General features: G+C 40.5%; 3 long non-coding RNA genes across 5 annotated transcripts; 1 reads left to right on the top strand and 2 right to left on the bottom strand.

Annotated features, from left to right (window-relative positions):
- The first annotated feature begins 27704 nt into the window (after window positions 1-27704).
- LOC111090614 lies at window positions 27705-32810 on the top strand. The gene is made up of 3 exons (XR_005353035.1): window positions 27705-28313; window positions 29988-30087; window positions 32607-32810. It is a non-coding gene; the product is annotated as an uncharacterized LOC111090614 (long non-coding RNA).
- Window positions 32811-43887: 11077 nt separating this feature from the next.
- LOC102153304 lies at window positions 43888-117338 on the bottom strand. 3 transcript variants are annotated; one of them, XR_005353034.1, is made up of 3 exons: window positions 117171-117338; window positions 105518-105649; window positions 43888-43966 (listed from the first exon to the last, which is right to left on the bottom strand). It is a non-coding gene; the product is annotated as an uncharacterized LOC102153304 (long non-coding RNA). The 3 variants fall into 3 exon arrangements; XR_005353033.1 differs by lacking the exon at window positions 43888-43966 and adding an exon at window positions 75968-76184; XR_005353032.1 differs by lacking the exons at window positions 43888-43966; window positions 117171-117338 and adding an exon at window positions 97267-97462 and having other exon boundaries at window positions 105518-105793.
- A 5039-nt stretch (window positions 117339-122377) lies between these two features.
- On the bottom strand, window positions 122378-125383 carry LOC111090613. The gene is made up of 3 exons (XR_005353031.1): window positions 125244-125383; window positions 122813-123047; window positions 122378-122490 (listed from the first exon to the last, which is right to left on the bottom strand). It is a non-coding gene; the product is annotated as an uncharacterized LOC111090613 (long non-coding RNA).
- Between the last annotated feature and the right edge of the window lie 18796 nt (window positions 125384-144179).

Raw genomic sequence — 144179 nt, 5'->3', positions numbered from 1 at the left:
GGTGTGCACACTCTGGAATGAGTGACAGCAGGGCCCACGGTACACAGGCTGATGAGACGCGTCCCCATCACGAGCACACAGTGGCAGAGCCACCATTCTCATCTCCTCCCTTAGAGACTGTCAGAGCTGAGACTGCGTCTATGTCTTAAAAAGCAGGTCAAGGAATAGGTGGTGCTTCTATTAAGGAACTCTTAAACATCATTAAACTCAAAATTTCCTTTCTGGCAAATGTATGGCATGTAGGGTTCAATATAGAAAGAGTATTTACACAAAGCCAGTATTAGATTATTCCCTGCTTAACTGATATAATTGAATATTGAGTTGACCCGGAGTGCTGAATAGTACTCTTTGGTGGGACTTAGGCCACCACATACCTAAAAGTCTTTTGTTGTTTCTCTGCTGCGATGGATCAAGTTAAGCTGGAGCTCCCCAGGCCTCATGTGACCTAAAATTATTCTGCTGCTAAAATGCTTTGCCAAGTATCACACTAGTTATCCATGATCTAAGACCTAATCAGACTGTCACTTAAAGTTCAGGGGGCAGCCTGGATGGGACTGAATAGTAACAGTGTAGCAGTTTTGGGAGAAATTCCTAAATTCTAGTTCTAGTTTTTTAGCTGTCACCGATCTACACACACACACATACACACACGCACAGCAGAGTGGGGCATGATCCAGAATGTTAGTATTTTATCTTAGAAATCCTCCCACAAAGGAAATGTAGATATTTTCCCTTCTCCACTAAACCTTGAAATTCACAAGAAACAAAATTATAAAAAGGAAAACTAAGGTCTCTGGTGAGTGGAGTTGGGGTGGTGCCAACATCCAGAGAGGACACCCATTAGACTAAAAGTTCCCACATAATTCAAATGGGGTGGTTTCTGTAGAAAGCCTTAGAAAACTTGAACAATTTCTACAAGTATTATGAAAAGTTGCTGAATTCCACTCCTCCCTCTTAATATTCTGTTTTGCTATTTCTTCTTGTTTGTTTCCCCTCAGCTAAGAGCCTAATATTCAATTCTTTAATTTTCCATTCCTAAACAAAAGCAATCACAATATTTTTAGCTGACTTCAAAGGCTTTTGTTACTGTTTTGAGTTGGTATGTTTTTCTCTGTCCATGTGATTGAAATCACTTTGTGAAAGCTGAGAAAACTTGCTGTGAATTTTTTAAGAGGTTCTGTATGTCCACCCTTGATCCTGTAGAACAGGAATATGTACCTTGCAGCTTCTGTCTTGTAAAAGAAGAAGAAGAAGAAGAAGAAGAAGAAGAAGAAGAAGAAGAAGAAGAAGAAGAAGAAGAAGAAGAAGAAGAAGAAGAAGAAGAAGAAGAATTGATTGCCTGATAAAGTAAAGGCTCTGATTGCCAGGGTATTTTCCTTCTCCCAGGACATGGAGAGGTTTCTACTTCTGAATCTAGCATCTTGCATCCCAAATAAAATGTGTCTATCCTGAGGATTATTTCCTTTGGGGACTGTTCCCACTGTCTCCTCCTCCCACACCAGTGCATTTGTGGTTCTGAAGTTCTCAGTGTTCCTGCATTTCAAAGACCTCACCAAAGAACCATGGATCTGTGATTCCAACTTCCTAAAACTGTGGTAATAGCGCATGAAGATATTTCACACCAACAAATCAATGACTTGAAGAAAAAAAAAAAAATGGGACGCCTGGGTGGCTCAGGGGTTGAGCATCTACTTTGGGCCCAGGGTGTGATCCTGGAGACCTGGAATCGAGTCCCGCATCGGGCTCCCTGCATGGAGCCTGCTTCTCCCTCTGCCTGTGTCTCTGCCTCTCTTTCTCTCTCTATGTCTCTCATGAATAAATAAATAAAATCTTAAAAAAAAAAAAAAAAAGGTTGATCTCTAGCTCACATCATAGTCTGAGGTGGGTTGAGTGAGTGTACAGGGCACCGCTCCTCCAAGTGGTGACTCAGAGATCCAGGCTGTTTTCATCTCCTAGCTAGGTTGTTAGGAACAGGGCGTCTCTAAATTTGCCCCAGCAGAGGAAGAGCGTGTTGGAGGAGGCACACTGGTAATTAACAGCCTCCACCTGGATGATACACACAAAACTACACTCACATTTTAGAGAATGGAGCTAGCACTAGTGGCTTGGCCGGTAACTGCAAGGGAGGCTGAGAAATGAGTAGGAGTGTTTCATTTGGTAAACACTGTCTCTGACACAAGGACAGACTGTGGTACCTTTAATTGGATACTTTGTATGCTTTTGAAAGACATCTCTTGTATTATTGGCTTGTCTTCCTATTTAATTTTGTGTCTGTCATGGCTCCCAGTTCTACTGTAAGTACTTTGAGAATAGAAACAATATGTCACACATCTTTGTGTCTCTCTTCATATCCAGCAAAATGTCTTCCCTATAATTGGTTCATTCAACATTCAGTCAATAAATACTCATTGAGTTTCCGTTATATACACTGTTTTAAGTACTAGAAATACCTTGGTGTGAAAGTACACTAATTTCTCCGTAGTGAATTTATAAAGTCGATTCACTTTTCACACAAATAAATGTAAAATTGCAGCCATGCTGAATATTAGGAAATAAAAATACACTGTGTAAAAAAAAGAAAAATCTCTTCAAACCAAGTTTAAAGACAATGATGATGTTGAGTAAACTGAAAAAAAGCAAAAAATAAAACACACAAAAAAAGACCGTCATGTAGATTGTGGGAAATCTTGCCCTGTGGAGATTCCAAGAGGTAGTGAGCAATGCAAAGGGGTGCTGGGCAATTAGCAGGTGCTTCTGAACTCCCTGGAGGAGTGAAGTTTTCCAACAGCACTCCCTCGCTTCCCATACTGTGCCTGATGTGATAGGCAACATGTCAGGAGTAATAAAGAAAAATGGCAGTGTAACTACAAACACAAGGAACACATCTTTGGTACATTTCCATTCTGTCAGCAGTTTTCTGTCATACGCTAATGGGATCATATGAATAATTTTGTTTTCTCTAATAGGAACCAGTGAAATATATAATCTCATCAGGTTGTTTTTATATCATCCTAGGAAAAAATGAATACTAACATGATGAAAAGAAAAGATAAGCAATAGAAATACAAGTAAAATAGAATATTTGTGGACATGATTATTTTAGATATTCATATGGCGTCTGTGATAAGAATGTTGTTTCCGCCTTCTCCTCTGTACTTGATGAACTATGGGTAGTTATCCGAGAATGGCAGGCATCTTTGTCTTCCTATGTTTTTATACTGGGAAAGGAATGTGTCTCCTTGACTTACATATGTTGTTTTATTTATTTATTTTGCTCAATCGTGTGCTTATGAGCTTTCAGTCTGCTCCCATGGCATAATCCAAACGACTTGGACAATTTGTTATTGTCAGCTTTTGAGATGAGAACATGAAGGCACCCTGCAGCCCCAAAAGCATATCAGTTCAAACTCTGATGGTTGTCATTTAAAATTACTTCAGCAAAGCCTCCTTCTTTTCTTCCAGAATTGTTTTGGGAATTTTATTTGGTGCTTGCCCGTGTTATTAAACAAGTTGCTCATGGGCTGGGTTGAAATCCAAAACTGGATCAACCATAATTCACATACTACGGTGAATGCATATAATAAGCATTTAATAAACACTGGTTAAAATTAAGTCAGTTGAATTGAACTGAACTGAACTGAAAAATTAAAGACTTGTGTGGTTCAGCAAATTAGAACGTTCTGTTAAAAATGGACAATCCAATCACTTGCCCTACAGCGAGATGCTCTGCCTCCACATAGAGTGTAGGTGTATAAGTAACCATGTGCTTAGCCAGTCATGTATTCAAGCACTGAAAGCAGGTTATTTTTGTTGCATAATGTCATTGTGCGTTTCCTGTCTTTGGTAACTCAAAAAATATGGGCCTTCACAAACCAAAGAGGAAGGAATGAATTATTCAACAATGGTGTTGGGAAAATTGGCTCACTATCTGGAAGAAAAAAAATTCTCAAGTTAGATTTTCACCTCAGACCACACAACAAAATAAATTCCAGCTGATGTTCGAAAGTGAAATGTAAAAAGTGAAAGCATCAAAAACTGAAGGAGCATCTGTGGATTGGGATTGGCAAGAAGAAGGGGGTGGGGAACAAAGGCACTTCTACTTTTACTTTATACTTCTCTTTTGTTTTTTGAAAAACAATAAGTAACAATGTCACGCATATTTCAAAATGGAGAGAAAATGTAGATGGATATTTTATTGATCTTGGGGTGATGAAAGACTTTCAAAACTTAGAAGGCATGGAAGAAAGACCAAAGGAAAACCAAGAAATTTGGCACAATTTCTATATGTCAATAAAAGCATCAAAAATATAATCGATGCATGAAGAATTGGGGATAGCTTTGGAACAAATATTACAAAGTGTTCATATCATCAACGTATAAAAAAAAAACCCTACAACTTTATAAGAAAACATGCACCTATATTAGAAAATGGTATAAGATAGATGTTGTTTAGACGATAATTAAAAGGAAAAAAACCCTGATAAAATAATAAGTAAACCTATGCAGGAGAGGAAAAATTTTTATCCTGCCCTTCTAGGTTCTTTTGGCTGGTCTATTAATTAAATGGATACAAGACAGATTAAGAGGAGAAAAAAATTTAATTTAATATGTATGGAAGCCCCACAAAGATATGAGAAGCCAAAAGACAGACAATTGAGGTTTATATGCCATCCTAAACTAAGAAGGGGATGGGAGCCTGAGGCTATAAAGGGTAGGAAGACCATTCACAGGAAGATGGGAAGAGCAAATGTTTGGTAAACAAATGCTTGCCATGCCAGGCAGAGACAATAGGGCACAGAGGAACCTGAGCAAAAAGGCCCTGCTGAGTGCCATTCTCCCCACACTGTTCACCACCCCCCACAAGCCTAGTTTACCACACCTAGCCCACACTTTTTGTACTGGTGATAGGTCTTTCCTGGGCCATGCGCTCTATCAAAATTCTCAGAGGCAATTAAGGGGAAGGTAAAAAGCTTTTTCTTTTTTGGGCCTTGACTGTCATCAGACCAAAATACACATGCCAAGGTGGCACATTTGAGGGAGGTTCATTCTGAAGCCATTCAATGCAGCAGTTATACTAGAACGTCCATTACAGCCTTATTTATAATATTAAAAACTTTAGAACTGACCTCAAGGTGTAATAGAAGAATGTTAAGTGGGCTATTGTTTGGAGAGTATATGTTAATGATGTAGGGATATGTTAATTATGTGAATGCAAAAAAGGGCTTCAAAACTAAATACAAAATATTTAATTTTGTAAAATGCGTGTTCATGTGCACATGTGTGCAAGAAAATGCTTAGAAGGGAATTTTTTTCTGTAATTTGTTTCCAAAAATATTAGCCGTGCCTATTTCTTGATAGTGAGATTATTGTCATTTTAATTCTTCTGTCTTTCTATAAATAGCATGTATTATTGTATCATCAGAAAAAATAAAAGAAGCATTTGTTTTAGGCTCAAATCATCTTTCTTTTCAAAAAATTCCGCATATTAACATTCCTAACCAGATAAAATATTGTGAAAACTCTGAATGAAGACATTGAATATCATTTCTCTGCATCTAACTTTCACAGGTTTCTAGTTTAACATAGAGCATAATGCCAGTGAATTAATTTAATTTTAACTTGACCCATTTAATATTTATGCCCATGCTCCTTTTTTTCTCACCGTCATCTCCTCTCCTACTGGTTGGCTTATTTTTTACCAAAGTGCCAGCTAATATGGGACACCTTGAGAGTGTAAATTGCACTTTTTGAAATAGATCATGTCTTTTTTCCTCATCCTTTGGAAATTTTTAAATGGAATAAGTAGAACAAATAGCTGACAGGTAGGCCCTTGGGGATAAGTTCTGTTAAATTTTTCCTCCTCAGAGATGTAGATGTAGGCCCACATTATAATTTTTTTCTCATAACTTGGAAAAGTCCTTCATCATTAATTGAATTCTTTCTGGTCCAGGTGTAAAGCATCTAGATCATTCCTAAATAAACATAAGTCATCCTCCTGACTTTAGCCACTTAATACCTTTCTTTAATAGTTTTACTTCTAGTCTTCCTTGGTTTCTCTGTCTCATCATTGGCTTCCAGTCGTGTTTTGTTTTTTATGTCAGGGGAGATTGTTTTTAGGTTTCTGCTTTGTTTTGTTTTGTTTTGTTTGTAGAGCAGAACTATAGCTGTGAAGGGTAGATGAAGAAGCAGACTGGAACACACATAATTGATAAATGATACTTTACAGTCCTGTGCTCTATACGGACTTAAAAAACAACGAACCAACCAACCAGCCAGCCAAAGAAAGAAAGAAACAGTAGGTAGCCATCTAATCAGGGTGGAGCCCACTCCTGAATAAATGTATCTCCCTTTCTAATGCCTTAAATTTGATTATTACTGAGTGATCATTTACAATAATTCTTACTTTTTCAGACCTCCTCCTTGAAAATGCAAATATTTTTGAAAATGAACTATAACTTTTTAAACAAACTCTCTTCCTATTCACACAGGGATTGAGTTTTCTTAAGGATTTCATTTACTATCAGCAAAATACTGTAGACCCAAAAGCTAAAGGTTCTACAAAAGAAGATGGGAAAAACCAAGAGCAAACCTTGTAAACTTTATTACATCGTATTTGGAAAGCCCCATACATATCTGGCAATGTGCCCCATGACCTTTTTCCCTCCTCAATGCTGTCAGAGGTGGAAAGAAAAGAACCAACCCAGGGGGACAAGAGTAAGAGGGCCGGTGGGAACTCCACCCCTGTACCATGAATGTCCAGGGAGAGACCAGTAGAAATTGAGCATCTATAGGGCAGCCAGATATTAGCCTCTGGCTCAGCCTTTTTATCAGCACAGGAACAAAATGACAATCAGACCAGTAATGAAAACTCACATTTTGACAGCACTGGCCCTGTCTCAGCTAAAACAATAAAATGTGAATTGCAGAACAAGACTCAATAACAGTACTGAAGGTGTTTGGGTAAACAGTGGCAGTTTTCCCCACTGAGGTCCTGATTGATATCCTCAGCAAAGCTAGAGAAAAGGATAAGGCTTCCCTGTCAAGAAGGCTGACCACAAACAGGTAATTCTCATCGTTCTCTGACATCCCGACCCAAGACGTGCACTTATGGCTGAACCTTCCACCTTGTCCTGGGATAGGTAATGAAACATAATGACAGGCCTTCCCTACTCTGCTTCCAGCCGTTTCACAATGGCTGCTAATAAAGGTGCTTGGCTTCTATGTTGTCCATCTGTGCCCCAAAAGCAAACATGGAATTTTGTTTTCCACTTTGGTCTATCCCCAGACTAAATGAATGTGTCCTAGGAAAGACAAGCCAACTCTGAGCTGACCTCTAGCTGCTTTCTTTAGGCTAGATTTCAATACTTCTGACAGTGCTTCCAGATCTCTTGCTTCCATAAAACATATTTGTTTATTTTTAAAGTACAAAGAACTATAGTAGTCTTATTAGCAATCCAACAAAATCAAGCCTTGTTCACAGAAAGCACTTGGATTCCAGCGTGTGTGTTTTACTCTGGGTTGTTTATTTTCTATTTAATCCAAGAGACTCCAGAGGATGGGTCTGAAAGCAGGGTTTGAAAAGGACTTGGAGAAGTTTCTCTTTGGAACCAATGTAGAAATTAGATTCTTATCTACTCTACAATATTATTGTTTTGAGCACTTATGAGGACTGCTGTTTGAATGTAATCATTCTCCAAGGCTTTCATTGCTCTAACAACTTGGCATCAATGTTTTGGGGGACTTTTAAACTAAATAACAGTACTAACTCTTAATATTGCCAAAGCAAATAGCATAGATACATTGGCCTTCTGTTTCTTCTACTCAAAAGCAATTGAGTGAAATCAGTTGAACTTCTACCCAGAATCTCAGAGGAACTTAGAAAATACGGTTGACTCTCATAATTGCCTACTACCTCCCACCATGGAGCAGCATTTATAGGAATCATCTTTGTGTGAATAATTTTTAAGGTAAAATAATCCACTCACATGTGACACAGGAAGGGGATCCAGATTCAGGGTTTATTTGGCTGTGACAACAAGGCCACCATGCATACAGTAGCAATAAAGAAATAACTAAAGCTGAGGAGAGGGAAGCTCTAGAACCTGCAGTGTGTGAGGAAAAGGGATAGGCAATGGATGCTGGTTGGAGCACACAGTCAGTACAGAGAGAAAAAAACAAGTATCTACATATAAATAGCATGGGCAGATGCACCATATATAGAAACAGAGGGTAACCAATAGGCATAGCTTTTTTAGTTTTTCCCATAGTGGAAAAAATTATTTGGAGCTCTCTGAAGCCACCAGCCATAGAATCTGCTTCAGAGAAACAGGATAAACACATCCTCTGCAGACAAGAATGGTTTGCTGATCTTCTCAATTTTCTTCATAGTTAAAAATTCACAACAATGTCAGAGTTAAGGAGACCATAGATAAAGCCTGGCCTGCTCAATGGAAGTGCAAAACCAAGATCTGATAGTTTCTCAAGACCTTTAAATAAGCCTCATCTGATTTGAACACAAGACCTTATAATTCTCCATTTGATTCATTAGGAACATGTTTCCTTTATTTAGGAAATGTTTTCATAATCTTTAAAGATTTTCCTATTTGGAGCAAGACTTTTTGGCTATTCATAGTCCTTATACACAAGCACAAATGAAATGTAGTGATGTGTATACACACATACACACTCATATAGTTTGTGAGCCTTATCCCATACAGAGAGTTCATAGCAAGAGTTCATAAACTTCATCCATGTGGCACCTGTCCTGCCCATTTCATTCCTGCCTCTTCAAATCCACCTCTCTATTAGAAAGGAAGAGTGAAGTTCCTTTTGTTTTCTATGAGGTTTATGTTGAGTTTTTTTGTTGGTGCTTTTGAATTACAACTGATAAAACAAGAGCATGTCAGTGCCACATGATACAGTTACGTAATCCCCAGTGCCTCAGTTTCCTTGTCATTGGAGAAGAATAATTATAGTACCTAACCTACCTCATAGGTTCATTGAAAGGATCAAACGAGATAGAACATGTAAAAGACGTGGGATAGTACCTGACACATACTAAACACTTGAAATATTGTACTATTATTAGTGTACGAGGCCACAAGTTGCATGAGATGAATTACCATCGAGTCAGGTTAGAATTCAAGTCAAATCAATAAATATGTATCATCTATTATATGAAGTTACTATTATGGAAAATGCATGTTCATTAGTGGGTGCTCAGTTCATACGCCATCAAACGTTTATTGGTTACCTGAGTGGACCATGGGAAGTCAGGGTTAGCCTATTATTCTGCTCTCACTAGCCTGGGACTAAAAAAAATTTAGGCAAGAAGAATACATTCCTTCAAACTGGGACATGTCCAGAACATGAGGTTAAAGAAATCTATTAATAAATTGTGACTTCAGTAATTAAAGGTACACACATAGGCATCGTGCATGCTAAAATGACATTTTGTTAATAGACTGTCCTGGCAGTATGGGGTGTTCTTTTAAGCTTTTTAGCAGCAACAAGCTGCTTCCTAGTCAGGAATCTTAAAATAACTATGTCATTACATAAACATTCTACATCCACCTTATGCCAACACATGTTCTGTTTCTTTTGGAAGAGAATGAAATAAGATGAATAGGCATGACCCAGGAGCCTGTGTTATAGAAGGCTAACATTCTTTGAGATGGTGGATATTCTAAAAATCGTGAAAAAGGGGCCAGTGTTAAAGGTATGGCTGACCTTTGCAAGATTATTTTATTGCAAAAGTTCTTTGGTTTTACAAGCTGACATGCCAGAGTCAACATAAATAAGGAGCTAGGGGAATATTGCCACAGAGGTAAGAGCATAAACTTATGTAGCTATCTTAGTGTGGCCAACCGGGCCCTGGGGAGGGGACCAGTCCACACAGCTAAATAAATAGCAAACATGGCCCAACCAACAATCCAAAGAGCACTAGGTTTATTGTTTTCAGAATTAAACTGCATTAGGAACAAATCAGATATAGAGACCACCTCACAGGCAGACACAAGCTCTACGCAACTTCAGCCTCAGAGAAAAGCTCCTGCATTAGTGGAACTCAGGTGATAGTGAGCCAGGTCAGACTGATATCTGGGTCCAAATCAAATAGATCCCAGAGGGAGAAATCCAACTTTTCAGTAAATAAGAGGAGGTTCAGCAAGGAGGGAGACAGCAGTGAAAAAGATGGGGAAAGAGGAAGATTATCTAAGGATGACTTAGGCAGTTAGTATGGAAGAAACTTGGCAGCACATGATTTATAGTCAGCTGGAAGCCCTGGAGATGAGGGGCAGAGACCAATGACTGTATCTGGTATCTAAGTAGGATTTGGTCACAAAGAACAAGTCAAGAGACCGGGGATTAGAACTGGAACCAAGAGGAGAACTAACCAGATGCTGAGCCACTGGAGTAACTCTCCCAGAAATTAGAGCTTTATTAGTAGAAGGAAACTTGCTAAGTATTTCTAATCACCGATCCTTAAAGATGGCACCCAGTGAACCGTAGCCTTACCACATTGAATTTTGGTCAGGATTGTGAATTGCTTTAAGCAATAGGATTTTGGCAGAAGTGACACAGTGTATTGGAACGGGGCCTTAAGAGATTTATAGCTTTCATTTTTACCTCTTGGAATGCTCCCTCTCATGGAACTCAGATGCAATGTTGTGAAAAGCTCAGATCTCCGGGAGAGTCCCTCTGATCAACAGCCCCAGCTGAGTTGCTGACAAAGCCAGGACCAACTGCCAGTCACATAAGGAAGCCATCTTGGATGTCCAGCCAAATCAAGCCCCCAGGATGCAGCTGCTGCCCACATCACCTGGAGCAGAAGGACCACACAGCTGAGCCCAGTCAACTTGCAGAATCGTAAGAGATAATGAAACGATTATTGTTGTAAGCCACTCCGTATGGAGATGGTTGTTATATAGCAACTGTAAACTGAGTCTGCAATGGTTTGAGGGGACATAAAAGCAATATTAAACTAAACAATAATGACATCATCAGACATTTGAAATGATGAAATTGAATTTTCTTTTAAAAATTTAAATTCCACCCAATGTATTCTCTTTAAGAAGATAGGATTTTACTTAATGCATGAAAGAACATTTTCCATCAATATCTAAAATCAACATTGTTTTATGATGGAAAAGCAAACAATTTATCTAAAGAATTTGTCCCTTGTTGTGTTGCTATGATTCAATTAAAAGTAGGATGGGGTGGGGCACCTGGGTGGCTCAGTCAGTAGAGTATCTACCTTCGGCTCAGGTCATGGTCTTGGGGTCCTGGGATCAAGCCCCGTGTTGGGCTCCTTGATCAGTGGGGAGTCTGCTTCTCCCTCTCCCTCTGCCCCTCCACCCCACTTGTGCTCTGTCTCTTTCTCTCTCTTTCAAATAAATAAATAAATAAAATATTTTTTTCTTAAAGTAGGATGGGGTGAAATAGAGAGTTTGAAAGAAAATGTCAGATTTCCCAGACAATTTCACACACAAAACTACCAACAATTTTACTGTATCAGGTCTTCTCAAGACACTGCTGTTCCTTAATTTGCTACTATAGCTAGACATATGATTTCTTGCATTAAACCTCTCAACCTTAAGAAGGCCTCTGCTCATCACAGTTATGGTTTATGTGCCATTACCTCTGTGTTTGTTCCAGAGGCCACCAACTAACAAAGCAGCACACTGAGCATAAATGACCTAGGATAGAAGAAGGTCAGAAGAATGGGTCAGATTCAGGGTAAAACCAGAAAGGGAACTCATATCCTAAATCAGCACTTTTAGGATTAATGTTATAGCCTTTGCTAAAACCTCAAAGTGAGTTAAAGTGGGCCAAGATGGGCCAACGTGAGTCAAAGTGGACTAAGGTGAGTCAGGGGGTGCTGAGTTGAGCCAAGGTAAGTAGTCAAGATTTGAAAGTCAAGAAGTCAAGACACTGGTCAGTATTTCCCTGCTAACCTAACAGTAGTCATCCAAGGGTTTGGAAGCTATGACATCAAATAAGGAAAGATTTAACTATTAGGTCAGAGTCCAAGATCTGGAATCATGAAGATCAAACCAATCAAACAAGTAGCCAGAACTCAGAAATGATCTCAGGATTCTTTCATACTCTTTCTGAGAACAACAAATGGTAACCAGAAGAGTACAGACCATGGCCCATAAATATTTAGAGAACTGAATGTTTCTCTTTTACAATTACAATAATCAGGCTGATTCTCAAATAGAGGATGACATGATGTAGAGGTGCCATCACTTTTCATTCTCTAGTGCTTTTAAAATATGGAAGACATACTGCTTGAATAATTCCATTACATTTACTCCCATCGTTTGGCATTCATCGACCATGCAGAGCACGTCTTAGCTGGCACATAGCACATAACCTTAGAGGGGGAGTGTTCCTCCCTTTGCACAATGATCACAACTGACATTGACATATATGGCTACCCTCTTTGGCTATCTTCCCTGTAGTGTGACTTCAGGAAGTAGGACAGTCACTTTGAGTAATGATTAAAAGCCTCTTATTCTTTCATGTTTGTGTCTCAAAGGAACTACTAGATGAAAATAAAAGCCACTTGAGGAGTAATATTTAACAAGAATAATGACCAAAAAGACACTTTGATTGGACCAAATACTGACTTGTGTTTGGAATGGAAGATTTCCCACTGCAGATCCAAATCTCAGAAACTGACAACTTCAAAGTCCTCTTAGATGGTTTTGGCTTGAAGTCCTTTATGATGGGCTGGACACCTGAGTAGACACATAGGTGATCCACTTGCATGAGGGGATTATTACTTGGTCAAATGGTGAACCATTAATATTTCTGTGGAACATGATGCACAAATGGTCCTCTCTCCTTTGAAAAATGTAGCCAATGAATCTCAGTTCAATGGCCAAAATAAGAGCTATTGGGTTTTCATGAGACTTCATGGCTGATCATAGGTCTGGAATGGGATATGTTCATATGGAAATGTCTTAAAATCTCTTGAACTTATACTAAAGAGTAACCAATTTGTAAATAATGGTGTATTTTTTTTTAAAGAAATGAAGCTTACAAATTTCAAATACATACAGTAACTCAAGCTAACAAAATACTGACAGACAAAATTCATTGGGGACCTACTTTAATGAATAGAGGGATTAATTTTTAATTAGTATATTAGTAGTTTACTCACAAATGGTAACAACATTTTAACTCATAAATTCCAAATTAGCATAATCCAAATTGAGTTTTATTGTAAAGAATTCTCTAGTAGCTAATTCAACAAACTTTTATTGAGAATCAACTCTGTACTAGGCTCTGTGGTAGATAGTACAGTTGCAAAAATTAATTGGATATATTATCTGCCTCAAGGAGTTCACAGGATAGTGAGTGAGAGAAGGATGAAACTTGGTGTTATAAATGTGATAAATGCTATGTTTTAGTGATGAATAGTATGTTTTCAGAGGACAAGGGAGGTGAGATTAAGTCCATATAGAGTAGTTCATAGAAGAAATAATATTTGATTTGGGCATTAAAGATTAAGTAAAAGTTCCCCAAATGGAGAAGAGTCAGTAATGTACCATTGTGGTGGAAAAGCATGAACAAGGGTATGATGTCACTAATGGGTGAGGCCTCATTGGGAAATAGCATGATGACTAGCAAAGGGAGCCTGGGAGGGAGGCAGGAGATGAGACCGAAGTATGATGGCAGACCACTAAAGCTCTTGAATCTCTTCTGGAATTGGGACTTAATCTTATAGACAATGAGGAGCTAGAAGGACTTGGAAGACAGAGGGCAATTTGAACAAATTCTCGTGTGTGGAAATAATTCAATCAGAGGTTCCCACTGCTTCAGAGAGAACTAAGAATTCTATAGTAAGAAAGCAGCAAGAGTCTATTTCAGCTTTCAAATTAAAAAAAAAAAAGTAAAAGTCACTGCTTTTAATTTTCAAGAACCAATATTTTGAGGGGAATAAAAAGTTTTGCATATCAAAAGGCAAAGCCCTGGTCAAGCTGGCAAAATGCATGAGAACACAGGTAGGAATTCCAAATGGTGGCATAGTCTCTGAATCTGTAAAGCCACCACCACTCACGTGGCTTAAGACCAATTACTTTCTAGTGCCGTATATCATTCTTTTATCAGTGTGGTGTCTCTCTGAGATGATGACAAAAAAAGGAAGAGATAGCTGGGTTACATCTAAGAGTGTTAATATACCCATAGGGCAACCAAAGAGTTTATCCAAAAATAATAAATTGACAAGAGAATAGATGAAGTAGAAGAAAGAACACTGTGTTTACCAGACAGACACCCTACAAAATTTGGGGTGTGGGCGACAAGGGTGTTGGGAGGGTGTTCCCTGTACCTAAGACTACTCAGAAAACTGAGAATCAACTCTGAGAGAGGACCCAGCGTCTGAACAAATACTTCCAGTGGCCAGAGCCAGTGAATCCTGAGGGAACTCATCCTGACTCCTCTGTTATTGTATCTATTTTAGTGAACATCACTGATGTTGCTTGGTCCTAGAGGCTACTTGTCCCTTAAGGACATCTTGTCAACAACTGCTTGCACTTAGACAGCAGTGAGACATGGCTAGGCCTCCAGACTTCTCAATTCAGCCAATCCCCCTATATGGAACAGCCCCCTCTGCAAATGTAAACTTGTAAACCTCAAAAAGGAAGTGAGGCCTTGACACCCACAGGAAGTATGAAAGAGAATGTACCTTTATACCTCAACTTAGAGGAAGGACTTGGAGATTGAACGAGGCCAGCTTGAGACTTCACCTCAGTCACAGCAGTGGAGAAATCCACTCTGTACAATATCACACACATGTATTTCAAGATACATCTACTTAGACCCCTGTCTCAGTACATTTTTGTAATCCCACAAAGAACTTTTATTTGCCTCTGCCACACAACAGAGCTGGGCTTCTGACGTCAACCAGTTCTCCCAGAAGATGCCTGTGGATGCAGCTACTTCACAGTCGCTCAGGGAAAAGGCAACTAGGTTTTAGGGAAAGCATTACGTCACTGAGCAAATCATGTAAGTGTGGGCGATTGACAACAACACACAGGACATGGGAAGGAAGTTTTCTCTGCACTTATCAGTCACGGATATTTGAAAATACCCATTCTTCATGTCCAGTTCTGAAGGCCACCAACTCCCCGGCAAAAGTTCAAGGCACTCACAATATAAAGTCCTAATCTATTTTAATGGATGAATCTGGATACAAACACACACATTAATCTTTTACCAGATTTCTTTGGTTCCACCAAAGTGAAGGAATGCCTTGAAGGCTAATAATAGCAAATTCCAACTATATGAAATGGATGCTCAGTTCTGTTGACAGCAGATAGGCATTGCATACCTAGATTCTCCTGTTTGTTTTCCATGCACAAATGCTTACAAAAAGATAAATAAAAGGAAAATAAAGACCCAGGTGATGACCTCTGCTCTGCCCTCTAGGACTGTAGAATCTGTAGACTTCCCAGGTTAAAAATCTAATGGTGTTGACTTTATGACTCCCTGACATATAAGGTGTAGAGAACTTTAGAAAGAAACTCCAAGCTAACAGAAAAACTTTTTTTGCTTCCTTGAACGGGATATGCAGTATGTTTAAGAGAGCAATTTAGGAGAGAGCTGAGTAACTCCTATCTTTCTGCAGAATGGTTAGGGAGAATAAGGGCTCTAAACTATACAAATGATATCATACAGTAAAGAACTACTAATCACAACGTAATCCCTAAATCTGCATCTCTACATGGCCTAAAACTAATAACTTCTGTTCTATATATATACTATTCTTTGATCAATCTGAAGCCTATTTGAGATGATGCTAGAAACAAACAAAACAGAGGTAGGTGGGGTAAATCTAGAATTTTTCATATGCCCCTGGGGTAACCTAAGTTAATAGCATCTCAGATGTTGTATTCACTGGTAACCGTCATAAACTGGGGGTGAATTTCACTACTGTCCTGTTAAGGAGATCTCAAGGCAGTTTTGTTAAATCTCTCCTTCAAGTAGAGATGATGAAGTTCTTTCCCATTCACACTGCAATTTTTACTATCTCATACTACAGGCTTCACCCTCTGTAGGGTGCATTTTATGCCTGCCTTGTCTCAGCAAGGGTGAGAACACACAGGACAGTTACAGTGGGCTCAATAAAGCCTTAAGCTCAGGTGGGCATCACTCCTGATGTACACAGAGGGCCCCGAGACTCCAGCCTTTTCCCAATTTGAGACAAAACTAGGGATAACTAAGAAGACCTGACTGCTATGGGAGCAGAAATAGCTTTTGGGACTGGGGACATCACTGGTGAGTTCCCAAATCAAGGTGGAGAGATATTCACCTGATACCCAGCTTCACCTACCTGACAATGTGGGACCCTGGGAACATGTTACCCATGCATAGCCTTGCTTATAAGAAGGGCTATACTGGAGGCATAGGTGCAAATCAGACCCCAGTTCTTACTACATTGAGGTCCAGAGGAAGGGGGTAGGATTCTTCTAGGATCCTAAAGGAAAATAAAAGCTCTTTGTGGGGGCAGTAAAAATGTACTTGAGAGAGGAATTCAAATATATTAACAATTGGATAGTGTCATACCATGCATGGGTTTCATCACCTACCCACTGGAGAGAAAATCCGAAACGGTCTCTATGTACACCCTACTTCAGTAGCGGACACACTACTTCTGTCCACAGAAACTGCATCTTCTCCAGATATCCCAGGCCTCAAGTCTTGCTTCATGGGGTTTGCAGATGTTCTGACCATTAACAAGGGGTTTCTCTAAATGGGAATATGGCTGGGCCAGACAGCTGGGCTGTCTCTGATATGTGGCTATAACTGTTACAAGACCAACAAGGGAAGGGCAAACAGGTATTGATGGGATTAGAAAACATTACAGATACTTCAAGAAAGTTCTTCCTACATGTGATTGAGAACAGGGAATCCTGCACAGAGGGAGTAAGAGGGTGAATTGGAGGTAGGAGAGGCTAGATGCAGGGCAATGCAAGAGGGAGGACTTCAGACAGGCAATGGCAGTGGGAATGGAGAACACGTTTTAGATGCAGCAGGTTGAGGGTGGGAGATGCTAAAAAGAAGGTGAGGGAGAGAAAGGAGTAGATTAGAATGACTTTTAAGCTTTAGCTTGGGTGTCAATAGATTGCAATGTCATGTTCTAAAATAAGAAGCAACCTTTTAAGGAAGAAAATAATTTGGAATTCTGGAGATAAAGCCAGATTGCATTGGAAAGAAGGAAGAATGTAATTTAAGGAGGTGGAGGTTTAAACTACAAAAGTGAGGACATGAAGAGGAGGTGAGAGGTGTAACATATTACGTACTAGATGCTACACACTGCACTACACACTACACTCAGAGAAACCTACTCCAGTGGTCTTCAATCTAGTTCTCTGTTCCAGGACCTGATAGCTGGAGAGGCACACGAAAAAATCCAGGAAATCCTTTATTAATCTCCCCAGTTATGGCCCAACCCTGTCTTTTAATTAATGGAAGCAGGTTACCCCTACTCCCTAACACACACGTGCATACACACACACACACACACACACACACACACACACTTCAGACTCAATAGATATTTTCTACTGCAATTTTCCTTGTTCTGCTCCCAGCAGAAAAGAGAAAGAACTGATCACCGTTCTCTGTAGAATTTCCCTCCTTGGAAATCAAAGTTAATTAACATTTACTGAACCTTTCCTGGACACATGGCACAAGGCCAAATTCCTAAAGGAAAATGAGAATAAATGTGTAGGTGTGAGACTAAAATCACTTCAGAGAAGAAGCAAGCCGGTTTAACAGGTTAGAGCCAAGTTTAGCACTCTTCTTCCCCTGCAAGACTCTGCTCCATCAATAAACACACCCATAGTAGAAAGCATTTGTATGCATACATACAAAGTATTTAAATTTCTTAAATCAATTCATAAACTCAAATACTGAGCCATCTTGAATCACCTTCTTGCAAGTAATAAAAGAGTGTGAGTATAATGTTCAAAAATCTTTCTGTACTAATATGTACAAGCCCTATCCAGTCCCTTTTGGTCACAGGACTGGGAGATGCCACACCTGCAGGTTCACCCTAAGCTACTACATGTATAAGTCCTTATCCCACATGTTCATTGGCTTCCCTTTGCTAATGACACCAGTTCTTAACCAATTAGCATGACGGGGTACTTAAAAATGTAGGTGCCTGGAATGCCCACCTACAGACTTTCCATCTATGGAAGTTAGGCCCAATTAATGATATCTTTGGTAATCTCCCAAGAGGATTCTAATGGGCAACCCCATGAGATATCCTATATCTTTAGGCCTATAAATCAAACCTGACTCTTATTGACTTTTCCAAATCTACGTCTATTTCCTATACACACTAGCCAACGAAGCAATGGCCTGGGGGTTCCTACTCCCCTCATTGCTCATATATCTAGCTGAGACACATCCCTTCATCTCCCACATCCCTTTCCACAGAGCACATTTCCTCCTTCAAGGTCCCATTCAAGCAAGCAGAAAGTAAATCTATTTCTAAACATGTAAATCCTAGTGCCAGGCTAGCTCAGCCTCTCAGTTTGCTTATGAAGAAGGATGTCACCAGAGCCACTATTCAAAGAGATCATTATGATCGGGAGAGACCCATAGCTACTCAGTCCATCACTGTCTAGGTTTGGGTGTGGGATTACATTCACTATGCACACTGTATATAATTCAAAAACATCCAGCGTGTAGTTAGTCCTCAAATTTAAGCTTCTCTCTCATAGCTGACTTGTCCAACCTGCCCTCAAAGTCATCCCCACTGAAAGCACATGGAAAGCCCTTCAAATTGAATACCTCCTTACAGGGCAGCAATTAGTATACAACCCAAAAGAAGTGTTAGTCACTGGCTCTTAGATGAGATGCAGTGCCAGTGGATGAGTTAGGAAAGCCTCAGAAAGTGTCTGCTTTCTTGATGGTCTCACCAAATACTTAGACCTGAGAATTTTTTTCTTTAGTTTTTGCTCAAAAAAATGAAAACAAGATTGTACTTTTATCTGCTGTCTTATCTGAGAAGCATACCCAGCACTCACAAACTGGCCAGTTTCCAATGAACCCTCCCTCCTAAAGTATTAGGGTCCAAGAGCCTACTCTGAGGGGAGACTACTTTGGGGAAGAATCTCTCCTATCACCTTTTACCAGCTACCTGCCCTAATACAATGAACAGCATCTAAGCCAGTTTTCTGCCCTAGATTGTGGGACATGGGAAGATCTGGATGAGCTAAGCCTGGATAGCTGAGAAACAAAGTCAGAACCTAAGGTAGTCATGTCCACCTCTCCAGCACTCAGAATCTATTGATTCTGGAAAGACCAGAAAAAGCACCTGTTGGAGCCAAAATTTTTGGCAGGAAGATCCCTAAGCAGGAGACAGGTGTGGGTCTTACAAACATGGCTCCTATAGGAAGTGAGAGGCCCTCTGTCTGCCTCAAAAGCCAGGCTGGTGAAAGTCAAAACCACCTCAGTAACAGCATGGCAAACAGAAACTCTCTTCTATGATTTCTGTTTCCTATGCCTGTTACTCCTGAAATGAATGAACATCGTGTGTCAATTACAAAGTTTTATTAAATAAATAAATTAAGTTAAATAGGTACAAACAAAAGACAATAGCAAAAAAAAAAAAAAAGAAAGAAAAAAGAAAAGAAAAGAAAATAGAACTTCCAGAATGAATTTTATCAAAACAAGGATCAAATTTTCTCTTCTTAAAGAAAATTATATGATCATATGAACACTCTATAGCATTCTTCTGGATCACAGAAGTCAATTGAATGGGTACAAAACAGCTTGTTTATCAATGATTTGAGTTGTATTTTTAGTTCTCATTGATAACAATCTCAAAAAGTTAACAATCTCAAAAAGCATAATCAATTTATTGTCAATTTGTGAAACATTTTAGGCAGTAAATATAAGATTTAGAATATGATGCCATGTATATAAGGTTTAAAACTATATAAAACAATAACAAACAATAGCACATATGTAATGGAGGATGTTTGTAACATAAGATATACTATTAAATCACAAAATTACAGAAAGGAAGAGAGTTTCTGGTGTAAATTCCTTCCTGGAGATTGCGTCTGTCACTGGAATGGCCAAGAATCTGGACACCTGTAGACTGAGTTTGTCTTTATTTCATGATAAGAAAAGTCATTTTCTTAACTTCTCTCTCCATAATACATACATTAGTCCTCACGCCATCATTTTCCTGAGGACTTCGTTATGCAAGGTGACAGCACGTGTTCTCAGAGAACGGACTTTACCTGGCTCTCTCAGTGATTTAAGGAACTTGCTTTGGAAAATGCAAGGAGAGAACAAGGAGAGACATACAGGAATCAAGAGCTATAATCTGAAAGACCAAAAGGCCAATTAAAATGCTCTGCAGGAAATTTGAAAAGAAACCACTGCAAAGGGATAGAACTTTACTAAGTGTCAAACCTTCTGTGCTCCTGTGCACACACTCTCTCATTCTCTCTCTGTCTCTTTCTCTCATATCCATGCAAGTGCTTGCATGTGCATATATGTGCATGTACACAAACACAATGGAATAGATTCTTTTCACTCTCATTTCCCAGGTCATGAAACTAAAGCCAGACAGGTAATGTCAAGGTCATAGCTGATAATTGGCCAAGGGAAGTATCCCACCTAGCCATGTGCACATCTGTGTCATTCGTATGCTCATATTGCCTTGCTAAGCCTGTTGCTTTCCTCTTCATTAAACTGCTCACTGGCCCCTATGCCTAAACCAGGAGGAACTGCTCACTGGCTTTCATGCCTAAGCCAGTGCAGAGATTAAGAGAGAAGGCTCTAGGGCCAGAATGTCGGAATGAAATGCCCAGCAACTCCACTTTCTAGCTGTGTGATCTTGGGCAAGATCGGTTTCCTTATCTGTAAAATGGAAGTGATGATAATGCTGTATGCCTCATAAGTCATTAAAAAGTTATTAATACAGGGATCCCTGGGTTGCTCAGTGGTTTAGCACCTGCCTTTGGCCCAGGGCGTGATCCTGGAGTCCCAAGATCGAGTCCCACATCGGGGTCCCTGCATGGAGCTTGCTTCTCCCTCTGCCTGTGTCTGTTTCTCTCTCTCTCTCATGAATAAATAAATGGAATCTTTTTTTAAAAAAAGTTATTAATACAAATAAAACATTGAGAAATAGTACCTGGCACTGTAAGCAAGACATAAACTTGTACTGGGTTAAGCCACTGTGATTTGGGGGAGTTGTCTGTTTCTGCAGCATTGTCTAGCCTGTCATGACCAATATAGTTGAATAAATGTCCATTAAATTAATTTGGATTGAGCCATTATGCGTAAAAGTTATGTGGCAGCAATTGTTGCTGAAGGGGACTATGGTTTTTTTGCTTCTATTATGTTCTTAAATTCAACCAACTCTTCTGTAAAGCATTATTTTCAGTTACATTCTAAAGATCAGATTTCTTGTAGTGAATAACATTATCAATAAACTTATTATTTTCTCATCAACATATCAGCACACCACAGAGCACATAATCAGCTCAAGCAATAGTTTTTCTCTTATTTCACTCAGCGATTTCAGCACTTGATGCTAATTGATCCCATTTATTTAAAAAAAAAAAAGTAGCCTGTAGGACACACAGATCTTTTCAGCCTTCTAAAGACTATTATGCTCCTAGATGAAAGACAACAGAGATATCTGAAACTAAATAAATAATAAATTCCCAAGAAGTCCATTTTCAATAAATGATGAGAATCTGAAAAGTAAGAAAATCTGTCTTGGGTATTCCCATCTGAACTGACAGCCTCATTATAATTTCTATGAATGTGCCTCACTTACAAATTCCAACATCCTCAACTAGGAGAGAGACTGCCAGCCTTGACTCTGGGTTTCTATTGTTTCCTGGTTGAATTCAGGGAGCTAAAAGCCTAACACTTCCTTTAGCATGCAGTTGACTGTTGTAGATTTATTTCCCTTAGCTCTTTGAAGGAGTGCAAGTCCAAATGAGAAATTCATCGGATGCTAGTCTGGATGAAAAGAAGGATCCATTGCTCTATCTGCAAAAGGAGATGTGACACGGGTCTACCATTGTGTCTCGTTACAAACCATAGTAAGCCTCTGCAAAGATAGGAAACAATTAACTTTTAAAAATGCCTATCAGTTGCCCACTCATCCATATCACATAAATACATAATTAACTTTCTAAACATGGATATTTTTGGCATTTTAAAATGTATATTAATTACTTGATATTCTGCCCATTCCAGGCTGTTTATGTAAATATTGAATTGGAAGACTTCTTAAAAGGCACAGAATTTACTTCATCATCTTCAATAGTAATTGGCTAAATACATAATTAGATTATTTTAAAACCAGGTATCATACACTCAGTAATCTTTAATGAACTTTTGCATCATTCTAACCTAAGGTGTCAAGATTTAATTAGAATTTGAAATTCATGGATCATTGACCAAAGCACCATAATTGGTTTGGGCATATGCACTACTGCAGATCACCAGTGAGCCAACTCCTTAAAACAACCACTCAAAAATGCTGTGTTAAAGGTGTGTTGATTTGCCCACTTGGAATACTTCTCACAGAGAATTAAGCATTTTAACATCTCTAAAGAAGGAATTTTAATTTATCCCCAGTTGATGTGGGAAAGCTAATTTTTGCAAATGAATATCAACTAATTAAAGCAAAAGAAATGATAGAAATTCTAAAAATCACCATTTTGTTATCTGATCCCTACCCACTAAAGCATTGGTTCAGACAAGGAACATCAATGGGAGCCAAAACTATTAGATAAAATAATTTATTTATTTATTTTTTAAAGATTTTATTTATTTATTCATGATAGTCACACAGAGGGAGGCAGAGAGGCAGAGGGAGAAGCAGGCTCCATGCACCGGGAGCCCGACGTGGGATTCGATCACGGGTCTCCAGGATCGTGCCCCGGGCCAAAGGCAGGCGCCAAACCGCTGCGCCACCCAGGGATCCCAATAAAATAATTTAGGGAGGAAAGTTTAGTCCAAAGGTGTCCTGTGTCATCCTATTGATTACTTGTTAATTGCAAAGAATAAAAAAAAGAAACTTTTACAATGGAGGGAACTGGCCATTTTATTTAGCATCACTATTAATGGATCTCTCAAAGATGTTCTGAGATGCAATATGCCATACCCAGCAATATCTATGAGATATTCTTGCTAATAATTTTTTTCTTTAGTTCTTATCAAGCTTGTAGACCGAAGCTGCAGGTTTTGGAAAAATAGAAGAACAACATAAATCACTCCAACAGGAAACAATCAAACTAATCCAGGACAGGGCATAGTCCAAGAAAATGTCTAGTCACTTCAAAAAAATCATTGTACTGAACTTTTAAAAATGAGGGACTATTACAGATTAAAAGGCACTAAACACAAAACAAAACACAATAACCTCAAGAGATGCATAAACTTTGCATCTTCATTTGATAAAATTGTAGAAGACATTTTTGGGACAGCTGGGGAAATTTAAATCTGGATTGGCTATTAGATTACATAATTATTGCTTATTTTCTTAAGTTATAACGATCTTGTACTTATGTAAGCAAAATGTCTTAACTTAGGAAATGTTTGCTGAAGTATCTCTTCACAATGAATACAACTTACTCAAATCCTGCTGCATACAGACACAGAAAGCTATGAAGCAAATGTAGTAAGATGTTAATAATTATACCTAAATGGTGCATATACCTGTGTTCATTAAATAATATTTTCAATTTTCCTGTATGTTTATAAATATATATACGCATCTATATAGTGAGATATATATGTATATATAAATTATGGAGAAAAAGAATTCTTGCCTCCATTTTCACATATTATATTTATTGCTTTGTCAGTAGTTTTTATAAGAGTATGTATATATGTATGTGTGTCATGAGGACATTTCCCTAGAAGTGTGGGTATTTAATAGAGTATGACACATAGCCCTTATTTCTTTACTACTTGTGCTTATTTAGATCTTGTTGAATCAGAATTTATTTATATTACTTGATGCTTCCAGAGATGCATTTCTTTTTGCAACACTCTAAGATTCAATTCATTCATTCTAGCTGTCTATGTTAATGGAGCACCTACTAGGTGCCAGGCATAATACTAGTCCCCAGAAAATCATGGTAAGCAAAAGCAAATGTTGATAAACGTCATAAATATTACAGTCTAGTACAGAAGAGAGACCTTCATCAAATTGTGGTGGGGATAAATAGTATCAAACTATATCATATATGTGTCATAAAAATAAAGCTCAGGAAACTACAAAACAGAAGTGTCTGGTTTAGCATGGGAAACTACTGAAGAAAAGTGAAGAGTGAATAGGCATTTAACCAGAGGGAGAAAGTGAGGAAGAAAATAAAGTCTCTAAGGTGGAACGGAGCATGCCTAGACCCAGGAACGGAAAGGACAATGTGATTGCAACAGAAACAACAGAGGACATTAAGGGGGCTGATTTGTTTGAGGGCTAAAGAAAGGTCTACTCATTCAATGCCATTAGGCCATATGGAAGACGCTGATCTTTATCTAAAGAGAATTGGATAGTTTTAAGTGTGAAAGTGACATGATCTGATTGGTATGTAAAAAGGTGGCTCCATCAGTTAGGCATCTGACTCTTGATTTCAGTTTAGGTCATGCTTTCAGAGTTGTGAGATCAAGACCCATGTCGGCTTCCACTCTGGACATGGAACCTACTTAAAATTCTCCCTCCCTCCTCCCACTGCTTCTCACTCCCTACCTCTCTTTAAAAAAAATCTTTCAGGTTATAATATGGTGAGTGGACTGAAGGGGACCACAAGTAGAAGTGGGAAGGGAAATTTGGAGGTCATTATGAGAGTCCAGGGAAGAGACCACAGCAGCTTGAATCAGGGGAGTGATGGTGGAGATGGAAAGAAACAGATACATTTAAAAAAATCCTTAGGAAGTAAAACTGACAAGCTCTGTGGTTGATCAGATAAGAGTAGATAAAAGAGCCACCAAGGATGCTCTTGGGATTCTGCATTGAGCTGATGCACACCCAGCACTGAAGGAGAAACAGGTTCATTTAGACTGACGCCAAGGTTGAGTCTACATGTATTGCATTGAGGATATCTTCACGCCAACAATCTCAGGCAAAATCCAATGGCTTATTATGTAATTTTAGGCATTTTTAATATAGTAATAGAACAAAGAGAATTAGTTTTTTAATAAAACAAGATTTTACTTTTCCAAATGAGGTTTTTACCTTGAGGGATGTTGCATTATGTCAGCAATCCTGTCATTACTCAAAATACATCTGAGATTCCCTCTTACCAATGGCCTCAGAGAGCCAATGTGTAGCTTCTGTACTGTTAGCTATGGATTCAAGGGGTGCATTCCAGTCCTCCCCAAGCTCTTCCACACATCTCAACAGGGCCCACTCTAAGTCTTGCACTTTCACTTTGCTGTATCTCATGACTTAGCTATCTGAGTTTGTTCACCCCTGAATTAGGGTGGTGTATATAGCAGGCCCTTGATAAATATTTAGTTATTAAATGTAGAAAACTGATCTTGTTATTTTGCCATCAAACTATAATTTTATCAAATGTGGCCCAGTGAGATCATCCAATTTGCTTCCCAAAGCAGTCTCTCACCAATTTGCATCAGTTTTCTGAAATAACAAATCAACTCACAACGGACCAGAAGAAGAGAAGAAGGGGAAAGGGAAAGAAGGAGGGAAGGGAAGGGAAAGAAAGGGAAGAATAAAAAGTAGAAGGATTCATGGATGATAAAAGTGTCCCAGGCTCTAAAAGAACCTTTTCAAGCATGTTCCAAAAAAGCCTCTCAGATAATTACAGAGCCTATGACGATTTTGAAAAGGTCATTTGAACATCCAAACTTTGACACACACAAAAATAATCTACACACACATACACACATTATGACATATTAAAAATGAAAAATAAGAGTCAAATTAAATAATCTAGCCCATATGACACTACAATGAGAATTCACTAGAAAACCTATGATCAGCCATTTTCAAACTTTATGGTACATCAGACACCTGGGGCATTTATTAAAAGTGCTGATTCTTGAATCCTATTGAGACAGAAACTGCATATATTCTTATGCCTGTGTAGCTGAATGAAACACAGAAATTTCTAGATCCCTATACCACCTGTGCTCTGGTCCTAGCTTGTCTTTTAGTATCTGGTGATCTTGGGAATGCCACCTAACTTCTCTGTCCTCAAGATCTTCTGTAAAGGATGGAAGTGGATTTCTAAATACCTTCTTGTTTTAGAATGCTTTGTCTATGTCAAACTTTGCTGCTTTTGCTCTCTGGAGGCTCAGGACACTACACATTATTCTTAGTCCATGTACATAGACTCTGAACCCCATGAATGTTCTCTGATTGGCTGGATAACCTGAGCTCTGACCTCATGTTCATTCTCATAATTAAGATAACTGTACATGACCAGCCTGGCCTGATTTGTAGCCCCTTACTTTGTTTCCCAGACCATCAAACCTGATAATGATTCCACAGAGTGAAGGAACATGTAGAGCTGGGATCATTACCCTGGGGAGGCCTCCAATGGTGGGAAGGGGATAGATTAGTAGAAAAGAGAAAGGGAACTTCAAGCAAGGAGAACTGCATGAGCAAAAGCATGAGAATAAGAATGGGCAAGGAATGTTCAGGGGTCACTCTGTCGTGATCAGAATGTTTGTGTCACAAGTGGTTGAATTCAAGAGCAGTATTCAAGAACTCAAGTGAATGTTCAAGTTTGCTTATATCCCAATATCAAAGCAGAGGTAAAGAGAAGGCTCAGTGAAGAGTTGTCTAAGTGTGAAACAGTACTGTAATCATCCACTAGAACAAAGTTCTCTCATCAGATAGGACAGTGACAATTAAACTCACACTTTGCATATGCCATTTAAAATGCATCTTATACATTGGCAAACATAAACACCTACAAATGAACACAGGTAACTAAATGAGGAAGAGACTGCATGTGCTTCCAGAGACCATACTCCTTCAGAAGTAGGTAAAGAATTAGATTGTGCAGGCAAGAGACATTTGGTTGGGACAGGGCTTTGCTGCCAACTCAGCCTCTGCCGTGTCATGAGTCACAGAACTGGCAGGCTCTGAGTACACATGCAGTCTTCAGACCCTCTATGCTTGCCAGTTCTACTGAGTATATGGTACCCAACCAATGCCCACTTCTTCAAGGAGGATTATTTTGAGTGAAATTTCTCCTTTTGGGGAAAAAAAGACATATCAGACTTCCTTCATTGTAGATGGATAAAATGTTCCCAAAATTCAAAAGGAGAAAAGAGCCTACTTCATCTGTGGCTGGGATTTTCCTTTATCTAAGATAATTTAGACTAAAGGGGAGTACATTGGCTGCCAAGTCTCCCAGGACAGGCTGCTGGCAGCAAGTTCTCTGAGAAAAGCAGCAGATGGCCTCTGGAGAGCACAAGGAGTCAGCCAAGATTTCCCTGGAGAATCATTGAATGGTTACTTTAGGCACAGAACCCTCTAGGCCCTAACCAAGTCCAATCTTCATTTAGAGTTTTAAAGCCTAAGGTATATGGGCATAGGGTATATGAGAGTTATATGCCACAGAACACAATGGCCCTACCCATACAAGAGGAACTAATTCTTCTCCCCAAAGCCAGCCTGGCTCATATGTGACATCACAATGGCTTACTTCTCCTAGACTAAGCCTTGAGCCAAGTGCTAATACCATTTCAGTTGACCTCATGGGTAGTTTTAGAGGACTCAGGATTTGCCCTAGTCATGTCAAGTTGGCTCATTGGTTTATGCTCTATATTTGCTAACTTGAACTAAAGTCCATGAGTGTGATTAAACTGGACACATTTTTCTGGGGGCAGTTTTGTATTTCTAGAGCTCACAAAAAATAAAAAGTTTTCTTTTTACCTAATGTAGCCTGGAACTACACTAACCCTTATTTTAATTCTGAGTCAACTCACAAATATTCATTGGATACTTATTCCTACAGGAAACCTACCTTTCAAGGATGAAGCAAAAGCAAAGAAACACAGAACACTGCAGAAAAAAAGAACAACAAAAGAAAGAAAGAAAGAAGAAAAGAAAAAAGAAAAGAAAAAAGAAAATGAAGCATGGGCATAGTACTATTTTAAGAAGTCCTCAACAAAGGATCATTGAGGAGTACTGATGATGCTCAACACTATGCCGAGATGTTAAGTGAGGAGGAAGGATGTATTTTCAAGGAATATGAAACACACATGGAATATCATACTAGGAAACGACAAAGCATAGTTGGATAGATTGGGTCTAAAGCCTTGGAATGGACGAGGTATGGTTTTGCAAAGTGTCTACTATGGTATTTGTGTTTCATTTTGGGATTTTGAGATTTGGTCCAGTTGGCTACCTCTTTGGAGAAAGCCTCCCACATCCAATCTGCTAAGTAATTCGGATACCTGGATGGTTGGATACCAAGAGGGAATAATTTGTCCATCCTTCAACACAGGAACTGTTATTCATCTTAGCTGAGCATTTTGGGCTTAATACAATACTGAGATGTTCCAATCTGGGCTGTCAGATCATTCATTTTGGAAAGCTTCAGACGTACTGTTCTTTGCTTGATAAATATGAATACACTTTGCATTTAAAATTTTTATTTTCTTTATGCTCTTCTACTTTTAAAAATATCTTTATACTGAAAGCAAAGTGATCACATAACAGGGACAGGAAGTAAAGCAGGACAAGGACTCAATATCTCCTTGCTTGTGCCTGGCTCTGTGTATCGATCATACTGCTTTCTCTGCCTGTGTTGTCTAAGGGCTCATCTCTAGATGCCAAAAATGCTCTTCCTCATTCAAAACTTCTATCAGATGCCACTTCTAGAAGCCCTTCCAAATCTCTGTCTTGAGCAGTTATGATCTCTCTTTAGAACTTTCACTGATTCTCTCATAGCATTTAGCACTTTCTCCCATATATATTTACTTATATTGGCTCCTATAATATGTGTATACCATGAGTATCTTAAACAACTTAATATCCCCTGCTGCATCCAAAATTGATTATAGTTTATTATTAACAGTCTGTATTCATCCAATATTTACTGGGAATATTTACTGGATAAATACATAATTGATCAGTACAAGCAGATACTCCTAAAGAACCTAATGGGTACATCCGATCAGGACATAAAAATGGGAGGAAAAAAAATCATGTGTACAATTTAAGTAGATATATACCCTAGATAAAATGTCCAATATGTCAAATCAATGCTCAGTTCATTTGACTTAATCTGTCTCTTCAAGGTTCTGCTTCTTCTAAGAATTTCTTTTCTTTCCCTTGAAATTGTGAGAGTAATGGGGAAATGGCCCTATTAAAATATAAACATTTCTGAGTATTAGTTGTGGGTAAGCCTCTCTTTCATCTATGACTTGAAACCCAATCCCACTGATGAACTTTAAAATAAGAAAATAGAAAAAGTAAATTATCAATAAAGCAGTGCTGTCCTACCCATATATTAAAGATAAAGCAGTTATTAATAAAACAGGAAGAAAAGATACAAAGGAATATAATCTATCAGTAAATTAAAATGAATATGTGTAAAATGGCATGGGTATTAACCAGAATGACTTTTTCCTGAATGACCAAATTTAGGGTAAATATAAAAGCTACCATTTCCTGAGTACCTACTATATGCCAGGCAAGTGGAAAGTACTTTTTATATGTTGTTTATATTATATTTTATCTATTCATTCATCACAACACTTCAAAGTTAATATTATTGTTCTTCTTCTGGGAACAATATTTTTTTCCTTCCTTAAGGGAGGAAACTAAAGCTCATGAAGTTTCAAAACTTGCCTAGGCTAATATAACAAGGATGTATCATAGCCATTATAACTCACTACCTTTGGCAGTAAAAGCAAATCATAGGATTCTCCATTTCTTCTACATTTACAAGCTTAGACACACACATATCTCAGCTATGTCTCATTTCAACCTTCTTAATTAGGCCCAACTTCAAAGGATTGACTTCTGGGCTATGGCTGAGAAGTAGAGGAAGACACAAGAATTGCTGCAGATAATACTTGAAGTAAATAACTCACATCAAGGTATCCCATTGTTGACTACAGAATTTAGAGTTTATTAATATTCTTGGCTCCAATTATCTCTCCTACTATACTGAAGTTGCTTTTGTACTGCACAACAAGAAAAATGCATACTACATATATGTATATATATCCTCCTGCTACTCAAGAATGCTTTGGAAACTACAACTAAGTTTTTCTCCTTTTCCCTCTTCACTTCCTCCAAACTGCCCCTTTCTGTGCCACATCCCACAGGAAAGAGCCTTCAACATTTGGATCCGGGTAACCCTGGGAACCAAAAGGCTTGGTTTGTCTAGAAGAAATCCAGTTGAGTTCGTAGCCTAAAAAGAGATGAATCTAGAAGAATTTCAGCTAAGCATTCAAAGTTCCCACTCTTTTATCTACTGCAACTGAGTTTTGATCTATCATCCATTGTTTCAGCTACCTTAGATAATCTGTAAATACATTCCAGTTCTGGCTGTTGGGTGAAATCTCTGACTATGCATACATTAGGCTGATAGGAACAGCAGTCCTTCCATACTCAGGATGCTCAGTGCCACCTGCTGGAACAAAGGAAGGAGGATTTATCATGGGCAGAAGTTATCACTTCAGCTTCTATTAGCTCTGGTCTCCACAACCTAGAGGTACCTGAAAAGTACACTGGGGTAGTTGAAATAGATGTGAGCCTGGTTTCCATGGCACTTAAATGCTTGCATTTTGAGCCTTTGCAGAGTAGATAAAATCACCAACAAAACAAAAGGCAACAACATATTGAATGGAAGAAGATACTTGCAAGTGATATTTCCAATAAGGGGTTAATATACAAAATATATAGAGAATTTATACAACTCAACACCACTCCTAAAAGGAACTCCAACACAATCACATTTAAAAATGGGCAGAGGACCTAAGTAGACATTTTTTCCATAGAAGACATACAGATGGCCAACAGACATATGAAAGGATGTTCACCATCACTAATCATCAGGGAAATGCAAATCAAAATCACAATGAGATACCACCTCATACTTGTTAGAATGGCTAAGATTAAAAAAAAAACACAAGAAATAGCAAGTGCTGGCAAGCATGTAGAAGAAAAGAAATGCTTGTGCACTATTAGCAGAAATATAGGGATGCCTGGATGCCTTAGCTGTTCAGCATCTGCCTTTGGCTCAGGGCGTGATCCTGGAGTCCCAGGATCGAGTCCCACATGGGGCTCCCTGCATGCAGACTGCTTCTCCCTCTGCCTGTGTCTCTGCCTCTTTCTTTCTCTGTGTCTCTCATGAATAAATAAATAAAATCTTAAAAAAAAAAAAAAGAAAAGAAATGTAAACTGGTACAGCCACTGTGGAAAACAGTATGGCGGTCCCTCAAAAAATTAAAAATGGAAATACCAGATGATCCAATAATTCCATTATGGAGTATTTACCCAAAGAAAACAAAAACACTAATTTTTTTTCAAAAACAATAATTTGAAAAAAAAAATGTGTACCCTATGTTTATCAGAGCATTATTTACAATAGCCAAGATATGGAAACAACCTAAGTGTCCATTATAGATGAATGGACAAAGATGTTTTATATATATATATATATATATTATATATATATATACACATACATATATGTGAGATATATATACATATATAATGGAATATTACATAGCCATAAAAAGGATGAGCCTTTTTTGCCATTTGCAACAACATGGATGGACCTAGAGGGTATTATACTAAGTGAAGTCAGTCAAACTGAGAAAGACAAAATACCATATAATTTCACTCATATGTAGAACTTACAAAACAGAAACAAAATAAATTAATAAACAAAAAGCAGAATCAGATCTATAAACACAGAGAACAAACTGATGGTTGACAGAGGGGATGGCTAGGGTGGGTGAAATGGATGAAGGGGATTGGGAGATACAGATTTCCAGCTGTGGAATGAATAAATCGGGAATAAAAGGCACATTGTATTGATGATATATATTTCATTCAATGATATAGTAGTGTTGTATAGTGACAGATGGTAGTTACACTTGTGGTGAGCATAGCAGAAGGTATAGAGAAATTTTTTTTTATAGAGAAATTGATGTACACCTAAAACTATTGTAATATTGTATGTCAACTATCCTCAAATTTTAAAAGTTTTAATTAAAAAAAGAATTACATATTGAATATTACTCTGTATCCTTAATATATTCTAATATCTTTTTGGATTTTGAACCACACTGCTTTGCAATAATGTTTTATTCAACCATATATCAAGAGCACTTTTTCTTGTTTTTCCAGGCATATGGTCATGGTAGTTTTTTAATGTGGCCAAAATAAAATCTAAATGTGATATAACAACAGCAAAGTCAGCAAGCAAGGTACATCTCTGGGTGCTCAAGTTTGCATCTCAGTGTAAGAGACAAGAATTATTAGGGCTTGGGAGGCCAAGGATTAATAGAATGAATCACCTTATTTCCCCTAAAGGTTTGACCCAGTGTGTGATTTGTGCCTGCTAAGCTGATATAATGATGAACAATCCTTTTTGTTAATGTAGCTAAAAATGGAACATGTGGTAAGACCTTACATAACCTGAAATGACACATGGCAACTGAAGACCACTTCTCCCATGAGTTCTTGGAGCCGAAGTTAAGTTGGCATCTAATGAAAAGTGTAAACCTGGGAGCATTTACCCTGCTATCTGTACTGCACCTTCATTTAAGTTGGAACTCTCAGCTTTAATAGCATAAGAAAAATACAAACACACTATTGAAGCCAGGTTATATTAAATAAATACTTTTCACATGGATCTTTCTAACTTATTCTTCAGTGCCAAGTGCAGTGTCATCATTACCATTATTAGGAATAATAACAGCAATTAATTTGTAAGCTATCTATCATTCTGAAGACTCATATTTTATATATTAAATAATCTTACGTATAGAAAAACTTTAAACAAATGTTACTTGCAGTATATAATCTTGTTTTAGATTCTCTCAGACCAGAAAGTTACAGAAAGAAAAATGAGGAGAAATTATCTGTGTATCATAAAAAGTTATTGGCTTGTAAATAAGTCTTGGGGAAAATATCCTCAGGGTTAAGTAACTCCCTCAAGGTCACACAGTTTAGGAGAAAATATAAATAAGCCCAGTTTCCCTACCTAGTCCCAGTCTTGAGAACACAGAGAGAATGATAAGGCAAATTATAAAGTGAAAAATAAATGCTAGCTAGTGACATGAATCAAAGAAAATCTGGTTCCAAGCACAAGGAATGGAATAGTCAGTAGACTTGGCACAAGATGAGTAAGATAGAGAGTTGTTTCAGATGATGTCTGTAAGCTCAGCAGGGGATAGACCACGTGGTTCTTATAAGGAATTTTAATTTTATTCTAAGAATCATGAAAAGACCTGAACTGGTTCTAAGCAAGAGGATGATGTGAAATAATTCATAGCTTATAAAGCTCACTCTGCTGCTAGATTGAAAGGGTGAGAAAGGATGGGAAACAGAAGTGGGGAGACCAGTTGATGGTCTACTACTGTGCTGTAAGTAAGACATGACCGTGGCTTGCCCCCTGCTGCAGAGACTGCAGTCTAATTGTTCTGGAGTAAGACCTAAATACATCTTAAAAGCTGGCCAGGAAACACTAGTGACTATCCAGGGTGGAGAATCACAGGTACAGTGTAATAGCAGTGGAAATGGAGAGAAATAGACAGATTTGAGTTATTTTCAGGGTAGATTCAAGAGAACTTGATGGTGGGCTAGATGTAGGGAAGGAGAGAAAGAGAGGTGACAAGAAGTTCTTCTAGGCTTTGAACCTTAGAAACTGAGTCGGTGGTCCCATTTCATAAAATACTGACGTCTAAGAAGATAACAAGCTTGGGCAGGGTCAACAGCAAAGGCTTTGTCTCAAATATATTACATTTGAGATGTCCCTGTGAGGATGTTCAATAGTCAGTTGGATACTCAACTGTGGAGATCAGGAAAGAGGTCAGAAGTAGATATGTATGTGTACATGTGAGCATGTGCATGTATTTTCATACCTGTGTGGGCATGTGTGTGTACGTGGTCCATACAAAGATGGTGTTTAAAGCACTGGGGCCTGGGTGAGATACTTAGAAGAGGTTCTATCGAGAAGAGAAGAGAACCCAAGACTGAATCCTGAGATCCTCCTCCGCAGGGTTTGAAATTTTGGAGTACCAGAGAGGTAGTAGGAAAATCAGCATGTGCGTGGTCTCCAAGAGGAAAAAAAAAAATCTTTCAAGAAGGAAAAAAAGTCACTGTGTCATATGTGGCTGAAATAGGACACCTGAGTGGCTCAATGGTTGAACGTCTGCCTTTAGCTCAGGTCATGATGCTGGGGTCCCAGGATAGAGTCTTGCATCAAGCTTCCCACAGAGAGCTTACTTCTCGTTCTGTCTATGTTTCTGCCTCCCTCTCTGTGTCATTCATTAATAAATAAATAAAATCTTTTTAAAAAATGTGGCTGACATAGCAGGTAAGATGAAGACAAAATGGCAGATTCATAATATTAAATATTAATATTATTGTGGATATTGGCAACAGCAGTTGGTGAGAGAGGTAAGGAAGAGAGCTGATCGGGGGGGGGGGGGGGGGGTAGTTAGCCATGATAATGACCACAGGGAAGATTTCTGGGAAAGAACACAAAGACCCACAGTAGCAGCATGGGAGTAGGAACGCACTTGATCTAGCTCTGGAGGTAGGAAAGAAGGACAAGGAAGGAAGCAAAGACATGGATTCTAGTTGTTTAGTAGGTAACTCACCTGCTGCCTGATTCAGTTTTCTGAGTAAAGTTAAGTGGTGAAGCCACAAGTCAATGGAGAAGCAGAGCAGGAGGGAAGGGAGGAGTTGTTCTGGAGAATAGTATAACAAATACACCAGGGAAGTGTCATAGGAATGCCGACTGCGCATCCACTGGAGGTTTGCCGTAGGGATTTTTTTTTTTAATTTATTTATGAGAAACACAGAGAGAGAGAAAGAGGCAGAGACACAGGCAGAGGGAGAAGCAGGCTCCATGCAGGGAGCCCGACGCGGGACTCGATCCCAGGACCCCCCAGGATCACGTCCTGGGTCGAAGGCTGGCACTAAACTGCTGAGCCACCCAGGGATACTCCCGTAGGGAATTTTTAATAAGAATTGTCATCACAGGAATTTTTTTTTTCTAACAATGTTCAGCTATCTGGGTTGAGGGGCAAAGTGTGTTGGTAATTGAGTTTAATGAAGGGTTTGAGTTTGCCAAATAACTAACAAAGTGAGAGAAGGGGCAAGGAAAAGTGTTTGCAAGGATCAAAAATGGACCAAAGTAAGGAGAAAAGTGAGCACACCATTGGGGTGTGGAGGTGTAATGGACAGGGTCATGATTGGTAACATGGAAGGCGGAGTCAAAGGTTTTTCAAAAATATATTAAAGTGATAGAAAGTTGTAAGTAGAAAGGCTAAAAGAACTTCCCTGCACAAGAAAAAAAGAACAAGAACAAAAAAGGAATCAACATTTGATTTCTCATTGCTATCCCTGGATCCAAGAAGACAATGGTGTAACATTTTCAAAATAGCTTTCATCGATGTATTAATAAATTAATAATAAAATTTTTAATAAATTATTTATTATTTTTATGCAATCCTAGTGCATTTTCAAAATGAATTTCATCAACGTATTAATAAAATGCAATCCTAGTGCAACAGAAAAAGCTTATCAAAGGTTCCATTGAACATGGTGCCAGGACTCCATGCAGAACTCCCTACCCATGTAGAAGATAAAGTATTTATGGATGAAGTTCCAGATAATGATGTCTACAATTAACTCTTAAATGGTTAAGGAAAAAAAAGAGAGAGGGAGAAAGTAAATCTGGCAACGTATTAATAATTGGTGGTACTAGGTGAATCTCAGATGTTAATTTTATTACCAGATGTTTAATTAAATTAAAATTAATTAAATTTTCAGTAGATTTAAAATTAGAAAAAAAAAAAAGGTTGGGGAAAATAATAATAATGGGCATAGCCATCCTCAAAAACAAGATGAGAGGGGCTTGGGTAGCTCAGTCAGTTAAGCTTCTGACTCATGATTTTGGCTCAGGTCATGATCTCAGGGGTGTGAGATCCAGCCCCAGGTTAGGCTCCGAGCTCAGCAGGGAATCTGCTTGGGATTCTCGCTCTCCCAGTGCCCTGCTTCCCCCACCCCTTCTGCTTGTTCTCTCTCAAATAAATAAATCTTAAAAAAAAAAAAAAAAAAAAAAAAAAAAAGCAAACAAGATGAATACTTCATGTATCAAAAATGGAACCACAAAAAGAAAAGAAAAAGTAATAAGCAGGGAGGAAGGAGAAAACCCACCACACTCTGGGACTAGAAATAGGTGAGGTTGTCCAGGAGATGAACTCCTCTGGGGGATAAATCTTACAGAAAAGAAAGAGCTGAGCCAGGTGAGTGGCATGAAACCACAGGCTAGGGAAGAGCTCCCCCTGCGATGAATACATTTTTTTTTTAGAGTAGCAACCTGGCCCAGGACTCTGGAGCATGCTGTGTGAGCTGCCTCGAGGCACACTGCCACTACCTTGGAAATTCGATTTGTGAGCCCTCTGCAGGATGAGCGTCTCCCGACGAGACATGCCTTTAGACGGGGATGCTGGTGGCTGGGGAGATGTGGCTACGGAAAGGCCTTGACACAGCAGAGACCGGTCAGAACAGTGAAGAAAGAAGAAAGAAGGAGAAGGAGGAAGAGAAAAAAGACAAAAAGAGGTGGAGGCAGGGAGAAGGGAGGAAGAGGAGGAGGACTTGGGCCTGGGATCTTGAGGAATCCCACAAAGGCGCGGCCACAGAATGTTCCATGTCAGAAACTCTAGTTTAGCATCTGAGCCATCCTGAGGACAGACAGGACTTTCAGATTCAACTGCCATTTACTGAGCAATTACTAACATGTAAAGTGACCCAAAGGAAGCTCTCCCAGGTCACTCCGCCACCCTCACAGCAACTCCTAGTTAGTTGGCCGCCCCATTCTTATAGGCAGGGAGCCGGAGGCCTAGAGATGTAAAGTGACTTGCTGTAGGTCGTGTAGATAATAAATGGGAAAGTGGACAATTTTCTAAACCAATAAAAATGATTATTTATTTTATGATTATTTATTTTATTATTATTATTTCATTATTATTATTATAAATGCGATTCATGATCCTTCAAACCACCAAACGGGGTAAAGTGGGTACAAGGGTCAACAGAAATGGCCAGGAGAGGAATTGGGACTTGGTGGGACATCCAGGCTGGGTGGCATTTACGTGGGCAGAGAAGAGGGGGTGCGTTCCCAATGAGAGGCAAACCAGGGACAGGAAGGCACACGTGTGTTTAGGAGCCCGTGCTCTAGGATGAGCAGGAGCAAACAAATGACGCCCAGAGCCTAGACGCTGCGAATGAATTCTTGGGTGTGTGGCTGCAGCCCAACCCCGAGCAAACGAATGGGAGTCCGCTCCCTGCTGTCAGGGGCTTTCTCCTGGATGATTAACTGACGGTTCTCCAGCCAGGCCCCAGTTCCTCCTGGAGGTCATGACCCTCGGCGTGCACCTGCCACCGCAGACCGAGCAAGAAAACGCATTGTCTTCCTCTTTTTCTTCGGAGTTCTGCAGCTGCTGCCCTGCTTTAAGGAAATCTTTACCTAGAGTGTAAACCTGAACTTCTCTGGTTTGCAGGGTCAAAGCTTCACATTTTTGGCACATTCAGGGAAGTGGCACTTCAGAGGCTGATTCGAAAAAGCCTGCTACGCGGCACTGAGGTCTGTTCCCTCCTTCTGGCCTTTTCTCACTTGGTGGCTTTCTGACCACACTTCTCAGGGCCACAGCCCCGTCCCTGTGGCAGCGGGAGCAGTTGCCTGGAATCTTGAGGAGACGGGCAGGGTCTCTCAGGTTCTCACCGAGGTCCATCACCCTCGAGGGAAAGTAAATGGAGCTGTGGGTGCATGAATTTGTCCCTCCATTCCAACAGTCCCACAAAGACAAAACCAGTTACCAGTATGGTAACTGCCTTATTTAAAAGATTTGTGTGGCTTTCAAAGAATGAAAATTGTATTTACCAGTCACAGAAATGCTACAAGGGAAGTTTCTTAGGGCTTGTTAGCAACATTTGTCCTCCAGTTGGGGCTGAGGCATGTACCGTGAAGAAGTCTAGAAGCCAGAGACTTTTGGGACTTGAAACTAAGAATGACCATCCCATGAGCACTTGCTAGCACATCCCATGAGCACTGTAGCACAGAAATCATCTCAGTTAAATTTATTTTACCCTAACTATGACTTTTTTTCATTCATTCATCAAACATCTGTTTGTTGTGAGCCTGTTGTGTCCCAGACACTATTCTAGGGGAAGGAGGACACGAAATAAACAGGATGAATAAATAAATCACATAGTGAGGTAGGAGGTGATAAGAGCTGTGGGAATAATTGATGAGGAGAGAGGGGTTCAGAAATCCCGGAGTGAAGCAGGTAGTGAGCATGAAGATCCCATCAGGAAGGTACATGGTGACAAACAGGAGAACAAGGGGGCGAGCCATGGCGTACCTTGGAAGAAGAAGAATATAGGCAGAGGGGCCCACCACCGACTTGGATTAACATAAACAGGGAAAATAAAGAAAATTTATTGGAAGAGTCTCCAGAATTTAAGAAAAAATGAGAATTGCATATTATTTTTGGGGCCACGTAGAACCATGACCCCCCAGGGTGTCTGTGCCCCAGTCCCAGGGAGCAGGCAATGTGATAGTTAATGAGGCAGGGACGATTAAAATTAGAGTAGGATTAAAGTTCCTAATCAGCTGACTTCCAAATGGGCAGATTACCCTGGTTTGGGGGGTTGGGCCCAGTGTCATCATCAGGGGTCTTTAAAATGCCAAGAGGGAGGCAGATGAGAACCAGAGAGACCCAACTGGGAAGGACCTGTCTGGACAGCGTTGGACTTGAAGGTGGAGGGAGGGGCCGTGTGCCAGCGAGCCCGGCAGCCTCCAGAAACTGCTTCTAGGCCCAGAAACAAGTTCTCCACTAGAACCTCCGGGAAGGAATGCAGCCCTGCGCACACCTTGACTGTGGCCCAGGGATACTTGGCGAAGTTTGGGGTGGCACCTGTATAGCCACATAGGAAACCACCCAAAGCTGAGCTACAGAAACTTCCCGAGGCTGGTCAGGCAGGCCTGGGGGTGCAGCGGGGTAGGAGGTAGGCTGATGCTTTTGGATGACCCAGCATGAACCAGCCCCGGCCACGCTGCTCACCTGGGTGATGGCTTCTTCTAGGGATCGTACCTGGGGAGCACCTGCGGCAGCCCGGCCGCAGCCAAGCCACAAAGGGCGGGAAGCAGGTGGGATCAGGGGGGGCAGCTGGCTGTCTCACCTGCAATTGAGACGATCCCGTGTGCTATTAGGTAGGAAGCCCCAATTTACAGAGGCGGGGGTGGGGGGGTACTGAGCTCCTAAATAACTTTCCCAAGTTGCAATAAGTGAGATTTGACTTCAAGCTTCTTTGCCTTCAAGACCCAGATTTTTATCAGCTCAGCCAAACTGCTCCAGTGAAGCCTGGCCCCTAGTGATGCTGTTCCGGTGTCAATGCGTCACCAAATCCCTGCAGTGGTGTGTGTTCAGGTGGCCTCATTTGTTGACCATGTTGTGTTAGTCAAGAGCATTGCACCTTCCATGAAAACACGAGAGCACTGGCCCGTGTTGCAGGTTTGCAGGTCAAGCCAGTCGGGCCATGGCATGGGCCTTGGGTCATTACCGTTCTCTCTCTCTCTGGGCCTGGTCTTTTCAACTCTCCCCCTGCCTTTTTCCATCTCTGAGGGACCAAAGGGATTTTCCTGACTCTCCAGCTGTAGGGTTCTGTTTAATTAAATAAGGAATATTTACACGACCTAGTCGGGCTCGCTCATGATCTTACTACTTTTTAACCCAAGTTTCTATGCTTTTTCTCATCCTTTGAGATTCAAGTTGAGCTACTCTCTGTGCACACATAGGTAGCAGGCCATCTGTTATTTCTGCCTGCCAGCGTTCCCCCCTCTTCTCTTGCTAAGAGTGGCCTCATTTTTCTGTGAGAACCACCCCACCCCCCTGCATCAGTCTTGGTAGCTCTGTCAATCAAAGTGTCACAGCCTCTCCTGGCCCAGAGGTAGCACAAGACTCCAGCTTAGCCAGTCGGACTTCCTGGGAACTTGAATCTAGAGAGCAGTGACCCAAAAATGAAAAGTGATTAAAGCTGGTTCCCCAGCATGTTTCATGGTCAATGTCTTTTCTGAGACCAAGAATTGTTGGGGAGTTTTCTGTAAATACGATGCTGCCCAATTTTCACTTCTTCTTAGAGTCAGTAAGCTCTCCATGATCTTCCAACAAATTATTTTTAATTTTCCTTGCTAATGTCGGCGCAAGTCAGTGTCGGTTACTTGCAATTAAAACAAACAAATAAACTTAACTGATAAAATCTTGCCTCTTGACTAACTAGCTTAATTTACTTAAGGCTTTAATATTTTGTGCTTCAAAGGCTCTTTGCTATGTTACTAAATATGACTACCCTCCATTAATTAAGATGTAGATTTTGCTACTTAATATGGAATTTATTTTTCTCTACCCGTGTGGAGTTTTTTAAATTATAAACCCCAGGGTTGGAATAAAGCAATGTACCCTGCAATTTATCTGATAACCAATCTTTCCTTTATTTAGCACTTTCCCCCACACACACACCCTTTTTAGGAATAAGTGACTAGAGATATGGTCCAAAATTTCAAGCCAGGGTCCCTTTCTTATTTGCTTTATACTTTACAGAAAACTCCCCCCAAATTCAGCTACCTATTTGTATGGTGTCTACATAAAAGTAAAATTCTGGAGTGAAGGCAGCCTCTTGAAAACACAAAATGGTACTTGGAGAGAGTAATTTATTGTATGTTAATATCTGTTAGTATTAACACTTTCATTTGGATTCCTTTGTCATAATAGTGGCGTAACATAGTCACAAATGTTAAGTTCTGGCCAATGTTATATAAGCAGATTTGCTGCATACCAGTTCCATTTTCTCCTCCTTCTTGCAGAATGGATTATCGATATGATGGCTGGAGTTCAAGCAGCCATCTTGTGCCATAAATTGGAAATCACAGACTGAGTATAGTGGAGCATCAAGAGAGAAGGTGCCTGAGTCCCTGAGGCTGCTCTGCTAGCCCTGGGCATCCAAACCTTTTTATGTAGATAAAAGAAAAATATATTCTTATCTTGGTTAAACCCATGTTACTTGGATTTTCTGTCAGTTGTAAATACCATAGAAATTTAAACCCTAAGTGATATAGCTAGCTATATTCCAAATAGAGTATTTACCTCCCACCCCTCCTCCTTGTCCAATATGCACACTTCCCTTAGCCTCCTTGGATGATTTTAAATATGGTATAGGATAAATTGCATTTAATTGACAGTAAAACTCTATGCAACACATATGTTAAATATTAAACATGCTCATTATACCTGTAATGAATACATAGTCAATATTCCTAGATAGGCTTGGACTTGAGCTTCACCTCACCCACACCCACTGAAGCTATTTTCCATCCCTGATCTACAGATCAAGGTCTCAGGCTGAATGGGCCTCCCTACTCCTGCCATGCAACTTTATGGATTTCCTGAAACCCTTTGGAAGATTCCAACTTTGGTCTTCTTCAAGATCATACAGTTTTAATTCTGACTTTACCACGTATGCATCCTTTGGCTTTGGGAGGTATATTGAATCTCTCAGTGTCTCGATTTTCTAACCTACAAAAATGAGAATTGAGTTGTCATAAGGATTGAACAAAATAATGTATATAAAACTTTTATTTTTATTTATTTATTTATTTATTTATTTATTTATTTATTTATTTATTTTTAAATTTATGATAGTCACACAGAGAGAGAGAGAGAGAGGCAGAGACACAGGCAGAGGGAGAAGCAGGCTCCATGCACCGGGAGCCCGACGTGGGATTCGATCTTGGGTCTCCAGGATCGCACCCTGGGCTAAAGGCAGGCGCCAAACCGCTGCACCACCCAGGGATCCCTATATAAAACTTTTAAAGTGTGATGTGTAGTGACTCCTCTAACAGTAAATTCAAAATAAATTTGAATTCATTCAAATTATGACTGTAATTTCATTCCAAAAGGGAAAATATGGAATTCATGAAGAGCTTGACAAGGGAAAACTCTGCTATTTGAGGAGATAGTTGGACAGAAGCCTAGATTGAGTACTGACTTCCTAACCATCACCCCAAAACCAAGGTCCTATTTCATGATAAGGAGATAGCTTTGGGTGCAAAGATATTTATCATCCTCCTTTCTCATCCTTTTAATTTAAAATAGCTTTGTATCAAGTAGGTCTTGTTGTCTTCTTAGAATCCCAGAGGGCAGCAGAGATGTCTTCTTGAAAGTAGAGTTCCTTGGAGTTGAAGATGGTTTACTCATTTCAGTTGTCTCTGCTCCATCTTGGCTTATTCTGCTTTCCTGACTCACCAGTCTCTCCCAGGGGGTCCTGATAAGTCAAAAATACCATAAAGAGGCCAAAATGCCTTCCCCCAACTGACCAGAAGAACTACTCTCTCCTCGGCCTTCAAGGACACCCCTAGACTTTCTGAAATGAGGAATTTGCATACAGTGTTTTGCAAATGGATATCTTTTAAAACTTTATTTTCCTTAAATTCTTTTGTCTACCTTATAAAGTCATTAGATTTTTTTAAAGTGTCCTTTTTAATAAACAGCCATCCTTGAAACTACATAAAACATGGCAAACAATTCTCAGTGGAACTATTTGCTTTCCAATTAATACAAAACTATATGGTAGAGAATTGAGGATTTAAGGGATTTGAGCTTTTTGACTTTTTTTTTTTTTTTAAGGAAAAAACAATGTAGCCCTCATTTAACAATGTCTCTTGGTGGCGTCGAACCAGTTCCTTCTTAGTGTTATCTGATTCTGGCAAATTTACCGGGAAGATAAGATTACAGTGCCCACACTCTTCTTTTCAATCTTTCCAGAACCTTATTTGTATCTCTATGTCAACAGAGGGAAGAAAAGATAGTGTTTCATTTGGAGCGGCCTACAGCTACTGGCATGCTCCTTAATTAGTGTCTGTGACCAGTTAGCATTGTTTAGATTTCATTCAACACACTTACCCAGAAATGCGCTCCTTCTCGGCTGCTGTGGTATGCACCAGCTGTCTTTAATCTCTCAGGACCCAATTCACAGACCAAAAATTCTGTTATGAGCACAAATGTCTGAGAGTGGGCTTTTGTTTATTTTTTGCTTAGGAGACAACTTTCATATATATATTTCTGCCATTAAAAATAAATGAGTAAATAAGTACCCAAACAAACACAACAGGCAAAAAGCAGAGTGTCTCACTTCCAACTACACTACACTTTGGCTTATATGGAAGTCGCACCTCTTTTTTGGTCCAGTAATTACTTCTCTTCTCTTAGAAATGCTACACGTGTTCCTAAATGCCATTCTGAAGACTAAACAAATCCATGACAAAGAAGAAGGACAAAGAAGCTTATGGTTTCAGGCAAAAAGAACATTATTTCCATTGGCCAAGCCACGCACATTCCAGTTCTTAGAAAAGCCTGCCGCTGAACGCTACCTTAGTTCACATTCTCCCTTTCTGAATGTGTGAGCAGGGCTGTCAGCAGGCAGTGCTTGCCCACGCACCTGGGTGCTTTCCCCTCGTTCCAATACGTGGGGCAATGGGGAAACACAGTTCTTCCACAAGGTTATGTGGAACTGGGTGCTGGTGGTAAGGCGATCCCAGCGCCCACTGGAGCCTGGATTCTGCATTCCCCCAGTAACTTACTCACATTGCATATGACTTCTGTCCCTGTGACTTCATCACGTTACAATGCCAGCACTCGGTACAGTTTTGGCCATGCGGTGAGCAGTCAATATCTGTTTAATGAATAATAATGAAAAGCAACACTTTATACATGTGTATTATCTGCCAGGCACTGTACCAAGGCTCTTGCAAATATTAACTTGTTTAATCCTCACGACAGTGCTAAACCGTAGCAGTTATTATTGTTCCAACCTACAGTTGAGGAAACTGGGACACAGAGAGAGAAAGCAACTGGTTCTTAAGTGGCAGAGTTGGGATTTAAATCCAGGAAACCAGATTCCAGAAGGTACGGCTTTGACCCACCACACCACCCTTCTTCTCTCTCCCCACCTTCAACCCCCAGGCCTTTCTTTTTTTTTTTTTTTTTTTTAAATTTTATTTTATGATAGGCACACAGTGAGAGAGAGAGAGTGGTGCAGAGACACAGGCAGAGGGAGAAGCAGGCTCCATGCACCGGGAGCCCGATGTGGGATTCGATCCCGGGTCTCCAGGATCGCGCCCTGGGCCAAAGGCAGGCGCCAAACCGCTGCGCCACCCAGGGATCCCCCCCCCCAGGCCTTTCTGCCTCACCTCACCCGGGTGGTGGTCCCTGAGGTCTCTTCTGTTCTATAAAGTGTGGTTCTAGCCTATGATTCTTGGAGAGCTGGTGGGGCACAGAGAATCTTCCATTACCCACCCATTCCCCCTCCCTTAACATTCCTTGACCTTAAATTCTTGGTAAGATTACATAAGGGAGCATCGAACCATGATTTGCCCTTCTTCCAGAAATAAAAATCTTCCATAAAAAATACAAGCATCAGAACAAACAAGAAAATTGCACATGGTCCCCATTCCTCCAGTATCATTTTAATATAAAATTAGTTCACAGGTATAAGGATTCCTAGAATTCTATTCAATGGCTGAACATTACCAAAAAGGAACCAGCACAGATAGCCAGGGATCTATGACAACACAAAGGGCCCTTAATAATATGCGAGAGACCAGAAAGCACAGGCTGAGTCCTGAGCCAGCCACTGAAGAAGGTGTTAGGGAACCACAGAGGGAAGGGAGAAAGTAGAGGCTATAAACATGTGTATTTGTTTTTCCCAAGAAGCTAGGCTATGAGGGAAAGGAGGGAGGGCCAGTGGCAACAACTGGAACATAGAGATGAAGGGAGATCTGTTTAAGGATTAATAAATAGGTCCTTGGATTGCTGAGAAGTAACCTGTTGATAGTAAGAGATGGGAAATATCAGGTGATGGGGAAGGATAATGTATAAAACGTTAGTCTGGTCCTCCTTAGATAGGAGGGGATGGGATGGAGAAGAATCTTGACGAGAAGGAAGGGCACCTTTTCCTTTTACAAAGAAGTGAGAACATGAGTTTCACATGGTCTCAGCTGGTTCACTTCTCAGACTGCAATCTTGAGGTAACAGGCATAGAAAACTGAAAACCGTCTTTGGGAGGCTTTACTGACCCCACCAACAGCTTCTCCAGAAGCAAAGGAAAAACTTGTTGCAAACTGTTAGTGGCTACTGTTGAGTATATTAAAATGAGGTGCCCCATTTTATAGCTATAAACAGGTATTCAAACAGAAACATGGAGGTCTAGGGAATGGGACCCCAAACAGCTGATGTTGCTCTCAATCAGCCATCTGGGTCCTTAAAGGAAATATGTGTGCAAAAAAGAAAGCAAGGCTAAGTGACACATTCCATGAACGTATATTATACACTCCCTGTGTGTAGGGCACAGGTGCTAGGGATACAGCAATGGACAAAATAAAGTCCTGTTCTCTTGGGATTTACATTCCATCTCCAAATTTATCAAGAAAAGCGTGACCTCCGATTGTCAGCCAAGCTGTCTATCCAGCCTCCTGCCATCTCAGAGACCACCCTGAGATGTGAGAATGGCTGCACCTGCCATTCTTAATGGCAAACAAGAGAAAGTGAAAGAGGCAGAACGTTTGCCCTCACAAAGAAAGCAGAACTGGTGAAGGCCACCTGTCCCAACAAGGAGGAGGGAAGGAAGCTGCCACTTCCTGGCAATAACCTGGAGATGCAGAGACGGGGCTGCTGATGGGCTTTAACAAGCCCCCCCCCCCCCCCCCGCCCCAAGCAGGAGCCCGAGGTCTTCTCTGGCCTCAGGAACCCAAGAGAGATCAGTAAGAGTCCATACTCATGCATACTAGGACCCTAACCCCACACAACAAGGGCACTGAAACCTCTAGGCAGTGACCATTTAAATGTTCTAAAACTGTTACCCAGTCTCCAAGGTCAGCACTCAAATAACACAGTCAGTAACATAAAATACTTCAGGTTGAGATAGAAAGTAGAAGATTTCCCATTATTTTCCTTTAGATTCCCAACTCGTCATAAAGAAGAAGTTAAGTTGGTCTTCAACACCACTTATGATCTTGACTCAATCTATCTTTTTGATCATGAGCTGCAGTTTATCCAAAGTACATTTTATATTTGCTGTTTTCTTGTTGGCTCCAGACCCTAGCTTGATCTGTGTATTCCTTTGTCTTTGCTTCAAAAGCATAATCTCCCATCCAACATGTACTCTCTCTTCCCCACATTTTGTTTCTAAAGATTTTATTTATTTATTCATGAGAGACACAGGCAGAGGGAGAAGCAGGCTCCCTGCAGGGAGCCCGATGTGGGACTGGATCCCCGGACTCCAGGATCATGCCCTGGGCCGAAGGCAGGCACTAAACCACTGAGCCACCCAGGGATCCCTTCCCCATATTCTTTTTAAGAGATTTGCTAAGTTAATTAATTAATTAAGTTATTTATTAATTAATTTATTACATTTGTTTCTTCCCCACATTATTACACAGCTCCTTCTCCCACCCCAACTCTTCCATGTGGCTTTCTCCAGCCAACCTCAGCCCATGGCACTCTCCTTTCTCCGAACTCACAGAATGTCCATTATTTGTAGCTAAAAGCATTCTGGATCCAATGCTAATGTGTGGGTGCATAGGTTTTCCCCCACACATCCAACAGGCCAGTCTTCATCACAGCTGGGTACCCTACAATTTAACTTACTTCTGACACTACCTGTCTGGAGATTTCAGATCCCACAGGCGAAGGTCTTGTGCCCACAAGACTGCCCCACTCCCCACTTTAGATGTCACTTGTGAATTCAGGTTGTCACCCATACTTCTGACCAACTGGTTACAGACAAAAACTTCCCATGGCTTCCTCCTCAGGTCAGTTCATTTGCTAGAATGGCTCATCGTTCTCAGAGAAATATTTTTGTTGCTAGATCACCAGTTTGTTATAAAAGGACATAACTCAGGAACGGCCAGATTGAAGAGATGCTCAGGGCAAAGTATGGGGAAAGGGCGCAGAGCTTCTAAGCCCTCTCCAGGGGCCATTTTTCTGGAATCTCTCTGTGTTCCCCATCCGAACCCTATCCCTGTGGGTTTTATGGAGGCTTCATTGTACGGCCATGATTGATTAAGTCATGGGCCATTGGAGATTGATTCAACCTTCAGCCTTTCTCCTCTCCTCTAAGATTGGAGCAGGGCAGGGTGGGTGGTGGACTCAAAGTTTCAACCCTCTAAGGACACTGTTGGGCCCCCTGGCAACCAGCCCCAATCCTTAGGAAACCTAAGTGCTTTTGAGATGTTACCTCATTAACATAACAAAAGACACTTTGGTAACTCTCAGCACTTAGGAAATTTCAGGGGTTTTAGGAGCTCTGTGCCAGAAATGGGGAGGAAGACCAAATACATATTTCTTACTATAAATCACACTATCACAGTAGCTTTCCCTGAGATTTAGCACTTAGGGTCATGTGTCTATGCCTTGCTTCCCCTGATAAATTATAACTCCATAAAGAAGTCCTCAGTAAGCTGAAAACACCTAACCAGCCCCTTGCACATATTTAGTATGCAATAACCATTTTTATTTTAAAAACTACATATACCTTGTTTATCTTATAGAGGATTTAAACAGGTGGCTTCTGTATATTGATTGATTGGATGATTCATTAAAGGATTGCTCATATATATGTATATATATATAAACTCGGGGTTCATACAGCATAAAAGGCCCTCAGTAAATGAGGCAGATCACCAGTGCCAACCTGCTCAATCATGGGCTGCAAGTTTGAAGGTAAATTACAGTATAACTTGTACCCTTTTGCTGCACAGGTGTAGAATCTGAGGTTAAATTTCCTCTTGTACCTGTAACACACATAATGAAACAAATATAGAAACAAATAATAGAGAAGTAAGTTATAGATGGTCCTTTAGAAGTCAATTTCATCTGCGCATCTAACCATAAAAGCAGCATCTGCTCTGCTAAATACAGGTGTTTTATATCCTTGTCATTAATTGGAGGGGACATTATGTCATCATACATCAACAGTTAAGGTTGGTTAAAGTGCCACTTATCTCAGGTGCTGTCATTAATCAGGTTCTTTTCAGCTTGGTGACTCCAGAGGCTTGGCTCAAAGCTGCTCTATGTGAATGGGCTTTCCCTATGGGTTTAAGGTGTCTTTTTATTATCATTTTTTTTTATATTATCATTTTGAATGAAAACCTTGGAACCCCGACAGAAGTGGCCATTAAGGTAACTGTTCTGATGTTTCAGAGAAGAGAAATGTTTCCCCCATCATCTTCATCTCCCCCACTCTCCTGCGCCTCCACCAAATAGCCACCCTGGATAGAAGGCACAGCAACACAAGCTGTTGTCTCACCACGGTTTAACCCATTAATGGATTTCACTGAACCAACTATAGTCCATCTGGCACTTACACAGAGCTGGAGGGCAGCACCTTCTCTTTCTGCCTCACACTATTTCACCCCAATACTTTCCTAGCTACCCCAAATCCACGGTATGATGTCCATGCCAGATGGACTTCCAGGGTGCATTTTTCCTTCGTCTCTACTTTCATTGAGAAGACCCGTCCTTTATTGTGTTCCTTCAAGGCCACTGGAAGTAGCATACATCATTCTAGGTTAAGTTGTCAGGGACAATGATGGTGGCCTTTATACTCTCATCACCTAAACTCTAAAAATTAACATAAAATGTTCAGGCATCAGGTTGATAACTCAAGCGGGGAGCCATTTGGTCCATATCAAATTCTCACTCCAGGAGCCAGCACAATGCTCTGAAAAGAAAATTCCCTACATACCGCAAGTTGGAGTCTCTGATCATCTCAATCTGTGCCAAAGATTGGAAGAATAAGGGGGAGGGTATTTTTATCATTTATTTATTCACTCAGTGGATATTGTATGGCCTGTGAGGTGCTGTGTTAGTATCATACAATGACTACCAGAAACTGACACAGCCCTTGCTCTCAAGACTTTATAGGGTGAATGGGGGAGAAATGAACCAAATGGCAATTTAAAAACAAAAAGGCAAAATCGTAACTGTGAGTAGTTAGTTCTTCAGAAGAAAATGTTATGTATCCATATAAATGACCAAACATACTCTGATCGGAAGTATGAATAAAGATCTGTCTCAGAAAATGGGGTGCAAGGAAGAGTTTTCATAGAGAAGGAACAGCAGGCACAGAGTGTGGTGGGAAGAGAAAGTGGGGCCCAAACCAGAAACTGGGCCCCTGTAGGCAAAATCCTAAGATGCTCCCAAGGTTGTCATTCCCGGGGTACACACAGCCTGCATAATTTTTGAGGCTGTGGCTGATGGATTTTGTTCACATGATTAGGTTAGATTATATGATACAGTTAACTTTTAGAAAGACTAAGCAGATCTGATCTAATCACATGAGCCTTTTAAATCTACATCGAGAAGTCAGAGACAGAGGCAGCCAGACATTGAAATTATGAGCAGGATTCAATACACCATTTCTGTCTTGAGGATGGAACAGGCCCCCTAACGAGGAATGTGGATGACCTCCTGCAGCAGACAGCAGTCCTGGTTGTCAGCCAGCCAGGAAATGGGAACTTGGTCCTACACACGTAAGGAATTGAACTCTGCCAACAGCAACAATGAGCTTGCATGTTAATTTTCTAGGGCTGCCATTACATAGACATTTAACTTTCATGTTTCAGAAGCCTGGAAGTCCAGGACTGAGCACGGCAGGGTTGGTTCCTTCTGCGGGCTGTGAAGGACAGCTCTGCTCCAATTCTCTCTTCTTGGCTTATAGATGGCCTTGTCTCCTCCTTGGTCTTTACATCTTCCTCCCTCTAACATGCCTGTCTCTGTGATATCATTTCTTTCTTTTACAAGGACACCGGTCATATAGGAGTAGGATCCACCTTGTGACCTCATTTCAACTGGATCACATCTGTAAAGACCCTATGTCCAAATAAGGTCACATTCTGAGGTACTGGGTTTGGGGTTGGGTCTAATTTGTGCTATTGGGTCACATTCTATGATCCTGAATTTGGGGTAGGGGAGAAGAAAGACACAATTCAACCCATAGAGCTTAGAAAGTGGATTTTCTCTCAGAGATTCCAGACGAGCTCTCAGTCTAGCCAACCAGATGACTCTGCCTTGTGATATCCCGAGCAGAGAAGCCAGGCACACCATGCCTGAACTCAGACCTACCAAACTAGGAGATACTAAATGAGTGTTGATTTAAAGCTGCAGTGTTAGTGGCGATTCGTTGTGCAGCCATTGAAATTAATAGTGCCAGAGCCTGGTGACAGAAAAGGCTGGCATTGTGGGAGGCAGCACACACACAAGGCCCTGGGGTCAGTGGCAAAAAAAATGCTCTTTACCCTGAGAACAAACAATGAGAAGCCACAAAAGGCATGAGGAAGATAATGACACAATCAGATTTTGTTTCTCTTTGGGGCTTTTATTTTTGTTCTTTGCTCTTTTCCTCTTTCTGAATGAACATTCCAAAGAACTGGGTGGGCTGCCAGAAAGGTGGGTGGTTCCTTGTCCCACATGGATCATTACAGCCTATTGAAAAAGAAAGGGAAAGATGTGAAGGAGAACAGGAGGAGGATACACATCATTTTTCTAGGGCTCACTCTGTGTCTGGGTACGATTTGGAAGCATTTTCTGATTTTAATTCTCACAATAAGCTCATGAGCCTTATTTTACCCATGATGAACAGAGGTATCCAGAGATCTTGGAACATCCTCAAGGTTGTCAGCTAAGGAGGAGTGTCACTGAGATTTGAATCCAGGCCTGACTGGCACCAAAGGTCATGCTTCAAACCCAATGCACCGAAGCTAGGTGCCCATCCAGCCTTGGCCACGGACGTTTCATGTGCATGGTAGATATATCTGGCCAAGCCTTGGGGGAGTCCCACGGATCAGGCTGGACAGGTGCGGGTGCAGAGGAGGAGGCTGCCTGGGCATTAAGGGCCAGGCAGATGGGCTCAACTGAAGAACTGCAACAGATCTTGTATAAGAGCCCAGTCACCTACCTGGTGGGTCCCCTTCATTCTCCTCCTTTTTCTTGCCTGAATAAATTGTCAGTGCCAGAGGACAAGGGGGGGGGGGGGCAGGCAGTAGAGGTGATATCAAATCCTCCTGGGAGATTTAAGGTGAGGTAAAGCGTTCTCTAAGCCCTTCTCAAGAACATCCAAGCTCCGAATTGTCCTCAGCACCACCTGGGGGTGTTGCACATTCCCGCTTGCTCGTCAGTACTGAGGAATGCAGGATGCAGAGCCAAGAATGACTCCTGCTGCTCAGTCCCAGGGCCCTTGGGAAGATATGCAGAAAACATTCAAGTCACCCCTCAACTTACCCACAATCACTAGCTGTGAGAAGTTAAACTGATCAAATGCCCTTAAAACAATGGTAAATATTCTACATATTTCCTGCAGTGAGTTACAAGAAGTCACGTATACTTACGTTCCCCTAGGGAATTATTAGATTTTATATTTTTCACCTTCTTATAAAAAGAAGGGTGCACTACTTTTCTAGCATTCCTTTACATGCCTTTGATAAATTACTGTAACCTGATTAGGGAGATAAAATAACCAGTCTATTAATTACAGTGATTATTATTTAATGGAAAATGGGATTCTAGGCAAAATGTGTAGGAAGAAGAAAGCTTAGCAATGCATTATATAGATGTGGTATTTTATCTTAAAGAGTAAGATAAGTGTCCAGTCTGTTCCACAATCTACAGAATATGTTCATTAACGCTGCAAGATTTATATGTATAATTGACCATAATATTTTAACACTATTTGCTTCATTTGGTGGTACATGGGGAACAAGAAAAAACTGTAACTTCCATTAAATTGAGTAAATCCTTCAAAGAATATGTAAAAGGCCAGGTCTGTCCCACAATGTGGGAAGGAGACAGGTGAGCAATGCTTTAAATTTTTTTTTTAATTGAAATGAGATACTGCTTAAGTTTTAATTTGTTGGCAATTTATTTTATAAATAATAGGGTTTGGAAGGAGAGCTTCCCCACATCACCTATCCTCGTAACTAACCTCAAATATAGCCCAAAGTGTAATTTGGGGAAAAATGTTGATACTTCTTAAAAGAGAAGCTTAGCCTCACGGTCAAATCCTGACTCAACCACTAGCAGACATCACATCTTGTCTCACTTTCCTCAGCTGTAAAAATGAGAATAATAGTTATGTTTGCCTCCTTGGAGTTATATAGAAGTAGGAGTCTGGGGTGCCTAGGTGGCTCAGTCTGTTAAGCATCTGCCTTTGGCTCAGGTCATGATCCCAGGGTCCTGGGATTGAGCCCCAATCAGGCTCCTTGCTCAGCGGGGAGCCTGCTTCTTCTTCTCCCTTTGCCCTTTCCCCCTGCTCATGTTTTTTTTCTCTCTCTCTCTCTCAAATAAATAAATAAAATCTTAAAATAAAAGAAAAAGAAAGCAGGAGTCTGCAAACTATGACCAAATCCAGCCAACTGCCTGTTTCTCTGTATAGCCCCAAACCTGGATTATTAAATAGAGAGAAAAAAATCAAAACAACCATACTATTTTGTGACATGTGAAAATTTTATGGCATCAAATTTCAGTGTCCATAAATAAAGTTTTATTGGAACACAGCTACACTTATTCACTTACATATTGTCCATGGCTGTGTTAACTGCCACAACAGCAAGATTGAATATTTGTGACAGAAACCACATGGCCAGAGAAAACTAAAATACTTACTATCTGGGGTTTTACAGAAAGAGTTTGACAACCCTGGATAAAAGGAGTATTAGGTAAGTTCTCAAAGTTAGCTGTACATTAGAATCACCTGAGGAACTTTTAAAAACCCTTTGTCTGTGTCATACTCCAGACCAATTTAATAAGAATCCCTGGGGATGGGCATCAGGTGTCAATAATTTTAAATTTTTTCAGGGGAGCCCAGTGTGCAGCCAGATTTGAGAACCAGTGGACTAATGGGCTATGTAAGGTATATAGACTTAGCTCAGAGTAAGACCTTGATCATTGTTAGCTAAATGGACAAAAAAAAAAAAAAAAAATCCTTCTTTTTTAATCCTCAGTGTGAATCAGTATAAAATTATTAAATAAGCACTGGATGCAAAATATTTTACTTCCCTTCCCTTCATCTTTCTTTCTAACCTCTGTTCTCACCACCAGGCAAAAAATTAACACAGGAAGAAAAATAAAGTTTCCTTCTATATTTTGAGTTTCTAAACACCCCGCATTCAATATTTTATGTTTTCCTTTATTCATTCCACAAATTTTCAGTGTATAATTTCAAGTTCTACTAGACAATCCTTGCAGCAAGTAAAAGCTCCAATGATGTGTTCTCGAAGTACTAGAGAGTGCACCAGAGTTCTTGTAAAGAGTCTCCTATGTTTGAACAGAAGCCTCTTGAATCTTCTGTGGTTCTTGTAAACAGTCTTGTAGGCATAACCTGACCTGCTTAGTGGCAGCCTTCAAACCAGCAAAGGCATGGCACCTTCAACAGCCACTAACAAAAACAGAACACCTGAATACATGTGTAGTCAAGCAGCTTAACTATTGATTAGGTGGGTGCGTGTATCCCATATTAAAATATGTAGGAAACAATAAAGGAAAAATAAAATATATTGGAGTATGAGAAAGGGAGAAAAACAAGAGACAATGCTTTCAAGAGGCCTGTGATCTAGTTAGTAAAACACAGTCAACACACACTAAATAAGCTGGAGATTCCAGCCCCAAGCTGAAGAGTTCACTCTTGGGGGTGCCTGCATGGCTCAGTGGTTGAGCACCTGCCTTCGGCCCAGGGCATGATCCTGGGATCCTGGGATCGAGGTCTGCATCGGGCTCCTCGCAGGGAGCCTGCTTCTCCCTCTGCCTGTGTCTCTGCCTCCCTCTCTCTCTCTCTCTCTGTCTCTCAGGAATAAAGAAATCTTTAAAAAAAAAAAAAAAAAAAAGAGTTCACTCTTGTCAGGAGCGATGAACACCCACTAAATCTTTGGGAGATGGGCATGGGCAGAGATTAGAGGGAACACCAGGACAGAGGGATCAAGGACATGGGTTTGGTTTCACACCACCGGGGTTCTGATCCCAGCCCCATCAGTCACTCACTAGCTACATGACCTTGGGCAAATGATGTCTTTCTCAGTGCGTGGATTTCCTCAGCTATAAAATGAAGATAATAATTCCTATCTCTGGGAGATGGAGTCATTGTTTTAAAACTACACATAAAACCTGGATTTCCGCTCCCCCCCCCCCCAGGTCTTATGCTGTGGGCAAGAAGATGGTCTTTGCAACCAAACACACAGTGAGGACCCCTCCATGCCAAAGACTGGGTTCATCTTGGAGAGGTCCTCCATTGAGCACATCCTTCACCACCAAATATGAACTCCTTGAAGGAAAGGTTTATAATTGTCCAGATACTCCTCAAATTACATCAATGGCCTTTTCAAGAAAGCCTGGCAATGTGGGAATCAGTATACGCTGAAAATACATGTGCCTAATGCCTTTAAGTTACCAGGGGACCGCTGGAGTGATAAACAGACAACAGTTTCTATTTGCAATTTCCCACTACATTAGCCCCAAGCCTTCGGTCCTAGAGTTGATTTTAACTCTGGAAAATGTCTACTCTTGGTGACGCGTTTTCTCCAAAGTCAGTCTGATTTCATTCATGAAAAGACTTCCCGAGTTGTGTAATATCCTTCTGTATTTTTCTGAATATCCCTGCATATACTTTTGTTGCTTTCCTGTCTATTCTCACCATGGCACCACTCCTCCCCCATTTTTTGTCATTTAAGTTCCTACATGACCCACCCTTGAACAGCCCCATTCTGCAAGAGATCACTGTGCTTCCTCTTTCCTTCCTCCAACTTTAAGGCTTTACTTAAATGGTCATTAGGTTAAGTGATATGCATTTTAAACTCTGATTCATCATTCTTATTGCAAGTAAATCCTCCATTTCCTTGGGTAACTCTTCCTTCTGAATCTGGCTTTGTTAGCACCATGGGTTTTAAAGGTGAAACTCATTTTTGATGCTTTTTATGCATCATCGTTCAAACTACTTTTCTCTAACAAATAGGCCAAATAAGATACATGGACAATGAAGACTAAGTGCCTTCATATTTTCATTTTTGATTATATACTCATTTTTCTACACTTTTTTTTTATACATGAGAGACACAGAGAGGCAGAGACATAGGCACAGGGAGAAACAGGGTCCCTGCAGGGAGCCTAATATGGGACACAATTCCTGGTTCCCAGGATCACACCCTGAGCCAAAGGCAGATGCTCAACCACTGAGCCACTCAGGAGTCCCTCTTTTTACGCTTTCAAAGTGGTCCTCTATTTTTGCCATAACTTTGTCAATTTTTAGTACCAAATAAAATAAAGCAAAGGGGGAAATGAATCAAATAAACTGAAATAATGCAAGATAATGCAATAAGAATCCACATGGTAACAGAAAACCCATGGGACTGAACAGAAGGGTCTTCTATCTTGTAAGTGCTGGCTGCCTCCTCTTCTCCATCCCTAATATTCATTTCTGCCGTGAAATACTTTACATTTCCATGGATCACATGAATATTTTTGCATCTCTAAAATTATATTCTATCACTTTGGAACAACTTATAAAATGATGGCATTATGCAAATTAAGAAGTGTGTGTGTGTGTGTGTGTGTGTGTATCACCAAGAGGCTCTAACCTCCACTTTGCCCATTTTGTTTACTTAACCACTCTTAGTTGCTCTATTTCTCTGTAACAACAGAGCTCAGGTGCCTTAGTGCCTATCTATACAAATCAAATAGAAGGGGCTAACAAATGTTCCAGAAATCTAACCACCTATTACATTAGTTATCTATTGCTTAATAACAAATTACTCCAAAACCTAGCAGCTTAAAACAGAAAACACTTACTATCTCCCAATCTCTGTGGGTCAGGGATTCAGGCATAGTTGAGCAGGGTGAAATCAGTGTCTCACAAGGCTGAAATCAAGGTATTAGCTGGGTATGGGCCATGTGGTCCCATCTGAAGGCTTGTCTGGGGAGAATCTGCTTCCAAGATCACTCAAGAAGTTGCTGACAAGTTAGAGTTCCTCAAATGCTGTGCCATGAGGCCCTTTCCCTGGCAGCTCATGACATGGTGCTAGCTTTCCTCAAAGCAAGCCAGCAGGAGAACAAGAGAGGGTATGCAAGACAGAAGCACAGTTTCTTTATAATCAAATCTCAGAAGTGACATCCCATTATTTTTGCCATATTCTGTTGATTAAAAGCCATCACTTGATCCAGCCTACACTATGGGAAACGAGATTATACAGGGTGTGAACCAGGAGGTGGAGTCATTGGTATTGGTATATCAAAGACTGCCTACCACGTCTGCCTGACACCTGTCTGCACAAACCTCTTCATCTAAGATTCACAAGCACGATTCATGTAACTTGCCACTTTATTTATGCAACCATTTGGGAAAACCTCAGCAACCATCACATCTATCAATCTAATAATGAAAATTAATATAAAATATTTTTCAGAAGAGTCTTTCATAAGAGCTAAATCTCTTAAAATAGAGAATAAAGTGCATTAAAAATAAAACAAAATGCCATTCAAAGGAAGACAACTCACAAAAGTTAAAAAATTAGATAAAGATAGATCAGTAATACAAGGAAAATGTAATTCAGAGGTTGTAATATCAATGTCACAGGAGGGGAATTCAAAGTAAGATATTAAATGGGACAAAGAAGATCATTTTATTTTCATATGGTTTGCAGTGTAAAATAAAGATATCATAGTACTATATTACATGTACTAAATGAAAAAGTATCAAAATACATAAAGCAAAACTAATTGAATTAAAAATAGGAGCTGATAGACATAATACAATTCTTCCTTCACTTCCTGAAAGATGAAGGTAAATAGTACTTACAGATGAAGAGGATTTGAGAAGTAAATCTAGAAGTGGATTGATTTAATGGATAAACACTCAACTTAGAACCCCATGGTTCAAATGGACAGAGAATATAGCTTCTATGTCAGTGTTCATGAATTATTTACCAAAAAGGTGATCATATATTAGTCGATGATGAAAATAAATTTCCTGAAGCAAAAATAAAATAGAACATATTCTCCGACTGCAATTTAATAAAAGTATTAAAAAATACACTTAAAAACCAACACTTTTCTCTTTTCAATTATGGCCACTTGGAAGTAGAATAAATAAATAAGATGAAAACACCTCCTACCCAACTGGAGTACATCAGTATATGCACAGTGTTCCCGTCACTTCAATCTTCTCAGTCCCCAGGGCAACTGGGCTGCGTGTGCGACCAGCGGAGTCCTCTGAGTTCAAAGTTGTTGGCCTTGAGCAGCCTCACCCTGTTTTCCTATATTTTCTATATGTATCATGAGGTGCAAGACTCAAACTGAACTTACGGTCTCTGTATAGATCACTGATAACAAGACTAACATCTCCAATTTTAAGCACAGTAGGGGGAAAAAAGTAATAAGGATAAAAACAGGAGTTGAGAAATTGGTTTTCTTAAATAAAACTGATAAATGAAAGGCTAAAAAGGACGTTCTTTTGAGTCCGACAGACTGGGTTCAACATCCGCCTGACTGGTATTAACTAGTAACTGAGATCAGGAACTACTTAAACTCTCAGAGCCTCCGTGTTCTTATCTGCACTGTGAAGAAAGCCAGAAGGTTGTTGGGGGATTAAGTGAGATAATATACATAAAGTTCTCTGTGTGTGTGTGTGTTGTTTAAGATTTTATTTATTTATTTATTTAACAGAGAGAATGAGCACAAGCAGGAGGAGCAGCAGACAGAGGGAGAGGGAGAAGCATTCTCCACTGAGCAGGGAGCCTGATGAGAGTTTTGATCCCAGAACCGTCAGGTCATGACTTGAGCCCAAGGCAGAGGCTTAATACACTGACCCCCGCCAGGCGCCCCATATATGTAAAATTCTTATGAAATCTCTAACACCTGGTGAATACTCAAAACATATTTACTACTAACCAATGTGGGCTCTTTGAAAAGATCAATAAAATAAATCAACTTCTGATTAGTTCGAGGATAAAGGAGGGGAAAAAAATGAACAACATTAATGACAAGAAAACATGTAAAAACAGATATGATTATATTTAAAATTATAAAAGAACTACATGTTACTCTATTCTACGATATTGAAAATCTCAATGAAATGGATTATTTTCTAAGAAAGTATAAATTCCAAAATCTTACTCAAGAATAGTTAGAAAACCTTAATCAACCAAAACTACTAAAAAAAAAAAATGAAAAACAACTTTAAAGCATAATCTCCACAAAAAGCCCATAATGTTATTTAGGGACTTTTTAAAATACTTTTCCAAGCATAAAAAAAAAATAGAAATGTATCAATTCATGTACAAAATGAAGACAATCTTTTACCAAACCTGTCAAAGGACAAGGGGAAAGAAAAAAAAAAAAAAAAAACTGTAACCAATCACACTAATGCCTATTAGATATAAAAGAACTAAAAAAAATTTTAAAAAAAGCACATAAAAATAAAATTCAGATGTATAACACAAGGTCATGCATCATGACCAACGAGGCTCAATTTCAGGATTGCTGTGATGGTTCATCTTGGAAATGGACTCATAGAAGTTATATTAATAGGACAAAGGAGATAATCCGTATAAGCATCTTGATAAAGGGTGGAGGTACAGTATGTAATAAAATTGACTCTCAATTCCTAATTAAAAAAAAACTATTAATAAAATGGAATAGATTTCTCCTTAATATTATTTACAGAGGTATCTATCCCTGACCAACTCTTCTAATAAAATCAGAAATAAGACAAGGATTTCCATCATCACCACTTCTATGTAAGATTTTCCTGCAATTCTGTTCAATGCAATTAAACATAAGAACAAAATATTGTAAAGGTGGAAGAAAAACAGGCAGGAATTATAGATGCTATGGTTGCTTAACTATGAAACATATTGGAAAAAGAAGATGTATCTGAAAAAGTATTAGAACTGACAATCCACGTTTGTATTCAGCTGCTATGCCATGCAAAGTATGTGCAAACCATTCATACCCAGTATCCATGTTGATTGGTTGGTTCTCACGCTGAACCACTGATCTAGTATTTTGAGTTGTAGCTGGTAATAAAATATATCATTTAGAAGTAAGTCAGGGTTCCTACTAACCAATTATAATCAGTTAAAAAAATGGCACAGTAGTAACCAAAGATGTAAAATATATAGAAACAAACTGGACTCAAGGAATATATGAGACCTTTTTAATGAAAACAAATTTTGCTGAGGGTCACATAGAAATTTACTTCCTTATGAATATGGAAAGACTCAGGACCTCAAGAATATGGAAAGACTCCCAAAGTTTGTGAACAAGACAAGAATGTCCATATTTACCATTCACTCAACATTGTGAGGGAGGTGTTAATTAGAAAAATTACACAAGAAAAACAAAATCCATTTGGAAAAGAAGAAGATTGGAAAAGAAGAAGAAAAAAAACCTTGAATTATTGAATACAGAGAAGCTGTATTCTTATTATAGGAATACTGTATAGATTCTCTGGAAATTAATCTATAAATGTAACTTGATCCTTTGGAAAATCCAATGAAGTTTCTTTTTGGAGTTTGATAAAATTCTGGTAGAATAAATATGCAAAAATGTTTTGAAAAAGAGTGATGAATTGAGATTTTCCTTAAAAGATAGCCAAATGTGTTATAAAACCACAATAGTTAGAATAACTTGACATTGGTGCCAACATAGACATATGAGGTGAAATCAAGTAGAAAATCCCAAAGCAGCCCTATGTATATTTAAGAATTTAGTGTATGATAAAGATGGCATTTTAAATCTGTGGGGAAAAGATAAATTATTCAATTAATAGCTGCAGAAAATATGTTGACTGGTTTTTGTAATCTTGAAGCTACAAAGAGCTTTCTAAACCTGACACTGCAAGATGAAACCATGTTAAGAAAATAAAGATATTGTGACCTCCAAAAAAATTCTACTGGCAAAAATTAAAGAAACAAAGAATAAACTACAAAAGGGTTTTTTTTTTTAAGCTATTACTTTCTTATTCATCAATCTATCCCTAGATCCTGCAACAGTGCCTGGCACACAGTAAGCACTTGAATAAATGTTTACATAAAGATGTCTTACAAGTCACTAAGGGAAAAAAAAGAGCATCTCAGTTTTAAAAATTAACAAAAGACATGAGTCATAAAAAAGAAATATAAAAAGTCAGTTAAAATGTTTGAAAACTATAAATCTCACTAGTAATAAGATCAATGCAAATTAAAATAACATTTTAATGCAACATTAAAATAACCTGGGTGACTCAGTCAGTTAAGCATCTGATTCCTAATTTTGGCTCAGGTCATGATCTCTGGGCTGTGGAATCAAGTCCTGTGTTGCGCTCCATACTTAGTAGTCTGCCTGAGAGTCTCTTCTCTCCCTCTGCCCCTTCTCTCTGCACACTGAAATAAAATTTTTCTAAAATAAAATAAATCTTTAAAAACATAATAGCAGTTTGTCACTTTTCACCTCTTCCTTCATTTTCTACTGCTCTGAATTGGCCAATATATAGGGAAAAGAGCACTCATCAATTGCTGGTAGAGATTAATAAATTCTCTCTCATAAAAATGTATGCAATATAATTCAAAGTCTATAAAATTGCAGATTTTCTGACCTAGCAATTCCACTCTTTGGATATTTTCTCTACAGAAACTATTAAATAAACATGCAATGATATAGATACAAAATTATTCATCAAGCATTGCTTATAAGAATGAAAACTAGAACCAAATGTTCAAAAACAGGGAACTGGTTTCATAAATTTTGGTACACTTTTTCGAGGAATATCACCCAACAAGGGTACATAAAAATTATGGATAATGTAATTATGCAATTATCAAAAGATGTTCATGATATGCTGCTAGTTCAGAAAAGTCGGTTTCAAAGCAGCATACGTAAAAGTCATATCTTCATATGTGTAGAAAAAATTTGAAGAAAAAATATCAAAATTTTAGGAGTGGTTTTTATCACAGTAATTTTATGTGTTGGTCTTCTATATGTTCTAATTATTTTCAATAAATGTGCTACTTCTATAATAAATGTGGTAATTTTTTAAAACAATAGAAAAGTAGTCATTAGTATTTTCTTTAATGTTTCCATCTCCTGAGTTTACTGTTTTATTTTTAATGGCTTCTTTTCACGAGGTCTTTATAAGGACATTTACCAGAAGTTAACATTCGGTTATTATTAAATGGAAAGCCCTAAAGTACTCTCTACCCTCTATTACTATGTTCATCTATTACTTTCCACCCACTTCATTCCAACATTCTGTATTATTTTTAAACTTTCTTTGTAACCTTCTATATGAAATCGTTTCATTGACATATTTGCCTACTTACTTGTTATTTTGGTTTCTCTGCCAGAATGTCATCTGCACAAGGACAGGTTCTTGAATTGTTTATGTTCAAAGCCATTTCCAGTACCCAGGGCAGTAACTGCCATATGGTAGATGTTCAAAAAATACACAGTGAGTGAATGAACGAATGAATGAATGAGTCTGTTTTAGAAGAGATGGTTTTCTTCATATGATTAAGCAAATGATTCATTGCCTCTTGAGAAAGTTTTGGAATTAGATCAGCTAATTTTCTCTGTTAAACAGTGAGGCTGCTCCACCAGGCAGTGGTGTATATAGTTGTCATTCAAGTCTAGAAGTCAGTAGAGCTGGCCTACAGTCCTGGTCTTACCACAAATAAGCTTCCTACACAAGTCAGTTTTGCTGTCCTTGCTACACAAGACTGGCCCTACCCTAATTGAAAGTTGGCAAAAGGCAAGAGACTACAGCTGCTACTCTTGGTCTCTATTTTTGTGCTCTCTCTCCTCTTTGGAGGGTTCACGTGCTCTCCTCATCTTGTGCTTTCATCCTCTCCTGCTCCACTCTCCTGGTTGAGGGATGGTAGGCTGCTGAAGCCTCCATAGGGTACACTCTGCCCAAACCCTTGCACTCATGACCTTACTCACTTGCCTCTCATGGAAACCCACTTTCAGGGTAGTATCCAAAAAGCTCATACAAATTGCCCTAGTCTACATGTTTACACATAAAATCAGAACAATCTTGTTGTCTGCAAAACAGGAATCCTTGGGCAGAATCATTGTCGCTTTCTGACTTCTAAAACTCAGATGACAAAAATATGCTAAATAATTACAAAGCACTTTTACCAGTCACCTATGTGTGATCCACAAATAAAGTTATTTTAAAATCACAATACTTTCTAATACAGAATAATTTAATTACTAATAGATGTTATCACTACATAGACATGCAAGTCTTCAAATGCCATCAGCCCCGTGGAAAGTATAATAAGCTGGATCCACTCCTAGCTCGGTGGGCTCAAGATCTAAATTGTAAATGTGAGATATTATTATCTGAACCTCCCAGGACTGCCTTGGCACTGGGAGGAATTGCATTGCAATCTTCTATTTAATCCTCCCCTATTTTTTCCTAGATATTTATAACACAGCTGTGGAAAGGTGCTCCTGGCAGGAAGTTGGCATGCAATTTCTCAGGCTGGGAACAAATATCTGAATCAAATAGAAAAAAAAATCCAAGTGGATGAATTTGTTCAAGTTTTAAAGCTGGGAAAAAACCACAAAGGAGTTGAAGTTCAGGTCTGAAAAGCATTGAGTGATGTCAGGAAATAGGTAATGATCTGACTAACCCAAGTTCCAAACCCCCTTTTCTTCAATTTTCCAAGTAACACAGGACAAGGCTGATTTCCTCTTATGTATGGAGTTGATGATCATTCCTCTGAAGACCCTGCATACAAGACTCTATTATCAAAAGTGAAAGGGATTAATGGGGAAAGGAGAGAAAAAGAGTGGGAAATATTAGACAGGGAGACAGAACATGAGAGGCTCCTAACTCTGGGAAATGAACAAGAGGTAGTGGAAGGGGAGGTGGGCAGGGGGATGGGGTGACTGGGTGACGGACACTGATGGGGGCACTTGATGGGATGAGCATTGGATGTTATACTATATGTTGGCAAATCGAACTCCAATAAAAAAAATATACAAAAAAAAAAAAAAAGAATTAAATCCTCAGAGGAGGAAGAACTTTTCAAGCTTAGAGCAATAGAATAAAGCATGAATATTAACAGACCAAAAAAAAAAAAAAACTCTATTATCAAGCACAGATAGACTTGTCTTCCCAGAATCAGACTTTAGAAGCCTTTGATACATAAGTAAAACATCTTCATTTGTAATAACTTGCCCTTTTCTTAATTTTTTTTGGGGGGTGGTGGTATTGGGATGGGGATGGAATTATGTACTGTATAGTTTTCATAACTTAAAAACGTATTGTAAGGATATAATTAAAAGACTTTAGAAAAGATATTGGAGGTACTTGTGGGTCACATGAGACTACTTGACCTGGAGGAAACACGAATGACTTAGGCTGGAAGATGTAACCATTTGTTGGGCTCGGAGGACATCAATCATCTTTGTTCTACAAGTGAAACCAGATACAAGGCTCTACTAGGCAGGAAACAGCAATTAATGAAACAGCCTTAAAGGGAAAGTAGTCTTTGAAAAGTGCAAAGATCACAAATCAGCTTCTGGCTGGCTGGCGAGCTCCTGGCAATGACATCATCCTTCACTCAGGCCGCATAGCTAGACAGCGCCCACATCCCCTCCGCAGGTCTGTGTGGCACCCCAGTTACCAAGGCATTTCATAGACACCATCTCATCTGATCTTAACATTCTTTCTTTCGAGAGGGAGAGGCAGAAGCTAGCTTCTCTGGGACACAGAATCAGACTAGCACCCGGCCTACAGATATCTTCAAATAAACCAAATCATTCAGAAACACTGGCCTAGGTAAAGGTCAAGACTGGAAGACCTCAGAATTTTAAGACCCTTCTGGTTGTGTGAATACTGTATGTATGCACTTCTACAGCCTCCACTTACCTATAGTAGAATTTTATAGAATAGGTAATTAATTGCTATTCTGCTATGAATCACTGGTAATATTGAACATTTACAATTTTCTAAGTATATAACCTATATTACCTTATTTTGCTCTTGTGATAACTCTAAAAGACATTCAAATATCCATCAAATGAATGGCTTGACTTAAGTCACTTAAACAGCCCTTGGTGACACTACTTCTTCTTAGCACAACACTATTATCATGACCTTCTTTGGTTCTTACCAGAAATATCTGGATGCTGGAAAAAGAAGGGAATAGTGGAGTCTGGGTAAGAGGTAGCAGTTCACCAGATCAGAAGCTCATGTTTCTTGTCCCCAGCTCCAGGAAACTGAATTCCACTCAAGCAGTAAAAACTATGTTCTAGAGCCAAGAGAGGACCTAATTATTAGCCTAATCTAGAAATTCTTGCCCACTCAGGATGCAATTTCGCTGGTGGAATTTTTCATTGGAAAACTTTAGTGAATGTTTATTAAGTGTTTGATTTAAGGTTTGATATAATCTGACCCCATAGAAGAAATAAAACATTAATATTATCCTCAGGATCATCATCATAATAACAGATACTATTCAGTGAATACCAATCCCATCTAGACTCTTACATAGGCTATCTTTACCATAACCAGGAGGCTGGAATTATTGGTCCTGTTTGACAACTGGAACTAAGAGAGATGGAACAACCCACTAACTTCAACTTCCCGAAGCTAGTGAGTGTTAGTGCCTCTCTGAACCAAGTTCAGCTTGACACAAAAGCCTCTGTTCTTTTCACTCTGCTATACTTCATGTGCCCAAGCCCCTGCTCTTGAGAAAATTATGCTTTAGCAGAGAAGAAAAGACTCACAAAAAGATAGCCAAAGACCCAGGACCAGTCCAAGTTCCAAGTAGGTGGTGCCATTCAAAATGCTGTCATTTAGGGGTACCTGGGTGGCTCAGCGGTTGAGCATCTGATTTTGACTCAGGCCTTAATCCCCACTCTGGGGATTGAGTCCTGCATTGGGCTTCCTGCGGAGCCTGCTTCTTCCTTTGCCTGTATCTCTGCTTCTCTCTGTGTGTCTCTCATGAATAAATGAATAAAATATTTTAAAAAATAATGCTGTCATTTGTAGAAGACAGTAAGAACAGTGGTCAGCATAGCCCACCCCAGATCCCCTCTGGGGTAGGCTATGATTTTAGTGGGTCAGAGGTGCATTGACTAAAGACTCTCAATGTTCTATCAGAAAGTTCTCCTATTCTTCCTTTGAATAGGTTTAGTTGGGTCTTGGTTGCCCAGCTAGAGATTAAATTTCTCAGACTCCCTTACCACTAGGGCCACATGAGCCTGTTATAATTATGCTGTGAGAACAACACTGTAAAGGCAACAGAACACAAGATAGAAGGACCTGGGTTCTTGGACCTCACAGAGCAGATACTCTTCCCACCATGGTATGATAGAAAGAAACTTCAAACTGTCTTGAGGCACTGTATTTTGTGATCTCTTTCTAACAGTAGCTTAGCTTGTTCTCTAACCATGCAATGAGCCAAGCCTAAAGGTATGCTGTGAAATGGTGGTTAAATAAGCTGAAATGGAGAGTTCCTAAACTCTCCATTTGGGGAAGGCAGAGTGAAAAAACACCTAGCTTGAAAAGCCAGTCATGGTCTCACTGTGGAGTACTTAGTTCACATTTATTTATCCAATCACATTAATGGAGTATCTGCACATGGGGGATGCACAAGACAAAAGACCTTGCTGCTATGCATAAGAATCTCAGCATCTAGAGAGAACTATAAGGAGAACAACCACTTAGCACTAAAATAAATACCATGACAGGCTTCCCAGGGGCTGTGGGAGCATGAGGCAGAGGAGGCCATCCAATAAACCCACACATGTCTGAGAGGACCTTGGCAGAGACACATGAATCCAATCTTAAAGGACAAATAGATGTTGACCAGGTAAAGGCAAATAGGCCAGGGAAGCTAGGGTCCAAGAAAATGTTTGGGGGAGAGGTTAGCAAAAATGATGGAGAAATGGGGGGGGGGCAAAGCATGCATTTATCCATTTATTTATTTACACAAAAAATATTTTTAGAACATCTTTTTATTGAATTGGTATTATTAAATTGCTTACAATAGAACCTGGTATATGGTAAGAGCTATATGTGTGAGCTATTATTACCTAACGAAGAAATAATCATGTGCCACACTATGAATACAGTTATAAGCAAGAAAGACACTTCCCTTGTCCTCTCAAAATTTAACCTAGTGAATGAGATACATTTTTTTTAAAAGCAGGAACACTAAGATTCCATCAGAACTGATAAGGAAGTTGATAAAGGTATTGGTATAACTTATGTTACCTGATGTAACCAACAATCCCCAGATTTCAATGGCTTACCACAGCAAGTGTCTCTTTCTTACTCACATTATAGCTGCAGATTGGATAGCTCTCTTTCCCAAGGGTGACTTGGGATTCAGATTCCTTCCTTCTTCTGGCTCCTTCTACCCTCCAGGAATTTCCCAAAATATTTTTCTAAATTCTCTCCATCCAATTAGTCAATAAGATAGTAACAGCCTGGAAGATAATAGATAGGTCTGATACTTAGCCACTCCTGGATGTGATAAACATCACTTGGGCTCTTGTTTCATTGGTAGAAATGAGCCATGTCATTCTACGTAGGGCAAAGGGCAAGAAATGAAGTTCCTGAGTGGAGAGCCATTTATCAATAGAAATTCTACTTAAGAGAAGGGAATACCACTTATAAGTCAGATGTCTGGCTCTGCCATGGGGAGGTATGAGAATGTATAGGTAGGGGGAACCTAGCTAACTCTACAAATCAGGCGAGTCTTCTCTGAGGAAGCAATATTTCAGCTAACACTGGTAAGCTATGCTGGGCAATTTTAAGCATATCCTGAAACAATGGAGGAAAAATTTAATCAGGGGAGCAACATAATCTGTTCCAATTTTCAAAAAGATCACTCTGACTGTAGCATAGAAATTGGACTCCTGGAGAACAGAACTCTTGGAAGAGGATGCCATGACCCAGATAAGAAATAACGGAGGTGGAAACAAACAATGTGATAATGACATTGAAGAGGATAGAGACTACTCAAGCCAACTGGACCTGGTAATAGGTTGGATAGAAAGATAGGGAAAGGAAGGGAGTAATGATGGTGGTTAGGGATCTGATTTGAATAACTTGAGAGAATGTAAAAGAATTAAAAGAAATTAAGGAAGATGGTGATTGTAGGGATAATATTGATTTCTATTTTGGATGGGTTAAATTTGAAGGAATTACTGGGCATTTAGATGCGAATGTCCTGTTGAATAAAAAGTATTCAAGTCTGAAATCTCAGGGTTCAGATCTGAAATGGAAATCATCAGTTTCCACCAGTCTGACATGTTAAGTCATCAGCTGAAAGGAAAGTTACATGGAAGCCATGGAAATGACTGTGACCCCCCAGGCTACACAGTTTGGACTTTATCTTACAGTTAGGGAATGCTTCCCATCTGCTTTCTTGGTTTCTCCCTCCTGGAGGACTTCACTGCTCTTTGCAATTTCACAGTGGCATCCTGTCTTCCTTCCCCAGCTCTCTCCTTCCTCAGCCACCATCTGATGATTGCCACCATGCCTTAAACAAATTCTATTCTCAGAATTTTATTCCTCTTTTTCTTCTTTGAATTGCATGACACATAAGCTCCATTGCCTTTACAGATTGTTGATGGATGCTCTGCAGTGTTCCACTATAGAAGTACTCCCTTACCCCAACAAGCTCACACTCTTATGCTGAAGTTGACAGAGACAGTTTTGAACAGCTGTTTCTGCCACTCTGCCCCAGGTTCAGAAAGAATAGCACCTCCTCGACCAAGCAGAAATGAAGAGTGCCATTTCCCTGGCCCTGTGTGCTCTGTCTCCCACACCCCATTTGCATTAGTTCTCAGCTTGTTTCCACTCGGCCAGTTTTGTTTGCATGTCTGGCACTAGAGGTGGCTCCCAGGACATTTTGCAGCCCTCTTCTTTCACCCAGAAGGAAGGTGGACCACTTTGGCCCCAGTGTACTGCTGAATGCCAACTGGCAGGTGGCCAGGCCAAGGGAGGGCGATGACACTGCTGGGCACTCCCAGCAGGCAGGGAATGGGGGCACCAGATTGGCACCCACAGTTGCAGCCTAAAACTGTCAACAACAGCCAGAATCTTGGATGCTGAACCCTCCTGTCATTCTCCACACTCTTGGAATCTTCTCAGAGTGGCTTGAATACTAATGTAAAGGGAGCTTCTCAGAAGCCACCTTCAGTCTAGGAATCAGAGAGCTGAAGTAGCATCTTATCCTTTTTTAAATTTGTGGAGCATACAGATTCAGAAGGCCTCCTCTCCAGCTCTAGCTCCCATTCTCAGAAACTCACCTTTCTTTTCTTGAGACAGGAAGATTTCTCTCCTCCTATGCTGACTACTGCATGATATCCACATAACCCCTCCAAATTTTCTCTCTCTCAATCTCAAGCCATTTAACCAAATCTCCCAGGTCCTATGGACAACTTTGTGACCAAATGGCAACAGCTCATTTGCTATAAGGTATGGTCCAGATATTTCCTGTTAGCCTTGGATCTCTATCCTTTTCTACCTCTCTCTATGGTTTGAGAGGCTTTTTCTCAAGGACTGCACCAGTGAGCTTCTTTGCCTGCTGGCAATGGGAGTTTGGCCATTAGGAGTTTCTAGGAGGCAGTAGAGGGTTGGAAGAGAATGAAGTCCCAGTTCCCTTCCTGTCAAGCACTGCAATTTGAATGCCTCCTTCTACTGTTGGTTACAATTCTTGTTAGAAGACCCTCTCCTTATAACTATTCTCTCTGGATCCGCATAGTTGCTTGCCCATTTGGATTTAGAGGTGGTAATGGCTCCCTACTATTACTAACCCCAGAGTAGTGCAGTATCACTCCTTGGATTCCCCCAAATTTTCCTATGACTTTGTAAATGTTCCCTTGGTTAATGTCTCTTCAAATACCCAGTTTGAATGTGCCATCGGTTTCCTGTCAGGACCTTGCCTGATATAAGAGACTCTTACAACACTACAATGGAAGATTTCTGCTAATTTAACTCAATTTAATATAACAAATATCAGCTAAGTGTATACTTGTGTCAGGTCCTGTACTCTATACTGGAGTTTTAGCAGTGAACAAAACCGAAAAATTCCTATCTTCATAGAGGTTACACTCTAACTGGGGGGAGATAAACAATTTTCAAAATAAATAAGCAAACTAGGGCAGCCTGGGTGGCTCAGCAGTTTAGTGCCGACTTCAGCCTAGGGCGTGATCCTGGAGACCCAGGATCGAGTCCCACGTCGGGCCTCCTGTGTGGAGCCTGCTTCTCCCTCTGCCTGTGTCTCTGCCTCCCTATGTATGTGTGTGTCTCTCATGAATAAATAAATAAAATCTTTAAAATAAATAAATAGATAAATAAGCAAACTATATACTAGCAAGTGATAAATGCTATGAAGAAAATATAAAGCAAGCAAAGGAACTAGGGAGTAGCAGGGTTTGAGAGGCACGTAGTGCAATTCTATACATGGTGGCCAAAAATGGCCTCAGTGAGAAGAAACTTGGATAAGAATCCAGTGAGGACACAAACAAATACAGAACGTGGAGTGTTGCCATGAAAGAGTCCACATTCAGGTTAAAAACACAAGATGGACACAAAGGAAATTACATATGCCACAAGACAACAAGGGGAAAGATGTCAAAATAGCAGTAGATGATTAAATCCCAGTCAAAAATATGATAGTAATATGATAGTTTCTTTGTGAAACAGACTATAATGAGTCTGTGAGTTTTATGTGTAGGGAGAAGTACCCTTGAAAAGGAAGGAATCAGGGGATCCCTGGGTGGCTCAGCGGTTTAGCGCCTGCCTTTGGCCCAGGGCGCGATCCTGAGTCCTGGGATCGAGTCCCGCATCGGGCTCCCGGCATGGAGTCTGCTTCTCCCTCCTCCTGTGTCTCTGCCTCTCTCTCTCTCTCTCTATGTCTATCATGAATAAATAAATAAATCTTAAAACAATAATAAATCCATTAAAAAAAAGAAAGAAAAGGAAGGAATCAGGGTTGGGTATAAGGAGTCAAACCACTCTGTAGGCCTGGCAGCCTCAGCCAAGCATTCAGATCACTCTGAAGCTAAAATGGCCCATCGGACTAAAGTGGCAGAGCCTTTGCACTCTCACCTTGGTCAGTCACTGGATATGGGCCCCCTGGAAGGCCCTAGCCAAGGGCTAGTCATTGCTCTGAAACTAAGGAACTGAGAGCTAACTGTTGACAATATCATGAGTATTGACAATATCTTTCAAAGAGGAATCAGGACAACGTATCTCCATGTCCACTATACTCATATACTAAAAATACTTGAAATGAGATTTTTTAACCTTTATCTGAGTATCATTGAGAATCGTAATTATTAGGGAGGAGCAAATATTGGTCTTAATTTTGATTCTATGTAATAGAGATCTATGATCTGAAAGCTGATCCTGGGGAAGATTCTAGAATTGATTGTTAAAGCAATGGCTTGCGGTCTCTTAGAAAATGTGATAAAATTTAAGAACAACTTCCCCAAGAACAAATGCTGCCAGATTACTCTCACTCATTTGATAATATTATCAAATTAGTCCTTTGGAAAACTTGATAGATTTTTAGAAAATTTATGAAGATGCTCTCATCAGAGTGGCATGCTAGACTATGTGCTTGCCATCCCAATCTCCCTTTGGAGATGAGTTTCATCACCCTAATCAGCCCTATAAGACACAGATCTTTGACAAAATGATTTAATTCCCCTCCTTCTCTCCCATAGTTGATTTAACAAGCAAGACCAAGAAAAATCAATCTGCCATCAGCCAATGGCCAATCAGATTATCTCCTTCTAGGATTCGAACCAATAAAAAAGAAAAAAGAAAGAAAGGAAAATCAGGCAGATGGTACTGGGTCCCAGGATAAGAATGCCCATGTAGAAATGGTGCCCAGGTTGGTGCCATGGAAAGTCAAAGTTAAAGGGAGGTGAAGCTAGGAATCTCCCAGAATCAGTCAACCTATAGTGTGAAGAGTGCAGGAGCTCTGGCGTGTGGATGGGTGCTTGGGAGAAAAACAGAGAAGATGACTAATGATTTTCCAATTCCATAGGGCCCAGCAATATTTCCTACAATTCAGTTTATGAGATTCCTTGTATCCTTATGAGTCTATTTTCACTTAAGCCACTTTGAATAAGTTTTCTATTACTTGTAATCTAATAAGGCCTAAAATGAGTCTCTAATCATCTACTTATGTTTTGGCTAATGTACTAATAATGAGCCAAATGACAATACATCAGATGGGCTATTAATTGGTTGAAAAAACATATCGAGGAAATAAGGCTTATTGATAGATACCTAGAATGGATTCCAAATGTGCCTTCATTGCTGAGGCGTTCAAAAGTCTTGTCAATGATTAGAATGTTCCATGAAAGTTGGTATCATGACCACCTTATAAAATGCCACATTTATCACATAGTTTAGCAGAGAGTAGGTGTGAGGTAAAAAAATTGTTAAGTGATTGAAAACATAGATTTTGCAGATAAAAAGAATCCAAGAAAGATTTTGAAGAATGAGAGAATTAGGAGTTAGCATGGTAAAATGATTTTGTTTTATAATAACAAGTGCAAAGTTCTGGAAATGAGTCCAAAACACCAACAATACATCTTAGGAGCACGTTGAACGAAGAAATCTAGGGGGTAGCCCCGGTGGCGCAGCGGTTTAGCGCCGCCTGCAATCCAAGGCATGATCCTGGAGGCCCTGGATTGAGTCCCACGTCAGGCTCTCTGTACGATGCCTGCTTCTCCCTCTGCCTGTGTCTCTGCCTCTCTCTCTCTCTATGAATAAATAAATAAAATCTTAAAAAAAAAAAAGAAATCTAGGAGTGTTCCTCAGTTGTGGGCTCAAGCATCAACAGCAACAGCAAACCACAGATGGAATATCACACTCTCCTCTGTGTGCCACTTTTCAATAGCAACACACAGACTAGAGTACATATCAGTAGGGACCAGAATGGCAAAGTGCCTCAAAAGGTATGGGATGAAGAACCTGCAAAATTACAAACTTAGAGCAGACCGCATGATGAAAGAAGGCAGCCTTCAAACTTCTGAACAGTTATCATCAGAAAGAAGGTGACTATTAAATCTCTCCCAGGAGAGGAAAGACTAAGACCCATGGATATAATCTATAGGCTTTCTATTAACAAATTATTGAGCTAGAACCTACCTTCAACCACTCATTACCTTGGTACTGGTTATACTGTGCTGAACAAAGTACACAGTCTCAGCCCTTATGGAGCTTACGATTTATCTTTTTTTAAGATTTTATTTATTTACTTAAATGTATTTTATAGAGACAGAGATAAAGAGAGCATGTGCACATGTGAGTGGGGTGAGGAGCAGAAGGGGAAAGAATCTCCAACAGACTCGCACTGAGCATGGAACCCAGCCAGGGGTATGGTGGAGGGCTTGATCTCACGACCCTGAGACCATGACCTGAGCTGAAACCAAGTGTGTCAAGTATCAGTCACTTAACCAACTAAGCTACCCAAGCACCAGAACTTAATATTTAATATGGATATTGGCATCAAACAAGAAATTATGATTTAAGGTATAAAAAGGGCTTTGAAGGACAAGCAGAAGGTGTGGTCAGATTTCCCTGAGGTTTTAGGAAATTATTTGTTTTGATTTCATTTTTGTTTTATATTATTCTTGTTTTGTTTAAGAGTTGAAGGAATTGGAAAGGAATGTTGCTGAGGCCTTATGAGTAAATGCGGGAATAGTAAATAATTGGGAGACCAATTAAGATGCTAGAGCAGAGGACCAGGGAAGAGATATTGAGTACTGGGTCAAACTAGGGGTGATGGCAATGCAGATCAAGAGAAGTTATTGTATTTAAGATATACTTTGGAGGGAAAATCCAAATGACTTGAGGATATATTGGACAGATGCAAGACTCTTTAATTCACATTCTTTGATATTTTCTTATCATCCAGACAAAAACTGGTCTAAAACATTTTATAGTATCTGTAAAGACAGTGTTTACTGAGTCAATGAGACAAATTTGGAGGAAAGGGATTTGAAGGAGATGTTTAACCTCCTTCAGAGAATAAATATTTTTAAGGGCTTAGGTAAATGCCATCATTAAAGTAGACTCACAGGATCTCTATAATTTGAAATAAATTTCTGAAGCTCAGGCTTCTCACAGATCCAAATGAGTCTTTATCCCCGATCGCTTATTCATTCAAAAACTTTTATTTAACATTTCAAATATGCAAGAAGCTGTGTGGGTTGCAAAGATGAATCAGGAAAGGGCTTGTACAAAAGTAACAGGAACACAGAATATGTCCTAACTCAGGGTCCCTACAACAAGTACAAACTAAATGATCTAGGGAAACAGTGGAGGTTTTATTTGTTCTGTGCCTTGAAAGATAAGGCAAGGGTGAGGGCGTTCAGAAGTAATGAGAGGCAAGCAGTGAGAAGGTTAAGAAGATGGGCTGGATCAGTAAGAATGTTAAAATGCAAGTGGTAATAACTAGAAAAATATTAGTGAAGAGTTTAGTGAAAGAAAATATGAAAAATAGAATTTTCTCTCCCAAATGTACCTTAAGTGTCACATATTCATTCAAAATACAGCACGATGGGATCTCAGAAGGCAAAACTCTCCAATCCCATTGGTTTTCATTATTGCCTTGCTATGTCTCTTGGCCATATGAGCCAGGACCTAGGACTTCAGTGACCTTTCTGCCATGGCAAAAACACAAAAAAATATTGATCTAACATCCAGATTTTTTATCATTAGACTTTGTTTCCACTTCAATTTTCTTTTAAACTTTGAGTGATATTGTTCCTTTATAATTAAGCTCTGAGGTCATCCATGTACTCTACCAAGGGCCATTTCCAACCAGGCTTCCAAGATGCCAAGCAAGCCCACATGGGACACACATATTGAAGGCTTTCCTGAGTTTCCTCATGTCTTTTTTTTTTCTCCCATTAATCCCAATTAAGGCTGCATACTTCCAAGGAAGACGTGAGGAGAGCCAGCTCTGGGGATTCTGTGTCCAAAAAGGGTCAAGGAAATGTGGGATCGATGGTTACGCACAGAGTAAAGCAGCAGTACACGTCTTTCTCACTACCAAGAGAACTATTCAACAGCCTTTTATCCAGAAAAAAAAAAAAAACATAATTTTTTTCAAGAGACATTCTCCCATAATAAGACATTCTTTCTTTAAAAACGTCTTTATTTATTAGTCAATAGTTGGTAAATATTGACTTTATTAGTCAATTGTTGGTAGATATTTCTTTTGAACTACTTTTTTCCCAGTAGCAATAAGAGAATTGAAATGATCTATCTATCCATTCTTACCTCCCTGCCTAATCCTATCACTTAGAAAAAAATGACTGAGAATTAAGAATAACTAGAACTAAACCTACACAAGGCACTATTGCTCTTTACTCACCTGAGTTTTCCAGCCTTGATAATTAGGAAACGACAGTCAAGAGCCTCAAGTCACAGCCAGCAATCAATCAGCTGTCTCTAGTAGCTTTGTCTTTTTGCCAAAGACGTCACCATTTGTCTGGTCCTAGGATACTCACTACCTTCAGTGCCCTCGAGGGCCACCTCAGGAGCTTCCCACACTGAAGGGTGGTTTATTTAACCTGGCACAGCAAGTACCAGCAAAAGATGGTGAGGCTCACAGAGTACAACCACCTGTCACTTCTTATTAGACATTTCGCATTGGAGATTTGTTTTGATAAAGGGCATCGATGCTACTTACATCGGATAACTGAATTGGAATTAAAATACCATTGTTCCTATTATTGAGAAACATAATTATTAGCATTAAAATAGGCTCATCCCCAAATTAGATTATTTCTAGACATTCTGTGAGTCTGTCACTCAGAGCTGTCCTTGTCAGACCCACCCACTCCCACAGTGTCTCTTCCACTTCTGCTCTGCTGAGAGCCCCATTCTGGGTGGATAGAGGAACGCCACACTCACACGGGCTGGCGGAGGACAGAACTCGGAGCAGAGACCTAAGAGCTACTGTACGCTCTTCCCTGGATGCACCACCAGGCCCAAAAAGAACCCCTGTAAAGATGGACTAATAACCCATGCAACCTCTCTGGAGGATTTTATTGCTGGAAAAAAATTCATAAAAAGCTGAAGGGATAGTAAAAACAACTGTCCTAACGTGTTTCTCCATACTAACCTCAGGTCAAAATGCTCCAGGGGGACACTTGAACGTGAGGAATACAGTCTTTCTCTACTCCACCTGCCGGCTGGTGTCTTCCCAGGACAGCACCACTCACCATAAGACCCCCTTCTCTGAGTTCCTAGCGCAGATGTTTGCACCATTCATTACTACTTTGTCAACCTCTCTAGAACTATTCCGTGGAACTATTGCTCACTTCTCCCACTGGTATTCCACTTTCACATATATCAATGACTTTTTACTCCTGGTAAGAATATAAGACGTGAGGTTAGGACCTTGGTTACTGTGCTTCTGCTTCACCCACAGAACCTATCACAGAATAGGTAGGTATACAATACGTACCTACTGCTTGATTAGCAAGAATGGTGGTAGAAGCATCACTGAACCAAGAGTGACTTTATACCGCACATGGTGCTGCCACACAAATGGAGTTCAGTATAATTGAATATGAAGCCACACAAAAAGCATAAATCAAGGCAAGGTATAATCCATTTTTAATTTTTTAAAAAAGCAAACGATAACACCCCATGGGGCCTGAAGAACTCGGGATTAATGCACTGAAAAGTCAGCAGAGGAGCCCGATGAAGTGCTCACGGTCAACATCATCAAAAATATTTCCGTGGTGAACATTTTTGAATGCCGGCATTGTCTTTCTGCAGGACACACGATCCATGCTCCTGATCCCCCTGCTCGGCAATCAGACCATAAGAGTCCCACATCTGGATTCCTGTGGAAATGAAGCATGTGCTGGAAACACATAAGGAGAAAACCAGGGTGACTTTTTGTGGACTTGATCTGCTATTTATTTCCAGGATGAGTTTATTAGTATCAACCAGAAATAAAACTATTAAATAAAAATAGAGGTCAATGTGGAAGCTTTTAAATAGACTTCAAGTTTAGAAAGGCACCCTCCTTTTAGGACAATTCTGACTTGATCCTCACTTAGACCCCACTTATGTCCATCATTTCAGTTAGCTGGCCAACACACCTAAGTGGTCAATGCATTAGCAAGTGTGCACATGAAAGTTCCATCTGCACGAACGGTATCAGCTCCTTTCTTCCCCCCATCCCCACTCATTGATAGACGCTGAGGACCTGCATCCTACATCCTCAGCTCCACTTACCTCCCCCTGTGTAAACCTGTTGGATAAAGTAATGCAGTGGACGAGTCCACGCTTTTGGATTGGACAGAGTTGGGTTTAAATTCCAGGTCCTTCCTTTGCTAGCTGTGAGTACAAAGAAAGGTTGGGTGACAACTAAGCCTGAGCTTTGAAATGGAAATAATAATAAATTCTCACTGTTTGTTTGTTTTTTTTTTTTTTTTTGAAGGTCCAATAGGTGCTCGATACATGTTAATTCCCCTCGGCCATCCTCGCCAGGCCTCTGCCCCTAGGAGCTAGACCCCTAAGTCCATAGCGTCTACCACTAGAAGGACTCCTGCCTTAATTCATTAACCACAGGAACCAAGATCCACTTATTACCCTGCCTCCAAATGCCTCCCCAGCCTGAAGTTACCTGCTGACATTCTTTGTCCACCAGACCAGACTCATTTCAATGGATGCAAGCCCAAATATAGCTCAAAATCAGCACATTACTATGAGGAACTGTAATTTGGAGTTCTAGCCAACACCATCCTACCCTAGCCACACCCAACTTCACTTCCCCTGCCACTGAACCATGCCCAAGTCCCAGAGCAGCTTCCTAGGGAGTCTTCAGTGAGAGATCCATTTCAAGGCTAGAGAAAGAAAATATGCATCTCATTTGCATCATTTGACTTAAAGTCTAAAAGTCCTTTATTACATTGTTTTGTTGTATTAAAAAGCCCTAGTCAGAAAAAAATAAATATAAATATTATATAAGGAGAGGAAACAGTTACATAAGAAGCCATCCAAGCTCTGTCTCATTAAGAGACGCTATAAAAATCCATGGTTAAGTGCAGCTATTTATGAGCCAAGCTGTGTAGGTTTGAAACCTGAAACTGTTGTGTCGTTTGGGACCATTTGCTTAATCCCTCTGTGCCTCAATTTCCTCATCTGTAAAATGAGGATAGTAATAGCACCTACCTCATAATGATGTTGTTATTATTAAATAAATTAATGCATTTAAAGCACGTGGAACCACACTCGCCATATGATGAGTGGTAGTGTTGCCTGGTACTCCTAACTGCAGAGGCAGTTTTCAGTTGATGGACATCGTCAGCTTTAGAGGGAATTCATACCAATCCCAAATTGTGCAGTATAGACAATTCTCAGGGGCGGGGTCTGTTATGAGTTCAGCTGTGTCCTCCTCAATATCCATATGTCTGAGTCCTAACCTCCAGTACCTTAGAATGTGCCTTATTTGAAAATGTAGTTAGCTGGTATTTGCTGTGAAGTCGTACCTGAGCAGGGTGGGCTCCTAACCCAGCATGACTGGTGTTGTTATAAAAAGGGGAAATTTGCAGACACATACAAAGGGAGGATGTCACGTGAAGATGAATGTAGAGAATAGGGTGATACTCCTAAAAACTTAAGAGCACCAAAGATCGCCAACAAACCACAGAAGCTAGGGAAAGGGCATGGGGCAGTCCTCAGAAGGAACCAGCATGGCCAATGAACAGATTGCTAGCCTCCAGAACCAGGAGACAATAGATTTCTGTTGTTTAAATCACCAAATTTGTGGTACTTTGTTACGGCAGCCATAGCAAACAGAGACACAGATCCAGATGTCACTTTGGGATGAGGTCAGCCAAGGAAGAGCTGCTCGTTGAGCACCCCAGGACAACTGTGCTGTGTTAGCAGGGGAGGGGCTGTCTAAGGCACAATCTCTGTCTGTGCTCAGGACCAACAATGTCACTGAGGAGGCATGCCTGAGCGTGTGCACACACACACACACACACACACACATCATTGTATAGTCAATGTCCAATGAGCCATAGGACAATCAGTGTTCCAAGAGCTCAGAACTAAATAGTCAAAAAAGGCTCTATCTAGTAAGGTCCCAAATGCATTCCAGCACTGGGTAGAAATAGTTAAATTCCTACAAACTTTCCTAAAGCCAAGAAATCCATCCTCAAGGATCTTGCATGCCCCTTTCCACACTGTCTCTAATTCTAGCTGCGCCTTTCTCAGCACATCCTTTGGGGTGTATCTCTCCAACCCACAGTCGCTCTCACACACATGTGCAATTCCTCCCCTTTTGTTCCTTCAACTTTCCTTGCAATAGATGCTTCACAGCAACAATCCCATTAGCTTTACAAATGCTGTTTGGAAACCCAAGCAGAGCCATTGCTTTCTCCAGTGGTGGGGAATTTGGTACTCCAAGTGATTTTTTTCATCCCAATTTCAGGGTCACGCTGCTCGGATATACAAAGTGGGGAGAGGAAGATGAGTGGGAGAAAATCTTCCCCCAACAGAAATGTGCAGCTTTCCCTGGAAGGCACCAATGCCACAACAAACAAACATATAAATAATAAATATTCTTTTACTAAAATGATAAGTCTCACTTCAGTAAGCAACACATTATGCACCATACTGGTGTAATAAAGCGCACATCCCCTTGAATCATTCCCACTAATACAATGTATTCAGTGCTCATATGATTACACTTTTACAGCCTGTTAGCAAAAACACATACAATTGCAAAGTGCCGCTAATGCAATGTGACAGAGTTCTGTTATTACAAGAAGAAGTTGTCAGCACCGAGCAATTGATTTTCCTTCATCTCCTTCCTGCCTCTGCCCGTCCTCCCCACCTCTCCTGGAGATGTTTATTTTGTACCCTGGGTGCAGTCCTTTCTCTGAATCAATTCTGATATAATGTAGAGAAGGAATACGAAGACAACGGGAAAAAATTAACACTAATCTAGGTATTCTAAGGGGAAGAAGCTTCCTTTAGGGACATTTTCCTCCGAAAGTCTTTATTGAAGCTCCAAGAACCATGGCTCCCTTCCCGCAGCACAACAATCTGGTCTTTTTGTTCTTTTATGCCATGTCTATGTATTTTCCCCTTATCGTCCCTTCCTTCTTCTCATAAAATAAAATACAGGTGGCTTTAAGGTATGAGGACTCCTACATCCTAACTGATTCACTTCCACGTGTTTTGAATAGCAGTGGAGGGGAAAATAAGGAACACAGGAAGCCAAAGAGAATAAATATTTGATTATTTCTCGGTTAATAGTTTCCTTGTAAATGTTTGCCTTTATTCACAAGGTGACCATAGATAGATTAAACAATGATACTTTCTGAAGATGAAAAGAAATCTATGTCCAGCACCAGTAACTTAATCCAGAGTCACGGAACAGCGCAACTGGATAGCCCTTCCAATAGAGATCGTCAAGTCCAATGCAGTTATTTTACAGGTGAGAAATCCAAACTCCAAAAGTTAAGGAATTTATCCAGGTTCTCATCGCCTCGTTAGTGTCAGAGCTGAATCTAGAAGTCGTCGTCTTTTGCTGATCTACTATACTGTGCCTTTAAGTGTAACACACATACATCAATATATGTGTTACTGAATTACCAGATGGCCCTTAACACCTCCATTTTCTGTGTCTTGCTTATGATAGAATAGGAAAGTTTCACTTGTCAATGTAGGTGTGAGGGAGAATAGACAAGTTCATGAAAATTCCTTGATGGTCTTCTGAAAGAGCAAGTTTCCAGAGGAAACATTAAAATATCTTGATTTATAGATTCCATCTTGGGGGGTTACACCTTCCTAGGATACAAAAAAAGGGCTATTTCTTCCTTGCCCTGTTTAAAACGTATAATTCCCACATCTTCCTCTTCCCGTCCCACCTCATTAAGTGGATGCACCCTTTATTGGTTCCTAACATAAATGCTGACACCTCTTCTTTTGCTCAGCAGGATCTCATTTTAACGTGCCCTCGAATATCTAAGAGCCACACGGAGTATGGGTTATAGCAAGATCTCCAGGCATTATTGTACATTAATATGATAGAAAGTTAAAGCCTCAGCCAGTTGGATTTTGACTCACTGGACCAGTTGAGCCTGTGGCTCTGGCTACACTTCTCATTTTTAAAAATTGACCACAGAGTTTGGGACCTTTTATCTTGACGATGACTCAAGGTATTCCCATGTGTGAATAGAGAGTGTAGGAGCGGGTATTGTTAATCTGATTTTGGTTTTGGCTTATGATGCCAACTAGCAAAAATTCATGGGTGAAAAGCATTTAGTTTGGGCCAAAAATTATCTGTGATGAGTAAGGGCTTATAGATACGGTCTCTGTTTGAGAAGAACCACTCTCCATGGCTTCACGCTCCTGAGGTATGCATACTAAGAAACAAACACAGAAAGAAAGAAGGGCTGACCTCACATAATATAATGTAGCAAACTTTTGGAGGCACTGGTCTGCTGTGATAGAAGTGGCATCGGGCAACTTTATAGGGCTCAGGGGGACTCAGTTGGTAATGTACCCCTCATCATTGTTACTCCCCTTCCTCCAATTAACATCATTGCCTGATGCCCCTACCTAAAAACCCCTTTCAATAGTATTCTTTGCTTTCCTCTTTCCATATCACAACTACCATGTCCGATTTCTTATCATGCCCCTATATCTACTAATTCGTATTAAGCCATTAGATAACAAACACCACATGTGACCTTAACAATGGCAATGTCCTATTGTTAAAACTAATATAATGGGTAGCAATTACGGTACTACCCCCTCTCTGGTTACTTTTTTTAAAAAACTTCTTTTTGCAAAAAGCTTCTTTAAACATTGATGCCCTTGAATAGTGAAAATGACTTGTGTCTGGTGTAGAGGTGCTGTGATACTCCTGAAAGCCCACGAAGACATCCGGGCACTCTGCCTTCCAATTCTGTAGTCAATAAAGAAAAGAGACAAGAGAAGATTTTCTTTGTCCATATTCCAGGTCAGTTCATGCCTATATATGGCAGGCACGGTACCGAGTGCTCTGGGAAAAGGAAAGGTGAAGAGTGACACACAGGCTGGGGCCTCCAGGAATTTTTAAGTCTAAGAAGGACAAATTCATAAGTGCCAAGAGGCATAAGAGAACTGCCACAAAATGTTTGCAGAGCTAGGAGAGGTGAATTCCTACTCAAAGCACCGGTCAAGGCAGCATGAAACAAGCGAATCAGCTCTGGTCACTATGGGAGGAGGTGATAAAACATGAAGCTCTGGGGCTTGGCCACTGGGAGAAGCACAACCAGTATTAAAAATCAAGCAGACTTCCCCTAGGAGCTAGTTATGCTGAGGGTGGTTATGACATCGCTGATGGAAACTGTCATCTCCTGCTGTTAGCATGAGGCATTCGGGCCAGCTGAAGAGTTGGGCAGGGTCCCATGCATATGTTTGCTTATATCTCCATGTGTTCATTTATCAAGCACCTTAACCAACTATGATCTTCTTCAGAACAGTAAATAAAATAACAAATGAAACATGGGCTAAGGCAAAGTTGGTTTTACTACAGGCCTTTTCATAGGCAGAGAGACCATAACATGACAATAATGAAATATAAATGACCTACACGAAAAAAGATACTTACTGAAGAATCAGTTCTTTCTGAAATAATTCTTAAGGATCTTTTGATAAAGAAATCACATCGTGATATTGCTGATAGGATAATTTTTCATTGAGGTAGGAGGGAGAAATGCAGTAAAGGGTTCCTAAAAGCCAGAAAAGCCTAAGTCAATTGTTAGCCTGGGCACAAAACAACAACAAAACAAAACAAAAGAACCCTGTTCATTTATTGGTACAAGGCCGAATGAGTACATATCATTCAACTGCTGGGAATGGGGGAGGCCAGTTAAATAACGCTGTTCTTAGATAATGTGACAGGTCGTCACTAACACTCTGCCAACATTCCCAGAGTGTGGCCTGGTGCATTCTGATAGCCTCCTGAGCCTCTCTGCCTAAAAGGTTTTCCATCCATTCTGTCTTACAGGCCGGAAGTTACAGAGGTGTTAACACCCCAGGACCAATCCTCAATCAAGTTGGTAGAAATTAATCCAGATTCATCCCACCACAGTGATACAACCCTGATGTGTGCACTACAGTCTGCCAGAGTCCCCAGTAGTCTTAGGCCTCAGTGGGCCACAGCTGTGATCCCATCATTAATGTAACTTTTATTGCCTTTCCTCACCCTGTCTCAATCGCCCACTCTGTCTGGGCTTCCGGCGATCACCTCCCTGAGAAAAAACTTGTACCTGAATTGTTGTCTCAGGAGCTACTTGGGGGAAAACCAAACTAAGACCCATCACTTTTTCACATGTGGATGTGTCAACGAATAAATATTTACTGAGTATCTGTTACCTACATCACACCGTTCTAGATTTAAACAAGCAAGTTTAAGTCCCCAGTAGCAAAGAACTCAAAATCTAGGTGGGGGGGGGGGGGGGGGGGGGAAGGGAGGAGGCAAGTAAAACATGGATTCATCAAATATTAAACAACAAACCAGGCAGTGTGTGATGAGTACAAAATAAACCTTCTCAGAAAAGTTCAGGACACCTGGGTGACTCAGCGGTTGAGCACCTGCCTTTGGCCCAGAGCGGGATCCTGGAGTTATGGGATCGAGTCCTACATCAGGCTCCCTGCATGCAGCCTGCTTCTCTCTCTGCCTGTCTCTCTCTCTCTCTCTCTCTCTCTCTCTCTCTCATCTCTCATCTCTCATCTCTCATGAATAAATAAATAAATAAAATTTAAAAAAAAGAAAAGTTGTAGAATGCATGGCTTTGGGTAGATGGTATGAAAGGGCAAGAACAATCCTATTGGAATGACATAAATGTAGATATACATGGTCTCTAACAAGAAATTTTTTAAAAGATTTTATTTATTTATTCATGAGAGACACAGAGAGAGAGAGGCAGAGATATAGGCAGAGGGAGAAGCAGGCTCCATACAGGGAGCCCACTATGGGACTCGATCTTGGGACCCCAGAATCATGTCCCAAGGGGATCATGACCTAAGCCAAAGGCAGATGCTCAACTACTGAGCCACCCAGGTGTCCCTAACAAGAAATTCTTCATTAAAGAGACCTACCAAAATGTGATTGACCCAGTACTTATCAAACATCTCTGATCCTGGAAACTTTTCTTTATGTAATATTTTGTTGACAGAATCTCTTGAACAACAGGGCACACTTTGGGAAATGCTGTCAAGTTCCAGCTTTGAACATTGAAATCCGATTCCTCAGTCATTTTAGCCAAGGGCTTCTCTCCTGCCAGCCTCATTGGCCAGCTCAGATACGAAGTAACTCATTACCTTAAGCCCATTTGGATAAAACATATAGACTGACCAGTCTTCCAAGATACTTGGATTTTTCTATATGATATCAGAGTGAATGTATGATGGTATCTTTCTAATAGCTACGACACTACTCTAAGCCCTGGGAACAATAAGGAGAAGCTGACAGATATTGACTCCTTTCTTTAGAACTAACTGCCTTGGAGAGAAAATGATCAGTTTGTTCTCCATGAGATATATATATGTCTTTTCAGAGCTATTATTATCTGTATCAGATGAAGCACAGTATCAGATGAAGTGCAACCTTGCTGCTTGACATCAGACTCCAGAGAACTCTGGGTGATTTTGGTGAATCACTTCACTTCTCTGCATCTCTATTCCTCATCTGTCAAATACAGCTACTTCAGAGGGCTCTAATGAGACAATACATGTAAAGGGCTTGCCATTGTTCCTGACCCATAGCAAGAGCTCAACAAGGGTAGCTCTATCTGATACCAGCAGCAGATTAGAACTAGGATGACTCTCATTACTTGGTTCCCTTGAATGGATTTCACTCCCCTGTAACCAAAACTGCCTCCACTCGAACATACCCACAACTTGGGTACCTCACAGTGTCCAAACAGTGCCTACATGAGCCAGACACAACACAGATGAGTTCTTAAAAAGAGGTCTTGAATTTCTTCCAGAGGAAATTTTTCCCACTGATGCAACTGTGGGAAATCTGAATATAAAATGTGAAATTCACTCTCCTGACAATTGTTCAGTAGAGAAATTGTTGCATAAAACAAGATCGACTTGCTTATCAACTTTTTCAGAGAGTTTGGTGAAGTGTTTTTTTGTTTTTGTTTTTTTTAAAATCACTTTTCTCCCTCGCCTTCTTGCCTTGATGAATACAATTGCACTGAGGACTTTTTGAGTTGGTTGTAGTCTCTTTCTCCTCACTTCTTCCTAGATTCAGTTTGGTAGGAAAATCTTGTGCACATATAGGTCATTCCTAACATCAAAACATCATGGTGGGTTCAGGGTATAAGACTGGATCTTCATGGAATATTCTTTTCCTTTCTCTCCTCCTCCTACTTATTTGCTTCTCTTCTTTTTCTCTTCTTCTCCAGTCCCTCTGACTCTATTTGCCCTTCCTATCTCTCCCTCCCTACTCCCCCTTGTCTCTCTGATTCTCTCTATCATATATATAATATGCTCTTCCATCCATCTTTATGTCTGGCTCTGGCTCTCTATCTCTTAGTGTGTCTGTCTTCTCTGGGTATCTCTATTTCTCTCTCTGCCCCCTTTCTCTCTTTCTCTCTCTCTCTCTCTTCCTCTATCTCTCGCTGACTCTTTCTCAGGTCTCTCTGTCTCTCTTTTTCCAGGTTTCTTTTTTTTTCCCCTGCTCTTGACTCTCTTTGTCCCTACTTCTCCTTTTCTCATAGCATGAACCCTGGTTGAAACCAGACTCTGTAATTTGTATTGTTCTTTAAGAGAAAATTTCCTGATGTAAATGGAATGTACAACATTTACTACTGCTGACAGCCTAATGAGTGACACAGTATCAGCAGACTTCACCAAATGTGTTGGAGGGGGGAGAAAACGACCCTCTCAAATCACTGCAAACACTGAAGCAGATGAACAAAGGAAATTAAACCAGTTGCATCCAACAGACTTTGAAACACACCCACAAACCTTCCCTGCCCCCTCCTCCATCAGCAGATCTTCACACTTTTGCTAATACCAGCTGGTTCATACGCTCCAGAAGTATCACCCTCGCCAGTTACTGAAAGTGAGACTTCAAATATGGGTTAAATCCACTCTGGTCATTAGCCAGTCTTCTGTCCAATTTTTCCCCTGGATTCTCTTCACCTGGAAATTGTGCATGCTTCATACATCTATCATAGGAAAAATACTGCAGCTACTGGGACAGAGAGAGGAAGAAGGGGAAACTTGACAAATGTGGTCCAGAAATTCAGTTTTTTTCTCTGTTTTAAAAGCAAGCAAAGAAATCAGAAGGACATTACTAGTTTCAATTTAGTGGTAACAAGTAAACATGTGCTCCACAGACACAGAGAAATCTCTGATATTTGTGTGAGATCTTTTGGCAGACATGTCAAAGAATGCGAGGTTAACCAGATGATGCTCACAATCTATCCTGAGAGTTTATAACCATCTGATCTTTACTCAATAGCAAGCAGGCAGCTAGAGAAACTGAATCACAGTTATGTCTTGCCCCTCCCACATCTTGTCTTAGAGAAGCATAGACAAGATGGACCTGAACAAAATCTAAGAGGTAAAGCTTTTTGGAGGCACCTTCTTTATTGTTCTTGGGACCCCAGGATTTAAACACACACACACACACACACACACACACACACACACAAATACACAGCACCTGGTGGTTGCCCAGATCCTGTCCCTCTTGCCACCCCATCCCCCAGCTTCTGGCCTCCATCCAAATAATATCCTTACAAGCTTAACATTTTCTTGGGTTCCTACCATCTCTCCTTTTTGGTGACAGATATTTATTGTTGCAATTTTATTTCTTCAAAGTCGTATACTCTCTCCTCTAAGAGGTAGCCTACTTGATCTAGACTAAACCAATTCACAAGAATGGATTTATTGGGCTAATCTGTTTCTACTGTAAAAAGGCATTTATTCAATGCAATAATGAAAATCTAAGAGGACTCTAGTGGTAAGCATTTTAGGCATTATGGTTGGGTAACAGTAAAACCTTCTGAAGGCACAGTAGCTGCCTATGCTTTTTGAAAGGGCTAGTTTGGGATAAGCCTCAAGATTCTATGCCCTTCCTATTGAATTTCTCTACTTCATCATACATTGATCAAGATAGAGTGTCTCAGAGTGTGTGCTCCTGCCTACCAATCTGTCAGAGGCACATATCATTATGCACCAGAAGTTAACCATGTTCATTATACAATAGAATTTTAGTTAAAGCAGGCACATCCTAGTACCAGTTTAAAAGACTCAAGTGCTCCAATAGTTTTGTTAGAACCAGGATTTACTTGCAAAGCAGCCCTAGAACTTGGGACCCAAGACAATGTCCTATAGGGCACCAAGAAACTTTTATTTCATGCCTTTTTTAGGTGATAGCTTTAATGATTTGGACTCAAGGCTTTTTGCAACCTTTAGGAATAAGGGAGTTCAAAGCGGGGCAAAGTTAAGATAGATTAGCAAGGAGATAAATTTATTAGAGTTAAAATATTTTTAAAAAAAGAAGAAAGTACTAGGCTAATACACAGAAATGCTCATTTAATCTTTGTATCTAAAATAGAAATGATTGATTCAAACACTTAACAAATGTCCATTGATTGCCTACTATGTGCTAAACATTGTGTTGGGTAAAGGACTCCAAAAGGGAAGAATGTATACACAGCAATTTCTAATCTCATAGAGATTATTTTTGTCTAGCTGGGGAGGCAGACAACTAAGCAAATATAAGAAATGTAGTAAATCTTATAGTAGAAGTGCAAAAAACTACTCAAGTCTGTACAATGACATGCCAGGGACATCTAACCAAATTCAAAAGATGGGAGTGGGAAGGTGAAGGATGATGGGAAAAGTCAAGGAAGGCCTTCAAGAATCTTTAGGAACTAAAAACATCAGTAAGTCTTAGTGTCTTGAGTTCAAGTTAGGTGTAATAGAGATATGATTAAAAAACAATTGTTAGAGAAAGAAGGGTTGTATTAGTTTGTTAAGAGTTTTGATTGTATCCTAAGGGCCACAGGAGCCACTGAAAACTTCTGAGCAAGCTAATGATGTAATCAGATGTGACTATGAGCACAATCAGAGTAAAAGAAAAGCCTGCATTTTGTAAATACAACTATTAACATATATGGAGTCCTCAAGGTTGTCAACATTTTCTCAAGAAATGTCTGGAAGGCATCAGATGCAAAAGAGCATGATCAAAGGCCATCTTACTCAACTGCTCTACGAAACCAAATTCCCTGTTGAAGTTGCAGGGTCTGGCACCCCCTGCCTTTTGTCTTGGCAAAAGAACATGATTTAGAAGCATAGAGGCTTGTCTAGATTTGAGGAAGGTCAGATTAATCAATCTTAAAATATTCACTGTCCTGCATAGCATAAGCTACCAATCGGACCTATCTTTTTCCATCAAAGATTCAGTCAGCAAGACTTACAACTACTTAGTCCCTGGAAATGGAGCCACAGGGCAGCAGGTTACGGAGTCCTAACCCAGTTTGTGGTGATCTCACAGTTGGACAGAGTGCAATATTGACAAATGGCCCTCATATGACCATGGTCTCTGAGGGAAGGACTCACTTACAGACTTTCTAGTAGTCCTTGGCGGAGCCATGTAAGGGGGATTAGTGGCAGATAAAGCTCATCTCTCTCCCTCTCTCTCAGCGCCACCCTCTTATGAACTAGGTCTGTTAACTTCATCTGATACAACCTGTTTCACCTTGTCTAGAAGAGTGGGGGCCCAGGGTCAGAATATGCCTGTGCTTTCTGACCCCAAGGTCTTTCACACAATCGATATGCAGTCCACAACAACATTTGATAGAGCCATTGTTAATTGACTCTGTTTTCATTGTTTGTTTGATTTTATAACTAAACTAGTCTCCAAGGAGTAAACTTTCTAGTCCACCATATGTACTATACAGTTAATTATAACACACTCCCTCTCTTACCCATGGACCCTGAACATAAGGATGTTTCTAGTCTACATATGGTGAACAATACTGTTCATGCATTCTACCCTCAACGCATTTCCTAGAGCCCTCACACAGTGGACATTAATGACTTCTTTGGGCCCCTTCTGGTTTCACCAGATGAACAGAAATGAAAATAAGCAGCTGTCATACTTTAACTTAAAAAAAAAAAAAAAGAAATTCATCAAGCCTAATCCAATTTGGAGAAGTATTTGGCTTAGAGAGAAGGAATCGGCTGTACCATTGATGGCAAAAAGCTCACTTACTAATGCACCACTTCCTGACATTCAATTTGCACAATTTGTCTCTTATTATCTGGCAACTCTCAGAAGATTTTGGAAGCAGGAAAAAAGAAGGCAGAAACATAACAAGCAGTAAGATTAAGAAGTGAGAATGAGGGGGGAACCAACTTGAGAGTCAGTTACCCAACTCCTAGAACATGTCTCTAGGCCCATCAATGCCTGTTGACAAGCCACTCCAACCAGATAATGGCCATAAAAGGGAACCAAATGGAAGGTTAGCCAACATACAGTAATAAAACAAAAGCCACTTTATGTTAGTTACCCGGCACTTTAGACACCAGAGAACTCATTCGAATCTAAACTTAGATGTGATATATCTGAGAATATTACCATACACCTAGACAGGGAAAATTGCATATTTTCCATCATAAAAAAATATCAAAATGTTTTATCTGTGCTTCTGCAATTCAAAAATGACTGAAGCTGTGAACTTCAAATTTGGCAAGATTGTAGTCCTCATTAAGGAAGGGAATGAAAGCCAATTTTGAAGAAAAATGGTTTCCTATTTTTGAGTGTAGAAGGTTGAAACAATGAGTGTTGAACCTAAGATGAAGAACATTCCCTCTGCTGTTTTAGTTTCCATTTGGATAAAGATTATTAACCAGAGAATAAAACTAGGCATGTCTCTTTTTTGACTTATAAAAGAAAACATCTTTCCTGAGTCCTTCATTTCTAGCTTTCTAAATCGAAGTTCAATGTGTTTCATGAAGCTAAGATGTAAAATTAAACTACCTCACAAGCAGATAATTCATAAAATTACCGTACCTTGGCCTGTGTAGACCTGGGGTCATCTATCCCCACATATTTTTGGAGTTAAGTGGCTGGGGTACAACACGCAGGATGTGTGAGGGACTAAAAGGATACTCTTAGAGGACGTGTAGCTTTGGAATTTCCTGATTTGACTGCAAAGATTTCAGTCTTAACACTGTGTCAATATTGGTTTTAAATATATACATATTTGTTTATTGGCACACACGCACATACACACAGGAATCGCATCCATAAAATGCACCCACATCTGTGGTTAAACACAGCAGCTGTTTAACAGCCCAGTATAACAATCTGAAAAAAAATTGGGACCTGAATTCAGAGTCCCACATCCAGGCTAAGCTGCAGCGGGAACCGAGGCCCTGTATGAGGAATGCTGCCGTGAGAACTCTCCAAGATTCCCCCACGTAGAACTCCTTTGCCAAATTCACAGCATGCTTCTCAAAGTTTGGATTTGATCATGAAAGACCCTAACTTTATTCCTTACTCTAATAATTGTCTTGTAATAAATACTTTGAAGACTGGCTCAAAGTAGAACCAGGGCAACTTGAAGTCTATGCAATGTGTACATTTTCTGCCCCCCCCCCCCCCCAGATCTCTGTGACATCGATGAACAAAAGAAACAAAAGTAATTCAAAGGGCCTGGCCACACGACCACAAAAGAAAAGGCCTGTCCCATGAGCAAGTGTCCCACAGGTGCCAGCACAGGAGCCAGCGCGCACTTTTTGTTAAGCAACCCCCACCATCGCACCTCCTTTGGCCTGCACTCCCTGTGTCTGATAACCTGAGTGAGAATCATCTGGGAAATTACCGAGGAAACGCACAGCAGTCTGAAATCACACCCGTAAATCATCAGGGCACACAAGAGTGGGTAATCTGGAGTGTAAGGTGCTCTGACTTCATGAATTTTCTGCCAGTGACTGAGATTTTTGGAGATCCTGCCAAGGGGTGTACAAAAGAGAGAGTATGTCACCTTCCTGTCATCTGTAAGTGCCTGATTCTCCAGATGCGGAGATGAGACATTTTTATTACAAAATGAGTTTGCAGATTTTCATTGCTGTTTTTCTCACTGAATTTCCTTTTTTCCTCTCTATGCATGTGTTTTCTTTTACTTTTTTTTTTTTTCTAATTTTGCTTTTTAACATGTGAGTTGAATCAGTGCATCTTACCCACACCCTACCACCACATTTTCCTTCCAACAGCTGCAGAATGAATTCCAATTACCCCAGCCCGGCACTCAAGGCCCTCTGTAATCTGACTGCATTCATTCATTATTCATTTATTCATACGTTCACTTATTCATTGTTTTCATTAAATTTGTATTTATTAAGCATCTATTATGTCTGCATGCAATGATAGGAGTGGAAATACAAGAATAAGATATGTTATCTGCACCAAGGAACCGAGAGTCTAGCATGAAGCACACACAATAACTATTATAGAATGGAGCAATGTATGAGCACCATGGGACAATTGAGAACACTGTGCCTAATTTTGCCCTAAAGGAGATGTAAAGTGTGAGCTACGGTTCAAAGCCTGAGTAGGATTTACCAAAGTACATACAAAATGAAGTGACAAGGACTGTTGTAAGTAGGAGGAACTGTGTGATCAGTCACTGGGTGAAGAAGAAAAAGGTGAGCAGAGGGTGAGAACCCAACATAACGTTTCCATGTGGTCTTGCTGTGATAGGTGGGTCAGGGGGGTGAGGACTGAGATACAGGAGAATAGAAAGGTTGGCAACAGTCTGTCCATATAAGGCCAGGAAAGGTCTACTAGGACGTTTGGTTTGTTTCATGGTTTGGTAGACATTGATTTTAATTAAGATTCTAGATTTGGTTAATCTAGAAAGCTTCTAGTTGACTTGTATTTTTGGAAAATCACTTGAGTATGCAACATGGAAGAGGTGCCTCCATTTCCCTTATCTGCTACCATTCTGCCTTTCAAAAGCTTACTCCATTCAGCTGAGTCATGCAGCAAGTAGGAACTATTTCTCCAACCCAAGTGTGCAAGAAACAAGCCTGCCCAAATTTTAATACAAGTCCCCTTTCTCAGGAAATGCAGGGTCCTCCTCCACCTTTCCCAAGATTCTGTTTTTCCAGGGTGAGTGCCTGGAGAACCTAACAGTTATTATATTGTATCGGCTCTATATTTTTGTAGGGGACCTGTCCTATGCCTTTATGCTGTAAGTCCCAGACTCCAATGAAACCAATCCCTATGAACAAAATGTTACTCTTCCTTCATAAAATCTTTGTTCTCCACTGAAGGCTTTGTGCCTAATATTTTTGCAAGTCTTTTTGGCCACTACTTTGGGTAGATCACCTGGAAATCTTGTTATTTTTCAAATTCTGAGTCAAGTAAGTATGAGGTGGGGCCTGAGTTTCTGCTTTTAACAAGTTCCATGCTGTTTGTCTATGGACTTTACTTTGAGTAGCCGGGATCTGCATGTTAATTATATCCTACTTTTCCTGAGACATGTCTTCTCTATTATTAATCTAGTATTGGGGATTTTTAAAAAAATAATTTAGTTATTCATATAACTCAAAGATACTAGATCTTTGAAAAAGAATATGCTTTCCACATCCTTGTACCCTCCACATGAAGGCTAGCTACCCAGTAACTGATGGCTTATGCCAAGATTTGCTGATCTTATGGTTCATACTGTTTTTCAGCCCTTTACTGGCTGTCAGTGATCCCCAGGATTCAGTTCAAACCCCTCAGATCATATTGAAAGAGTGTGACCTGGCCCCTGTTCCCTCTGTAGCCTGATCTGCCAGGCCCCCACCTCCTGCTCTGAGCCCTGCCATCACATAAGGGAAGTTTTCTTATTCCTTGAGGGGCTCCTAGAAATGCCTGATTAGAATGCAAGAAGGTGTCTCCCCTGGGGACTCTGGAGTGTTAAGGAAAGACTGGGAAATATGTTCCATTTCTTTCATCCTTGACTTCTAGCCTGGATCAAACGCTCTCCATAACTCAGATGCAAGCATGGCCCCTCCTGGGACCAGAGGCAATGAGAAGCTGAACCATGTAGACTGAGGATTGGGCCTCCCTTCATCCCTCAAGTTCTCATCCTCTCTTTCCCATTTTGTTTCCATCTGCGCACTGGCTACATCCAGGTTTGGTGAAGTTCTTCCATCCTCTAGTCTAACTTCTAATTACTTTTCTCTCACTACGTTTTCTAGCATGAGAACTTGGGTTGTTTTTTTTTTTTTTTCTCAGAATATTCATCTGTGGCCCTTGTTTCTCCCATTAGTGTTTCTCCTAGGCCTTCAATCCTAGCTCTCTCTCCTTTTGCCCTCTGTGTTCAACTGTCCTTATGGTAATGTGGTGCATGGGGGACAGTGAACAGCCTTTCCTAAGTGGCCAAGATGTGTGCTGTGAGCTTGGCTTTTGAGTTTGTTCCTCTTGTACCAGCTCTTGTTCTATAAAATTGGATGTTATGTTTTCATGGCCTCCTCAATACCTTTTAGCATGCCTTCATCTCTTTCTTCATCTTAATTAAAGCCTGTTATGTTACATTCACATGTACAAATTAAAACAAATTTTACATACACTTCCTTTATAATTCCTGGCGATTTGCATGTGAACATGGGAGGGAGTACAATACCTGAGGATGTTACAACCTACAGCCCACTACCTACTCTCGATTCCTGCACAAGGTTTGCTGACAGGCAGTCCAAGAGGTGGGTCTCAAGGCTAGAATTCTGATAAGCTCTGCACCGTCAGGGGAATTGATCCAATCAGAGCTTGTTGAGCAGCAAAGTGACATCAGTGAAGATCTCCTCTCTTATTAGGTTGCAGATTGCTTTCCCTTAACCCATCAGAAATCTAGACTCATCTGAAACTTAAAGGAGATCCTTACCCAGCTGCTTTCTCCCCTACAGGACTTGCCTATCATGAGACTGGTGGCTTAGAGCTTGGCGTGAGGGTTTTGTCCAGATGTGGTGGGCTTCAGGCTCTCGAACATTCTTCCTTTTAAGTGGTGGATTGAAACTTACCACTGGAAGACATAGGCAAGAGTGCTTTTAAGCTCTTTAGAGGATATTAGCGTATTGCCCAAATGTCCTCTTGGACAGATTTCTGTTTTCCTTATGCATTAGATTAGCATACTAAGGCTATACTCTTTCATAAATAGTGAGGAAGAGCTGGCCCCTTTGGCAGAAATGGCCAGGTTCTGCTAAATTAGGATGCTCTGTAGGGTAACTCAGCAGACTACTCTTGTTTATAATCATAAGCCCAAAGAAATTAGACAGAACCCAAAGGAATCCATCTAATGCTGTGGTCCACTGAGCATTTTATTTTTTTTAATTTATTTTTTTATAAATTAATTTTTTATTGGTGTTCAATTTGCCAACATATAGAATAACACCCAGTGCTCATCCCTTCAAGTGCCCACCTCAGGCACTGAGCATTTTAATCAAAACAGTGAGCTTTCCTCTCCAACCGTACTGTCCCCCATGGAGACTGTTATGTCCAGTAGCAAGAAAGGTACCATTGCCATGTAGGTGTGAATACATGAGAAAGAGCTAAGTTGAACTGGAAAGTCATCAGAGATACAAATGAGAAGGTTGGTAGGTAGGTTGGTAGGAAGGTTGGCTACCTCCCCCGGTTGGTAGCCAGGGGAAGGACAGTATGAAGAAATGCCACCATGCACCTGGAGCTCAGGCACCTGCTCTGCACTGTCACTTTGGAAATAATTTTGACAATTGTTTCAACTTTATAATAACTTTGCAATGCATTAAAAATGCCTCGTAACTCGAGGCCCCACTGCCATATAAAAATTAAAATGTATTGATCCACTGTTTCCTTTACATTTCAATTTAAGGGTGATAAAAGGAAGGAGCTGTAGTTTTCTTTATATCACTTTCCTGCAAAAGGGGGAGAAAACAAACACAGGTGCTTTAAATTTTCAAGGTGCAAACTAAATTACACGATGCCCAGGAGTGTGCAGTAGCATTTCTTTGTTTGAGCATGGAATAAAAGACAGATAATTAGGAAATTGGGAGTCTATTAATTTTCCAAATTTACTCATGCAAGAACCACTGAGCTATGGTGATATTTGCTTACCTCGTCATTATGCAAAAATATATTAGCTAATTATTTTGACTAATGCAATTAAGATATGCATATTTAGCATAAACCATACAATAGAAATGTTACAGTCAGCAATTGCTGGTTGCGCTCATGGGTAGCAGAGAGGCAAAAGTCCCTGCTCAGTCTCCAATGGTAAGCCACAAGATTGCTACAACTCTGCCTGCACCGTTATTATTAGTTTGGTTGCAGTAATTAATTTACTTTACAGCATGACTAGGTGGCACAGCTAGCAGTGGTATTAATTTTTGTTATGAGACACCTGAAGATGTCAGCTTTTGAGCAGCAGCGTCTGCACCTTTAATTGCCTTAATCAGTAGAAATGCAGTATCTCTCTCAGAGATCCAATTAAGAACACTATTGTTATTTTTCTTCTCTCGCTAACCCTTACTAATGAACACAGGGGCTAGTGGAAGTTAAGGTGACGGCAGTAGCCAAGAGAAGCATCTTCTCCTCTTAACCTGGGAATCCCACCGAGCCCAGAGCTCCCGAAGGACAGAGTGACATTTCCACTGTATCTCCATGGGCTGTCATCCCACAGGCCCTTGCTACATGAAGGGTGAACCAGCCTGGGCCCACCTCGGACCCTCTACATCACAATCTGCATTTTAACAACGTCCCCAAGTGATGAGCTTAAGCATGAAAGTTCAAGAAATGCTGCTGGGAAGAAGGGGGCCAGAACCGGCTTGCACCTAAATGAAGGTGGAATCATGGAATCAGTGGTGTGATTTAGAGTGTGCTAGAAAGGCACCCATAGAAAAACCCATGACCTTCGGTGCCTATCACTTATTCCTTTGCATTTAGGAGCACTTCTGCCTGTGGGAGTTTCATAACACAATGCGCACGCTGTTGAGAGATTAAGGTTTTTCTCAGCTCTCATTTTACACCGTGCCAGCTTAGATGCTGGAAAAGAGAAATAAGGAAGACGCTGAAGAGAAAGACCAAGGAGGGAAAAGGGTTGGAGAAAGAGTATAATGAAGATGATCTTCTATCTCACAGTTGTGTCACAGGGCTGGTCCCCATACTGCTTTCTCTCTGGGCTCCAGCACGAACTTGTCCAAGGATGTCACCCAGGTCCTTTTAACAGTGCTGTGTCTCATGACACGTGTCCTTCAAACTCCATGTTAGTGCTGGATCTTTCTCCCCTTTTTGGTTCTTTCTCCCTTTGTCTTTACTCAGGAAGACTGATAGGGTCAGGTGACAGCCTTTGCATTATTCAGATTTCAACTCTCCAGAACTTTCCTCTCTGGCTTACTTATCTGGACCAGCTCTCTGCTCTCTATTCACCCATATTTCATGCATCTGATCCTTCAGGAAAAAACCATGGAGACCTTTTGTTCCCACTCCTGGCCACAAACTGGCCCTTCAGGTTACACACAGTGCATCTGAAATCTAGCCCCTTTTACCTATATCCTCAGTTTTATGTCCAGTTACTAAAATTTCATGTCTGCAGAATCAAGTTCTGTTTATTGTCACCTTACTACCTTTTAATATTATCTAGGCCAGCCCAGTTTAGTAATCAGGCCGTTAACAACAGTAAAAGAACCCCTTTGCTAGTAAAAGTAGCGGAACCAATGAGAATAGAAGCACTCAAACTTCCGGAAGCAGCCGCCTCCTCCCACGCAAAAATTTCATGTTGAAGTCCTAATCCCCATTACCTCAGAATGTGAGCACATTTGAAGATAGGGCCTTTACAGATGTAATTTGGGTAAAAGGAAGTCAGTAGGATGGGCCCTAATCCAGTATCACTTGTGCCCTTATAAGAAGAGATAATTTGGACACAGACACACACAGAGGTGAGATGACACGAAGACACAGGAAGGAGATGGGCATCTACAAGCCGAGGAGCGAGGCCTGGACCGGAGCCTTCCTTCAAAGCCCTCAAAAGGAAACAACCGGGCTTGACACCATCAGATTTTTAGCCTCCAGGACCGTGAGACAACAAATTTCTGTTGTTTAAGCCACCCATCTGTGGTACTTTGTTATGGCAGCCCAAGGAAACAAATACAGCTCCTTCAAACAAACAAACAAACAAAACAAAACCAGAATTTTTGTTCACGTATTTATCCCCTACAACATCAAACATTACAGTGTCCCATAGTAGGTATTCTACAAACACTCACTGAGTGAATGAACAGATGAAGGAATGGCTGCACGCATGAATGAATGATTGAAAGAACTATCCCCAGGTCCTGAAAATAAGACACGTCTCCCTTTCTTGGGCCTAATGACTCTGCAGAACTCGTATGATATATGCCTTCCATCCCAAGGAGAAACAAAAGCTGAACCCTGAACAAATCCCCTAGAGAAAAACTGTTAGCTTTGGGGTCCCTCTTCCCAGCCACAAGGGGCTTTTTGTTTATTCTTCAAGGAGTCTCCTGCATCCCAAGGAGCATGAGTCAGCCGGGTGGCAAACATATTTGTTTTCACATATTAGTCATATATTTGATAGAGTGTATAGCAAATGTATGTGATAACATAAAATATATTTTAAAATTACAAATTTGGACAGCTGTCATGACATTTGAAAGAGTACATTAAAAACGTTTCTATATCCATTTTTAAATGCCATGCTGAATGGCTAAATTTGTCAGCCTTTCCACATATTTTATATTTGCTTGTTTATTTTGATTCTTAACAAGGAGCTCACTAGGTGAATTCTGGGCAATTGGTCAATATTAATGAGAATGCCACTTTGTAAAAGCTAAGTAAAAAAAGCTAAGTAAAAAGCTAAGATGAACTTAGACTCACCAGCCAGTGAATCCTACTTCAACAGCTTACCTTGAGCAAAATAGGCAAGAAATGATTAGGAACTAAGTGGGAGATTTAACAAACAGGGTTGGCAGGACAACAGGAAAGTAAGACTTGGGGCTTAGGAACTAGCACTTCAAACATTGTGTACTTGAGCTGAAGTTGACACCATGTCACATGTGCCCCAACCAATGCAGAGACAGTTGCTCTACTTCTGTGAATTTTTGCCATCAGGGAACATAAACCTAGAGCAAGAAAACCCAAAAATACAAATTAAAAAAAAGCTCCCCACATTTTCAATTATGACTTCTTAAGAACACTACACAAGCCAAATTAAGCATGTCAAGAGGCCAGATGTGGCCTGTGGGCTGCCACTCTGCACACTTTATGCTACTCCATGTTCGAAAATGCTGGAAATTGGGCCAAAGGACTTTCAGACCACACTGGATTCTCATCACACACCTTCTCAAAGGAATTTGGCTTTGGGATTACCTTGTATGTGAACCTACATTATAGGTTTATTTTATCTATTATACGTATTCTTAATATATTCCGTGAAATTCCCATAGTGTGAGAGACATTGACACAGATAACCCAATGCATTGTAAGGCTTTTTTATTGTTGATTTTTATTGGCAATTACTACAAGATTTTATTTAGGTTGAATTAAAATATTAAAATTGGCTTGCTTTGTCTGAATGTCTAGGAGCTAAGAGTAAGGAGTGGAGGCCTACATGTGTGATGGTGGCAGAAGGAAGATTGCCCAGAACCCAAAATTTGCCTCGGATCACCAAGTGTCAACTGTACTGTGACAACGTTAAGTTGTCCTTTGGAATTGAGCTAATCCTTAAACTGTGTGCATATCCAAAACATTAGCTATCTGCTGTCAGGCCTTTATGTGCCACATGCTGAGTTAATTAACACAGAGACGCTTGATACTGGAACCCTCCAGAGGGGAAAACAGAAAGAGGCCCAGGCCTGAGAACAGACAGAGACCTCGGGGGGATGGAAAACACAGGGGTCTGTTCAGTTTTTATTTCTTTTTGCACTTGTGATACAAGGTCAATGGGTTAGTCAACCCCATTTCTGTTCCATTGTCTGCTGTAACTCCCAGGAAGAACCTTCTTTGAATAATGAAGCCTCACTGCATTCCAAAAATTCAACATCCAGATTCCTGATACTTTTGCTATGATGGTCATCGAGAAAAGTTCCCCAGAAAACTGGCTTGACCCTACAGACAGCAGCAATCTCCGTGGAGCCACCACAACACAGGGCATTTATCATTCTATCATTGCCTACCTCTAGAATGTAGGATGGTAGTGTGTGTCTCTGAGGCCCATGCCTAGAAGTCATGGCACACCTTTCGAGGGAAGGCCTGTGACAATCGATGGAAAATATTCTAATAACACTGTGAGGGCCAAGGAACTTCTTCTGGACTAGACAGTAGCAATGGGGATGGAGAAGAAAGGAACAGAAAGGGAGATGCTGAAAGAGGAAGAAATAAAACTTGAAAAGTAAATACAGTTGACCCTTAAACACAATGGGTTTAAACTGTGCAGGTCCACTTATGTGTGGATTTTTCACAGTACAGTAATAGAAATGTATTTTTTCTTGATAACATTTTCTTTCCTCTGGCTTACTTTATTGTAGAAATACAGTATATAATACATAAACATACAAAATACATGTTAATCGACAGTTTATGTTATCAACAAGGCTTCTGGGCCACAGTGGATTAGTAGTAGTTAAGTTTTTTTGGGGGGTTAGAAGTTTAGAAGTTATAGGTTCATTTCCAACTGCATGAGGATTGGCACCCCTACCCACTGCATTATTCAAGGGTCAACTGCATAATGTCAGTATATCGTGCAGGTTTCGAGTATGAATGCTGAGGAAGCCGATGCAGGGAAGAAAGGAGGCTAGAGAAGCTGGTAAAGAGGAGGTTGTCTAGCATGGAGGCCAGTCACCAGCTGGAGAATAAGACAGACTTGACTCTTAGACACATGACCCCAGGAATTGCTGTTAACTCTCTGAGCTGTAGTTAACTCAGCTATGCATTAGGAATGACAACATCTTCATACGGTCGTCATAAGGCTGAAAATAGAAAATGTACATCTCAGAGATAGTAGAGCACAACATTTAAAAGCATGGATTCTGGATCAGACACATTCTTTCCCCATTAAGGTTATCTCCTTGATAATCTTGTAGCCTTGGGGAAGGTATTTAAGGACTCCAAACCTCTCTTCCCCCGTGTGTATAATTAAAATGATAATAATAGTACTTGCCTCATTAGTTTGTTGTGGGGATTAAAAAAGGCAATATATGTAAACCAGTGCTGATATATAGTAACCGCTGAATGTATATTAGCTACTACTAGGTAGGGTGCTTAGCACAGTACCAGGAACAAAACAAAAGTTCAACTAACAATATCTATGACGATGCTGATGGTAATACGTAGAGATGTGTTCAAATAGCGCTGTAATGGAACACTAGTAAGGAAAAAACACTCAACAGAGATAGAGAAATGAGAAAAGAGCCACAGAACAACAATGACAACCAAAGTTCCACTCTACCCAGAGGGAGAACACAAGAGACCTCCCTGGCTCATGAGACATAGGCCAGATTGGATCATCATGGTTGTGTCCATCACCCTTGGCCTTGGCAATTCTCAAACACAGGCTACAGAGCAGGGTTCACAGAAGCACATCAAAGCACCACAGTACAATGTTGGAGAAGCATCTCAACTGTACCGACATCTGGCCCACCAGACATCATGGTGCTTGTCTCCCCTTAGCCTTTCCTACATCTCACCCCACAACACCCCCACTACTGCTGCCGCCATCATTTTGGCTAATTTTGCATTAGCCATGTGGACTGTCGGATGGTTTCTGCTGTATTTTGTTGCCCTTTCAAATATTTCTTAAATAGAAGATTGTACCATCTGGTGGACAATCTGCCTGTGTGCTATCTCACCTATCACAGCATGGATCCCACTCCTATTAGGGAAGGAGTGAGGAAGAGAGAAGCCGCCTGCTAGCATATTGCCTCTGGCCGCCTGCAGCCCCATTGTCACTGGTCTGCTCCCTCTTTCCCAATGGCCTGGTTCTGCATGCACAGCAGTCAGTTTCTGTGTGCTGAGCAGATGTTTCTCCCACTCACTCCATGGCCAGGCTATTACTCATGGGGCTTCAGGTAGCAGATGTCTCCATAGATAGACCTCTCAGACCTGTGCTGACATTTTACCTACATAAGCACCAAATGGTGGTGTAGCTACACTTAATAAGTGGGAAAGAGAGTGGCTAAGGGCTTCGTTTAACTCCACACACACAAAAAAAAAACTTTGCCAAGTAAAAAAAAAATTGATTTATGGTCCTCAGAATATTAATATTCTAAAGAAGGAGGGCATCCACAAATAAACTGAGATATATATATATATATATATATATATATATATATATATATATATATCACATACCCATGGACCTTGACAGAGGCTCATGGCATACGTGTTTACTTTTTATTCTGTTCCAGGGAATAACAGTTGCACCTGGGGAGAAATGAAGAGTTGATGTTTGGGGTTTAGAGGATGACACTATTGGGATCCCTGGGGGGCTCAGCGGTTGGGCACCTGCCTTCAGCCCAGGGCATGATCCTGGAGTCCTGGGATGGAGTCCTGCATCGGGCTCCCTGTGTGGAGCCTGCTTCTCCCTCTGCCTGTGTCTCTGCCTTTCTCTCTCTGTGTGTCTCTCATGAATAAATAAATAAACTCTTAAAAAAAAGAAGAAGAAGAAGAAGATGGCACTATTAATGGTAGCATCAAGACTTGAAAACATTCTCTGGTAAACTTTGTTTGATGGGAACAACAGCAACTTTCCTGATTTGTTTTCCATCTGGGGGTGAGCAATGTGGTCTCAATGAGGCCCATGGAAGAATTCCAAATGATTGTCAAGTATGGCAGTTGTCCAGTTGTCAAGAATGGGAAATCTAGAACCAAATTGCTTGGGGTTGGACCCAGACTCTACCTTCTACTAGATGGGTGACCTTGGGAAAAGTATATAACCTCAATTTTCTCATCTGTATAAGAGGTATAATAATACTACTCTACTTCATAGAGTTGTTTGATTCGAAAACCCTTATAGCACTTCCTGTTTGCCAGACATTCCCTTAAACACTTCACAAGTCAGCCAAAAATAGCTCCCCCTTTTCCTAATGGAATCACGGCATAACACCAATACCCATTTTGAACATGTGTTACTACCTGCACCTCACTACCCATGTGGTCAGATGGTCAATGTCACATACTCCCAGACTGAGAAGCCTCAGGATGGACTCTCTTTCCTCCCATGACATAGATAAAGGCTGTACTCCATGACTGCTACTGCCTCTCCTTTATTGTTTGAGCCAAGGCAGGATAGGAGTAATTTGCAGTATCAGCAGGTAAAAACTCTCTACATCATACCAATTTAAAATGGCATCTCCCAAGTCACCTAATGCAATTTCTCCCAATATCCCACTAAAATACACATGAAATACGCAATAAAAGGAAAACTCACTACAAAACCAAAAGTAAAACTCAGCAGATGACCTATGGTGAGAATTCTAATTCTACTAATTAAAGACTGATGGAACTGGAAATAGAAAAACCATTAGTGTCTGCCATATTGGTCTCATGAACTGGATAGAGCAGCCAAAAGTAGATCTGAAAATTCTTCATTTTCCCCCAGTACCTTCTCTCTCTTGCCTACCCACCCATAACCAAAAACAATGGTGGCTATTTCTCTCACTGCACAGGTGGTGTTTGTGACATAATAATTTGAGCTAACATTTATCGATTAGTAACTTTGTGGCAGGCACTCTGCCAAGCATTTCACATATGTTAATGGAATTAATATCCACAACAACCTATTAGAGTAGATGCTTCATTCTTACCCTCATTTCAAAGTCAAGGAAACAAAGGCCTGGGGAAGTGAAGTGACTTTATCAGGGTCTTGCAGCTAATAAATGGAAAATCAGAATTTGAAGCCGAGCAGTCTAGCTGTAGAACTTGGGTTTCAAATCGCTATACATGACTCAGTTATTCCAATCATTCCTCATATTTCAATACCCAAACAGAGAATAAACATTTTTTTAAAATTATATAAGAAAGCACATAGAACTTGTGATGCAAATTGCATTATGAAAAGCATAGCCCCTACAAGTAAAGGAATATGGACAATGGAGGGAATACAAATAGTCTAGGTTTTAGCACATGCTTGCAAGTCTACATTTTCCTCTACTCCATGGGTTCAGAGGGCAAGAGAACTGGGTTACAAGAGTAGAGGAAAGTCTCTCTTTGGCCCATCAAAGCTTCTCTTGATGGAGAGGAGTGGAGCCTGAGCTGAGAGGTATAAACATCAAACTGCCCTCCTACTTACATTTCAGTCAGCAGTAGACGACAAGTAGAATCAGGACAAAATCCACAAGCTTTTTTGTTTGGCAAATGGTCAGTCTGAGCTGATGTGGCCTTCTTTAAGATTCAGTAAAAATTATACGTACATACATATGAAAGAAAATATGGAAGATTAAAGAAATGGACATTGGGCTGTCCTGGGGGCTCAGCGGTTTAGTGCTGCCTTCGGCCTAGGGCGTGATCCTGGAGTACCAGGATCCAGTCTCATGTCAGGCTCCCTGCGTGCAGCCTGCTTCTCCCTCTGCCTGTGTTTCTGCATCTCTGTCTCTCTGTCTCTGTCTCTGTCTCTCTCTCTCTCTCTGTGTCTCTCATGAATAAATAAATAAAATATTTTTAAAAAGAAAAAGAAATGGGCAGTATCCTAAAGACTAAGAGGAAAATGTGAAGATGATTTACTATAAGGGCAAGAAAAAAAATAGAAAACTCTTCAATATTTTTGATAGAATTGGAAAAATTATGGTATCTATGAAACAGCGGAGAAATCTAGAATAAACGGACATGACAATTGAGCTGGACCCTTGAGGAAGAATTGGAAGAAAGTTAAGTTTGCAATGGCAAAATAAAATCCAATTTAGAGAGAAGAGAGAGCAGATCCAACAATGTCAAAAATAAAAGCAGTAATGAGGAGGACAAACCAGAAAATTTGTTTTCACTGCAAATAAAAGGCATAAAGATAAAAATGATGAGAGATAATATGATTATTGGGCAAAACATATAGCTAGAACTTAGGAATATAGATATTGCATGAAAATAAGAGAAAAAAAAATGAACCAATGCCAAAGAAATAAGAAAAGATAGAATTAAAGAAAAATTTTCAGGACTAAGTTTGATGCTAAAGAGGCTAATCTAGTTCAAAAAAAAAAGAATTTAAAAAGTGATTGAGCATCAGAGAAAGAGAGAGATGAGAGATGAAGAATAAGAGACAGTGAAACTAGGAGAAAGTGAGATCCAAAGAAAGTGAAAGAGGACACAGGACAAAAATGTGTAATTACAATCAATCAGTCATTCAAGCATCAAGCATCCCCACAGAAGAACGAGGCTGCTCCCCGTGGTGGACCTTGTGTGCCTGCACACCTGCTCTCATCCCTAGTACATCAGCATGGGCAGCCTGACCACTGAACTGCCAACCCCTGGGATTCTCCTCCAGTCTTTTTCTGACCCTGCCCTTCTCTGCTCTTGCAGAGGTCTTCAAGTCTGGGGAATCAGTCACTTCTGAAAGCTGTGTTCAAGCAGTAAGAGACAGGATTTGGTGACTAAGTACCCCAGGTTCCTCACTTCTCTGAGAGGGTAACTTTGGGAAATGTGTTTTTCACTGACTTCCACAATTAATGCAGCACAATTAAGCTCCCAGTGTATACAGTGGTATCTGTCTTGCTAACCCACTCTAAGACATGCCCTTTGTCTGTCTTGCATCTCCACCCTCCCTCCTTCACCTGTCAAATGAACTCGCATTTGAATCCTTGCCTCCAAGTTTATCACTGAGGGAACTCAAAACCCATCGGCAATGATAAACTAAAAATTAGGCCAGATTGCTTTCAAATACTGAATATCAGAAAACCATGGTACCAAGTTTATCCAGATTTAAAACAAGTGATCTGGGGCCCATGAATTTAAAGCTCAGCCAAGTTGTCATTCATATGACAATTATAGACTTTCCCAACTAGGCAAGAGCTCAAAAAACTCTCTTCTTTCAAGTATTAGTTGAAGACTACCTCTAGCTTTTAAAGGGAGGGATCAAGGAAACTCTAGAATGGAGAATTTGTGACGTTTGCTGGTTTCCTAGCTCTATCCAGACACCCTTCTCACAGGTCACATTTTGACTACTACTCTCTTCTCTGGACGATTTTTTAGAATCAGTTTCCTTGTGTTTCATGTGTTTGAAGTTTCAAGCATATTATTATTATTCAAAGAATGACTTCCATAATGGAATTTCTAGTTTGGGCAGGTGGTGATAGTAATAAAAGTAACCAACACCTATCAAATGCTCACTAGGAGTTAGGCACTGAGCAATATCTCATTTAATTTCACAATAATCTAATGAGGTATGTACTGGCATTATCCTAAAAGAAGAAACTGAGTCACAGAGAGGCTAACTTCCTCGAGATGGCATAGCCTGTAAGCGGTTGTGTGGATTCAGAACCTGTAGCCTGACTCCAGAGTTCTCTCTCTGAATCACTCTGTTTGCCCTTTATGGTCTTTCATGGGAATTCCCGAATCTAAGCCTCAATGTACTCCCCCTCTAACTCTGTCATGGGCCATTAGGAAAGAGGACTGTCAGAGGGATCAGAGGATGTTGCCAGGTGTTTTCCCTTCATCTTTCATTTAAATGGGTTTCAGCAAAATGAGGCGGATACTTGCTTTGACTAGAAAGATGATCCGATGCAGATTTATAAGCTATTTTCAAGACCAACCTCAAAATGGCCATCAGACTGATGAGTTGCTCACATTCTAGAGCAGTATTTTCCCATAAAGCTTTCTGTGATTGCAAGAAAGTCCAAATGTGTCCTATCCAATATGATATACTTGAAATGTGGCTGGTGAGGCTGCAGAAATTAGTTTTTAATTTTATGTAAGTTTAGTTGAGGATAAGGATTTAAATGTAAGCAGCCCCATGTGGCTGATGACTACCACACTGCCCCCATGGAGGAGAAAGTGAGATCCAAAGAAAGCTCTAGAATCAGGAAGGGCTTCCAGGCTCCTGTCTCTAGCATCCTCCATTTGCATGGAACCAACTAGAGAAATTCCGCTTTAACAAAACTTGGGGCTGAAAAGTTGTTCTAACAAGCCAAAAGAGATGACACGCCCCCTCTAGAGCGTTTATGGCTCTTAAGGAGGCACACACACTCCTGACTCACCAGCTTTGGTGACTTCACTCCCAAAATGCTGCTGCTGTTGCTGGCGATCTGAAATCTCTGGAAATGCTCTCAATGCAATGGTTTCCAAACCACATTCTTTACTCTTGAGTTTGCCACGGTGCTTCAGAGATTCTGCAAACATTTAATTAGGGTTGCGTTTGTAAATATGTTTAACCACTCTTAAACAGTAATTTAAAACACTCAAGTGATCTGAACAAATGTGAGATCACTCAGTGTAACCTGGTACTATCAGGTTGACTTGTTTTTCTGCCAACTTTGTGATCCTGCCTCTGCAATCATCTCCTAGGAAATGGGGAATGTTCCGAGGTCACAAAGGAAATGTAATAAAAAAACAAAAATCTTACCATATCTCTCTACTTAAATGTCTGAATCAAAATTGCCTCCCTACTCTGTAACCAAAAGAAAAAAAAATTCATAAATAAACAGAGTAGAATTAGGAAGTTGAGGCTGTTATAATGGCAAGAGTTACCCCTAATCCCCAATTTCAATTTTTTGCATTCAACCAAACAGCGTCAGAATTCTCTTTGAAAAAAAAAAAAAAAAAAGAATTCTCTTTGAGCGCCTTTAAAATAAAGGTTAAAATCACAGATGCATAAATTAGTAAATTGCAATATAAGCTTAAGGTACTCAAATGTTCCTTTTGCTGCTTTGCATACTTAAATGCCAAGTAATGCTTCCTTTGGGAAAGAAAATATTTCACTGCTTCAGAAAAAAAGTTTGACCCTCACCGCATATAATAATGAAGTGTCCAGCAAGGTGTAGGGTGACCTTATGCCTCCAACTAAGTGTTCTTTCCACTCATCGCCCTTGAGGTAGGTCTGTGCTACTTAAGCTAAGATAGAGAGAAAAGTGACAACACGTTACATTTGAACCTGCCACCAGGAGAGAGGCCAAGTGAGGATACTCAGCATCTTCTAGTCAATGTGCTCGAAACCAAGCAGAGAGGATTTTACTTGACCTTACAAAGAATCATCCTGAGTGTGGTCACCCCGCACCTTTATCTTTACGAGGGGTGCTTGCTCATTACCTGCAGACCCTGATGAACCGCAAAGCCCACCTTGAGGACGTTGAACCCAGAAGCCTGGGAGTAGTCGCTAGGGCTTTAACCACGTCTGTCGCGTGCTTTCTCTCTCATCCAGCTTATTTCGACTTCCTTACCTTTAGAACTAATTTTCCTCCCGAGACCATACACAATTTCAGTGCCTGCCTGCCTTTTTAAATTGATGAATGGCTGTGACAATTGCTGTTGCATTTTTAAACATACACAAAAAGTGAGGCCAACAACATTAAGACTGCAGTTGGATTTCAATATTTTAAAGAACACACATTCCAACCGGGACTTCATTTGGTGAATGTCTGTGGCAATCAAGAACAGTGGGGAAAATGCCTTCGCATAAAGGACTTGAGGGGAAGCATCCAGAATGACGCAGGAGAGACCCCCCAGGAGGGGAATGTACTAAACTATGGTTCATCAGTGTGAGTGAACCCTCCAACAGGCTGATTTCTTCTGCTTATTTGATCCTTGTCCACACTTGCTTATTGTGGGATAATTTCTCTAACCACCTTTTCTCCCACAACACCCTGGAAAAAAAATAAAAGGGAAAAAAAAGACTGCTTTATTTTACAGCTAATTTGCTGTAAGCACATAGCCCAGCTGCTCACAATGAAGTAAGGGAGGAAATGAGAACAGAGGGAACCTTCTAATGAAGGAGGGTGGGGGAGCAGTAAGGAGATGGAAGAGGCTAGATGCTATTTGTATGATTAAAGACAAGCAAAAAACAGCAGTAAGCAGATATGTTCGTCTTGAGCCCAAGAACAGAGAAATAAAAGATAAAAAAAAAAAAATACTGAAGGGCAAATAATTTGTTCGAGCTGGTATTTTAACTGGCCAAAAAAAAATCTGTCTCTTCTTTTCATTATACAAAATCGTATTTTGGATTTTGCTCTTGAGCATGTGTTACCATTGGCCCATTATTAGTAGACAAGGAATAATCCTAAAAACGAAAGTTAAGAAATTTGCAATTCTATAAGAAATTGTTCAGAGAGGTGGGTTTATTGATTAAATAGGAAAAGATTTTGATGAATCAATTTGAGGATCATTGGGAAAACGACATCCTAAAGTGAGTTAGCAGATTGCGTACTTGTAATCTCGATCTTACAAAGTACTTCCTTTTAAAAATAGGAAAGATCACCTTCTTTATTGCATGGTCTCCTTTCTGCCGACTCAGCACACACACACACACACCCCTTAGCAAAACCTCCGTTAACTCTTTCTCCTGGGGGCCACATCAAAATGAGGTACATTTTATACTTTTGTACTTTTTCAAACTGCAGAATGAGATATTCATATGGAAATGAGGAATTTCCTGAAGTTTCAGCTTTCATAATGTAACCCATTTGGGGCAGGGGCAGGGGGGCAGCATATGAGCTAGAAGAGAAAATAAATAGGTTTTAATATTTAGCTTTAAATAAATGTACTGAATTGGTCTGTATGATAATAGTGCCAAAATAATTAATTTGAGCCTGGCCTTCTCATTTGTCAGGGAGAACAGGTTGCTGTAGTCCAAGGCTGCTGTGAAATGGTAAAAGAATCAGCCCAGCATCCCTGAAAATCTCAGGGCTCCTCTCTCTAGGTCTAATTTCCTCTGGCCCAGCTGGGGACTCCATTCAGGCTGGCCTCAGAATCCTCATTCTGAGGATTGTTTGGGCACCAAGGGAGCTCCTTGTCCCACCTCATATCCTGTAACATTCTTCTGCCCGCTGATCTTCAGAGGAAACCAACATTTTGAGTTGCTATTTGATAGCAGTGACTGGGAATTCCAAATTCCTAAATTTAATCCCACTTAGTAATTTGGAATCATTCTTTGATCCTCGCAGTTGGTGAGAGGGATTGAGGGCCACCATAGCGAACAGAGCACTCTCCTTGGTACAATGAGATAAAAGTCCAAAACATTCTAAAAAGGAAAAATTGAAAAATAAAAATGATAAAGCTTTGGGCAGCTTAGAAGTCCAAATTGCAGATTAGCAAACAAGAACGTAACTAGATCCAGGTTCAGAAATGATAAGACAATGATAATAATTAAGAGATACCAGAAATGTACTTCTCTTAAATTTGAAAAACTTTGAGCTTTAAGAATAGAATTTTTTAAAGATTTTATGTATTTATGTATTTGAAAGGGAGAGAGAGAGAGCATGAGTTGGGGGGTAGAGGGTGTGAGGCGGAAGAAGCCAACTCCCCACTGAGCAGGGAGCCTGCCACAGGGCTTGATCCCAGGACCCAGAGATCATGACCTGAACCAAAGGCAGACCCTAAACCGACTGAGCCACCAGGTACCCCAATTTTTTTTAACAGTCTTTGATGAGAAAGGGTGATACTTGTTGTCACACTAAACAAAATGCTAATGGAGCAAGAGGAAGGTAATTACTCTGTTTTTTTAAAGTGTGTTGTCCAGGGGCCCTGGGTGGTTCAGTCGGTTAAGCATCTGCCTTCAGCTTAGGTCATGATCCCGGGTCCTGGGATGGAGCCCCATGGCAGGTTCCCTGCTCAGTGACGAGCCTGCTTCTCTCTCCCTCTGCCTCTTCCTCTGCTCAAGTTCTCTCTCACTCTGTGCTCTCTCTCAAATAAATAAATAAAATCTTTAAAAAAATAAAGTGTGTTGTCCAATTTTTCTCATCACTTGGACACCTGAAACTCTCTCTGGGTGCTAGCCCAAATAGTTATGGACCTATTCTGCATACCTGTGTGTAAAAAGCTGAAAAAGTGCTAAAATATAGGAAGGAATGGGACAGTGGAATACTATACAACTGGGAAAAGGAAAGAAAACTATTTCTATATACTACTCAGGAGTAATCCCCAGGATACATTTTGTTGAGCAAAAAAAGTCAGGTGGATTCCCAATTCAACTCTCATTCTTGTTATTGGTCTAAGAAGATTTCCTAGTTCTTGAATTCAAGATTTCATGATTCAATCTTGGTAACTTGTGCATTTTTAGGAATTATCTGATTTTTCCCCCTGAATTATCTGATTCGTTAATAGGTAATTGTTCATAGTAATCTGTTATCATGCTCTGTATTTCTGTGGTTAGCTGCTGTATTTTTTTCTCTTCCATTTCTCATTTCAGTTTTTGAGTCTTCTTTTTTTCTTAGTTAATGTAGTTAAAACACTACCAATTTTGTTTTTGTTTTTGTTTTTTGAAAAAACTGATCATTGTTTTCAATGTTGTGTTACTGTTTATTTTGGTCTCCATTTTATTTATTTCTGATTTTTCTGTTATTTCTTTCCTTTACTGAATTTCTCAGCTAAGATTCTTCTTTTTATAGTTCCTTGTGGCATAATGTTGTTTATTTGAACTTTTTTTCTTAATACAAGCATTTATAGCATAAATTTCACTCTAACATCTGCTTCTGCTACATCCCATAGATTTTAGAATATTATGTTTTCTTTTGAGAATATTTTGATTTGCCATTTGATTTCTTATTTGTCCCATTGCTTGTACTATAATGTGTTGTTTAGTATTTACATATTAAATATTTAATACTTACATTGTAGATTTTCCAACTTTGTTTCATTGTTGATCTTCAGTTTTGTACGTTTGTGGTTGGAAAGTATACTAGGTATGATTTCAGTCTTCATAAATTTGTAATATTCGTTGTCTCTTTTGCAGTTTAACCAGGGGTTTCTATGTGTACTTGAGGAAAATGTGTATTCTATTTTTCTTGGATAGAATGTTTTATATATATCATTTAGAACCATGTATTCTGAAACACCTTTAAGTGAAAAATATTGTTGTTGATTTTCATCTGGATATTGAAATTTGTTGAAAATTTTCTAAAAATTGGGATCCCTGGGTGGCGCAGCGGTTTAGCGCCTGCCTTTGGCCCAGGGCGTGATCCTGGAGACCCGGGATCGAATCCCACGGGCTCTTGGTGCATGGAGCCTGCTTCTCCCTCTGCCTGTGTCTCTGCCTCTCTCTCTCTGTGTGACTATCATAAATAAATAAAAATTTAAAAAAAAAGAAAATTTTCTAAAAATAAAAATTTTAAAAAGTAAGGTGAAGAAAATGGGTATAATTTGCTGCTGTATATCTAAGAAGTTGGAGGGAAAAATAAATATATATATAAGCATATTTACAAATGCACATATATGTAAATATAAATCTCAATCAGAACTTTGCCCCTTTAGACATTAGGCAATGTCTAAAGACATTCTGGGGGCACCTGGGTAGCTCAGTTGGTTAAGCATCCAACTCTTGATTTTTTCTCAGGTCATGATCACAGGGTCCTAAGATTGAGTCTGTGTCAGGCTCTACACTCAGAGCAAAATCTAGGTGAGATTCTCTCTCCCTCTCTCTCTCTTTCTCTTTCTCCACCCTGCCCCAAATAAATACATAAATAAATTTTTTAAAGACATTTTTAATTGTCACAACTGAAGATATGTTACTGGTGTCTAATGGGTAGAAAACAGCAATGCTGCTAAACATACTATAATATGTAGAGTGACCCTCCACAACAAAAAATTATCCAGTCCAAAATGTCAGTCCCATCTGGGTTAAGAAACACTAATATAGATATATGTCTATGTGCAGGTGTGTGTGTGTGTGTGTGTGCATGAATCTTCCTCTATTTAAAAAATAGAAATATAAACCATTAAAATACAGAAAATGGATTATCTTTGGTAGATGAAGGAAATAGGGTGGAGGAAATAAGAATAGAAACAAGACTTATATGATTATACCTGGCTTTGAAGATTTAACTTTGAAACTATGTAAGTATTTACATAATTATCAAGAAAATTAAGTTGTAAAAAAGAAAATCCTGACATTTACAAGCAAAATTAAACACGTGAATCTGTGTTTTGATGAGGTAATATAACCATACAAACAGTAGTCAGTGACTTTAAAACACAGATATTGACTCTACAGCCTAATGGAAAACATCCTTAGGACAAAAGAGCTGAAAAACAATCTTAAACTCTTTCCAGATATTTTTGATGATTGTCCTGGTATTTTTTTTTCCTGGTATTTTATTTCAAAACTCTTTTGTATAAGGATAAAACAAATAATTACTTGCCATCATTGAGATTCAAGACTTAGGCATTAGGGAAAGAGATACAGAAGAAGGTAAGGAAAAATCCTTTAGTCCTGAATATGAACCAAAAATCAGTATAGAATCATGACATGCTAAAAAATATTTATTTTCTAGTTCTATCCACTGAAAAAGCCTGGAAAAAATAACCAACATAGCAGCAATGAGCACTCTTAACCCCCAGATTATGGCCACTAAATGCCATTTTCTGTGAAAATAGTTGATTTCAGGTCTGAAGCAAAGAAGCAAAATCTATTAGTGTCATACTAGAAGCTCTTAAGGGCCAGTTTTTGAAGAGGCTACCACTGCCCAAGCATAACACATCAGAATATTAGTAGTAATTCCAATGGATTGAAACACATCAAAAATATTTAAAACCATGAGTTTATGTTTTTTAAAAGTCAATAACTGTAGAATGCTAAAGAACCAACAAATTATTCTGAAAAATAATATATATATAAAATAGAGCATTTATACTGACTTTCCTATAGAAACTATACATCTGAATGACTAAGTAGTTGATAAAGTGAAGTTTCACTTTGAAGATGTATTTTAGATAATTAATTAACAATATAAAATAAAATTATAATAGTACCCTGGTAAATTAATGGTTCTAGGTAATGATTATCAATGTCTGTTCACATCACAAAAAAAAGAGACATTCTATGCCTACCAATAGAAGAAATTCTACTATTTATGAAGTATTCTTGCCAAATAATCTGACATAAATTCAATCAAGCTTCTAGATCTCACTGTTAGTTCTAGAAAATGCAGAATACAGCCCATAGGGATGTAATCAGCAAAATCCCGATTGTGGAAAATAAAAAAAGCAAACAAAATGATATGGAGGAGAAACTTAATGTATTTTTTAAAAATTTAAAAGACAGGGGTGCCTAGGTGGCCCAGAGTCTGCTTGGGCTTTTCTCTCCCTCTCCCCCTACCCCTCCCCCAGACTCAAATGCACGCTCTCTCTCAAATAAATAAATCTTTAAAGATCATTTAAAAGACATGAGTTAATTATAATATAGGAACTTCAGTTGGACCTTGATACTAGCAAAAAGTAACAATATTAAAAAGATTATAGACAATTGGAGAAATTTGAACACTGGCAGATGTTTGATGATATTAAAGACATTTTTAATTCTTAGATTAATAATAGTATTACTGTTGCTTTTTTTAAAAAAAAAAAAAACAGTTTGTCTCTTATAGTCACATCCTAAAATGTTTATGGATGCGATGATGTGATGTTAGGGATTTGCTTCAAGATAATCCATTCAGGGGAGGCAGTGGGTACAGTTGAGATTAGCCAAGAGTTGAAAATCATTGAACATGAGCAATGGGCATGTAGGAGTTTGTTATACTCATCTAATTTCACATAAAACTTGAAGTTTTATATGATGACATATTTTCCAAAACTTAAAAATGAGTAAAATTAAAAGAAGGAATGGATGTTCCTTAATTTCTTGACATACTAGAAACACTGTAGCAATCATTCTGATGAAAATGTGCCAGAAGCATCCGCTGAGAAAAATTCTCTAAGAGTCTTAGCAATATCATCAAAATAGTTAAATCTCTCTCTATTCTACACATCTCATCCCCATCCATCTTCGTCCTGTAAAGAATCTTACTAGGAAGTTCTCTTCCTTCCCCCAACAGGTAAATGCCCATTAAAACTGGGATGACATCATTCTGATGGATATTACCGAAAAGTTATATCTCGTACCACCAATTGAACACCTTCTACAACCAGGTCCTTTACATATATTTGATTTAATCTTTACAACAAGGAAGACATTAGTATCCCCATTTCACAGATGGAGAAAGAGAAGCCAAGACAGATGACATCACTTGCTGGTGGCTATGAAACTAACAAGCATTCCACTGAGGATTTCCATGAAGAAATTTCAGACTTCAAGGGATCCCTGGGTGGCTCAGCGGTTTGGCACCTGCCTTTGGCCCAGGGCGCAGTCCTGGAGTCCCAGGATCGAGTCCCGCGTCGGGCTCCCTGCATGGAGCCTGCTTCTCCCTCTGCCTGTGTCTCTGCCTCTCTCCATCTCGCTCTCTATGTCTATCATGAATAAATAAATAAAATCTTTAAAAAAAAAAAAGAAAGAAACTTCAGACTTCAAAGACTGCTCTGTTCCTGGTACCACAACAAATCCACACCTGATTGTGCTGCTTGGGCTAAATTTTCCCCATCCCCAAGCCCACCAAAGTTATTTTACAACTTTAGTGTACATTGGTGTCACCCAGGGAATTTGTTTAAAGTGAAGATTCCTCAGCACCCCCGAAGAGATTCTGATTCAGTAGGTCTAGGACCAGAACCCAGGGATATCCATTAAGCCAAAGATTCTGATGCAGATGGTCTGGGAACAAACTCTTGAAAAACACTCCCCTAATCCATCACAATCTTAAATTTCAAATGTATGATAATATGATCCTCAGTGATTTGGTTCCTGGCAACACAATCCCCTAAATGAATAAGCAGTTGTTCAACCACTACAGAAAGTCTCTCTGCTCCTGTTGTCCCTTCCTCTGAATAATATAATGATAATAATAATAAACACAATCCTAATAACAAGTACAGTAGAACCAATGTTCTGAGAAGTACAAAGGCCATGTCAACACTCACATACCCTTCTCCATACAGCCTCAGTGAGTTGGATTTAAAATCATGGAGCCTAAGAGCTATAATTTACCATTAAGACCAGCAGCCTAATCCTTTGGGTCCAGCTCCAATTCCTATCTTAACGGAACTCTTCGCAAGTACCATGTGCTGTGATACAGCAGGCTCTTCACAGATGAATGGGACACAGGCTTTCCTTTGAAAACTTTTAGAAGCAGAGATGTAAACACATTGACATGTAACACCATGCAACAGAGAACACAAGAGTGGAAGAATGTTCCAGAAGAGGGGCCTCATTTATCCAGGCCATGACAAGGAAAGCATCTTAGCGACCAGGAGGGACCTCAGCAGGACATCAAAGTCTTGCTAACAGAGGAGAAGGGCATTTCTGTACTGGACACAGAAGGAAGCAAAGTCCTGGCGAGCCCACGGTCACCCTGCTACCGTGTTTGGGGCAGCTCTTGGAGAGAATGAGCTCGGTTTTTTCCAGATGAACAACATCCAGGCCTGGAAGAATTTTCAAAACTCCCTGTGATCCTTCAAGACTCCCTCATCCTCCCCCAGGCACTCCAGCTTACATACACAACTCTCCCCAAAATCCGATTTATTTTTGCTCAGGATTTATCAGCCACAAAAATGGGTTTAACCTTTTGAGCTTCAGTTTGGCACCTCATGCTTTTCCCTCCTCAAATGTTGTCTCCCACCCCATCTGGCTGTGGCAAGACTCCTTCAAGGACCAGACATCTCTAAAATTAGGCATCGGCTGAGATTTATGCTGATTCTCCTGATTCAGTCCAGACTTGTCAACTTCCCTGGAAGCAGTAAGATAGTTCCATAAATTACTGCAGCCTTTAACCGACCAAACTATTTTTAAAGGGTGGTCTATATCAAATGCAATTAAATCTGAATTGTTGCCTCAATAACTCTGCCTCCTTTCTTTTCTTGTTCGCTTCTATCCCCGAGTGTATTTAGCTTGCAATACATTTAGAGTTCAATTCATCATTTTATTTTCCAGCCTCCGGAGGAAAGCTAAGTGTGGTACCACTTTTCATTTTGGGAAAGTGTGGAAAGTAAGTCTCAGCACAGCACTTCTTAATATGGACCCTGGTTAAGCACATCACCCTGATCCTGTCTCCAGAAAATGTTCAGCGCTCGTTAAAGGATCTGCCCAAGGAATTGACCACAGCGAATGTTCTAGGCCTCAAGAACTAAAGCAGATCTTCTATCAGTTTCAGTGATTCTGGCTCAAACATGCCCTGGTGAGTCCTGTGTTACCCAACTTCGTGAGAGTCACTGGACCCCATGCCTCCCTCAGCTAAGCCCGCCTCAGCTTCCCACCTTCTGAGTCCACTGTTTTGACTGCCAACAGCTATTAAGTCTCACCCCTCCCTCTTCTAGTGGTGCCCCACATGGGGCAAGATGGTCAGGAAATCCTGAGTACTTTCTGAGTACTCTCTCATTTGGCACTGGAAGAGATTCAAATACCGCAAGCCTCTGTGCCCAGGGGCTGTCACCACAGCGTGCTCCTTCCCGATGTCATGGGAGGTTATTAGGAACCTGCCCTGCTATCCCCCTGAGACTCAGAAAAGCATGAAGTGCCAAACTGAAGCTCAAAAGCTTGAACCCATTTTTGTGGTGGACAAATCCTGAGTATAAGTGAATCAGGCTCTGGGGAGAGTTGTATACGTAAGCAGGCGTGCCAGGGGGAGTTAACACACCTTTTCATCCCCTTTTGATGTGCGTAGGGCACCAGATTTGGGTGAGGGTCCATCTGCCTCTACAAGTTGTCAAAACAATGTGTTTTCCTCCCCTCGAGACCACAATCCCTCCCATACCAGTCAGTGAAGGAGAGCAAAGACCCTTGGGCATCTCTCTCACTGTGAGTGGAAAGTTGAATTTGCCCCTGACCACTGAACCCTGATGGAGGCCTGCCGCTTCACTGCGCCCACGACAGGTGGACCAGAGACCAGAATCCTTCCCTGGCCCCTGTCACTACTATAGTTGGCTGCCCGAGTCCTATCACCTGGTCTTCTCCACACTGGAAGCCGCCTACATGTCCCTCTCTCTTCCACCCAACAGCTCAGCCCTGCCACTGGCTCGGTGAAAATCAGTAAGCATCCCTTTCTTAAGATACTCTATTGCCAGCAGCCAGGAAAAGCTGGTAATAGCTACATAAATCAATAGTGATTGAAACATGAATGGCTCCCCCTGGAGTTGTGCAATTCACAATTTACAAAACTGTGAGTGGAGTCCCTATTTCACCAAAGCTATTCCTAGGTCTTTCCTGAGTTTCAGCAGAAACATGAGTTTTATCCAAAGTAAGAAGCCCAGCAGATTTCAGCTTTCTTGTCCTGTGGGTGTCATGCCCCTCAGGTAGGAAGGAGGAAAAGGGCTGCTGTTACAGCTTCCTTTTGCTTCCCTCAAATGAAAGATCATCACCCAATCCCTTAGTTCATTTCCACGGACAACTGGTACTTTAAGTGTGTCAAATCCTTTGTCACATGTGACCATCCCATGCACTGTGGGACATTTGACACCCCAGCAACCAGGCACCAAATGTCACAGATATCCCCCAGTTGTTGTGGAAACCAAAATCATCCCTCCCACATTTGCAAACATGCACTCAGAAGCTAGTGTCCCCTCCCCACCCCATCACAGTCAAGGATTATACAATAGTTGGTATCTGTTTCCACCGCCAAACTTCCCTCCTCAGGAGGGCCGGCACCTTTTCTTACACAAATCTACATTCCCAATGCCCAGCACAGTACCCAGCACTAGAATGACTAGAGTCATTTGCTCTGAATTGAAAAAGAGCCCTGCAAGACTGGGCAGGACAGTTAGCACATCAGGATGCTAATTGGCCTAATGGGTGACTGGAGTTTGCTCCCACCTCAGCTGCTGGGAGAGAACCATGCAACTCACCTCTGCCAAAACCCACAGCGCCTTGTCCTTGAAATGCTCCTCTTACATGGAGGGCATCTGCCTGCACCCAATGGGTGTACTCACCACCTACAGAAACAATATTCACAGCCCGTCCCACTCCCTCCACAAGCAGTCACAGGTTGCCTTTCTCTTATGCCTGGAGAGCAGGATGGCCTGCCTCCTGCACAGGAAGAGAAGAACAGGGCAACACATGTGCTGACAAATAGAAATATTGAGTCACTCATTAAAAAAAAAAAAAAAAAAAAAAAACTTGAGGCGGAGAAGTGCTGGATCAGGAATTCTGCTTTACCTTCTAATGCAATGTTTTCAAGTTTCTCAATGCATTTCTTTCTTATTCTATCAAAACCTAGGCTCAATAGGTAGGACCAGCATAGCAGGATTGGTTGTTTACCCATCATCTTTGTTCTTTGTTAACTGACTGCTGTTTTGTTCAGATTCCCACTCTTAAGAAAAATGATCCTACTCCCATCTCAGGTGTCAGCTGAAGCCACAGTTTGGCAAAGGGTAGCCAAGACCAAATCCACCCTGCTATCCATTTTTCCCTGGCCTGGAACCAAGCATGTGTGATGGCTAATTGATGTATAAGTTTGGCTAGGCCACAGGGCCCAGATATTATTGCACATGTTTCTATGAGGGTGTTTTTATATGGGATTTCTATTTAAATTGGTAGACTTTGAATACAACTGATTGCCCTCCATAATGTGAGTGGGTGTCATCCAGTCAGTTGAAGACCTGAAAAAAATAAAAAAACTGACTTCCCCTGAGCATGAAGGAATTACGCCAGCAGATAGCCTTTGGCTCTGAACTGCAACATCAGCTCTTTTCTGGGTTGCTAGGCTGCTGGCCCACCCTGCAGATTTTGGACTTGCCAGCCTCCATAAATATATGAGCTAATTCCTTAAGATAAATCTCTGTATAGATAGATACATAGATACAGAGAGAGAGAGAGAGAGGGAGAGAGATACACACACACATGCACCTTCCCAGTGATTCTGTTTCTCTGGAAAACCCTGGAAAACAGAGAAATTCTGTTTCTCTGGAAAATTTAAATGGTTTTTAAATTTTAAAATGTTTATATTTTAAATGGTTATATAATCACCCACGTAATGTCCTCAATTTTGCCTCATGACCAGCAAAGCCTAAAATATTTACCATCTGGCCCTTTAAGGAAAAGTCTTCCAATGTCGGTTCTACATCAATCATCTTCATCCTGTTCATCCTGCCGGTAATTGGTTTAAAGATGGTGTCAGTCAGATAAAAGGGAAGTTCTCCTACTGGCTTATGAGGTTTATTTGCTCATATGAAAGAATAACCAGATATGAAGCCCGGCATTGCCGAAGCCATGCTGTAGGCATGAGGCCAGCCTGCCCAGGCACAAGGCCACCCCACAAGGATGCCAATCCAAAAGGTGAAAAGGGTCTCTAATGGAGTACATCGTGGGGTACAGAGTTAACACTATCTCAAGGCTTCTCTTTATGTGAGACAACAAATTACCTTCATGTTTATGATGCATTGAGTTGGGGTTCTTGTCGCTTGCAGCAAAACACATCCTGATAGATCCATCTTAAAAGTGAAGAGTCAAAGAGATTTCATTTCTCCATCCATGTCCCTGGGTAGCTGGAACTAGAACACCATCTTATCTAAACAGAGAAGTCTGAAGTTGCAAGCAGTGAGACAAAGTGTGGTTTTTCATGAATGGACTGTGAGTAGCTAAGTAGATTCAGCTGAATTAATTCTAATTGGTGCTTTGAATGAGCTGTTTCATAACAAATAAAGGCTGCACCCACCTTACTTGCATGTATTCCATTTTGTGTTAAATCTCCAAGGGACCGAATCATTGATATTTTCCCAAGAGAAGGAATCTTATCAAAATACCAAGCTGTATTTGTGCAAACAGAGGAGATCCACATCCCTGGCCCTACCATACTATTTTTTGCTTATTTGTTTGTTTTCCATTAAGAGGGCAAACAATTCAACTTTACTAGCTACTGCCGCATGTATGCTCTAACGGGTAAGATCTTGTTGTTCCCTTATATTAATTTGATAGCCATTTTCATGCCACAAGGTATAGAATTACCAGGTAATAAACCCCCACTACCATCCTCCTAGTGGTTTTGTAAAAGATTTTACTGTCCCCATGTCATAGATGGAACAGAAAACAGTAAATGAATTTTCAAAGACTACGCAAGGTGCAGATAACTTCACTCAGTGCCATATGAAGAATAATTTTTGGCTCCCTCAAGCCTAAGCTACCACTTTCTTGCCTCATTCTTCAAATAATTGCCTCCTACCCTCCTACTGGTGTGTTTGCAGAGACCTCCCTATGTCACTTGGGTGAGTCATGATACTCTCAGTCCATGGTCTTCCACAAAGAGAACTCTGAGATCTTCAACAGACTTAGCTTGCCTTTGGGGAGGTTATTGATTCTTGGACATTTTTCTAGTCCAAGAACTAAAGAGAAACCAAAAAAAAAACTTTACAACCAACTCCGCTAACAGTCCTAGTTTTGTTCTATTTCAAATCATCTCAGATGCCTGCCCTTGAAATTTTGAACCGTCTTATAATTGAGTCCATTCTTTAAAATTACAGACCCAGATATAAAGAACCATGATCCCAGGACTAGAAGGAGCCCTGGTGGTATTCCAACTCCAAACTCCTCTTCTCCACTCACCCTGTCCAATGACTCCATCTACGCCTCAGCACATCCAGAGCTCATGGTTAGAAAGCTCTGCTTAAAGCAGTACAAAAATCTTTCTCCTTGCCCCTTTCACCCATAGGTTGTAGTTCTGCTGATGGGTGCTGAACATAAATTGCAGACAAAAACCAGTCCATATCAAAACAATCTATTGTTAATGATGTTAGAAAGGAAGCCAGGCTGCTTGAGATGGCAAAGTGAACCCCCTGTGATTGTCACGGGGATGCAGAACAAACACATTTCCTCTTTCACAAGACAGGCTTTCAGATATTTTAAGACTGCTACCTTGTAACCCAGAATTTTCTCTTCCCCATGCTAACCATCCCCAGTTCCCTCAGCCTTAAATCAAGGAGCCTGAGTCCAAGTCAACTCATGGATCCGAGCATCCCTCTCCTAAATAAGCCCTTGGAAATAGAGCAGTCTCACTGAATACTAATAGCCCCAAACTTCTCCCCAAATCCATGTGTTCTATAAATTTCCATTGAAGAGCACTACTTTTCATGGCTTATTTTTTATGTGCCTTTGGGAAAATACAAATTCAATTATGTTCCTGTGATTCTACTTGTTTGGGTCTATACCCCCTAGAAAATCCCTGCCTCCTCGTAACAATCCCAAGGATCCCAGTTTCCTTCCTAACATCATTAACAATGGGTTGTTTGGATATGGGCTGATTTTGTCTACAACCAACACTCAGTGTTTGATTTCAGATGCATGTTAAACACTGTCACATCTATTTAAAAATAAGTGAGTACCATCAATAGGTGTGAACATCTTAGAAGTGAGTCTAAAATTTCCATGGCAAAGGGAGGTGCTCATAAGGCTCAGAGGCAAATCTGAACCAACAGTGAGAATGAATGATGAGTGTCTAAATCTTGACAGTCCCTGAAACCAAGGATTCATTGAAGGAATAGCCCTTAGATGAAGATCACAAACCAAGAATTAATCAATCAGGACCTACTCTAGGCGATGCGAAACAGTAACTTGTCGTGGAGTCACAATATAAACAAGTCTGACATGAGCCTAACCTGGAGTTTACTATCTAGTTGTTAAACATGTATTGGCAACATAAGACCCGCTAATATGTGGGGCAGATAATGAGTACAGAAGTTTTGCAAAGGAGAAAGAAACATAACATATGAGTGCTTACTAGGTGCTCACCACACTGCAGACACCATCTCCTTTACACTATCCAGCAGTTTGGTCATCATATCACGATCCATTCAGAGATGAGAGAAATGAGTTAATGCAAGATAGTGGTACATCTCTCAGTCTGATCTTCCTAGAACAGGGGAGGAAAAGACCCAAAAACAAAACTGCAGGATTAAAATCTTCCCCTGTGACTGGTTCCCAGCTAAAAAGAGGGCACCAAACAGCAAATATCTGAGCAGAGCAGTGAAGAAGGCAAAGGAGTGGTACGGCTCAGAAGGGGGACAGTGGGCTTGGGAACTGCATGCAGACAGCACCACGCTGGAAAGTGCCCTGAGAGGGATGTCCCCTGAGACCATTTAAGGAGAAGACAATATCACTTGGTCAAATGGGGAGGTTAGGATAGGGCAGTTTGGGGCTCTGTTCTCCCACTCCAAAAGCCATGGCTAGCACTGACTCTTGACCTCCTGAATCCCTAGAATCAGAGTGGGAGGCGACCTTAGCCTTCTCCTAGTCCAGCCCTTCACTTTGAAGCCAAACACACAGTGGTTCTAGAAAGCTAAAGAATGCTTTAACATACCGTGATCGTCCTACTTGGGCTGGAATTCAGCACGGGCTTTCATGGGGTTCCATTCTCTTTCCACTAAATCATACCCTCTGTAAACCAGATTTCCCAGCATCCCCACTTTCTCAGGCCATTCTGTTTTCCACATAAAGGAGAGGCTTGCAGCGCCCTATCTGAACACTGAAACCAATAGCACTTCATGCAAAAACCTCTTGGATTGCCATGGCTCAAGACTCACGGGCTAAGGGAAATAAGCACTGTGCAGAAGTAGCTATAAATAAAAGCCCCAAACTAGTGAAAGTTTCTAGATCTCCTTTTTATTTAAATGTTCCTCATTTATATGCAACCAATTCACAAAAGCCCACACACCAATCTGTAACGCACCTGGTATTGTGAGAAATTGCCAGTTTGGTGGTGTCGTGCTTTTTTCCCCCACAATAAAAACTGCACAATGTCATGTCCTTAGGGTACATCAGTCCCCTTTCCTTAGTCTTTAATGAATCCTCCGAAGAGTTAGGTTTATAAAATACACCCAACAAAAATAGGCTGTATTTATTCCCTATCATTGTAGGGACACCTGTCCAGGTACATTTTTAGAGAGTGGGTTTGTCCAATAGTTCTCTCTGGTGTGACCTTGTACCACACTTGTGCTGTACGGAAAACCGTTTTAGTTGGCTTGGGCTGCTGTAATAAAATACCACAGACCAGGTGGCTTAAAGAACAGATATTTATTGTCTCAGAGTTCCAGAGGCTTAAAGTCCAAGATCAAAGCGTCAGCAGGGCTGGTTTCCTCTGAGGCCTCTCTCTTGGGCTTGGAGACGGCCACCGTCTCCTCCCTGTGTCTTCACATATCATCTTTCCTCTGCCCATCTTTGTGTCCAGATTTTCCTTTTCTATAAGGAAATTGGTCATATTAGATCCAGACCCCTCCTACTGACCTTATTTTAACTTAATTATCCCTTTAAAGACCCCCCCCCATCTCCAAATACAGTCAGATTATGAGGTACTGAGGGGTAGGCCAAATTCAGCCCATAACACCCAACACCCTCCCCACCAAATCTGTGTCTCCTTGCATGCAAAATACATTCTCTCCATCCCAACAGCCCTAAATGTCATAACCCTTCCACCATCAACTCCAAGGCCTCTACCTCCAGCCGCTTTTAGGGCTGGAATGTGAAGAGGTGAAGAGGGATTAAAATAATCCGTCATTCTCACCTAAAACTGGTTTATAGGCCACGGAGAGCAGCTTTGGCTACCTGGGCTCCATCAGGAGAGGCGTGAGGCTCTCCAGGGGGCTTCCACAGCTCAGAGCAACTCCTCTGGGAGAAGGAAGTGTGTGTCTCCCAAGACCACTGCACAAAACTAGAGGGATGAAGTGGGTAGGCCTCTGTGGTGAAGGAGAATGCATCTCCTCTGGCCTCTTGTTCAAAAGGTGCTGATTTCCTCTGTTCTAGGAAAGGAACACAGGGAGAGCTGATTCAGCTCACTGAGGGTAAAAATAGCTAAGTGGACAGCTTGAGTGAGACTTAGCACTTCACCTGTTTTTCCTATTATCAACTGCACATGGGACGCATCAAGGACTGCGAAGTTAGAAGCCATTGTAAAACCAAGGCTCTGTGTAAAAACCGTCTATCTGAAATTGAGAAGTGGTGGGGAGCTCACTCGGATTGGAAATAGCCGCTTCGCAGGCTCCTCCTTGCACAGCTGCCAGGGGAATGGCAGTCCACGGGAAGCCTCGGTGGTACGAGGAGCACGTCAGGGAATGCACCAGGGATACGTGCCACCAACGGCATTCCAGCACATTCCACCCGGAGGAGGAAAGCTTGGGCTTCCCAGGGTCTTTTGACAGTCTTCCAAAGTTCCCTGCCACTTCTAGCTACCCAAAGGTGCGTTTGTGGGTCAAGTTCATTTTCAGGGGGACCAGGTTGGACACCTTTTCCGTAAAGAGCCACATTTATGCCCGATTCACGTATCTACTTGAACACCTACAATTTTTGAACCGTAACACTTGAAGTGGCCGTTGGACCCTTCAGCCTGGCTCACCGCTCATAAGTAGGACTTCCCCAGGGGAGGTGAATAGAGACAAGTGGACAGCCTTTGGAGGGTCTCCTGTTGTCCCTGAGTGTCATTCTGGTGTTTTAAGAAATCCTAAATTGATCCTCAATTCTACAGGGTCTCAAAAGTGTCAAGTTAGGGATTTGATAAGGGAGCAGGAAAACAGATCTTTGGGGCTTAAGGAGAAAACACACACACACACACACACACACACACACCTATGTTCATTTTTTGAGAGAGAACAAGAGACAGCTTGAGAATAGCAAACATGCCCCAGTTTGCCCATCCTTAAATATTATTAGATGAATCTGTCATGTTGACAAATAGCCCCCACTAAGCGCAAACCCAGCAGCCAGCAAGCATGGGCAGAGTGTTTGCTCCCGCTCCTCACAAATGCAAATCGTGGAATGCACGAGGCCTGTATAGTGCACACATGTGGTCTAAAAATACCCTGCCTGTCCCATCTCTCTGGGGATCCACTTCCCAGGCCACCGGGGCCCTGAGGCCAGGGCCTGCCCAGGGGAGGAGCAGGGGCCTCTGTTTGCACCAGAGCTAATTACTGGAGGACCTAGACAGGCAGCTGCTGGGCCCCGGCTCTCAGTTTGCGAGCGTCTTGCAAGGCTGTGGTTCTAACTTTAGAACTGCACTCCAAACTTTGATCTTTCAGCACTGCTTGGCTTTAGGCAAAACATAAACTTGAGAGCTGCAACATGTTTTTTAAATTTTATTCCCCTGGCAGTTTTAGAATAAGGACAGGAATTATTTTCAAATGAGAATCTTTGACTGCATAACACAGGCTTCCAAAATTAAGCAGAAACACATGGCGGCTCTTATTATTAAATTTCCCTTGGAAAACAATGGTTTAAATTATTGGGGGGGGGGGGTTTAGTTTGATAAAACTTTGAAATGTGAAGCCTAAAGTCTAAAATTCAAAAAAAAAAATAGCTTTAGTATTGTTGGAGTTTCGGTTTTTTTTTTTTTTTAAGATTATTATAGACTTTTTCTAGCCCTGACATTATTAATCCATATTTGCCAATTTTTTTAAAAAAAGGAATGCTTTGGGATTTAAAATGTAAATGACAATTTTTAAAGCTGAAAACCAGGTGCTAAAGGGTTTTCTGAAATACAGAGAGATATTTGGAGTGCCCGATTAGAGCCTCTCCCCATAAAGCATGTTTTTAAGAAAATAATGAAGAAGATAGAATTTAACTGTAGCCTAATCTGCCGGAGATTCGATGTAGCATCGAGCAGGAGATAGAGACCTAGCAAGGTGCTCTGTGCACTCCCTGGCTGACAACACTCAGGTCGGCCACCATTAGGGCCACTGGCACCTTCTACCATCAAACTCTATCAATGCACAGCTTTCCTCTTCTCCCCAAGCCATTGCCAAAAAGGGATTCGGGCAAGAGGATGTTTTTGGAAACTGCACTGTCTCAGACCTCCCAGGCACTATTCAATTCCTCCTTCCCTTCCAAGACTCAGTCAATTACTACCTTCTCGATGAAGCCTTTCTGATCACCTCATTTAAAAGTTTCCCCATGCCCTCATCAGCCCACATCCTTATTGTGCGTATCACTCGTTTGGAACTTACGATTTCCTGCTGAATGTGGTTAGTGATCTTTAAAATGTGGCTCTTCCATTCCCAGCTACCTTATAAGATCCTCAGTGGCAAGAAGCAGCTCTTTCTGCTATCCGCCTCCCCCCTTGGGCCTAGCTCGGTGCCGGGGTGGGGGTTGGGGGGGTGCTGTGGCTGGGCTCCCCGCTGGTACTGCAGGGGGATAATCACAGTGCTCCAGTAATGACAAGAACTTATCTTCTAGCATCACCCAGAGGACACCCTAGGCAACAAACACAGATGGAAGAAAAGAAACCCAAAGTCCTTCCACCCCCTTTCCACTCCTGCCCTGAAGGAGAGCCATCTGCAGGAGGTGGGGCAAGCCCCTCCCCCGCCCCCCTCCCCCAGGCTCTCTGGCAAGCTGGCACATGCCCCTGGAAGCCTTCGGCAGAATGGAGAGATGGGAGAGGAGACAGGCAGCAGGTAATCCCCCCTGTGATTGTGCAAGGGACTTACTTTTTTACATCTGTCGAGTCTCCTAACCTGGCTCCACATTAGAGACCCAGCATGTTTTGAAGCTTCTCTGATTAAAGGGATAATTTCTACCTGGTGTATGGTTGGCCTTAATGATAGCCACCCACCCCTCCGCACGCACAGCGGCTTCCCTGACCCTCTTTGCAGGATTTTTGAAACAGTATTAATACCAGTTGTAAGAGAACACGAACATCATTCACAGAACTTTGTTTATGTAACTGAATTCCAGTTTGGAAGGAGTTCCTTTTCAGTTATAAGAAACTTCCCTTCCTCTTTCTAGTTAGCCAACCGAAAGAGCTCATTCAACACTTTGAGGAGGGATGTCATTGCCTAGACCCTAAGACACTGCAGGTGTAGAAGAGTGAACTTTGCCTGGGTGGTGCCTGTGATTTAAGGCCCTGTTACTCCAAGTGTGGCCTCAGGGTACCGTCTGGGAGCTGGTTAGAAAAGGAGAATCTCAGTGTTTGCTCCAGAGCCACCGAATCAGGATCTCCATTTGAACAGGATCCCCAGAGATTCATGTACACATTGACATTGATCATAAGCATCCTATGAGATGCCTCTCTCCACACCACATAGCCTTCTCCCGCCGACCTGTCACTCCTGCCCGAAATGCCTATTGTCAAGATCCATGGGACAGGGGTTACCCATGCTTTTTTCATCTTTAAATAGCACACTCTAAAGGAACAATATATTAAGGCAAATCTGCTCCTAGGACTGAGATGTCCAAATGAACTCATCTGTTCTTTTGCAAAGGGAAGAAAAGAAGCTGCTGATGCTTTGGGCACGCCAGAAGAATGTGCAGATGGGAGTCTCCTGGTATGAGGATGGCACCGCCCGCCCCATGCTATCTAGATCCAGATGTGGGAGACAGAGTTCCTACAGCGGCAGATTTTCAACAGTTGAAAAACAATCTTCCCAAATAGGTGGCCGCATCCAGGAGGGCCTGAGAGCCAAAGAATCAAGTCCAGGAGGTTGTGAGAATAAAAGTGAGACACGGCAGGTTGACATGGGCAAGTGCAAAACCAAACAGGGCCAGGGCTGGAGACACAAGCTGTAGTTGCCATTGGGGCCTGTCCATGGAGGTTATGAGCAAAATCAATCTAAAAGGCCAGAAACAAGAATGTCCTGACTGTCCACCTGTATGGAGGTATGCAAAGGGTCACAGTCCCCCCCAAAATTATTTCTATTATTCATAAACCCTGAGAGTGTGGCTCCAGGGCCTACATCTCTCTGAGGACTTTCTCCACCTTAGACCGGAGTTGCTACCTGGAGTCTCCTAAGGAGTCTCCTGAGGAGTCAGGCTGCTTCTTGCTCCATTCTTGGGTCCATCGTCCCACAGGGGGATACTTTTGTCCTTGTGACCCAACAGCCCCAAAAGTTACTTCTGAGATAGAATGAATGAATGAATGAATGAATAAATAAATAAATAAATAAATAAATAAATAAATAAATAAATAAAAAGTTACTTCTGTGTCTGAGTCCGTTCAGTCTGCTCTAACTGAATAACACCGGCTGGATGGCTGCTGATCACAAAAGGAATTTACTTCTCACAGTTCTGGAAGCTGAAAGTCCCAGATAAAAGTGCAGGCACATTTGATGTCTGCTGGGAGCGTACTTTCTCATTCATAGATGGTGACCTTTTCTCCTACTGTGTCCTCATATTACAGAAGGAACAGGAGAGTTCTCTGGGGTCTCTTTCAGGATGGCACCAATCTCATTCCTGAGGGCTCCACCCTCATGACCTAATCACCTCCCAAATGCCCCACCTCCTAATGCCATCACCTTGGATGTTAGGGTTCCACATATGGATTTTGGAGGGACACAAATACTCAGCCCATAATACTCTATTAGAGAGATCCCTTAGCCGAGCTGCAGATTTCAATGGGTACCAAGCTTAGAGAGATGTCCCTAAGGCCCTTGCCTCCTTGGACCCCCCTATGGAGCTGGCCTCAAGTCTTCTCACTGGGGCACATTCTCTCCAGGACTCCCCGCTGTCTCAATGTATTCTGGTTTCTGGCCTTTCCCATTCCTACCCTGCCTGGTCACCAGACATGCCAGTATATGTCCATCTCCTAATCATAAATATGGCACAAACTCTTTTTCCAACAAAAATGATTGACTAGGTTCAGGGAAGACAGTTATAAAAACGGGGATGGAACAGAGTCCTAGGGAGGGAGGCCCCTGGACACCTCTTCCCGACATAGACGATTCTCACCTCTCGCCAGCGCAATACCCTGCTACAGTTCATTTGTTTGTTAACTAGCCAAGTGAAATAATTTTAAAATAAACTTCCAGAGGAACACAAAGGGGCAGCAGCCTGAGGGGACAGTGGGAATCCTACCCGCTTTTGCTCATTTGTTCGTTTATTCCACACTTAGAACAGTGTCTGGCATAGAACAGGAAAAATATTTACAAATGACTGACCAAATAAATGAATGAATTTAGCAAATGTAGCTTAAGTGCCTGAATGTGCAAGTCTTTGTTCTAGACGCTAGAATGCAGCAGTGACTCAATGAGCCCCAACCCTGACAGAGGGTCCAGGGAAACAACAGATGATTCCCAGACCCATGTATGATAAGTAATGCAAGTGGGGAATAGTGTGGAGCTATAGGAACACACAGAAGGGCCTGGTGAGGACCTCCACGATGGCTCAGCAGGGTTGGCCCAGGGGGGCCAAGGACACAGATGCACAACCGGCACAGACACAGACTCTCAGGGGCTTGAGGTGCCTGCTAAGGGGAGTGTCTTCTTTGGTCTCTTTAGGTGTCTCCCTGGAGGCAATGACTATAAATCTCTAGCCACTACCTGAGTCTCTAGTCACTACCTGGGGGTCCCCAGCACTCCGGACTGGGGTTGAGGTTGGATTTTCCTCTACCCTTGGAAAAGCTCAAGTGGCCAATAGCGACAGTCATTATTGCACGAGGCAGACAAAAGAAACCTGGGCCTGTTGTACTCACAGCAGGCGAAGGGAGGAGTCGGGGAACAGAAAGGAGGTTATTGTCACCCAGCTACGACAGATCTTTGCATTTTAAACACAGAAAGGAAGAATAGGCAGATTAAAGAGTGAAAAATGGCAGTTTATGGAGAAAGATTAGCTGTTGGAGAATGAGTAAGAGATGGAGGGGAGCGGCTTTGATAACAAAACCAGAGGAATTAGTTATCTGCCAAAATCTACTGCTTCAGAGGGAAACTCAGGAATTATCTAAGCTGCTTTATACAGGGAATAAGACTGAGTTGGGATGGGATTTCATTGGGTAATGGGATAAAAATTCAGGCACCAGCTCATTCAGATCCAAGGTTCTCTTGCAACCCGGCTCTGAGCTGGAGGGAATTGTGTTGTGGTACATATTTATGTTTGAATGCAAGCCAGTACATATTCTACAGGCACAAAGTTCTTTCAAGCTCAGAGGGAAAAAATGTTCCTGTTCTTACATATTCTTTTATCCTAAATCTGAAGTACTTAATAAGAAGTTATTGCTGGCACAGACCTGGTATGAAGCAAAGCTGCGTGTGTGTGTGCGCGTGTGCGCACGCGGACATGTGTGTCCAAGAGAAACATACATCTTTGCTACAATGGGAAGTGGGCCAAGTTTTCCAAAAATGGGTAAGAGGAATCTGATGAAGCATTTACAACACTAAATGTGTGGTGGGTCACACTTGAATGTGCATTGTTCCCCTTTTCCTTTTTTTTCTAACCAGTTCCCACCTGCCCCACATGCCGCATCCATCAAGACTTTCAATAGGTCTGGTTTCAGTTCCCATAACGGGATCAGGTGGTAGCAGCAGAGTCCGTGGTTAGTGGAGTCAGGCATCTCAGCACCCCTCCCCAGGCACGCCTGCTTCCCAAACTCTCTCATGCCACCGAATTGCAAATTATCCAAAAGCAAAAGATAGAATCCGGGCCGACTAAGGCCTTTTGGAGTGTGAGCACTTGGGGGCAGATAAATACGTTAGTTTTCCCCTATATGATTTGAAGCTTTGAAGTCAGAAATCAATGGCCAGCTTTTCAAAGGAAAGGGTAACAGGTGTGCTCAGGTGAGCCCCAGACAGCTGGGTCTGTGAAAGCAAGTGCTTGCGCAGGTGTGGTGGCTGCTCCAGCCATATGTCCTGAGCAGACACGGGATGCAGGAGGAGGAACGAGACTGTGAATCAGAGAAGACAGGCCCGTTCAGCCATCCGTGCCTCATTTGTCTCCAGGTACACAGAGCAAATCCACAAGTAGAGAACAAGAACATAGCAGATGGGACTTTCCAGGAGGAACCTGCTTCCTGTTCCAAAGCCTTCAGAAATATAAGAGAAAGACAACCGATGAATTTTTGGCCGGATAGCTGATCTCAAACCCAAGACACTGAAACTACCAGGGCCACGAAGAAAAATCTTGCAAAGGTAAGCAGGAATGAGGAGATGAAGTAGAGTGGGCTCTAAGGATTACCAGCAGGCCTTCGAGAAATCTTGCTGGCCTCAGTTTTGAAACAACTCACCCTGACAAGCACTTTCTGAAGCACCGCTATCTCTTGCCTCAATGACTGGCATGTCCTCAGGCTCACTGACCTGATCCTATACTTTCCCTGTGTCTAATCTCTACACCGCAACCCAAGTGACTTTTTTGAAAATGTAAATCAGATTAGCCTGTTTTCATGCTCAAAAACTCCCACTGGTGTTTCATTACCCTTAAAATGAAGCCCAAAGTCTTACAATGGCCTACAAATGGCCAGACCACCATTTACTGTTCCAACCTCATCTCCTCTCATCTCATGCCAACTCCAACCATTCCGGCCTCCTGGCTGTTCTTCAAAACATATCACCTGGTTCCCTTCTCAGCATCTTGATATTTGTGGCTCTGTCCACCTGAAAAGCTCTTTTCAAAGCATTTCAGAATGCTCACTCCTCCACTGCATCCAACATTTTCTCACTTATTACCTCTGCAGAAAAGCTTTCTCTGACACAGATGCTATAGGATACCGACCACCACCTACCCCCTCCATTACCCTCTCTTCCCTTAACTTGTCTGTTTATCAAGCTTTTTTGGTTGCCCAGCATATTTTTAGCATTCTCACTCTATTTGGGAAAATTTAAGGTTTCCCAAGAAGAAACCAGTATTGTGGGTTTACCAGTGTCCCCCAACCCCCAAATCCATGTCCATCCAGAACCTCAGAATGACCTTACTTGGAGATAGGTTCTTTGCAGCTATATAATCAGTTAAGGATCTTAAAATGAAATCATCCTGGATTTAGAATGGGCCCTAAGTCTAATGACTGCAATCCTTATGAGAGAGAAGAGAGGGAAATTTGGACACAGACACACACTTACAGGGAAGAAGGCCATGCAACAACAGAGGCAGAGAGACTTTTTGTAGCCACAAGCCAAGGGATGCCAAGATGCAGGGAAGGATTCGTCCCTAGAGCCTTCAGAGGGAGCATGTCTCTGCCAACGCCTTGATTTTGGACTTCTAGCCTCCAGATTGTGCGCCAATAAAGCCATCAAATTTGTGGTAATTTGTTACAGAGCCTTAGGAAACTAATACAGCCAGAAAACCCATTTCATGTAATCCATCAAGTATCTGAAAAGCAGGCATGACCATTCCCACTTTACAAATAAAGCCTTCAACTCATGCCTTGAACCCTACAGAAACCTGAAGTCCTGAGTTCTGACAGTCCATCTCCTGGAGTTGTCTCTAAATAATAACAACACTGTGTAAAATGAGGAGGCTGGAATGCCAAGTGATCTTGATGATACTCTCTCATGATATTTTAAGGCTGCTGCCAAGAACAACGTTATCCTAGAGGCAGTGTAGGGTAGTTACCAACGTGGGAGAAAACTGTCAGGGTGCCTACAAAGCCCACTATCGGAAGTTCAGAGCGGCAGGTCATAAATTATTTTTATAAGAGAAGAGGCCAAGCAAAGGTCCATTTTAACAGCCATCTGGCATCTTTATCCTGTAACCTGGGCTGAGTTTGTACTAAATTTCATGCTTTGGGGCAGAAACTCATACCAGAAAAATATTCCCTAATGCATTTTTGTGCAGCTGGATAGAACCAAGAATTTGTTCAGATTTAAATTAAATGACCCTTATGCTGATACTATGAAGGATATTAATCAGGTGGACTTAGTAATCACTGATAGGGCACCTGGAGGGTGCTGAGCACTACCAGGAACTTGCTGATATCCCTGAAATGAAAGAAAATGGTGGCCTTTTTGGCTGACATGAATCATGTCTTCAAGCTAATGAGAAAAGTTGTCATGTCCAGTCCAGTATTAACCTGAAGACAAGTGGTCCTTGTAAGGCTGATAATCCACTTAATCAGTACCAGGGCATTAATTTGGTACCCTCCTAAGGGTACTACAAGGACCCGCCAGGTTTCATGAGAATATAAGCCACAATAGAAGGAACTCCACAACGCAGAAATCCAGGTATGTAAGCTACATAGCTCTCTAAACTACAAGCAAAAGACCATCTAGTCCAACTGCTTCATTATATAGATGAGAACATCTAGGCTCATTCCTGGGTCTACATTCCAATAATTCAGAATACTGCCCAGCACCTCCTCATAAGTCGAATAAAATACAAATAACTTCAATAAATCTCTTTTTTTCCAAAAAGATCAAGTTCAGCAAACCTCATCCCCAAGCCCCACGCCGAATCCACAAAACTGTAAAGAGCTTCCTCTGGGACCAACATTTTCTGGCTAATTAAGATGAATGTTGTATCGATGAAAGATTATTTTAAAATGGCACTGATAGTGTTTAGACATTGTCATAACATCAGCCGGCAGATCACTAATTTGCAAATTTACTAAAGATCTTGCCAATTAAAACCCCTTCTAGACACTCTGAAACACACTGTCACTGACAGCTGATAGACCACATGGTAAAGACATGATCATATTAAAATCACACAAGACTGTTCTCCCTGGAAGGGCTGAGGGAGAGAGACGGGGGCATGTCCCCAAAGTGAGTGCCACTAAGTCAACCCAGCCAGACTGTCAGAGGAAAAAGCAAATCTTTTGGTTTTATTTTACCCTCACTGTTTTCCAAAACAAACAGTGGAACTTCTCAAAAAAGTCTGCAGGAAATTATCATCCTGCAAAGTTGTTCCTGTGTCTCTCTCAGTGAGGCAAGTCAGGAGAAGGGAATCTCTGGACCAAATTGAAATCCACAAAGACACAAATCAGCTTACCTGGAAGCCAGTGGACATTAGCCCAGGGTCCTATGGGGACATTTTGCACTTTTCCAGGGGTGTCCCGAGGGCACAACAGTAGTGATCAGTCCCTGGAAAGTCACCCCAATTAACAGCCCAGTGAGTCCCCGTAAAAGTCAATTTTACAAGCTCTGCCCAGCAGTGGGTCCTTGGAGGAAATTTTCCAGATTTGGAAGTTAAGGTAGTACGACAAGGCATGCATTTAAATGGACAGATTTCATACATATAACCCTAGAGGCCAACATTTAATGAATCTTCCCATGTGCATTATATCATTTATTCATCATAGGAATCCTATATGATGGATGCTTCTATTATTCCCAAAAAAATCAAATGAGGAAATTAAGGCTTAGAGATGTTGTAGAACTCATTCTTGTACACACAGTTGCTATGCAATAGAACTGAGATTCAAACCCAGTCCCAGTTGGCTCCAGGACCCTGGTGGGGAGACTCCACAGTGTATCTGGCCTTATTTCTGAGATAAGTGATCTGCTCACACACTGGTTGCATAGGAGATTGTGGTCTTTTCTGAGATCCATGTATAATATTTCTCCATTCATTAAGATATTCAGAAATGTATCAAATTATACAAGTATAACCATATACTTACTGTATTTACATTCTATACAGAAACCACCATGTATACTAAAACCTTAAGAATTCAGACTCAAAATTTGTGATTATTTATGAAGAACATGAAATTAAAGTGGGCTTATTAAACAAACTGGACAGTAAATAAGATGGTATTGGTGTTCCAATTACTATGGTTGTGTATTATATTACCCCAAAATTTAGTGGCATAAAACCACCACTTTTGACCCATGAATTCTTGGGTCCAAAGTTAGACCATAGTGGAAACAACTTATCCTTGAACAATTGGAAGACTTGAGGCTCATGGTTGAAATCACCTGAAAGCTCTATCACTTTCAGGTCTGGGAGTTGCCGCTGGCTGTGAGCTGGGTCCTCAGGTCCCTTCCACATGAGCACCTCTGTGGTGTCCCTCTACAGATTTCTTACAGCATGGCGGTTGGGTTCTAAGAGCAAGCAGCCTGAGAGAGAGAGAAAGCCAGGTGGAAGCTGTATCACCTTTCCAACCTAGCTTTGGAAAGCTCACAGAATTATTTCCACCCCCATCTAGTCAATAGAAGCAAGTGACTTAAAGCACGTCCATATTCAAGAGGAGGAGGATCAGACTCCACCTCCTGATGTCAAAGTCCTGGGGAAAAATAAATGAGACTGGAAATATCATTGTGGCCATTTTTGAAACATAATATATTTTTAGTGTATTAAATTTAGAAGAACAAATTGCTTATACTATAAATCTTCATATATTAATATGAACATATTGGAAGCATCCATTTACCTATAAACATTCTTGTCTACTCTCTAAAGCAAACTTATGAATGCCATACTAGTTGTAAAGCATTTTTATATTTTTTTCCTAAAGCAAACTTATGAAGACCATACTAATTATAAAGCATTAAAAATATTTTTATATTTATATTTTATATGTTTTTAAAAACAACCTCTCAAAGTGTGCTACCTAAAATGGTTGGCTAAATAACCATATATTAGATTCCAAGGCAATAAAATTATATTGGTCTTTATTATATTACAGTATGTTTTAGAAATTTAAATCAGCTTTTTCCTCTCTAAGAATTTATGTGATTTTATTGTCTGTGCATAAAGACCTAGGACTACAAAGACCATTGGGGATCAAATTGTTCTTTCCACTGTTCCTGGGAAGGCAAGACTGAATCTAAATCATCCTGATGTCTTTACTGGCTTATCTATTCAAATCCCAAGCAGAAGAATAATGTGACCTGCTACTTCCCACTAGACCCGAAGACAGGCAGGGTGCACTATTTCATTTCAAAATATCTGGGGAGTTTCCAGAGATCTTCCTATTATTGATTTCTAATTTAATTCCATCATGGCCAGAGAACACACTTTGAATGACTTATACACTTTAAATGTTTAGAAATTTGTTTTATGACCTAGAATATGATAAATGTTCTGTGTGCACCTGAGGACAATTTGTGTTCTGAATCTGGGGGTTAGAGTGTTCTTTAAACGACTAATGTCAGTTGGGTCACATCAGTTGAGCAAGTGTCCAAGTTTTCTATACCCTTACTGATTTTCTTTTTTTTTTTTTTTCGTGTGATCCTTACTGATTTTCAGCTTACTTGCTCCATCTGTTATTAAGAGTACAGTATCAAAAACCTCTGACTATAGGGGCATCTGGGTGGCTCAATGGTCGAGCTCCTGCCTTTGGCTCAGGGCGTGATCTTGGCGTCCTGGGATCGAGTCCAGCATCAGGCTCCCCTCTAAGAGTCTGCTTCTCCGTCTGCCTGTGTCTTACCTCTCTCTTTGTATGTCTCTCATGAATAAATAAAATCTTTAAAAATAAATTTCTGATTATAATAGTGACTTTATTTCTCCTTGAAACACTACCAGTTTTTGCTCATGCACTTGAAAGTTCTATTATTAGTATTGTAAACACTTAGAACTGGTAAGTCCTGCTGAAGAATCGACACTGTATCTTTATGAGGGAATCTTCTTTCTACCTGATAATATTCTTTGCTATGATATCTACTTTCTCTGATATTACTGTAGTTAATCTCAATCTTGTTTTGATTTGTGTTGGCACGTTTTGTGTGTTTTAATTACCTCTCATTCTACCTGTGTTTTTATTTAAAGTGAGTCTCTTGCGGGTAGTGTATACCTGGGTCTTTTTGGAATCCAATCTGATAATATCTACCTTTTAATTGATGTGTTTGGGCCTTAAATTTAAAATCATTATTGATATGGTTGGGTTTGAGTCTATCATACTATTTGGGGGTTTTTTTGTTTGTTTTTTCTCATCTGTTCTTTGTCATTATCCTCACCCCTTTTTTCTTTCTCTGCTTTCTTTTGTATTGATTGATTATTTTTTATGATTCATTTTCTTTCCTTCACTAACTTACTAGCAACCACTTTTATTTTTTGTTATGTTAGCAGTTATGTTAGCATTTATAGTTACACATTTAACTTACCCCAGTCTACCTCCAAAGGATGGCGTACTACTTCCCATAGAGTGTACGATGCATAGTGTGCAATAGTATACTTGATTTTCCCAGCTGTCAGCCTCTGTGCTCTGGCCACATATTTTACTTACCTATTTGTTCTAAAACCCACATTACATTGTTATTATTTTTGCTTACATGACTAATAGTCTTTTAAGATTTAAATAGGAAGAAAAATATTTACACATACCCGTGTAATTCCTTTGTTTTGTTAAGCATTTTTTTCAACATCTTACAACTGATTCTTTGCTGGGGGCAGGGAAGAGGCGTGGGAGCAGCTTCGTACATTGTAGAATGCTTACTAGAATTCCTTGCCTCTATTCTCTGGATGCTAGGAGCCTTCCACCCTCCTTTCCCTTATGTTGTGACAACCAAAAATGTCTCCAGATATTGCTGAACGTCCCAGGGGGTGGGGAGGGGCCAAACCACCTCCAGTTGAGAACCATTGGTGCAGATCCACATTTCCATCTGGTGTCATTTCTATCTTCTTGAAAGACTTCCTTTAACATTTTGTATACTGTGGATTTGCAGCTGATAAATTCTTTCAGCCTTTGTATTTCTAAGGGGATAAAAACCTTTATTTTTCCTTCATTTTTGAGAGAGATTTCCCCACCCCCAATGAAAATCTTAGGCTGATAGTTTTATTCTTTCAGCACCTTAAAGATGTGGCTCTGCTGCCTTCTCACTTGCATTGTTTCTGACAAGAAATCTACAGTCATCCTTATCTTTGTTCCTGTACGTAATGCTTGTTTTTTCTCCGGCTGCTTCTAAGATTTTCCCTTTATCATTGGTTTTGAACAAATTGATTATGATGTGCCTTGCTATAGTTTTCTTCATGTTTCTTGTGCTTAGGGCTCATTCATACTGGTATGAATCTTAATCTACAAACAGGTGTGCAAGAAATATCAAAAAAAAAATTTTTTTTACCTCAAGTTAAATTTAACTCAGAGACAACCCTTCCCCAACGCATTGTGGGAAATTCAATCATAGTCATTATTTTCCCCTTCCCCCACTGGAGAGGGGATGTTCTCTGGGCGGTACACAGATGGAGAGGCCTCTCCAGTCTTGGGTCATTGGCATGCCCTAGTTGCCATGGTGATACCTAACGCTCTTATTCAAAGCCAATGCTACTTTCAGTCTGTGCCTGGCACATGGGACTCTTCGGCCAGTCACAGTCCTGTGCCTGAGCTCCTATCTCTAGGATGGGACCTATCTCCCCAGGCCTATTATTTTTTTCTATCTCCCAAGGTCAGTTCCTCGCCCCTGGAGCACTGCAACAGAGTCATGTCTCTGTCCACTCCAAGAAACGCTCCCCTTCAATACTTCAAAGGCACTCTGCCCTCTTCTCCTCCCTCTTCCAAATATCCAGCACAATCTATTCAACACATTTGGTTTTGAAGAAAGACAAACAGAAAAGTCATAAAACTTCAAAGATCTGCTTTCCGCCCTGCGAAAAATCCCCAAAGCAAAGGAATGCCAATACTGCGTCCATCTATTTAAAAAGAAAATGAAAGAGAAAGTTTGGAAAACAAAATCCAAATTAACATAAAAGATCACCTTGCTACCTGTATAAACTATAATATAAAGTGGTAAATGGTATCATGTACATTGATAAAGTGCTATTAAATATACAAAAGTGAGGACACAGTAATCCAGAGAAGTGTCAATCAGTGAGCTAATTCTTAAAAGGTAAGGAAGGGTATACATAAAGAAGACATTCCAGGGAAAGGAGAAGCTTTGTGGAATATCGTGGGAAGAATGAGAAGGAAGAAGAAGTTATATGGATGTGTGTGCTGGGAAGGCGGAGAAAGGACAGAATCATAACAAAAAAAGAAGCTGGAAAAATTAGTCAATAACTAATGGTGGGGGGATCCCTGGGTGGCTCAGTGGTTTAGCGCCTGCCTTCGGCCCAGGGCGTGATCCTGGAGACCCAGGATTGAGTCCCGCATCGGGCTCCCTGCGTGGAGCCTGCTTCTCCCTCTGCCTGTGTCTCTGTCTCTGTCTCTCTCTCTCTGTGTCTCTCATGAATAAATAAAGTCTTTAAAAAAAATAATTAATGGTGAAGGGCATTACATGCTAAACCAAGAGGCTTTGCTGTGATATTATAAGGATCTGGTGGACATAAGGATCCCTTATGTGTGTGACATAAATTGTCCTAATTTTTACTACTATGTGGTTAAAAAAAATTAGGATATAGCAATTATAGCCAAAAGAAAATCATATTCCTTTTCTATCACTATATATAATATTACAGCAAATTTAGCTGTTAAAGCTGCATACAATACGTCACAGCTTCTGTGGGTCAGGAGTTCAGCACAGCTTACCTGCATCCTCTGGTCCAGGGTATCTCGTAAGCTTGCATTCAAGGTGTCAACCAGGGCTGGAGTCCCATCTGAAAGCTTGACTGGAGCAGAATCTGCTCCAAGCTCATGTGTTCACAGTGCTCAGTTACTTTCTGGCTGCTGGCCAGAGGCCCCCACAGTTCCTTGCCACTGGAATTCTCCAGAGGGTAGCTCACAATATGGCAGCATGTTTCACCAAAGCCAGCAAGACAAAGAATCTATGGGCAGGTTAGAAGTTACAATTTCATATAACATGGTCATGGCAGTGGAATCCCACCACCTTTGTTGTAACCTTTCAGTTAGAAACAGGTTATAGGTCTCACCCTCATGCAAGTGATGGGAATACACAAGAACACAAATACCAGGAGGAGGGGATTATCAGGGACCATCATAGAGTCCATTTACTTCAAAAAGAAAAAAACAAGCAATTAGTCACTGGCAGCTGCCTTCTAGGTTTGAAACAGAAGGTCTTAACTGCTGGTGTAGTAGAAACTAATTGTCATGACATTGCACATGTGTCTCCAAATAGGTTATCACTTTTTCAGTATGGCCTTGCCTACAAGGAGAGTCAAATAATTAGCAATTTCATGAATTGAGGGCAAGTTTTCACTTACACTATGAAGGATAAATATCTCTGAGCTTACATAAAAATCCATACATTCATTGGAAAAAAATGGAGATATTTAACAAGCCTGATTCCTTTTTTTAAATACAAGATATAGATGCATGAAGATCACATTCTTGTACAACTCGCATACATTACCACTAACAATAACTAAAGATACAAGATACTATCTTTAAAGCTGGCAAGTAATTATAACTGAAAATAGACATTAAATAGATTTGATTTAATGCATTTTCTCATACCTTATTTATTTTTTTCTTTGTTACAGGACCAGCGTCCAGACCATAGCCATAACTGAATTGAAACCTGAAGCTCTTCCCCTGAACACTTATGAAAACGACTCTGAAGGTTAGCAAGGGTAGCAGGCAAAGCCAGTGTGTACTTGCATTCTGGATTTACCAGTTCCAAAAACTAGTATGAGACTTTAAACTAATTACTTAATTATTCTTGGCCCTAGTTTCTTCATCTACAAAATGATAACATTGGACTAAATATTCTCTTTCAGCTCTAACAGTCTATGGAACATACTTTCCTTACCATCCAATCATCTTAAATTGTGCTCAATTGTTTTAGCCCAAATTTGAAAAGCCTTTGGGGGCTTGTAATTTGCAGTCAGTCACTTCAGGATCAGTGTCAAGAGAAGAGTCCCAGCTAGGAGATATAAACTGATTGCAAAATGGATCTGTGGGGGCTGCAAGGGATGATATACTGACTGTAGAGTCAAGGGAGTGGGTAGGGGGAGAGTCCAGCTGCAATGGAGTGGCCAGCTCTTCAGTGTCCCATTTCACATACAAATTTAACCACTGCATTCTCTCAGATACTTCCCAACTAATGGTCCTGGAACATTTCCAGACTGTATAACTATTAACTTTTTCTGTGTAACCTTAACCTTAAGCTAAGACTAGGACTTGGCTCACTCCTGTCCTAAGCTACAGAGTCCAGGCTGTGCTTTCTCCTGCCTTCTGCTTCTCTCACTACCTATGAATGGAAAGAGAATTTCCCATCCACACACATAGTTTGCTAAATATGTTTCAGTCCTCTTTATTCAATAGATATTAATTGAGCAGATTCTCTGGAGGAGAGACATTTACTGATAAGTATGCAAACATATACATCATTACAAACTGCAGCAATTCCTTTAAAGGAAGCATAGAGTGGGAGAGAGAGACTCTAGTGTAGAGAAGACACCGTTGAGGAAGTGGTATTTGAGCAGCGATCCAAAGGATGTCTAGGAGTTGAACAGAAAACCATGGAAGAAAGCATTATACTTGATGGGCAAAGAGTAAGGAAAGGATGGTGGAAAAGGAGTCCAGGGAAATGTCAAACTCAGATTAGGAATATCCTTCCAACTAGCCACTGAAGAGTTTTAAGCTACAGAGTAGTATGACCCAGTCTGTATTCCGAAATTTTCACTCTGGCTAGGGTTTAGAGGGCAACAGGATCACTGGTAGGAGGCCATTAGGCAAGAAATCACAATATTTTGATGAGGGTGGAGAAAATGGAGATGGAGAGAAATGGGCAGATTTTAGAGATACTCAGAAGTTCTGACAGTATTTGATGATGAATTCAGCAGGGGAAGTTAGGAAGGAGAGCTCCTAAGTGTCTAGCTTGGACAAGTGAGTGGATGACAGTGACTTTCACTGAACAAGGGAACACTAGGGAAGAGTCAGGCTTCCAGAATGGGATTATGAGTATAGGTTCAGCCATACTGAGGTTGAGATGCCTTTGGGACCTCCCAGCAGAGGTGACAAGATTGCAGTTATCTATATACTTTGGAGGTCAGAAAGGATTTCTGAACATCTGGAAGTCTTTGACTCATAAGTGGTAACTGAAGTCTCAAATGTGATAGACACCATCTAAGGAAAAAAATGTACAGTGAAAAGAGCAGACCCAAACCTGAGGGACCTCAAAATCCAAAGGGCAGGTAAAGGAGGATAACCCAATATGAGGGTTTGGTAAGGACTAGCCAAAGATACAAAATAGAAATCAAGAGGTAAAAGATATGCAAATGTTTCAAAGTGCTAACAGTCAGCATTTATGAAAGATACTACGATGAAATTTGAAGAATGTTCATTGTATTTATTGACATTGTATTTATTGTCATGAATGACCTTAAATGAGTCATTTCAATAAAGTTAGGGGAATTAAATGAAGATTGGAACGGGTTGAGAAATGAATAACAAGAAATTTAACTATAAGAGAATGAGTGAGATTGAACAGGGGCTAAAGATAAGGTATAGTTAAGGGAGGGAGGGAGGGTGATTTTAAGATGGATGAGACTAGAGTAGTGAAATGCTAATGGAAAGGTAAATCATGGCAACAGAGAAGAGAGATTATAGAGGGAAAGGTGCTGAAAAAGCAAGAGTGGATGAGATCTAGAACACAAGAAGAGGAGGTAGCTTTAGATAAGAGGAAGAATAACTCCTTATTCCAACAGAAGGTTGAGAGGAAAGGATGGATGCAGATTCTAGTAGGTTGTACATCTGGTAGGAAAAAGATGGTCTGGGCATGTGGGTAGGGGAACTCCTTTAAAATGGCTTCTTTTCTTTTGGAATAAAAAGCGAGTTTACTTGCAAGTGGAAATAATAGTAGAAGTAAATTCTTACTTGAGGATATCTTTCTTGTGAGATCAAAAACTCAAAGCTTGTATTCTCATGATCTTAACAAGAAAAGAAAAACCTTAGTCAATCTGTATTTTAAATATCACATAAGTTTTTTTAAAGGCTTGCTTCACTGAATTCAATCATTTTGTTTTGGGTCTGGGTAGCATTTGTTTTTTGTTTACTAAAATAATCTCATTTAGCCACATGAACACAATTTCAAATCACATTTTCAGAAGGACTGGGCTTAAATACACTATCAATAACTTTCTTATCTGACTACATTACTCAAGGTACAGCTTCCTGGGTCTTGTTAAGAGGTTTGGCAATGTCATGCAGCATTTCAATTATTACTACAACACTTCACTGCCCATGTAATTTCAAGCAATCACTCAGATTCTAAACATTGCAAGGTGGTCTCTTAAAATTTTCTGCTTTTCCAGAAATCTAAATCTAAATGTAGTAAAAATATTCCAGGTAGTTTAGAGGTTAACCTTTAAGTTTACACAAATCTCCCAAATTTCAATTTTTCATGGGATTAGAAGTTCCAAAATGTGGAGATCACCACCACTCTGTCTAATATCCCTTGAGGTTTACTGATCCCTTCCTGTACCCCTAATCAATCCTTCTCTTGTTCCCATTCGTGGCATATCAAACACCCTGTCACTTAAAGCTCATTTTTACTCTAGTTTCTGAAATTATGTTTATTTTTCAGTTATTCTTTGATTCTGAAGACTTATTAAGGTATTAATGAAGAGAATGACTTGATGGGTGTCAAAGGAGTTTCCAGTGAAGAGTTGCCAAGCATTGGCTTGATTACAGGGACCAGTCTATGAAAATAACAAAGAAGGGTTGAGAGCTCTGTAATTAAATCTCTAGATGCCTGAGCTTACACAGGCCTCCAAAAAAGACAAGATGAACCCAATATAGGTGATTATTTAGGGCTATTAGCAATCCAAGCAGGGAAAAAAACATAATAATAACTCAGAAGATTTCAATTAAAAAGAAAATGTTGAGAGAATATCTGTGGCAATACAGATGGTGACCCCGTATTAATGAAAAAGAAAAGTTTTTGCCCACACTAGCCAGAAAACTTTTCTTTCCACTTCATTTAGGGATGATACATACATTTTTTTCCATATTTGCTCCTTTTGATTCAAACTGCTCTATTTCATGAGCAGTGACAAACTTTTTCAAGAGGGTGCCAGTTCCTTTACCACCAATGTCTTGGTCCTTGCATTAGAATCATTACCCCCACCATCATGGCTGACCTGCCACTCCAGTTATCCTCCTTCAGAAACAGTTAACACCCTCTCAAGTAAGATATGGGGTCTGTAGAACAATAGACCAGGTAGAGGGCTGCCCACAGATGTAGCATGTAAGAAAGGAAGTTCCTAGCAACCAGTCAACACAGGAAAGGTGTTGTGTCATAAGCAATTAAGTGGGTCCTGAGCCAAGGAGATGTAAAGGTAGGAATCCAAAGTAGCAAGAAGAGACTAGATCATGCATGTAGTTGAATAAGTGAGGCCAGAACATTATGATAAGAACAATGATGTCTCAGAGGAGAAGCCAAGTGGATGGGATTAGATGGAATAAGATGTGAAGACTGTGAATATAGGCATGGATAGGATGCGTGCTTTCTTATTGCCATTCTCACTAGACATAGCATGCACAGAAGAAAAATTGCATTATTGAAAATAATGCTTTTAATTCTTCTGACAAAAAGCTTAGTTTGGCATTATAATATATATGCATAAATGGCGTAATGAGAGAAAATAAGCTAAATTCCATCTTTTTCTCCCTAAAACTTCTGTGTGTGATTTGAACAGGTTTTGTGTATTCATTTTTAAAGATCTTTGCCAGCACATCAGCATGAAACATGGTCCATGCAACTTGCTCCCGTGCCTCACTTCTCTTCTGTTTTACTGAGTACCTCTCATACAGGTGTGAGGTAACACTGTGTTTAGTTAAAATAACTCTTTATAAGTATCACATTACATAACACTCAGACCACATGAAAGTTATGACACTAAGCATTGTGAGATTTTTAGAAATAATCTTGATTAAAGATTGTGTATAAAGAAACCAATAGTCTGGGATGCCTGAGTGGCTCAATGGATGAACATCTGCCTTTAGCTCAGGGTGTGATCCTAGGGTCCTGGGATCAAGTCCCACATCAGGCTCCCCCGGGAAGCCTGCTTCTCCCTCTGCCTATGTCGCTTACTCTCTCTCTCTCTCTCTCTCATGAATAAATGAAAGAAAGAAAGGAAAGAAAGAAAGAAAGAAAGAAAGAAAGAAAGAAAGAAAGAAAGAAAGAAAAGAAAGAGAGAAAAAGAAAGAAAGAAAGAAAGAAAGAAAGAAAGAAAGAAAGAAAGAAAAAAGAAAGAAGAAAGGAAGGAAGGAAGAAGGAACTTAAGTAATGGAAGGAAGGAAGGAGAAGGAAGGAACAAGAAAACCCCCCCTTCCTAGCGAAGGCCTTCTTCCTTCCGTCCTTCCGAGAGGAGGAAGGAAGCATGAAGAAAGAAAGAAAGAAAGAAAGAAAGAAAGAAAGAAAGAAAGAAAGAAAGAATAAACCAATAGTCTTTCACAAAGAAGTTTCTTACTT

The sequence above is a fragment of the Canis lupus genome, chromosome 1 (genome assembly GCF_011100685.1).
Source record: "Canis lupus familiaris isolate Mischka breed German Shepherd chromosome 1, alternate assembly UU_Cfam_GSD_1.0, whole genome shotgun sequence".
In the NCBI taxonomy this organism is placed as follows: domain Eukaryota; kingdom Metazoa; phylum Chordata; class Mammalia; order Carnivora; family Canidae; genus Canis; species Canis lupus.
Note: the sequence above shows the minus strand (reverse complement) of the source record. Positions and strands in the feature narration are given on the sequence as shown.